Raw genomic sequence first — 129,691 nt, 5'->3', positions numbered from 1 at the left:
CGTTAACATCACCAAGGCTCTAAAGTACAAAAAAAAAAAACCCAACAAATTGTAAATGTCATAATGGTCACACACACACACACACACACACACACACACCACTCTTGATACAATGAAGCCAACGCACTGCTTTATTTGCTGAAAAACTGCTTTCCCGGAGTGCAAAAGTATACAGGGCCACGAGACTTAATAACATATATTAAGCGTCTCGGATATTAATAGAAGCAGATGTCACATGATATGACAGTAATTCAAGCAGGCACGGACCGAGGTCTCTCTTTCTTTTGGGAGTTAATACTCTCCCTTACAAATAGAAAATAAACACAGCCTTCCAGGGCGCAAGTGGCAATGAATGTTAAATTTTGATTAAATAATAGATATGTGTTCAGAAGCACTTTTTTTTGTAGCGTGTGATTAAGAAAGATAACTAGACATTCTTACAGCCATAATGATTATAATTAGCGCAACACATAAAGTCTCGAATATGACACTAGAAAGGCCATTATTAACCCTACATGGGTTATGTTTTGGACTTTTTTGACATTACGGGCAATGCTTATCGAGAATAAAGACCAGAGCCATGGTAACAACAGTAACAATGCATTCATGGGGAAGAAAAGCGCAGTAAATATAATCCCTGTTAATTCCGACGCATTGTTATGGTCTTTGTTACGAGTTGACAATTTAGTATTTGTATCATCCCAGTGATCTTTCCAACTTGTAGTGTCCCCATGGTACAGAAGTCCAACATAACGCATTTACCAACATGGCCTTACCGCGTCAAAAGTCATGTAGGTTCTGTGCATGTATACACACTACCGTTCAAAAGATTTGGGGTCACTTGGCTGTTTTCATGGAAGACAAGGACATTTATTTCTGTAAAATAATCGCAAATGGGTTTTCTAACCATCAATTAGCCTTTTAAACGTCTATCGGCGAACACAACGTGCCATTGGAACACAGGAGTGATGGGAGTGATAAAGGGCCATTGGAGCACAGGAGTGATAAAGGGCCATTGGAACACAGGAGTGATGGGAGTGATAAAGGGCCATTGGAACACAGGAGTGATGGGAGTGATAAAGGGCCATTGAAACACAGGAGTGATGGGAGTGATAAAGGGCCATTGGAACACAGGAGTGATGGGAGTGATAAAGGGCCATTGGAACACAGGAGTGATGGGAGTGATAAAGGGCCATTGGAACACAGGAGTGATGGGAGTGATAAAGGGCCATTGGAACACAGGAGTGATGGGAGTGATAAAGGGCCCTTGGAACACAGGAGTGATGGGAGTGATAAAGGGCCATTGGAACACAGGAGTGATGGGAGTGATAAAGGGTCATTGGAACACAGGAGTGATGGGAGTGATAAAGGGCCATTGGAACACAGGAGTGATGGGAGTGATAAAGGGCCCTTTGAACACAGGAGTGATGGGAGTGATAAAGGGCCATTGGAACACAGGAGTGATAAAGGGCCATTGGAACACAGGAGTGATGGGAGTGATAAAGGGCCATTGAAACACAGGAGTGATGGGAGTGATAAAGGGCCATTGGAACACAGGAGTGATGGGAGTGATAAAGGGCCATTGGAACACAGGAGTGATGGGAGTGATAAAGGGCCATTGGAACACAGGAGTGATGGGAGTGATAAAGGGCCCTTTGAACACAGGAGTGATGGGAGTGATAAAGGGCCATTGGAACACAGGAGTGATGGGAGTGATAAAGGGCCATTGAAACACAGAAGTGATGGGAGTGATAAAGGGCCATTGGAACACAGGAGTGATGGGAGTGATAAAGGGCCATTGGAACACAGGAGTGATGGGAGAAATAAAGGGCCATTGGAACACAGGAGTGATGGGAGTGATAAAGGGCCATTGGAACACAGGAGTGATGGGAGTGATAAAGGGCCCTTGGAACACAGGAGTGATGGGAGTGATAAAGGGCCATTGGAACACAGGAGTGATGGGAGTGATAAAGGGTCATTGGAACACAGGAGTGATGGGAGTGATAAAGGGCCATTGGAACACAGGAGTGATGGGAGTGATAAAGGGCCCTTTGAACACAGGAGTGATGGGAGTGATAAAGGGCCATTGGAACACAGGAGTGATAAAGGGCCATTGGAACACAGGAGTGATGGGAGTGATAAAGGGCCATTGAAACACAGGAGTGATGGGAGTGATAAAGGGCCCTTTAAACACAGGAGTGATGGGAGTGATAAAGGGCCCTTTGAACACAGGAGTGATGGGAGTGATAAAGGGCCCTTTGAACACAGGAGTGATGGGAGTGATAAAGGGCCCTTTGAACACAGGAGTGATGGGAGTGATAAAGGGCCCTTTGAACACAGGAGTGATGGGAGTGATAAAGGGCCATTGTAAAGATCACTCGTATTTCCTCTACTTTCTGAAAAAGACAGGAGTGTTAATTATTAGGCTTTCATTCATATTGAAGACACATCTTAGCTGTAGTATTCGGGAGCCCCCTCAGCTCTACACTGTTTATTTCTATGTCTTCGGATATTGAATAAATAGAATTTTAACCACACGTTAATATAAAAGTTTCATTTAAAGATACCAGCTGCCACCATGCTAAGGTTTATTCATCTGGGACTTTTACGAGGTCAACGTAAAACTTGACTACTGCCTATTATACCCCGAGTCTTCCGGGACATCCCATGATCTAATTGCCAAGCATTTATGTTGCTCGGCAACCATAAATACAGAATAATAATCCTTAAAGGGATAGTGTTAAATTCCATGCCTCCGTCGTGGAGTACAGCTTTATTTCCCAGAGCACCCTGTGCTTTTTAATTCAAAGAATAAAATGTATAAATGAATAATTAATTATCTGCTTGAAGGCACAATAGCTGCCTACTTTTGAATATTCATTACTGACATTATTAATTCACTACAAATCCCAAGGAGCAGTGGGAGAGGCTGTTAGCTTAGCTGGAAGACGTACGGCTCACGGTCTGCTGGTAACATCGACAAACTTGAAAAGCAGAATCCTCCGCACAAGTTCCGTGGCTTACGTGTTACGTGATCTCTCGATGGAGTAATGTCGGCACGCAATATGACAAAAGTGACTTTAATAACGGTTTTCCCCCCATAAATGATCTTTTTTTTGTTTCTATTTTGTTAATGTTTATGATATTTATCATATAGGCTTATATATCGGACTAGCCATCTGGCACAGCAGGCCAATGCCCGGTGGGTCGGTGGCCGCCACTCACCTGATCAGCAGCAGAACGTGCGCGGCAACATGCGGCTACAGGCTAGATATGCCCGTCCAGGGCTGTTCTGTTATCGCCATTCCGCCCCTGTAAGCCAGATAAAAAGACGTGGCTTGGTGGTCATTCGTTGGGGGAAATACTTTGTTTCCACTCGGATCACATCGCAGGCTAAAATTCAGGAGGTAGAGAGTCGTTGTGACATTAGCAAGCCAATAGGTTTCCACCTGTTCCTGCACAAGTTTTTTGTATTGAAAAGTAGAAATGTCACAAAGTATTTGCTTTTCTCCCAGGTCTACTAAAAACTCTCTCACCAGCAGTGGGTTCTCTGTCTTTATGGATGCATATGTTGGGACCCGTGTCTCTGGTTGGCCAAGCGACCCGGCACTGGGGTTTCCTTACATTTTATTTTGTGTGTTAGTACTGTGATCTCAACGACCTCTTGGCTCTGACTGTAGTTCTGGATAGTGTGGACCACGTAGACCTGGCTGCCTCCACTAAGCTTTATGTGATAAAGCAATTTATGGCTTGATATATTCAAGAGCTACCCAGCTTCTTTATTCTGGATGTTCACAGATACATTATCTAGATGAGTTCCAGCGGAACCCCGATAAAGCTCCGTGCCAATCATTTCTCTTCGTTCTCATGTCTAAAAAATAGGTACAACAATAGAAACATTTAGATATATTACTTATGCTTTCTTCCTAAATATCACCATCATCCCTGCCAAGCACACCTCAACAACAGCACGGATACACATGTAATAATCAATGACATATTCACCGTATAGATGGCAAAGCACCTGGTTATGCGGACTCCCTGTTTAAGCGGTGGTCTGATTGTTCCATTAATGTAATAACGCGTCGCCATATACAGAATGTTTCATTATTGTGATTACCTATTGTACAGTTGTGAGTCTATTGCAGCATTAATGTATATTATATAATCCCCACTCTGTGGTATACCTTCGAGTCGCTCCACAAAGCAATAGGAAAATCAAGTTTAATTCCCGAGGCTGGCACTTGTGACCTCTCTTTGCTTCAAGTGCAGAAATTAGATTGAAAGACATTATTCTTTCATGCACAGCAATGCTTTAAGGTGATATTCCCTGTATAGCTTTCCTAAGGATGCATGTGATTAATGAGGCTGCCATAGTACATTATACAATTATAAAACTAGAGAGACTAACTGCATTCAAGCAGACGTAGAAAGGCACATTCTTTATGTTGCTAATAAGCCTCTAGACCTTTTGCACTCTGAGCAATTAGCTATAACATTTTATTAGTAAGTGGGCTATTTTCCACTGGAGAGATACAGTGCCACCGAGACCTTATAAATCACGCTATAAAGGCCCAATATGGGACTGAACTGATAATTTGAGGCTTGTGGCACGCTCGTAGGTTGCCAGTTCAACGGGGCATATAGCATGATGGAAAAAATAATTTAACAGTAGATAAGAAGTCTTCCCATCTTCTCCTGCTGTGAAAACCGTATTCGGTCCTTGTTCTTCTCTTATATTCAGGACTTATACCTATTCCATGCATGTTCGAATGCCCTCATTTCTGACCATCGCTCTAGTTGAAGGAAATCTGTTAAAGTGTTTCGACTAACCTTGTAACCTCAAGACAGCCTGAGTCCTTCATTGTTCCCGCCGCTGATCACCTGGAGAGGAGTCCTGTTCGTCTCCCTTCCCGCTCTACGCGCTTTCTTCTTTTTGTGGTCATAGCTGTTGATATCACTCTCTGTCCATCTTTGGTCAGCACACCTCTGAGCTGGTTCTGAAGATGTGCCTTTGTGGCTCGTTGAGGTGGTTCCTGATGACTGAAGGAACGTTACTGTGATCGTTGGATGGTCTCTTCCTGCAGAACCTGTGACCCAAGAAGCTGGCAGGTTGTTAACAGCTGGAATATTTTAGTTGAATTGTGTTTAATAAAGCTGTGGCCAATGTTTATCCAAAAGCTCTTTGCCTTGTTTCATCATTGAGGTGGGTTGGGGCTGTGTGTCTTGACATATGAATTGACATCCTCTTAAAAGATGGACAGCCTGAGAAAATAATGCCATGGAGGCCCCACCAAACCGCCATAGTGCAATAACCAGGGACTACATACCCTGCCAGACCTGATGCCCCAGACCTAATGAGCCAGAATACCCCACTACAGGGTCTACAGAGTGCATTAACTTCAGGCAAATATTGTGGATCGAATTTTTGAGGCCACACGTACCCACAAAGGTCCCGCTCCCATAATGCATCACGCCATTTATTTTTTCAAATACTTTAACCTCTTGAGTAAGTGGAAATCTAAAGATAAGAAGTAGAAAAAACTTCTGAGCCATCACTGAACTCCCTTTACAATTCACGTTCTACTTATACATGTGCTAACAATGCCACCTGCACAGTGTATAGGTAAAATCTTACACAGTTCTTGAACCAGACACCCTCTATATGTTTGCTGATGATAGGTTTACTTTAAATGTATCCGTAGCCTCCCTGTTATCTTCAATATTTTTCCAAGCTTACATCTGGTGGCGGGGATGATATGACCCCCGAACAGCTAAGGTATACAAGGCCTCTAACTAAGGCCAACTCCATACAGAGGCTTTCACACACGCTTTCTTCTAACACACACTGCTTCCTTTCTTCCTCTATCAACACATGAGAGTATAATCATAAATAATGAATATGCAGATAAGAGAAACGAATCTGGGAAAATCAATTTACTGCAAAATATTTGCATATTTTATTAAAAGAAACTGTGCATAAATCCCACAACAGGGTGGAATAATTTATAATTTGATTTGATTTGTATACATTAGACCCATGGGGGAAATGGTGTAAGCAAGTCACTCTTGTTGTACTCTTATTATGAATTTGCTGTGATCTCGGGGTGGGTAGATTGATAAAGCAATGCGGTGCATCAGCTACACGGATTTAAAGCGGATTTCTTTCAACCACAGCGGAGAAACACGAGGACAACAGGCCGTAGTCTAAAACTGGTCAGAGGCTTAGATGTCCTATAAGGAACTTTTTGTTTTTTTACCGGGAGGGTGGTAGATAAGTGGAACAGCCTCCCTACAGAAATGGTTAATAGAGCAAGAGAATTTAAACATGCATGGGGTAGGTATATGGCTCCTACTTATCAAGACAAGACCATGGACCAGTCAAGGTTTGAGAATTACCGGCTAAGGGTTACAATATTTTAACTAACCTTATACCCCCCCCCCCCCCAGGCAGCTGCTTTCCTCCTTCCTTTCTATTGCCTTAAGATGAGTCCTGTTAGCTCTCCTTACCCCCCCACTACACATTTTCATCTTTTTTGGGGTCACAGATGCGGATGTTACCCCATACCTGTGGTCAGATTTGTTTCTGAAGACCCCCCAAAAATAGTACAACAGAAATTACAGGGTAGAGTAGATCTGCTGTCAAAGTTTATGTTTCGAAATGCAGACTCTCATAGCTTCTTTCTTTGACTTTAATAATTTTCTCTTTAATGCAACTTCAACACATTTTTTTGTTTTTCTGTGGGTCCGCACCACCCAACGGTCCATTGAATGGGTCAGTTGGCATAGACCATGGCATATTCCTTATGGAATTACATGGAGTAACATACCTGCGTCCAGATACCAACCCCTAAAAAACAATATGGCTGCTCTATGCCCCCTGTCCTTGGTGTCTAGGGAGAAGATCAGGAGATATCCTTTTCCAGGCTTCTCATGATCTTTTTATTCGTTGTTCCAACATGGCATGATATTTTATAGCCGAGTAATGTGTCTTAGGAGGTGGGAAGCTCCATCCACCTGCCATGTTTCTGCCAAATAGCCACATGGGGGGGGGGCACCATGCCTTTAAAGTTCTAGAAATGTACTTGGTTACCGCAAACTGATCCAAACTGATCCTTTAACAAAATAGGATCAGGATGGATCAGCTTGTGGCAGCCATAACACGACACGATCACAGCCGACAATAGTTTATTCTGCCGTTGAGTGAACCGCTTAGGCTTCAAAGCATCTTGGACTACAAAGGGAGTGCGATTATATGCGATTATATACAAAATATAAATGAAAAAAATATCTTCATGTCAATACAGCGTAAATTTACTGAAATGTCCAAAATACACGTTGCCTGTATCTGCGCCCAACAAAATCGGTAATAATGAGTCTTTTTTACAGAAATAAACGTGCAATAATAAGTCAAAAAAGGAATCAAAGACCACTTCATTCGGATTTTACAATGTATTTTCTCGAGTCCGAGTGCATAGAGGTAGGCTTAGAATATGCTGCCGCATGTCTCTAGAGTATTTTGATATGATCTAAGTATAGGTTTACAAGCACTTTTCAGAAAATACAGGTTTCATATTCAGGAGGTTGCATTGACAACATCCACAGGAAAATTTTACATTGCCGAATATGAATAACGTACTCTGTTATTAGAACGGAAATTCACCCGCTAAACATTACCGTCTCGGCTTAAAAGCATGTATTTTACGGAACGGCACACCGTAAGGATTCTAGTTACTAAAATGTTACTTTCAATAAGTATTCCTTGAATTCTGTATTTTTACGTTTTGTCCTTCTAAATTCCTATGAAGTCCAAAAAGTAAAATATAAATATGATATTAGAATGTATTTTCCGTGGTTCTTCTGGCTCCTTTGATAATGTTTGAGTGTGTTTGCATTAAAAAATAGTCTTTATATTGGGAAAAGCAAATGTCAACATTTGCAATGTAATTTCCCTTGGTGAATACTAATGGAATACGTTGTAATGTGCAAGCGACGTCGTCAACTAAATAAAAGGTGATATTCGTAAAAGAGTATATTAAATGTAGTGTAACAAAAAATTAGAAATAATAAGAATTATTCTCTGCACACCTCAAACACTCAAACAAAATAATCTCCTGTGTAGGAGCAAATTAAAGTAGATTTCTACATTTCCTTATATTTACAGTTCAATGTACTAAATACATACATACATACATACATACATACATATATATATATATATATATATATATATAATATATATATATGCATACACACTTTACGGACAAAAGTATTGGGACAGTTAACCATTACACCAACAGGGACTTTGATGACTTCTCATTCTAAATACTTAGACATTGATATAAAGTCGGTCCCCCCTTTGCAGCTATAACGGCTTCCACTCTTCTGGGAAGGCTTTCCGCAAGATTTTGGAGAGTTTTTGTGGGAATTTTTGCCCATTCATCCAGTAGAGCGTTTGTGAGGTCAGCCACTGATATTGGGCAAGAGGCCCGGCTCGCATGGGGTTGAGGTCAGGGTTCTGTGCGGCCGGTCAAGTTCTTCCACCCCAAACTCATCCAACCATGTCTTTACGGACCTTGCTTTGTGCGCGAGGGGCACAGCCATGCTGGGATAGAAAAGGGTCTTCCCCAAACGGTTCCCACAGAATTGGAAGCAGAGCATTGTCCAAAATGTCTTCGTATGCTGAGGCATTCAGATTTCACTGTAGGTAAGGGGCCCAACCCCTGAATAAAAAGCCCCAGACCATTATCCTTCCGCCATCGAAGTGTACAGTTCTTAAACGCGTCCAATAATACCCCTCACAGTAGACCGTGGAATATCTAGCGGGGATGACATTTTACAAACTGCCTTATTACAAAGGTGGATCCTATCCCAGCACCACGCTTGGATTCACTGAGCTCTTCCGAACGAGCCATGCGTTTCTGGGTGGCTTGTTGCGTGATTTTATACACCTGTTGCAATGGGTTTGATTTAAACACCTGATTTCAATAATTAGCAGGTGCGTCCCAAAACTTTTGTCCATTTAGTGTAAATATAGCCTTTGAATGATGTGTTGCACAAATTACGGCTCCTGCTTTTCCATGGGCATCTATTCAGCTTAATAAAAGACGTAGTAGCCTAACAAACCTGGCCTTTCTTCATCTCCATAAGATGCCTTATTGATTGGCATCTGGTTTTATTATAGTTTATAGACAGATTGTGCAGACAATATTTTAAGGGTTAGCGCTTACATATATTATATTTTATTGGGTTCTCTCTTCTGTTTGGAAGCTCCTCCATGCATCAGAGGATCCAAGAAACCATGAGGCTGACCTTAGAGAGCCATAAATATGCACTGGGTACATGCGCTGGCCACGTATGATACGTAGGGATTTCGTTTAGGGGCTGCAAAGGTTTACTTGTAAAAGGGTGCACAGTATAAGCATGGTTACCATGTAACTTCATCAGGACTTCACAACCTTACCCACTCAACGCCATAGAACGCCATAGTAAGAACTCGCTTGCTGTATTGTCGGTGTGACCCATGTGGAAACAACTGCTCTAATAGCTCTCTGCTGGATAACTGTCCGGGAATGAATGAATAGTGATCGGGGATTTCATTATTTAATATACGTAGCACTATAAACACACTAGCGAGGGGGATTATAGAACACGGATTCCAGTGGTGGCGGAATCCTTTAGCGCCAACATTCCATAATGACCCCCAGTACAATCACATAGCAAGTATGTAATACCCCTCACATTTACGCATAATAATGAACTGATTAAGATCAGATTTACATAATCCCTCCTAAAGCACACATTATCCGTAAAGCAAGCTTTTCTTAACTAAGATTGGCGTCCATCCTTCTTGGGAGGAAAATAAATGTAATAAAAAATTGCCTTCGGTCAATGAGGCTTTATGATCATCCCATATTCACGGCAACTGCATTCTGCATTTTTCCCAATCGACAGCAGATCCGGCCCCATCTAGTTGCCCGTTATTCTTGTTGTTCCTTAATCCATAGGAGCCATGTGTCTGTCCAATGCATGTTTAAATTCCCTCACTGTATTGCCCTCTACCACTTCTGCTGGGAGGCTGTTCCACTTATCTAGCCAGATGTCCAGTCGGTACCTGGCCAGTGGATTTATTTATTCTTAAAGCTATGCATGTAACTAGTCCGTAGTACAAAGGAAAACATTGAAAAAGCTCTGAAATGTCCCAATTCCAGCTGTAACTATATTATGCGGCACATAAAACCAATGGACGTCGTTGGAACTAAAAATGATGGTGTCTTCTAAATAGAGCCCGTTACAGATGTATTAGCCGTGCACGGTACGCATTAGCCGAGCACTAATTACTGTTATCAGTGAGAAGTAATGGCCTTCAAACGCTGTGCCACTGTCCGTGGTGCTGAAGGGCTTACACAATCGTGTTTGCATTTAGTTAGAGCAGAATTACAAAACAAGCATTTTGCTTACATTAAACAAACGGCACAGATAGCATTATAATCTTCTTATAGGCAGAATGATCCTCGTTCTGCACCGAATCATTATATGACTTAACTTTTAAATGAGAAACAAATGAAGAAATACTCCTTTATGCGAATGCTATGGCTGGCGCCTGGTAGAGGTGACGTACCTGGTACAGTTGTTACCATTAACCCTCGGCACACGGTATACATGGAGCCTCCTTCTGTATGATCCCTTGGATGTGCTTTATTAACAGAAAGATACGTACATAACTATTCAAAAGTTTGGGGTCGCTCAGATGTTTTCATAACATCCTAGAGAAATTTCTGGCTGTAACATACTTGCAAAAGGGTTTTCTGACGATCAATTCGCCTTTTAAACTTCTATCAGTGAACACAACGTGCCATTGGGACACAGGGGTGATGGGAGTGATAAAGGGCCATTGGGACACAGGAGTGATGGGAGTGATAAAGGGCCATTGGAATACAGGAGTGATGGGAGCGATAAAGGGCCATTGAAACACAGGAGTGATGGGAGCGATAAAGGGCCATTGGAACACAGGAGTGATGGGAGTGATAAAGGGCCGTTGAAACACAGGAGTGATGGGAGTGATAAAGGGCCATTGGAACACAGGAGTGATGGGAGTGATAAAGGGCCGTTGAAACACAGGAGTGATGGGAGTGATAAAGGGCCATTGGAACACAGGAGTGATGGGAGTGATAAAGGGCCTCGGTACGCCTATGAAAATATTCCATTAAAAATCAGCCGTTTCCAGCTATATTTTTTTCCAGTGAAAAGCATAAAATTATTAATAAAATTAAGTGTCACTTTACAAAATGAAGACATAGTTTACTGGTAGAGAATAATAAATTGGCCCTGCCCTTGTGAGCTTACACTCTATTACGAGGTTGAGGATGGAATGAGAAAGAAGGCGAGGGACTGCATGGGTTAAGATCATTGTAGTGAGGATCATGTGGAGAATTTAGTGGTGTGGAGACCTCAGAGGTGGGGAGCAGGCCCTGGCTGGCCATCTGGCACATCGGGCATATGCATGGTGTCAGTAGCTGGATATTCCTGGCCACACTCTACGCAAGCATAAAAACATTGCGTACGGCCAAAACACATCAAGCCGTCGTTATCATGCGGCCACTGGCCTTAAAGTGATAAGCCCACCCCTTGACCTCCAATCCGGCCCTGGTGGGGAGGTAGATAAATTCTTTCGATACGTAGGTTGTGAGTATTAGATGGATAGACTGTATGCTTATCTGCTATACTGGGATATCATCCAGTCTGACTGTCCCGTTAACTCACGCTCAGTTAATGGGGAGAATTATTTTGTTCCCATGATGCAACACTCACTTGTCAACACCTATATTCCACGAGCATCTATTTAATTAAAGGTGTTATTTTTTTTCTTCTTCTTACCATTAATTAATTGCCGTAGTATGAAAGCCGCGGCTTTTATTTTTAATAAACTAAATTGTGCCTTTCTTAAAGCGACGGTGTGCTTTTTTTACTTATGCGAGACGTTTTCCCGGTGACACTTACTGCCACGGTGCCCGTAATTTGCGTGCATTGAGGATAGATATATTTCCGCGGGGCATATTTATCATGTATGTCTAACCATTCAAAGACGGGTCCTTTGCGTGGAGACATTAATAATACACAGGAGCAATTTCCTCGTTCGCAGTCTTGATGGCGCGTAGCGAGGCTGGACTGCACCTTTAATTTGTTCCGAATATCTGCTTTTTTCCCTTTCATGTGACGGCTCGTTCTTACTTCAAAGGTGTTCAGCGCTGATAAATTTAATATATATGGCAGCTGAGACTGGAAGTCCGCGTATCGGTACATTTTTCTAGTAAAATAACAGTAATTACATTTTTTCTGTCATAGATTAAGGGATGTTTAAAAGAAAATAGGGATTATGTACCGAGAAGTAACACTTGATGGTTTTTAATGTGCCTGAGAATGATTCAACACTTCAACTATATCCCGCGGAGTGATGTATCAAAGACCTCGCATCACACATCCTCACGACGCGCCTTATCTGGCTGGGCCTTCCAGCGGTGTCGGAAAGATGTCCGCCTAATCGGCGGCGTGGCTGCAGGGGGGAGGCATCGAGTGGGTTACGTTAGACACGGACACTGGGGCTCAGACGTTTATAAACCAATTTAACTTAATATTCCGAACGCTCCAGGGCAGACAAAAAAGGATATATTACAAGTAAAAATAAAAAAGGGATCCATATCTCCCAACTGCCCTGATTTAAGTGGGGCAGTCTCAATTGTTATGCTTTGTCCAACTGCCCTGCCGGACAACCCCGCTACCCGACCTTTGAACCACAGCTCCCACATGGCCTCCTCGCGAAGCACCTGGCTATGATGTCATATTCCAGCATTCTACTTCAATGGAGCCTCCCTGCCATAAAACATGGAGCAGGTAGCCCTACTGGGCGAAGAGGCTGCCCGGTGCCCTGCTGATCAACGGGCCAATTACAATGGAAGTCTCTGATCTCTCCGGGCGATTGAAACAATGGAGGACAGATCTGCCTCTGTACCCCGGGAAATAGAAACATAGAAAGTGACGGCAGATAAGAACCAGTAGGCCCATCCAGTCTGGCCAACAAATGACATCATATAACCGGCAGTCCGGAGGGCTGAGGTGAACGGATCCGGCCTAGAGTGCCTCCCGACTGTCCCGCTTTTGCTACTCTATCCCGCTGTCCCAACGAGCTGTACCTCTGCCCTGCTTTTTTTGAGACACGCTCAATATATATATTTTTTTTTTTATTATGTTTTTTAACATGAAATAAAGCAAGTATTTATGTGCCTACCCAGAATCCTTTGTGGTTGTCAAAGCATCATGAGATTTCTGAGGGAAAAACAAGCCTTCTGGCTTGTCTGGTGTCTGTAGATGAGTGTTACTTCTAATAATAATACTTCTACTACCCCTTAAATTTAAGTGGAAGGGTTTCCATCACCTTTTACCCACCATAACTTATGTAATGGTATATAAAAATAACTGTTAATATGATTAAATGATGATTTAGTCATTCGAGCGAGGGGAGTCTGTTACATAAGGAACTAGATATCTGAGTGCAAATCTCTTGTTCAAAATATCCTAAAAAACCTCCATATGGTGAGTGTTCAAAAATCTCAGAAAAACTATTGGCGTTTTTAATACTCTAGGGATTATTCAATATTTTTTTATGTTTTTTTTTTTTTTTAGGTGACAGCCTGCAAGCTGTTTGTTCCACCGTAAGCGAGAAAACATTAAAAGGGACTATTACGTTTAAACATCCTAGTTCCGTGGCCGTAACATATTAACACACTACAGAACAATAATATATATATATATATAATATAGAGCCGTCTTTTAAAGTCATATATGTTGTAACTTTTCTAAAGTCTCCGGCGTAAGTGTTTCGAGCGGGGGTAAGATGTGCGCATCTGCAACTTTATCGAAATAAAATGCACTTGGCTGTTCTACTTAAAACACAAAAGTAAAACTGACTCATTAAAGCTGCTGCTTTTCACTGGAGGCTATAGACGAGGCACGGCATTTAATATGAAGGAAAGCTATGGCGAATTCCTCCTGGATAGTTGGAAGGCAGCATGCGCTGGAAAGGCTGGCAGGTCGGTGGGGAAGCATATGCCCACTTTAAACAAAAAAACAACAACTTTTTTTCTTGGAAAGCAAACTTCTTGTTCAGCTTCTGTTTAGAAGACCATTAGAAAAAAGAGGCTTTATAGAAACATAGAACGTGATGGGCGATTTTGGTTCATTTGAACATTTTGGTTCCCTTGCACAGGACAGCCCAGAGTGTATGATGTCATATGCAAGTTTTCCCACGTTATCAAGGCGGTATAGGTTGTGACATCATAGCATTTGCCCATGTGGGCGAGATCATGGCCACCCCTGGTGTTCTCCGTCTCTGTCCTGTTGCATGTGGGCAGTTTCTGGGACCAAATTCACGATGTCAGGATGTTCTTGGCCAATTACCGGCTGTTGACAGCTATAACATTGTATGGAAGATACCATCTTGTGTTGATTGCATACAGCTAGTGGTATACATATAGGGGATGCATCTACAACTTACACTTAAACAAGCCTCGCTTAGTAAGAAGCTACTTGTAAGGGAACAAGAACAAAGTCTGTGAGCAAGATGGCTGCGTACGCCAAAGAGAGACATTGGGGAAGTTCATGGAGTTGAGTTCTCCTCGACACAACTTTAACACTACAAGGATATTCCTAGGACCAACCACAGGTGTAGGGAGTCACACTTTATGCCAGGCTGCTCTCCTTCCACAAACACCAAGACGATAAAAGGCACTGGACACAAGCACAATTTAATGTCCTTGGACACGAAGGTGGTTGTTCTCCAAGTGAAGCCCTGCAAATCCCTTATATGTCATCCGTCCATAACACCAACAGAAGTTAAGGCAAAGTTTCTTAACCTTTGGACCACGTACTCCCCGGGGGACTTCTAAAGGGTCTTCCAAACATGTCATTTAAGTTTTTTGGTATTTTAATACTGAGGGTTCTGTCGCCTTCTGTAACTAGATACTTAGTATCGCAAGGTATGGAAATTGCACCCAAAAAATGTGAAAAGATAATACTATTGTTTATAGAAAACTAAACAATTTCCATCATACCTGCAAAGTAGAGCAGATAGCATCGACCATATAACTAATATATGCATGCTTTTATTATAAATAACTATAAAAAGGGCAACTAAATAAAAACCAGTATATTCAACATAAAAAGGGGGCTAAATGACTTTATCCGGTCATTTCTCCTGCTGAAAAAGTAGGCGATCCAGCTCTCCGAGGAGAAAAATAAGATAATTCTGAAGATCCCCCCCAAAGATAGAATGAAGAGTGGAAGATCTCTGGAGTTTCATGGTGAACACCTCGCCATGACATTTGGTAACGCATGGTCAGAAGCACGGAGCTGAGAACGCATTGGGATCGCTCTGACATGATCTTAAACAACATTCATATTTCATTGGCGTAATAATTAAAATAACATATTCACCAGCTGTTTCCCCCCCCCCCCCCGATTTAATCTGCTCAGTCTGTGATTTGCATATTAAAAGCACTAATTAGCCCCTTAGAGTGCCTAAGCACGGATAGTGTTAGAACTGGTCATGTAGCCACGAGAGACCATTCTCATGCGCGTTATTGGGTTCTCGTAGACCCAACGTTGTCTTGGTGGCGGTCGCGGACATGTACAAAGAGTTGTCTGCTTTTGTTTCAAGGCATTTAGGGACTTTATTGCACGATGGCGTCTTGTATTTCCCTCTCGCTTTGAAGCGTCGTGTTTGATCTGTCTGCGTGTCTGTCATTTTCTTTTTCTAAACGACTGGGGGGGGGGGGGGATATGAATATATTTGACCGTAATTTATCATCCAAACCCAGATTATGCACAATCGAATAGGACGGGGTAATGTTTGATAGCCCACAGTACTGGTGGGAATGGGTTCGGGCTATTTGGATTGGAGAGGACATCATGTTTGGGTAATGGCATTATCAGAATTGCCCTGTTGCTTTTTTAACTGTTTATGGGGCTACTAATGAGCCCCCATATCTCTCTTTGTTAGTTTTTGTCACCCTTGTACACTTGCAGTATATTTTTTGATTACCTTTCGATGCAATCTCAATATCTAAAAAACAAAAAACAAAAAAAAAAACCTGATAACAAGAGCAAGAACGAATTTACAAAGCGTTAAACCAGCGTGTATCAGAATTCCGAATAACAGCTTCTCGCAGCCGGGATACACAGCGGTGTTTTTGTTGTAACAAAAGTATCCCGCCAAGTTAGAACTGCCACATTTGTATTCACACAAAGAGTACAGATTAGAGGATGTTCTAAAACATATTCGCTTGCCCATTGCCACTCAAAGTGGTAGCCACGTTAAGCTTTCATATTTTTCCTCCTCCATCAATGACTATATACAGATGGTATAAAACGTTGATTTTTTGTGTCTGTTGCCTCCATGGTTAAGCACAAAATATGAAGCTGTGCAAAAACTCTCAGATTTCTGTTGAAAATAATTGCGCATGGCATTTTGTGATCTCTGGCCAAAATAGGTCGAGTAGGTCTGAGCTCTTCTGAATCCGTTTTTTTGGGAGGCTCTGTGAAGCAGACACATGCTTAGATTGTGTGTCCAATTAGCCTGCAATGAGTTGGCCAGTAACACCGCGCTTCCACATCCACAACCTGCTTCGGTGACAATGATCCCAGTCATTATCTTTTCAATCCCGGTCCTTCTTCCTGCTTTGCTTTTAGTGCCCACAGTGTACCGCAGGACAAGTCAGCAGACAATGCTGCCATTGGCTTTCTGACAACTTAATTATACAACGCCAGTTATTATCCATTGACTAGAGTGATGGCTTTGTGATTCTCAGCCCTCCCACTTCACGGCATCAGGACTCAAGAATACGTTGAAATGCCTGCTAGATTACATAGCATATTGTCTTCGTCCGCATTACATGAAAATCAAGGCTTTCATAGAAAGTGTTCCCCCTGCAATAAGTGAAGAGTTTGTCTTGTGCTGCCTGGAGTGGGAGTTTTCCATGTCCCTTTCTTTCTCTTTTTTCTTTTCCTTCTTCTCACTCTCTCTTTCCTGTCTTTCTCTTTTTTTCTTTACTTCTCAGTTTCTTTCACTCCTTTCTTTCTTCTTATTCTTTCCTTGTTGTCATTCATTTATTTCCTTCTGGTCTTTTTTATTTCTCTCCCTCTATTTTGTTTCTTTCTTCTCTCTCTTCCCTAATCGTTTGCATTTTTTTTCTCTTTCATTTTTTCTCCTCTCTGTCTTTCTTTCCTTTATTTCTTTCACCTCTCTCTCTCTTTTTCCTTTCTTATCTCTCTCTCATATCGTTCTTTTTCTTTCCTTCTCATTTGCCTTTTTATTTTTCTTTTCCCCCCCCTCTCTCTCTCTCTCTCCATTTTTTTTCACCTTTCTCTCTTTTTTCACCTATCTTTCTTTTTCATTCATTTTAACTTGTCTCTCTCTTCTCTGTTACTTCCTTTTTCTTTGTCTTTCTTTTCTTATTGTTTTTTTTTTTTTTTTTCCCCTTTTGGAAGATTTTCCATCAGATCATGAATGATAACCATTAACCCTTTGCTGCAGTGTTTCCCCCCCAATATATTATACAGATGTCTACATGATACTCAAGCACCTTCCAATCAACAGTAACCCTATCTCCTGCACATGCTTTTTAGTTTTCAGGGCCTACAAATACAAGACATCATGTCCTAGTGAGCCATATGGGTTTTGGGACCTATTCTGGAATACACGTCCTCCATACACACCTGTGGTTGAGACTCCAGATACTCCGTTTTCCGGAGCAGAAACAAATAACACAATTGTACATACGATGCTTCAAACAAGAGTGAAATAAAATGCTCTGATTATGATAATTACACACATGCCCCACACTCAAGATGGAAGGTCATGTTTGGCAGCTTCGGTGGGTGAAGGAGACAGCTCAGTCTATGTGTCAGTTTCATGTGATCTGTGTATTCTGAATCATTTCGATAGGCCCCTTGGATCCAGCTAGTTTTCTTGTTCCACGATCCAAGCGAAAAAGTCTGTTTCATCGCTGTTTCTGGCATACTTGTCTGCCAAAAGAAACATGAAGTGTTTACCACCTACAGGCACCAAAGATCCATCATTAATATTATCTTTTTTTTTTATTGTTATTATTAAAGACAGTCTGGAAACAATTTCAGAATTCTTTTTCTTATAAATGTAAATGTTGCCTCTGCGGTTGATGCCGTTTGGGATGATAGCATTAAAATCCGTAACCTTAATATTAATTAACGATAATATTCCCAGATTTGTCTTGGTTGGGTTTTGGATTTTTAAGTTTGTTTATAACAAAAAAAAAAAAAAAAAAATTGGCAATCCCGATCTGAATTTTTTGTTTTGGTTTTGTTTTTTATTTTTTATTTTTTCGGGAAGGATATGTCCAACTGTGCTGGGTATTTCAGTCACCCTCCCTGTCAGGCCGTTTCTCACTAGTATTGTGGCGCCATAGAGAGGAGCTAATTGGATTTGTTGTCACCTCCTGAAGCTGCCAGGAGCTCACGTCTGCTCTGGTTACTGATGAAGACATCACGGTGACAGGCTTAGGGATGGCTCAGCTGGCATCATGAGGCCACTAATAGAGCTATGTTGATTTAATGTCCGAGCGGAGAGGTGCGGACAATCTGTTCAAATTTTTGATTCCAAACAGAGCAGGGATACGCCACGGATAGTTTGAGGATCATAAAATAAACTTTCGTGCCTCTGGTGCAACTTTGGCATCAGACAAAAGCTAACCCAATTCAGCACAGAATGCGCGAACCAGGGGTTTCATATGATAACTTGAGGGAAAGTCCCGCTATTTATTTTTTTATTTTTTTTACTAGAATCACATTAAAAATACTTTTTCAAAAATAGTTCTTTTTTAAAACAGTTCTAGTTTTTGCAGAATATCGGGCAGCTGCATATTACCCTTTTCTATGTGTTCTTGCTCTGTTATCTGAGCCCGATCTTCTGGAAAAACACTCTGACTTCTTATCATACTGTCTTGTGGTAAACAATAGAATGGCTCAGTGTTAGTCACTCAGTGGACACTCTGACTAATGAAACACTATGTAGGGCTGGACTTCATTAGTATTGCCATAAAGCATCAGCTCAGTGTGGTGTTTGAGGAGGGAAAGTCACTTGAAATATCCCATGACTGACGACAATGGCGGCCTCCGGGTCTGCGGATAAAGGAAGTTTATCGGAGTAAAATGAGAAAAAGTTATGGTAAATGCCGAACTGGATTACCGTATACAGCGCTGGGGGTTATTACTGTATACAGCTCAAGGGTTTAAACTTAAATTGAAAAATATATATATTTTTTTTGTGGAATAAGCACAGAACGGAAAATTCTGATGGATGCACCAAAAAAGTAACTGATCCAACTGCTTCCGCAAGAAATCGCCTGTGATGGGTTAAATGATAGCACATGCCTCCTCGGCTCATTTTGCCTGGAGGGAAAACATTTAATTCTTTCATACATAAATTTTACTTAACTATGTAATTATAGATAAATCCTATTAGTTTTAAAATTGCCTCTGTGGTTAAAAAGGTGTTTAAATGTAATGTGTGCGAGTAAGGAAATTAATTCCTTGTATTTTTTTTCTACATATACTGGTAATCATTGGGTATTCAAATTCTCTCTTTTTAATTGTTTTATTATTCTATTAACATTATTGAGAAGTGATAGCTGTGTTAAGTAAATCAGCATATCTCAATGTTACATTCTCATTTAGAAAAACCTGCACATTGCTGTCGATTAGGGTGGGAACAGACTCATTAGTTCTTTATCTTTAGATTTGAAAGAAGAGCCCAACATATGACGGCATTTAAAGGGAAACTAGTAAAAAACCAAGTGCATTTTTAGTATTATGTGTACACTGAACAGTGGCTCGCGTCTTCTTCTAGAGACATTCTTAATAAGAAAAGAATAATATTGAACGTGAAAAAGAAAGATGACTTAATCTACATACCTGGGAACTTCTCGGGTTTGGCTTCCTAGAGACAATATTTTGGCTACAATATCAATAACACAGATACAGCAGATTTTTTGTCACTGTTTTTGGATTTGGTTTTTGGCACTGAAAATACAACAATGGAGCTGGTTCCAATAAAGTTTTGGCTGTCCTTGAGGGCTCCAGTGACCCCCCTCGTATGACTCCTTGAGTGGGGAAGAAAAGGGGTGTCATATCCCTTCAAGGAGTCCAACCTAAGACAATGTTGAGGTTTCATTCCCACTGTGGCTCTTCCTCAAGCCCCTACTTTCTCACTGTTAGACAGGCTTATTTTTACAGCTCTGCCTAAATGTTGGTGAGCTACCCCTGAAGGGGCTCAATTAATGACTAGGGTTAGCTTGTGGAACCAAATACACGCTAGGCTGGACTGACCCACTGAGAACCAGAATTCCTTGCAAATCATAGGTGGTGAGTTATCGTTGTATCTTGATCAGTTCCGGCTCACACTTCTTCCCTTTTTAATAAGAGGCCAGACATTGGGCTTTATCCCATACAGCCATGATCAGCTATTCCACCTTCTTTAAGTTTATAAGGCTTTGCTATCCCTTTAATAGAGGTTTTATTGTTTCTAAAACATTTAGCAATGCAGACTGTGACATTTTAAGCTCTGCTGTTAGCCCTGACCCACAACAAGAACCTGAACGCTTGTGCGGTTCCTCTGTGTCCTTTCCAAAGGCTGAAGGACCTTGTTCTGTGATATATTTTCTGGACTGTGACGCTTTTCCTTGATGTCAGGCAGACTCTGTCACTTAAGTTTTATGTTTTGTGTGAAAGTTGCAAGATAAGTTACACAAACCTGAGACAATGTCCCATATTATGCTTAAAGCCTTTAATAATTTACCGAAACCTTCTTAATGGATATACAAGATCAAAGTGATAAGCTGACCCTTTTGTTTTAGAAATTACTTATTGATTTCCGAGGTTATGCTTCACTGTCTTCTTATTTTGTATGTTTGAATGTATATGAAAATTCCTTGGGTTATAATCACCTAAAGTTAAGTACTATTTAGAAACAATTATTTGAGTATGTAAATATATGTAGAGAGAGAACAAGAGCAATTACACTTGTACATTCAGATTTACATGAATTGCACGTTTACAGAATTTTGGTACAGCGATTCGTACAAAGCAACGGAAAGGAGGCCAGACCCCCACAAATTGGACAAAACCAAAGCAAAAAGCTCAGAATTTTCATCCGAAATTTGTGGGCCCACATTCACTCACACTCCCTCACACTCTCATTCTTATTCATACTCTCTCTCAAGCTCTCTAAATGTTTCCTTACCTTCTTTGCCGACCAACACTTCCACATCTTCTTCATCTTTTATCTTATCCCCTCTCTTCATTTCTCCCTTGTATCTTTGATTTGCTATCTTTGTCTGCATCTCCGCGGACATAACCCAGCGTGAACTTCCGCCAAAATGGCAGCGCTTGCCCGATCCTCCAGCAGGGGGAGAGGACATCAGCAAAAGTGCCTTCTTTTTGCCCTCACTTAAACACTTTCCATCCCTCCGGTGAAAAAACTGCCTTCTGCTACAGCCAAATATTTCAAATGTTGACTCATCAGTCCAGAGCCCCATCTGCCATTTTTCTACACCCTAGTTCCTGTCTTTTCTGAGACAGTTGAGTCATTTTGCCTTGTTTCCACGTTGTAGCTTTTTGGCTAGACTTCTCCGGACAGTAGATTGATGTCCCACAGTTTTTTGCCAAAACTGAGCTGATGGCACTGCTGGACATCTTCTTATTGCGAAAGATAAGTAATGGTCCTCAAGAGGTTAGACAGAACATCTGGAAACCCCTCTCTTCCTTGACCTTTCTGCCTAGGAGAAACCTGCTGATGCAGTATAACTACCTTGTGTCTTGTTGCTGCATGCATTTATGCTTAAGGATGGTGCTTTCTGACCTATCTTAAATTTTCCATTGGTAGCCCAAAAATCACTTAAATTGAGAGCTTTGCATTGCAGCCAATTTTTAGTCCTTTAAAAAAATGGAGAATTAATTCACGAAACATCTCAGTTTGTCTGGCATGTATTCAACAACTAATTATTCACAAAACCTCATTGCAGACGCAGGGTGACAAAAACAGGCCTCTTACTTGTGGAGATTGGTCTAATTACTGCAACTCATCTTAAGTCCATGAACAGTTTCCATTTTCAAAGAAAAAAAAAATAGAAAAATGACATTAAATATAAAAGTATATGGCGGCCTTCACTGTATAATCTTGGCTACAAATAATAAACTTTGTATTTCTTAGCCACAGTGAGAAAGGATATTCACATCTGGACTCGCCTTTATACTTATTATAAGTAAATAAATAAATAATTTACCTTATTTAGAAACTGCAGCTCCCCACCTCCTCCTCCTTGGTCCAACAATTCCCACCACTGATTGCCGTTAGACCCCCTTGCTGATTGGAGGTAAGTATATAATGTGCCATGAAAACCGCTGGGCAGCAAGGGGAGCATCATTCAAATTTAAGGGGACCCCTCATATACATTAACGTTCACATGAGGGCGGAAATGTCCCTTTAAGGTGAAACGGCACCATGACTATGCCCAACCCTACAATAGAGGACTCATAAGCAATATGTTGAATTTTCATGGAGATGCAGTTCTACAAGAAAGCAGTACCAAATTTCCAGGAAATGTATTTAGTACAAATGAGAAATTAGAAGAAATTAGAGAAAACCCAGACCAACTTTCAGGAGTTCTACCCCACATATGGTGTTCTTATGTCCTCTACTTATGCGATCGGACATGTGATTCCTTGATGCACTTTATATATGACTTGGGACCAATATGTCATGGTCTTATCGAAACCCAATCCAGTACAAGTTGCTGTAATGATATCATAACCGAGACTTCCTTTGGCTATAACACGTGTCTCCTCTAAGCATTAATAAGCCCTTTAATTTGTGACAAAATAACCAAGGTTTTTGTGAGGTGATATCAGCACTATTGCAAGTAATTATGCAAATGACGAGATTACATATTCACCGACATTAAAATTATTGTTAGTGATATCATTTTCCATGCAAATGAGCACTTTCAGGCTCATTATAAATTTGCATATGTACTGAATTCATCTCCTGGTGGGAGTGGTGTTAATTTCAGGGTTTTGGGTTTTTTTCTCTTTTTCAAAAAAAGTCAACATTTTTCTAATAGGTTGATGTTTATAGTATATAGTATATAGGCATACAGGCTCCCAATCTGCTGTTTGTGCAGAATTAACACCATAATTAGTTACATATCTAGGAATGATAGTATTAAAAATTAAGTTAAAAATATAAAATGTAAGCGCCGTTAGAATTCAATAGGGCTTCTTCAATACACCAAAAAATATTTCTAATTATAAGTTTAAAGTAATATCCAATATTATTGGATATAGTGATGGGTGGATCAATCATATATGCTAGACTGATCATCTGTTGATTGCTAAAATTGTCACCATGGTAACCAATGTAATATTCCTATTGATTGAACCATTTCATCGGTTGCTATAAGACCACATTTCAAACTTTGTACCAGAACAACATAGACCATGCCAGAGACCATGAATGGGTAAACGGTACAACCAACAGGTTCTCTCTTACTTACGTTCTGCAGTAGAAAAGGCTGTAATCCTTGGACAACTCATAGGTGACACCTAACCCAACAAACCATCAGATAAGGTTAAGAAATAGATTCATTTTCCCTCAGACCATGTAAATGTTTTGAGATATAGCCAAGGATTCAACAGTCTGGCATCCATTCCGAGCTATGAAAGGACCTCAAAATCCATGTGCCAAGGAGCCCTGTAGTCCCCTAATTTTCTTACGGTCCTCGTAACTGAAGTGTTTATTTTCAAAACAAATTGATGTGCATGTAAAACTTCGTGTGGAAAAGGGTGAAATTAATATAATTGGTAGTAACAAAAGCTGTTTTTCTTTCAAGGTTCTTACGGCAGAGCTCTGCTGGAACGCGACCAGGGCCTTCACATTAGCTGAAGCACCCTTTACCCATGTGATACTCGGATATTTGTGACAATATGCTTCTGGCCCTTCTAATTAAATTTCTTTTCTGCATTCAACATTTTGAATGAAACAATGGAGAAACAGTCATGAAAATGGTACAAACACAAGCGTTTCCTTCTATTCAGTATCTCCTCATGTGTCTGTGACCCTTTAAAGATGCTCGCATGCTTACATAAGTATATAAACTCTTGGCAAAGTTCTGTTTTCAATGCTTAAATGAACTCCTGAACACAGATGTCCCATTTGTGTTTCATTAGTATACAATTTTCTCTGAGGATTTGGTCCTATGCACTTTGCAATAATTACCTGGCTCACAACCGTTCCCTCACCAGCTGGCCTGGGACCTCTTCTGCTCTGACCAGGACCCTCTCGGCTGTCAGCCCTTTCCAGTCAACTGGACAGCTCAATCAGTAGAAAATATGAAATATGCTTGTTGTAAGAGCTCCGGGAAACAAAATTCTGTTATGTTACAAAAACATGGCTTAACCCCTGAATGACTGTCGGTTTACCGTTCTGGAGACTCGTATTTAAAGGAGATTTAAAAAAAACATTAATTGAGCTCTCAAGCATGTTAGTTTAAACATTCTTTCCTCTTAATCGCCTATCAGTGACTGTGTTTGCGTCACATGACAACTAAGCATCCCCTGAAAAATTTTGAATGTGACAATTTTTTTACATGATTAAAATCCCATCACTCCTGGGTTCCAGTGGCCCTTTATCACTCCCATCACTCCCATCACTCCTGGGTTCCAATGGCCCTTTATCACTCCCATCACTCCTGTGTTCCAATGGCCCTTTATCACTCCCATCACTTCTGTGTTCCAATGGCACGTTGTGTTCGCTGATCCAAGTTTAAGCTTAAAAGGCTGATTGATGGTTAGAAACCCTTTTTGCAATTATGTTACAGATAGAAATTTCCCTAAAAATAGCAGAGTGACCCCAAACTTTTGAAGAGCAGTGTATAGTATAGTTTAGCTTAATAACCAAGGGCATTACATACGTGGTTTGGGGGCTTTGTTTGTTAAAGCCACTATAGGACTGGAGCTGAACATCATTGGTTTCAGGAGATCCTGAAAGCTCTCATTTTTCAGGTGCTTACAGACTATATGACCCTTGACAGGTGGATTAATTGTACTCTTAGTAATAACCTGATTTTGCTGGGTTTTATACTAAAACATGAGAAAAAGGTAATTCCACACTTCTTGTATTTTTTCCCCATTATTATTTCACTTTACGTTCGCACCTCTTTGGAATTATCTTGTCTGCATAAAACCTTTATATCAAGAGTCCAGGCAACTCGGCAGTCGGTTAATTATCACGTCGTGAATTTCAAAATGTTTCACATTTAAAACGTACTTAGAACTCTTGAGGTTTGCAATTCAAACAGATTAGATTTAAACGGGTTTATGCTGACTTTACGGCGGAAGCAAGGAAGTCGGCTTTTCCTGAAAATCCCACGTAACCTGTGAGTGGATATCACACGCGGCGATACCGCCTGATACAGGCATGTTGGCTAATGAGATACAAAGCAGAAGGAATAGTCTCTCGCCCGTCTTAAAGGGAATCCTCATTAGAACCCTCATTCTGAATTTAATGGACGTATTTTACACTCGTTTTGTTTCGTATTTGGAACAAGCAGCATTAAAGTTCTTTTAGCCATTATAGAGTCTTTAGGTGATACTCATACCTGGGTACGTCCCGAGGCAGGCTCACCGGAGCTCTCCCTCTTCTAAAGGAGTGGCTTTGTGGCGGGACAGGGAAATCCATGCCGGAGGACCGGGCTAGCCTTGCGAGGGGGCGTGGTTAGTTATGTGAGGGGTGGGGATAGCCTCACACAAGGGCGGGGCTAGCCTCATTTAGCATTCAATTTGTTGGGGTGGGAGGGTAATTGGGCGTGAACTTGGCTAAATGCCAATCCACGGAGAAAGAGAAGTGACCCAGAGACCCAGGGAAGCAGCACTTTAACCAGAGACTCTGGGTCAAAACCAGAGGGTTTCCAGGTATGATACCTCTTATTGGGCCAGCGCAGAAAGTGATATATTCAGATAAGCTTTCTGGACCTCAGATGAAGAAAAGACATCTGAGGTCCCTAAACTTGAACTTTTTCTTTGTTGGTTTATTGGTTCCCATTCATCCAAAGATAATCAAGTAATGGCGCATCGGCCTGAAGCAGTGTGGTTTATTTGGCATATGAATAGGCAATGCCGTATTTATATTTTGGCTGCCCAGGGCAGCACTCCCAGCCACCACCTCTTCTATGTCATATCTTGGCGTTCAATCTTAAGGACGCTTGGCGCTGGGTGCAAGTAACCCATACCTGGAAACTTTCTGGCTCCGGCTACCCAGAGCCCCTTTCTTGCAGGATGCAGGTAAAATAGCGCTTTTGCATAAACAATAGTAATTTTTTTTTTTTTGCCATTTGAAATGTTGGCAGTCACGTTACTGACTTTGATGTATGGGAGTTATAGAATGATAGATTATAGGAATTTTACTGGAGTAAACAACGGAAAAGTAACATTTCCGCTGTTGTGATCGCTGCAGATCTCCGGCACGTGAAAGGTTAATGTTTCTATAGAAATGGCACAAAATCCTAATTTTGCAGAGCAGCAACGTGAAGAAAACCTCAGTGTTGGGAGAATGATGGTTATGCAGCTCTAGACATCAGTACTCAAGGGATCAATTATAAAAACACTCACTCAGCGATTTCTATTCAAATGAACACCTGAAGAGGGGGTCTCAATGGTTTGAAAAGCGTGTGGATATTACTGGATAAATGTTAGCCCAATAAGAGAGATCATCATCTGTTATTTGTGTGCATTTAACTTGACACCAAAATGATCTTTGTAGATTGTAGCTTCTTTCTTCGTTTTACTTCTTTCATCTTAAATTCCCTTAACACTTTGTGATCTGAGCATGAATGCAGATTAAAAAAAAAACCACAGAGTTTCACCGATTACAAATGAAGCAGATCGTCCGACACACCTGAATATTGAAGATGCTGGTATCATTATAGCTATGAATATTCATCAGAGTGCTCGGAGATTCCTGGCACGATTCCCATGGTAAAAATCCACGATTTAGAGTTTAAAAGCAGGAATTTGCATGCACCCTTGGGTCACTGTACACAGGACATTTTAATTCAGATATGAGCTTTGCCTTAAAACAGTTGGAATGTTTTTTTTTAAGTTTACCAATGAATGCATAGTAAGATATGTCAGATCATTATTTTGGGTAAAAAATCCAAGGTTTATATATTTCCTGTTTCTGATCGTTACATGCCATGGAATTGTGTATAGGTAGAACACAGCACAGGGTGAGTGATCCCTCTCCGCTCGTCGTTGGGTCCTTGTGTTCCTCCTTTAGGATGAACATGAGGACCTGTGTCCTGTGAGGGTGAGTTAGCTCAAGCTGAGTGCAGGTTCAGCGAGTTGCGTTGGGATCTAGCTCAGTTCTAATACAACGCTCATTGGCCTGCTCACCCACCTCTGTGATCAAAAAAAAGTTATCTCCCGTCTCCACCATCTTTACAGACCCTGTCGGAGACCATTCTTCCACCACATAAGAGGAAGAATATAATAACAAGGTGGAGGAAAATCATAATGGGAGGGGGCAATCAGAAAAGGAAGTAAAGATGGCTGCTCTTATTGTGAACACATATGTTGGGTGTCTTATACAAATAACTTCTTGCTTAATCTGTAAACATCGTTGTTGAGATAATGTTTGTTTGTTGAGATGGTTTGTGTAAGTCCACATATGTATCCAATTACACTTTAATTTATAGAAATCATATTGTTAGGGAAAAAAAGGTACCAAACTGCATATGGAATGACAGCATTAGAATGCCTTACAAGACCGTTTTTACTTTCCAAAAATCAAAATGTGGCACATTTTGTGTTTATTGACCAATAGGGGCCGTAAGACAAGCATGAGTATTAATTCTACCCTAAAGAAGGGTTCCAGCTTCCCCTGTGATTCTTTGCATTAATGATTGAGGGAAAGTTCAATGTGAGATACAGAACGATGAAATTTAAGCTGGGGACATTTTTATAGCTCGTATTATTACCACAACATTCCACTCATAGACTACCACTCTGGTCTGATCTTCTTCTGGAATAGCGAGGTAAGAAAAAAGTTAAAAACCCTCAGAATGTCAACATCGTTCAAAGATGACCTTCCCCTGTGGTGGATTACCCGCTAGGCACACTAGGCACATTCCTAAAGGAACCAAGTCTTTGGGGCAGATTGTCTGATGGATGATCTGCCACCACACAAATGGCGGTGGCTGCAAAGCGTGGGTTACAGTAGCCGGGAGTGTGCCGGCACTCGCTATATGGAAGCAGAACAGGAACCATGAGCTTAGAGAGGTGAATTGTGTTTCATCCATCTCTACCTAGGATAGTCAACAATCATATGGACAGGGATGACAAAGAGTCATTTCAACAACCCACAAAGGCTAACATGGGTATTTAAGAGAACTGTCAGATTAAATTAGAAAAGATACTTAAATATTTTTTCTAAAAATGTCATTTATTTTTTAATATTTATTTTATTGTATCGGTAGCTTTGAATATTAGCATCAGAATATTTCTCTTTGTTCTTAATAATCAATTTGTGTTTGAAACCTACGATAAGCGTGCAGAAATCCAGAGGATACATCAGTGCGAGAGAGAAATTTCAGAACCCAGATAAATATATCAGGATAAATTTATTCTGGAATCGAGATATTGCTTATAATTGTGCAAATGTGGTGTTTGCAGTAACCATCAGATGAAAATCCACAGAGTATCCTAAATGTTAAGATAGCGAGCTAATAAGTGTCATTTATCAGGCTGCTAGCTTTGAAGTTGTGGTATCCAGGTGGGGAATTTCTAGCTGTGAAGATTGGTGTTTAATGAGAATATTGTATTTCCGCTATAAATATCTTGCATGAGAAATAAAAAAAAAAAAAAAAGAAAAATTCAATCTGCCATTCTGTTATTAGTACCGCAAGCAGCACTCAGGAAGCCTTACCGTTTTCATAAATGTACCCATACCGTGATTTCAAAAATGAGCATTTTCTGCTTTTTCTAGTTTATTATTATTTTTTTTTTATAAGAACCTAAGCCTTAAGTGCCTTATCAGAATCTATTGACTGCACCGACGGTGAAAGTGTTAAAGTGGGCAATTTGAGGAACTAAAACTGTAATTAAAAACACATAAAATCCATAAAAAATACATGAAAATTTCAGATGGACTACAACCTTTTATTTTTTTTTTATTTTTTTTTTGCCGGAATATGTATGCTAGGACTGCTGGCTGCATACGCGTGATGATATACAGCTAATTGGGGGGGATGTAAATAATCCCTTACGCTTAGCATCTGATAGAACAAATCAGCCTCTTGTGTACACCTGCTTAGCCCCCACGGTTTGAGTGGAAAAGGTATTTTTGTGAGAATTACTGATTTTGTTGCCTGATTACTTCTTAGGTCTATCTGTCCTTTCTTAATCTGCTGTGACATTCTTCTGGACAGTTCTAGATCTCTTGCCCTTGGGTCTCAGGATTTTTAGCCTCTCATGGCGAACGGGCAGGTTCTCTGGGTCACAAAGTGTGAAGCTACCTTCACACAAAATCTACCCAGATTTAATGATATCTAACGATTTTTTTTTTCTGACTGTCACATTAGAAAGTCCTCCTTTATTCAAAATATCCTTACCTCCTGAAATGTTTTTAGAAACAAGTAGTTGCCACCAACAGCAAGTTTCTACAATGAAATATTGTGATGGGTCACTCCAGGCTTGATATCTGAAGAGTCATGGGATTAGCTCATCCCGATAGTTCCCTACTCATGAGGTCAACGGCCATTGGTAATGTGGCACCTTCCCTTGTCAGTGGGTTAAAGTGGTGGGTAAAAAAATGCTTTTGAATGCCTACATTTGGCTATGTAGGACCTGAAATGACTGTCCACTGTATTTGTATTGTGGTCTCTTCTCCTCGTGTTGTCTATAAGAGATTCTGGACTGTAGATCAACCTAAGTGAACCTCATCCTCATCCATTCTTCAACGTTCTCTAACAAAAAACTTTAATCATGGGTCCAGCACTGTCAAGATGGAAGCTTCTTACATAGACTGGTGGATTACTTGCACTGTAGTCTAGAGGTTCCTCAGAGCGGTTTATTTGCTTTGTTTATCGATGACCTGAGAGCCTAAGAAAGTTTGTCCGTAACACTCAACAGGTTCTCTCTGGGCTACCGAGACCAGTGCACAGTATCTCCAAAGTATTCTATAAGGAACGATGAGTTCCATTGGAGTTTAGTTCCTGTCTTCACCGCTCTGCTTAGTGATAAAGGAAATTTGCTGATAATTCAAATCTCTACCGTTCTAAATTCTAAATCAAATTTCACATATGAAAAGTATTCGTTGGTCAATAAAAGCCATGACCATGTTTATGTAAGTGAGAATTGTTAAGTTATATACTGTTATGTCTTTTTTTTACCTGTTGTACAGCGCTGCGGAATATTGATGCATAAATCAATAAATAAATATATTGATGTAAATAAGTAAAAAGTGCTAAAACACAGTTAAAAAATAGAGTAGCCTTTTTATGATTAGCCAGCATAGTTCACAGTAGGGTCCAATTTAATAGTCACAAGCAAGATGAAATATAAAGAAACCTCAATTGAAGTTAAAATATTAAAGGTACTGCTCACAAGAGCTTACAGTCTAAAGGCATCCCAAAACCAATCATGAAAAAAGAACATCTGCGGTAAAATATTCTATATGAATAGTACATTTCATTTTTTTTTTTTTATTATTTTCTTGGAAGTTATAGATGCAAATCTTCAATCTGAATGTATAACTGTGAAAATACGAAAGGATGATAATCTTGATGTCCGCAATTTCTATAATCCTTTATTTTAGAGCTAATAGTGACACCTGCAGTTTACCAGAATTAGCAACAGCACAATGGCTTATTTTTTTCTATTTTTTTTCCATGAAAAAAAAAAAAATCACTTACCGGGAAGACGTGAATTCCGTTGTAAAAATTTTTTTTACAATGCCCCTATGTTTTTCCTTTTTCTTTCATCTTTTGAGACAAATTGCCCAGGCCTTGAACTCATTTTAAAGGTTGATGTTAATTGTTTTTTATTTTTTACAGATTTTATTATGTTTTATTTTGTACTCCAAATGGAATTTTTAGATATCTATCTATCTATCTATCTATCTATCTATCTATCTATCTATCTATCTATAGATAGATAGATATAGATTGATATATATATATATATATATATATATATATATATATATATATATATATATATATATATATATATAGTCTTTGTTCTGTGCATGGAATATATATATTTTTTTTCTAAAGTATAATGGAGAGAGAATAGTCTTGATTTTGTTCCATTATTTAATAATTGTTCGCTGAAGATTTTTTTTCCCTCCGATCTGTTTAGACGAGAGCGTATCTCTATTTCTCTCATTTTTTTCTGTAAGTACACTAATCCTACAGGAAAATACAATAATCAGAATGTTATTCTTGGTGGTCTCGGCGAGAAATGAGCAGGCATTTTTTTTTTTTTTTTTTATTACTGGAGCGAACAGCTTGTGTTTCTTATACAGTAATTTACAAAGCAATTTAAAGCTATGAGTTGCTTTGAAAATATCTAAAGGGATACTAATGGTATTTAACGGTTACTTAAATAACTATTAAACAACAGTAACCATGCAATGCCTTGATTTAAAACAAAAATACATTATATATGTTTGACAGTTCATTTTTTTTATTGATATGTCAGATTTTTTTTGTAATAATAATAATAATAAAAATAGTCTGATAATATACAACCTCAAGACTGTAAGTTTGCGCGCCAGGCCCTCTTTACCTAATGTATCAGTTTGTCTTAGCCTGTCAATTCTAGTTTCTTTAGACCCCTTGAGTATATGAATTGTAAGAAAAATTGTTGGCGCCATATAAATAAAAGACAATAATAATAATTGATCAATCAATACTGTATCTCCCATGTTTCCATGATTTTTCTCCCATTCTAAAAAAATTAGCTGTCTTTATTGACACTTAGGTGTTTCTGTGCTATGAACATTTTATTTATTTATTTATTTTCTTATTTTTTTTTGTCCAAACTCCATTTTTATATAAACGAAGAATAATGCCATCTTTTCAAAGAGCAAAAGTCAATTTAAACTCGAGTTAAATACTAAAAGTACCCAAGCAGCAAACATCAGTAAACTGGCAAAAAAAATACCAAAAAAAAAAACCAGTAAATGAAACTTTATATAAAATTTAAAAAAAAAAAAAAACATTTTCAGGAAGGTCACCACATTTCTTCCGCCTTTTGTATTTTAGGCACCGTAAGAATGATCAATATTAGAACTGCATCTTTCTTTTTATATAATGTCCAAAAAAATGATGTTAAATGTAGTTTATAGCAGCAGACGAGGTCATCGGTGGCTAGAACAATGTATTTATTTTTTTTGTATATGTACATAAAAAAAGCTATTTTCCTGAAATAAGAAATCTTCAAATCTTATTGGCAAATCTTCTTTTCTTGTGTAACCTGTGTATTTTTGTAGAAAATTCTAAAAGAAGAAGGCTGAGAATTTAATAGTAAGTTTTTAAAAGCAAAACCCAGAGGATTTCTTTTCTTCTTCTTTAACTTCTTACAAACATGTTCCTTTTTTTTTTTTTTTTTTTTTTTTTTTTTTGCCGGCTCGGGTTATCGACTCACCTCTAGTATTATATAAAGACATAAAGGTAAAAATTGATTTTTTTCCCCCCAAACCTTAACCCCCTGCCTCCTGGCTGTTATGTTTTTCTTAGCACTTAGATGTGGTCTCTGTAGTATGCAAATGCCTTTATAGTGAGCATGTCTGAATGAACAAAAAGATTCCTTTGTAACTTTCCTCAATGTTCTTCTGATTCCCAGCTCAGTGGCAGATGTGCTATGCTTAATGGCGCATATACAAGACGCATTCCCTAATCCCTAAATGAACTTCTCTCTAAATATATACAAGATAAGCTTTATAGACTCAATTTCGCCACCAGGCTATTAAGTCTACCAGAACTGAATAGTTAAAAACAATACAAAAAAAAAAATCATTGTGATGCACCTGTTCACCGGATTCAAAGTGCTTAAAATAAAACGGCAACAACAACCTAAAACCAGTCTATATCCATTTAGCGGCGGTGATGACTGTAAAAGAGGCAGAGATGCCAGCCAGCGAGTCATTGCGCTATAAAATCTGTATAAGGGAGATGCTGTTTCTGTAGATGCCGCTATGCATATACATATTGATTATGACGGCAGATAGAATCCGATTGGTCCATTCTAATCTGCCAATCGCGTGTCAACCTTTTGAAAATATGCCAATTTATGTCAGATTTATTGGAATGTTCCATTATATCTGGTGTTTCCAATCCAGGGTCTACGTACTGAGAAACCCACCTTAGTCGTATGGATGGATTCCAGTAGGGGGAGTATACATCTGGAGCCCCTCTGAGTGTGCCCTGGGGGGTCCCGGAATCACAGCTGATTACTGAGGGAGCCTTGAGTCTTAATGCTATCAAGCCCTGCCCTATAACTTTCTGGCCCCGCCCAGTTTTTTTAAACAAAACCCCTCCTCATAAACACTAGCTCCACCCCTATGGCCTGGCCCCACCCCCCTGTCCACAGCATGTACACTTGAGGATCTTTTCCTATCCCCATGTAGAAGGTGTAGGACACAGGGGGGACATCTTGTAGATGGCTGTCGTGAATAAATAAGGTGGGGAATTCAATAAGAATCTCTAGTAGAATGCAAGAAAATCTAGGGTGCAGAATTATGATACGTTTTGGGAAATAGAATCTATATTGGGGAAATTGAATTATACATTATACTGGGGCAGCTCAGCCCTTCTTGATGGAGAAACCTGCCAGTGTTGACCATTCATGATTAATTGTTAAGCGAGAGAGCTGGAACCGCAATGGCTCCGCAAACTCCCCTACCAATTATCCATTTAGTGAATAAACGCACCGGTCTTCTCCGCATTATCTCGTTTGTAAAGGGCAGATTCCAAGTAATACTCGTATTAAGTTACATGCTCTCAGTGTCATCTCTAAAGGGAGGGATAACTATAGCATTTCACATAAAAGGGTAAAATCACATGTTTTGCGAGATTCCAAGTCTTCATGGATTTCTTCTCTACAGACTAGAAACGCGGGATATTTGTTTATGTAGATGTACAGGTAACATACGTCATGTGGTTTTTGTCAGTTGTTTAGACTTGGTCCCTCTAGGCTAAAGCCGTAGTCACTGTACTAGCTCAATGTGGGCAGAATTTCATCTCACAACCATATTCACTCACGAAATCTGTGGACAAACATTTTAACTGAGACATTGCTGCGTCTGCTCATTAATTACTGAAGCTACCAAACGAAGGAATGGCAGCAGTATATCAGACAAATCCTTTTGCCTCTGGTCCTCATTCGCGATTATTACACTGATACAGACACCTTTTAAGTTGTTATTGGTTTGTAGGTTTGTACAGAGAATGCCGTAGCAAGGTAAAAAGAAATGTAAAAGAAAGAAGATCTGTAAAAAGTGCCATTTGTGTGGTGCTATATGTTTACACAGAGCATCATTTGATAGCAATAAACCGGATCCCTGTACATATTGCATATCATATTCAGCATGTGTATGAATGAGCAATCACGATGAACTAGGTCCACCAATGACTAGAGGCTTCCTAAGATCAGGAATCCAGTATGTGTCTTAGAACTAAAACCATGGAGAATACAATAAAACAAAACTATAAAAAGAACTTTGCGTAACAACCAAACTATCTCTCTTCCTCTGGATGTATAGAATCCATACGTGGTGTCTATTCCCAGTTTTTATTAAGTCTGTCATTAAATTCCATCAAAAAGTATCTCATCACTATCTATTCTCATCCAGACAGCATTAGTATTTATACATATTGCTCATGGGTAATTGATTAAATGTAGCTTTAAGAAAGTCACTCTCAAGCCTCCATATGCATACGTGCGATATACATACATATCCAGACAGCACATGGCCAGAATCAGTTGGAAAGAACAGATAAACCAGCAGTGACATATGGACGGAAACTAGCGGATGCTGTGCGAGTATTGCCATTACTTGATTGTGGCTGAATAAAATTATCATGCAGACCTGTGGCTGGAACACTCTACGCCTCCGTCCATCTGGGAATCTTGCTTTTATTCCAACCCTGTCATCCCAAGAATTTTTTTTATGTATTTTTTTTTTTTTGTAAACGGACTCACGGCACACCTCAGCGTCTAGAAGAAAAGGCACGTAATGTGTTTTTTTGTTTTTTTTCTTAAATCCCCCTAAAAGGTCCACCGACGTCAAGGTGGTAGAGTTGGCGTGCTGCCCAACAGCCCTCCGAAGACCGAGTTAGCCTGAGGTTGTCGAACTTGAGGTTGTCCATAATGTACAAGTAAAAAAAAAAAAAAAAGAAAAAAAAAAGCTGAATATGATTATTCATGAATCCAGAAGCTTGGTATTAATAGAGATACTGAAGGCTTGTTCTCCAGTCTTGGCACAATGTCCAGGCACTGTCTGCACTCTGCTGGAGGCGGCGTACTTGGCTGCGAAAACGGGGCATGCCCTCTGTCACTCACGGAGAGCAGCTCTCTCCAACTGTCTCATTTTAACAACTTTATCATCAATCTCATTATTAACAGCTCCGCTGCAGACAGAAAATGCAAACAAGGACCACCGGCCCGTGCCAAATTTCCGGATAGCTCACGACACCAGGCGCTTTAAAAAACGCGAAAAGTTAGTAAGAATTGGAGAACGCCAGAAAAAATATAGGATCCGTAGGAAATATGGAAAGCTTTTTTTTTTATTATTATTCTTCTAGCAACCGTATTAGAATTTTTTTTTTTTTTCAATTGCCTGGGGTCTTAATTTAGGAATAATCCGAATCTGAAAAATCAATTTTAAAACCTGCGCTCAAAGAAAGTTCTAAAACTTCCCCCTTAATCCATTCGACTCTCAAACTCATTTAAAAAAAAAATTGAAAAAAAATCATATTAGTCAGGGATACATGATCTAATATACCATTCGACTTTAATAATTCAAGATCTTTATGCACAAAAAAAAGTATTTTATGGTTTTTAATGCTTTAGGATTGTATGTTATTGCCAGAGAGACCCACATGCAATACTGAGATAATTGGCTTCAATGAACTTGAACAAATCTTAGCACTAAGAACAAACAATTGTTTAAGAAAATTCGCAAACCCCTCTACATTAGAATAGGTTTGAAAATATCTACTGGAAGGGGAACAAAATGGAAAGCTGAGGCTGAAGGTCCATTGTTTTTATGAAAAATGTGAATAAAAAGGTGTTTTTGTTTTACGTTTTAACGTCGCCATACACCTCAAATTCTGTTCGCATGCATGGTTCATAACAGCTGCCGACAGTATGGAAGATTAGGTGAAACATCTATAGCAGGGGTGTCCAACGTGCGGCCCGCATCAGCAGGGGTTTTTCCCCAGAGGGCCGGCCGGTCCTTGGGCCGGCACACAGAGATAACATTAAGGCACCATGCCCCCCAGTGCTTTATGGAGGCTCTTCGCTCCAACCCTTTGAGGATGCAAGGTGACACTCAAGGGGGCAGGCTCATACGGAAGAGTTCCTAGTGACGGGGAGGAGAGCATGTCGGAGAAGAGCAATCTGCAGGGGAAGGAAGCCAGCAAAAAAAAGTATTACAAAAAATAAAAATACTAGGGTGGTAGATGGAAGGGGGACCCGTATTCAAAGGGCAACAATTAAATACAAAAAGGGGGTGGCTAAAGGTTATAAGCACATAACAGGGTGGCTGGCTGGGGGCACAAATAGACATGGGGCAATACACAAGGGTGTGAGGGGGGGAAGTACTTTAATACTGAAGGGGGTCCTGACTGGGGCATCAGTACACAAGGGGGCAAGCACACAAACAACAAAGCATTGTGGAAAGCATTTTTATGCTTGGTGTAGCTTAACCCATCCTGATGCGGGTGTCAGTGTGGCAGAGCCTGTCCTGGTGTGTGTTTGGGTGTCTGTGTGGCAGAGCCTGTCCTGGGGTGTGTGTTTGGGTGTCGGTGTGGCAGAACCTGTCCTGGGGTGTGTGTTTGGGTGTCGGTGTGGCAGAGCCTGTCTTGGTGTGTGTTTGGGTGTCACTGTGGCAGAACCTGTCGTGGGGTGTGTGTGTGCATTTGGTCATCTGTTTTGTGGTACTTTACTTACTGTAGAAATAGAACAATGTAATTTTTATTTATCCGGAGATAAAACGCCCTCCCGAATTTGTAGTCACTGTAGAGGACAAAACTTTCAAGGCCCAGAAATCAGTGGGAGGAAAAGCAAAGGTTTTGTGTTATTTACTCTATTGTAATCTGCATATTTTATCAAAAAAGATCAGTGGTACTAAATTGTGACTTCACACGTCCCATGTATGATGACTTTTTTTTAGTGTACTGATGTACTCCCAATCCCATCACATAAAATTCTATCTTGTATTATCTGCCGAGTACTGATGTTATCTTTATCCAGTGCATATCGATGCTGAGATTCTATTTTATTTATTTCCATAAAATCGCCACCAAGATCCTTAGCACCAGGTCTGTGATGCTCTTAATCCGGCCCTGCCTCCAGTGTGCGTCAGACAGCTTAAATTCAGCTTCTACCCACAGTGTGCGCCAGCCTTGTGCAGTTTTATTTGGCTGACTTTGTTTTACTGTTTAAGTATCGGATTTGCTCGATTATAAGACAAGGTTTTTTCCAGAGCAAATTCTCTGAAAAATACCCCTCGTCTTATAATACAGACCTCAACTAGGTTATAACCCCCCCCCCCCCAACTTACCGGTGCATCTGAGTCCCCGGTGCTTAGTAGTAGACAACTTCCGTGCAGCCTAAGTTGTGTACGCGAATCGCGTAGAGCTCTACCCGCTGCCCGGACTAAGCACCGGGGACTCAGAAGCACCGGTAAGTTTGGAGGAGGGAGGCGGAGGGAGTGTTAAATGGGGGGCATAAGGCATTTCCGGAGGCAGAGTGCTCTGTGAAATCCCTTTTAACCCCCTTAATGCCACTCTGCCTCCAGAAATGCCAATTAACCCTCTATACGCCACTCTGCCTCCTGAAATGTCTTATACCTCCCTATATGCCACTCTGCCCCATAATATGCCTTTTAACCCCCTAAATGCCAGAGTGGCATATAGGGGTATAAGGCAATTCTGGAGGCAGAGTAGCACATATGGGGTCAAAAGGCATATCATGGGGCACAGTGGCATTTAGAGGGTTAAAAGGCATATCATGGGGCAGAGTGGCAAATAGGGGGTATAAGGCATTTCTGGGGCAGAGTGGCAAGTCTGGGGGCAGATGTGCATAACTGGGGGGGCAGGTTGTAAAAAAAAAAAAAAAGTAAATAAAAAAAAAAATCTTTCTCAATCATAGCTTTTATTAAACAATTGTTCACATAGTTTACATGAATTAACATTTATCGGTAAAACTTTTCCTATGGGGTTGTCTTATATTCAGGCTTTTTTTCCTAAATTCATATTCAGATTTTGGGGGGGTCGTTTTATAATCGAGCAAATACGGTAATTAAGTATTGATAGAATGACTTATAGAAGTTGATCAAAAAAACGTTCACTGCTTTTTTCATTATCACCAAATTAACCCTGTATTAATATGCATTATAAAGCTAAAACGAGTGCAGCCCACACCCACTTACATTTCTGATGAAGTGGCCCACTGCAGAAAAAACTTGGACACCCCTGATCTATAGTATTCCTCCACATCTGAAATGTAGAATGTGACGGCACAACCATTCGGCCCATCTGATTTTCCTGCTCTAAAGACTCAGAATTAAAAACAAACCAATCCCGTTCCCGGGATCAAAAATACCCTTATTATTACCCCACCCTAAAACATAACTTTTATTAATGTGTTTGTTAAAAGGTATAACCAAAAAAAAGAGGTTTAAAAACACCAGTGTCACCAGTCCTACCATGAAAGGTATACGTCACTGTAACATGAGGGCATAAGCCCACAGTCATATAACACTAATAATATCAAATCATATATACTGTTGATGGCTGCAGTCCTAACAGAAATAATTGAATTATGACCAGGGACACAGGCTTATTAAAAACTCAGACAAATAGCCCCCCTGACATGTTTCGCTCCTCAGCGCTTCATCAGAGGTCTGGGCTAATGGCTTCCAAAATGGAGACTGTTTGGCCTTATATCTCCTTTGTTAATGACATCACGGATTAGGGGAGGGAACAATTCTATTGGACTATGTGCGTGATGTCATGCTTAGTTACCTTTAAAGCAATTGGCTGGGTTTGACAACACATCTAATATATCGGCAACCATTGGATATCATTGTTCCCGCCCCTAATCCGTGATGTCATTAACAAAGGAGATATAAGGCCAAACAGTCTCCATTTTGGAAGCCATTAGCCCAGACCTCTGATGAAACTCTGAGGAGTTTTTAATAAGCCTGTGTCACGGGTCATAATTCAATTATTTCTGTTGTCTGGACTGCAGCCATCAACAGTATATATGATTTGATATTATTAGTGTTATATGACTGTGGGCTTATGCCCTCATGTCACAGTGACGTATACCTTTCATGGTAGGACTGGTGACACTGGTGTTTTTAAACCTCTTTTTTTTGGTTATACCTTTTAACAAACACATTAATAAAAGTTATGTTTTAGGGTGGGGTAATAATAAGGGTATTTTGGATCCCGGGAACAGGGTTGGTTTGTTTTTAGTTGTAATTTACCCTTGTCCCCGCTGGGGCATTATTTTGGAATTGTAAAGACTCAGAATCAGTCGGTCTCGATTCAGGAGCCATATCCTTACCCCATGCATGGTTAAATGCCCTCGCTGTATTAGCCTCTACCACTTCTGCTGGGAGGCTGTTGCACTCATCTACCATCCTCTCAGTGAAGTAAGTTGTATTTGAAGATGTCCATGATTATTTTACGGATAGCACCAAAAACTGACCTGGGTGTTTGGGTTCTCTGTAATTTGTAACCCCTGCATGGCTTTCAGAAAACAAAAGTATCACCTCAAAGTTGTTTTTATCCATAACACTCCGTCCACTGTTATTAGAAAAAACCATGAGGTTTATTTATCTGCTGCACTCCCGGCTGGTTTTCGGCCACCATACGCCATTTTCAAGGTGAGCTAAATAAACCCTTTACCCCCCAAGAAACTGAATTTGTGCCAACCTAAACAATTGTGCTTTTTACATGCAGTTTCATATAAATGCAATGCGGTGTCCATAAAGATGTAGCTCGTTTTCTTAAGCATTTCAACCACAGTTCAGATCATTTTAGTAAAAGTTCCAACAGATATCGTCTTTACATGTGCCCCTCCCTCTTCACTGCTGAGCGCTGGAATATGACGTCATGTTCTGGCGCTAGAGGCCTCGTGGAAGAGACTGAGGGGCACCGAGCGGTTAATGAAAACTTCATGAGAGAAAACCACTCGGTGCCCCTCTCTCTCCTCCCCCTCGAAAAAAAAAAAAAAAAAAGACGGCGTTTGAAGGCACTGATTCCGGGACATGTGGTCACCCTATAGTGCGGCCCAGTTGCTTATAGGCCGCGGGCCGGTACCCGGTGGTTGGAGACCCCTGCTTTAGACTGTGAGCTTCTAGATTTGTCAGACCCTTTGATCGTCTGGACCCTAAGCAGGTCGGCAGAAATTGTTGGCGCTATAAAATAATAGTGCGACTATCAGGGCGTTTGTTCACCATCCCATCATGCACTATATGGAAAAAAGATCCGTAAACCCGATCGACAAAGCATTTCAACGCACAGGAAGAGTTGCACCATGGGACTGTGCAGATTTATTGTTCTTTATCCAATGGAGAAATACATCATCTCTTTACAAAATAGCCTTTGAAAAATACAAGGAATACAGATACTATAAAACAAAGCAAACTCCAGTCATAAGACGATACGTACATCATGCGTAAGCAACAGTCTGATCCTCGAGTCCGTGAAAGAAGAAGTTGGGAGCCTACAAAGGATAGAGGGGGCGAAACGCGCAGAAATAAAAATCCTGATCGGGGAACAAGTGACGAGACCGATGCTGTGCCCGGTGATATTACCCTAAGTGGCGTAACTACACAATACAAAATATAGCGTGAATGTTTCAGTGTGTGTTTGCAATACAGGAGTACAGGGGAGGAGAAAAAAAAAAAAGTACACGTCACAATAAGTCAAACCAAAGAATCTTAGATCGGAAAAGAAGTGTTTCGGTATAGTCCCGATTCAAAGCCCCAGAAAGGAAAAACATACGCGTGCGAGATGAACGGAGTTCTGAAAAAGTCAAAGGAAAAAAAAAAAAGGTGCGGAAACCGCTAAACACCAACTTCAGAAATTCTGCAAAAAGATCCGGCTCCTCTGGGAAGCAAAAGAAGGTTTCGTAAAAAATTGGAAAGCATATTAAACAAAAAAAACAATAAATCTAGCTCTAACTTTTTTAATCAGACTCTGCTATCTTTCCCACTAAACTTCACCTACGTATTCTAAACAGCCGCGCTTCTGGTAGGATTGCGACATACAACAAGGAACCAAAAGGGGGAACATTTCAGCTTTGGGGTAACGAGGGAACAAAGTCTCATTTTCACAGCCGAGCTATTTGTTTAATGTTGCGCAACAAGCACGATCCCCGACCCCTTAATGCTTTCAGGGTACCCTAAAAAGAGTTTGTAAAACAAAAAAACTTTTTGTTCAAATAACCCTTGATCCACGGCTGTAGTTTTTATAGCGGGGGCTGGCGCGACCGAGGCACATTCAAACGGCAGCCTTGCTCATTCTCAAAAGTTTGGTAAATGGATCACAAATCTTTTCTCTTTAGAAGAAGAAAAAAATTGCGAATGAATGTGTAAAGGAAAGCACACAATGAATGACTCTGGCCGCCGGTATAGATCTAACCTTATTGTCATCGGCCTTTACATTCGATAAAACCTGAATAGTACCCTAGCCAAAAACATTTTCTGGGCGCGAGAACATATAGAGCACAAAACTAAACCCAAACGGATTTTGGGGTTTGACGGGTGAACTCTTGATTGGGGCGAAAATCCACCATCTCCATGATCTGACTCCCAATTTGCCCACATACATAAAAAAAACAAAAAAAAAAAAACCCCAAGACCCCCCCCAACATACTTCCAGTGTTGCGATCCAACATGCCAACACTTGTAGCAGCTGAATGAAACCAAGAACTAAAATAATAATGATAAAAAAAAAAAAGTCTAAAATCTGTTACTACAATTAAAAGAAACATAAAAGTGCAACAGCTGAAAGAAAGGTTTTTAGGCAAGATATATTGTACAATTTGCAAAAAATTTACATTAATCATTTTCGGTCCGGATGCTCGGTACAGATATATAAATACAGTTGTTTCATCCGGTTTCCGGTATAGCGATGGGTCCTTTCGTATGGTTAGCGTAGTGCTTCATACTGACCCGGACCTGCCAGAAAGATGGTCGGAGCCCAGAAAGAACCCAAAACGCATTGAATTCATCGATCTTCGGGGCTCTGGCAGTGCAGCGGAGAACACGACTGGCGGCGATTGTTTGTGGACCCTGAGGCGGAAACGCGGGGGGATATTTGTTCACCGGTTCAGTCGCAGCTTAATTGAATTCTTGATAACAGGAATAGGATTAGCGGGCAGAACAGGAATATCTGACAGGTCAGTGCTGGGTGATTGCTAGAAGAAGATGGGGGGGAAAAAAAAAAAAAGAGGGGGGTGGGGGGTAAAATGGTTATAAATACCTGTTAGAAATGATAAGAGGGGAAACAAAATAAAATCCCACACAGTGTAAGGCAATTTCTACGCAATTAGGGATAAAGGTCACCGGATGCTGAACGGCTCCACAAATTTAACAGGAGGAAAATCAAAGCGAAAAAAATCCTACCTGATTGAAAGAATTAGCAAATGTCTCCCATGGGTCCCCATACTGACGGGTAAAGGTACACGTTAACAGAAAACGGATTCTTTATTTTGGGTGAGCGACAGGCAAAATCACAATATTCATCATCGTTATTTTAATACATAAAACCTGAAAACATTGCATTCAGCGCACAGGTTCTACCTGCTGTGAGGAACCGTAAAGATTTAGGGTCTCTGATCATTTGGAAGTGTAAAGGAACAGAGGATATAACCTGCACGTGACTGGCAACGTTTAAAGGGAAAGCTTCACCGAGGAAAGGCTTCGTAAGGACATTTAGAATAGAAATCAGACACCTTGCGAAAGAAGAAAAAACAAGTAGCGGACCTAATCTGTGAAGAGTAGAGTTAAGTAGATCTGGCCCTATTACCGCGACGCGTTCATATGGAGGGTTTCTATCATTAAAGGATCCTGTAGGAGTTTAAGGCGCTCCAAAGCTTGGTAATCAGCACAGTTAATGGTCTGTTAAACAGCATTTTGGATTTTGGAATACAAGCCAAGCGTTGAGGCAGAGCATTAGCCTATTGGTAATTCTATTTACGTTGGCCAATACTTAGAGCCAATATCCGTGGTGGGTTCAAATTAAACGAAGAACCACCGACCTAGATATAACAGTCTGGAGGACCGAGCTATGGCTATATTTCCAGAAACAAACGTAATAAAATAGAGCAAGAAAATAGTTTAGAAAGCTTTTGACTTTTTTTTTTTTTTTTTGGACTATACAGGGGCGCCATCTAGTGGCGGAGCTTTTACTCTGACACGCCAAAGTCAGCTAGTTATATTTTACTCATTTTGTGCAAGTTTGAGCTCCTAAAAACCTAAAAAAACCCCAAAAAACTAGTTTAAACAATCACGTTTGGAAATTAAAACTAATGGAGGAGGTCCAACTACTGGAAATTGTGATTGTAATTGTGTTTAAGCAGGGTCCATCCTCACCTTTTGTTTGTGAAAGCCTTGCTTGCGGCGTTTAACCAGTGTACAGCGTTAAATATGAGGGCACTATACAGATCAATCATCTGTTTTCTCGTCACTCTTGCCACATACCTGGCTTATCTTCCCGTGTAAAAAAAAAAAAAACGTCGGCTGCCAGGTGAGTATACGGGGAGATGCTATGCAGACCCTCTGACACACAGCCCAATATGGGCCAGATTAATAAAATACACCTAATTAAGAGTTAAAGTGGATATGCTGCTTAAGTAAATGAAAAAAAAAATATATATATATATATATAATCAATAAGTAAAAGCAAGGTTAAAGGTTAAGGCGGACTCCTACCTGAGAAGGTGGTGACGCACTCGGGACGGGAGATGCAGACTTTCCCTCGCTTTCTTCATCCTGCAAACAGCACCACAAACACTTTATATCAATCAACTTTGTCGCACGCACGCGAGAAACGTCCTCCTTCAAAAAGCCAGCTCACCTTTACGACGTCTACCTCCATTTTTTCATTTTCGTCCATGTCAGTGGCGCATCCGTTTTCACCCTGCGATAATAAAACAGCAGCGGTCATCTGGTGTGAAATGGTTATACTTTATACAGAGCAGCAGGTTCCAGAATGTTTTTCATCGTCTCATAATATATATATATATATATATATATATATATATATATATATATATATTATAGTGAGCTCCCGAGACATAAACAGCCCCTCCCCAGAGGTCCGACACGCATGCCTAAAGCCCCCCCGTCAATTAAAACCCAAGGCGTGTCACTTGATCTTCAACGATCTGAAAAACTAAAGGAACGCAGACCCTCCGAATTAAACTGCAGACCCCCCGGTGTCAAATACCTCGTCTGTCTTGATTTTTTTGGGGCTGACTTCTTTTGTGGGAGATCCCGTTCGCTTCACACTCGCTATAGGACTCAGTTTTGGAGCCGCTTGCGTCGGAGGCTTCGGGACTTGGTTCACCAGGCGAGTGCTGGAGACCACCCTGGACATCGCGGGCTTTGGGGTGGAAATGACAGGGTGCCCTGGGGTTTCCGGAATGCTTCCATTAAAACCACCTAAACCCAATACACGAGAGTCAGGTGCCGTTCATACCGTATGCAAAATGTTCTAGGAGGAGGCCAACAAAGGCGCAAATTCATTTTGTAAGCAGGCGATTCCAAGTACTTTCCTCCCATCTCTGTATTCTATGTGATCAAGAGTGTATGTGATGAATGAATTACAATATAGATGGAATCACCCAATTAAATGAAATTAATTCGGAATATTGGGACTGTTTATTAATATAACGATCTAACCTTTGACATTTTTGAATTTGTAATTGATTGCTTATAAAATTATGAAAAAAAATAAAAACAATCTCAGTGACAACGTAATCTGCAAATGATTTTTTTAATACTATAATCAGCTGCCATGCTTTAGATAGTTGCGTTTCACCGTTTTATTTATAATTCTGACAGGTCTGGGCGAAGAAAAAAGGGGTTCTATTAAACTAATTCAATAGGGCCCTGAACCCCAACTTCTTGAATATTATTCAACACACAGCATTAAAAAGCTAAACACTGCTGTAACTACTAACACGCAAACCATTATAAAAAAAAAAATAAGTACATTAAATACGACTACATAAACGTTATTCTTACCCCCGGAGCTCTCCGTGGCGTTGCTGGGGGACGCAGTGACATCGGCAGCCATTGTGTTGGTCAGAGAAACGGACACCGGAGTTGCTGAGCTGTTTCAAAAGAAGGAGTGAGGGAGATAGACATTAATATACTTTTGTATACTTTTATGGAATTTAATAATTAAGGCAAGCAATTTGCAAATGGCTTCGCAAGCAAAATGAATAAGTGCTTTGGGGCACTTTGGAAATGTAGGGTCATAGCGCATTACTGGCGTGATGGAGACGCGATTATGTTAGTATCAAAGCATCCTTACCCTTGAGATAAGCCAGAAGTATTCAATTGACAGGTCTTGCTTGCATTGGTTGGAGAAGGCACAGACATGCTGTTGTCACTGTCCATTGATAAATCAAGGCTATCGTTCATAGATACCAGCTTCACGTTTTCCACCGAATGCTGGGGAACAGAAAACGAGAACAAGACGCTTCGTAAGAAGACCAACAAGAATTATTAGTGATTGCAGGGCAGACCTGTGCCGTTATCTTGACCACATGCAATGCAGAATGCACTAGAGGACCCTCTGCTGATCCTGTACGCGAGCCCCCCGGATTCAGTGACTGAACTCAGGGAGGCCTGGTGAATTCGGTGCTCTCCACGGTGAAAATGCGGCACATGCAAAGCGATGAGTCCCAAGCACTGGTCAGACGAGTCTTCAGGGATCGAGAACCGCATGCTAGACGACCTACCTTTTTCTTTTTAGGAAGAACATGATGAGGAAGAAGCTGGTGGAGTTGCTTCTTCTTGACGTGCATCGCTGCTATCTTCATGTCCTTTTCGAACATCTTGCTGTTCATTGCCTGTCTGTAAACTGGATATTGTAGAACAGAAATATTTAGTGACTTAACCACAAGCTGTGTATTTTCCTGAAAAGGTGACTGCGAACAAAACCGGGTCATTTAAACACAATTTAAAGTTTGTGTCACCCAAATAAAATGTATAATAATAATAATAATATTAATAATAATTATAATAAATAAAATATATATATACACACACACAAAACATGAACATCTGGTAATATGAAGATTTAAAAAAGGTACAACATAATATTTAAATATATATATTTATTAATAATTAGTAGCATCCTCACCTGTATCAGTGAAAGACTGAATATCACACGTAAGATCAACGCTGAGGTTTTCGGAATTTTCCATCTTCTTGAAAACTAATCCGATGACCCACATTGTCCGAAATTCTTCCCTGCACGACAGGTTTGGGAATGAGTTGCGCGACAGAAAGTAACATGAAAACAAGAAGCCTTTTTTTCCGCGAAGCCGCCCAAGTGATACAGGAATCCCGAGCCCGATTCTAGATGAGCGCAATAGCGATTTATACGTTACGTTAACGGCACACCAAGGCAAGATGTATCGGAAGGCAAACGCTCCACATCCGGAAACGTTTTTATCAGAGCACCAAGATCTAAGGGAATTGGTAACTTCAAGTCATTCTATTTTTTGTTAATTTTATAGCCAAAGCTAAACCTCCCTGTTTTCTAGCTGGAAACCTGAAATCACACGAGAGGCTTCATGCATTTTTACCATAAACGAATAAGGCTTCAAAAAAACTTGCATCTACGGCACCAAAGCCGTGGCATCAGAAAACACGCACCGTATGCAAATGTATCTCCTACTACACCAAATTTGCATATGGTACCAGAAAAGGAGGGAGAAATTAATTAGTGAAACGTAATCTTATCTGCTCATTATATTAGCAGTTCCAACTTTTGGAATCGCGCCTCGTTAACGGCGACTATTTGCCCCCGCCATCATTTAGCAAAAAGTTTTGCAAGCTCAGTAGGAGCCGCGCCACCGACGTTTCATTATTTACAGCATCCTTTGTCAAATGGTGTATGTAAAATACGGTCTAAAATGTTGGTTAAACATGAACAGCGACAAAGGTTATTTTAATAGCTGATGATCACAATCCCTAGGAGTAAGCTGCTCATTAACAAGGATTTCTGACGGCCATAGGGATTTACGATGCTCTAACAGAAGATATCAGTGCGAGATCCAGCTTTTGTTATAAGCGGAGAGCGACTGATTAAAGAATATTACTAGAAAGCTACACCAGCTGCTGGAGCCGACCTATAACCCCATCTCCTTTACGTTATACACCCCAAATGTAGAAAGTGGAGAAGTCTGAATGGGGTGAGGGTGTTGCCGTCTTACGTCATTTGGTTCTCAGAAGGTGCGGGGAATGATTGAGGGTTCACGTGAGCCATAGTGATGAACTCGTTCTTCTCCAGGCTTCCAACGAGGATGCGGATCTTTGATTCCACCAAACCTATCCTGTACAACGATCCAAATAATCAATAAACACGTACGAAGGTCCGCGGAAGGTGAGAAAAGCGCGACAGATGGGAGCACAAAACACAATGATCATTATAGGACATTAACAATCGTCTGATGTAGCATCGGAGCATTTCTCAGTATATAAAACAAGCATTTAAAGCACTCCGCGTCAAGCCCCCCCCGAAGGTCTAGTAAGGTGAATATTATATAGCTAAATGATACATTAAACACCTAAAATTAGACACTGATATGCGGGCCCTGGGAGCGGTGATGGGGTGTGAATGTAACGTAGTTTTCTAATACTTACCATTCAAGATGTTGCTTTTCTGTTGGCGCACTTGCGAGAAGGACTATATAATGCCTTTGAAGATAAAGACAATATGCTATTTTATTGAACACGTTCAGAAACGGTTTCCTTCATCTAACACGGTCGGCTCGAAAATTCAATAGTTTAGGCTCTTGCGGGTCAGCCACGTGCATACACTCCATAGTCCATCTCGTTTCATTTGCACCGGCGATGACACACAAATCAGGGGCCAGACAACCTTCCGTAGCCAAATCTATTATAAAGAAGTCAGACCTTTCCAGAAGGCTGGAGGTCGAAGCGCAATTTCAACTTACCTTCTCAGTTATGGGTTAAGGGCTCACCGCAGCGGACTTCTTTTGCTCGCTTTGAACAAAGCGCTTTGCTGGCCAGAGTTGATTCTGAAACCCGAGCGGGCAGGAGAGCCGTGGCTTCGCTACACGTTATAAAGGACCATCCCTGACAAGAAGAGCTAAACCGCTCCTGCGCAACATGCCGTTCAATCTGCAAGGTGACCTTCCGGAACTCTCACCTGTCTCAGTATCCCTTAAACAACGTCATCCAAGCTATTCAAGTGAAGCCCGGGAGGTGAAACTTTAACTCTGCTGCGTACTCCCACACTGTGCACGTGAGTTTAAAGCAATGTGCCTATACTTTCAAAGGGTGGTCACTGACTATTAACTACACTAGACGACACATTTATGCAAACAATTCTCATGGACTATGTAGTGATGCATGTTGATCATGGATAATCCTCCTGATTCTGGAATTTTAAAGCCAATACATATTCTATATGCATTCAAAGAATCTGGACTGTCTGATGAACGGTCGGAGTACTAGGCTTATGACAAAAACACCATCCCAGTACCCGACCCACCATGCAAGCTCAACATCTTTTTATGGTCACGTTAGCCAAAGAGATTGGTGAACGGGCATTCATATTGCGAGGGATGAAAGACGGACCCACAACTATCATGAGAACTCGAAACCTCCAGCACACAACAAGTGCATTAACTAAACGCGGCGATGTCAATGTATATGCGGTAGCACAGAAGGGCTCGCAGCCCATTAAAAGTATCAAACATATAAAGCACAAGTCGAAGGGGTAAGATGGCAACCTAAATGGCATCTACATTTACAAACACACTGCCTGATATGCAATGTAATGAATTAATCCTTAAAGTAGGCCTGTCATCCAATTCAGATTTTTAGTATTTTTTTTTCACATAAAAAAACCCACTTACCATATTAAGGTTTACATTCCTATTAACCACACGGGTGTTTCAGAAAGAAACGTTTCTAGGGGTTTTTAGCAAGAACATCCCGCCAGAAATCCAATATCTATAATTTAATCAATCATTTCCTCAACAAGAGGTTTGTTGCAGCGAATTCTGTAAATCAGCGCTGGGTCACAGAATCAAAAACACAGACACATCCACACGGTTTAATAACTTTTTTTCTTTTCATTTTCTTTTTTTTTTTTTTTTTTTTGTTTATATATTTATTGACTATTTGCATACAATCAAAGGGAAAAATATACACAAAGAAACTCAAATCAGAAAATGCAAATAAAAAGATATTTTCCAAAAGGGAAGGTACTGGCTGAGGGGAAAAAATAAATAAATAAATCAAATAAAAAAAAAAATATAAAAAAAAATAGAAAACAATCATCTCTAGCAAAGTGGGTATCGCGATTATCATGTGAAGACCCATATAAATGCGGCAGTTATTCTAAGTAAAAATAAAAGTGTGGAGCACGGGGGCATCGCAACAAATATAATAAGTTCCAAAAAGAACTAAACTCAATTGAAACTACGTGTTAAAAGGTTAGTAGCATTTATTGCTTATATCGAGCACCACTTGCTTGTAAGTAAAGTAGCCATGGTTTTTTTTTTTTTTTATGTACTAAAAAAGATGCTCAAATTACTGGCAGCACAAGTACATGATTTACTGTTTAACCTATAATTGTCGTTCAATTAGCTCTAAAAAAAAAAAAAAAAAAAGAATATAAAATACTCAATTCCTAGAATTTAGACTTTGGAAAAGTGTGGGGACCCTTTTAATAAATCTGGGTAAAAAAATCTATAATTAAAAAAAAAAAAAAAAATAGGTGTTCTTGAGTACTTTGTTGCCAACAAATGCATGGAATTTTGAAAGCTCTGAATGCCAATAGAAAATGTTACTGCAACCGATACCGCATAATACATTATCCGACCCCCAACCACATCGTACGGTTTGTAACATACATACTTGTACTTCTGAAAGAAGTTTGGTGCGTCAAAAAGTTTGGACCAATCTGCCCTACCGATCATGATTTCATCTGTTATAGCGAGACCTATTAAAATGAAAGAAGCTAGAAGTCAGCTAAAAAAATAAAATAAAGCTATGACATAAAAAGTAAGCAGTTTTAAAAGCCTGGCGATAAAGTTTTCCAAGAGACAAGCAGGGTCTTTACCTTTCCTAAACTCCTCGATTATAACCATTCGTGTAGAAGCAGACACGTTGTAGGTAGAATTCTGCTGAGGGTAGGCTGGCGTAATAATAGGCATATAGTGGTACCGATCAGCGGGATTTATCTGTTTTAAAGGTAAACAATATTTAGTTAGTTTGTGCTTGGTACAAAGTCGTTTTTTCTCCAGATCTAAAAGGGTTTTTTTGGTTTCAAAAGACACAGCTATGGTTAAAATGTAAACACAAAAAAAAACCAAAACAGAATTAAACCGTAGAGCACAAAGTCAATTGCAGCATAGCGATAACACCCTATTCCCAGAAGCATTGAGCGGTGTAAGCGATACGTTGCAATGAATAACTCTGCATAAATAGACCAACTCACTTACATTTTCTGTAAATAAGAAAAGATTATTTGTCCCATGGCCACAAATACAAGTGTTTGACACTTTATTCTAGCCAAACCAAACCAAATCACGTGAACTTACCCGTGGGTCCCATACTGGCAAGTTAAGATTGCATTCCTCGGGTTGCTTTAACAGGACAGGATTAGGCCATTCCCTGGAAAGAGACAAGTATGCAAATATAAGAAAAGTTTTTGCCCTTGGTGACATCATTTAAGGTTTTTGACTTTCCTGTTCCAAAAAACTGAATACAAAAACGCAGCAGCCACGTTACCATAAAAAACAAACCAAAAAAAACATCTTTCTAGGGCTGGACACATTAACTCGAAACAGAAAATACATTCAAGTAGGGATCCCCCATAAAAATAAGGAAACCTCAATATGACTAAATTGGGTACACAAAGCATGTTTGTTGCTTAGGAATTGGAGCAACAAATGAAAAGGCCTGGTTCCCAAAAGACTATTTCCGCTTTCATTTTTGCATGTTTTGTTGAAATTGGATTGTTATGTTTTGTAAAACTAATCAGAGTGATTTAAATACATCTGTCAACTTGTATTACAATCACCCAAATCAGTGTTACTCTGACTGACTATACATCACTGGCAATAATCAGAATCAGATGAACACATAAGCCCAGTGCCCTAACTAAATAACGACATAAATCCTTTAACTTTTCATAGACAACAACTTACCATTTAGAAAACACTAAGAAAAACTTATGCACGAGGGTCGCTGCTATAGCATTAGGATACAGCTGGCAGGTTCTGGCCACTAGCATAGCCCACGAAACTCCTCCAAGGAAGCCTAGTATGTTAGAATATATGTTGTGGCCTAAACACAGAAACAGGAAAAAGTTATTAGTGCATTGAAACTAATAAAACTTCAACTACTTCAGCAAAAGGTTTAGCTCTAAAAACTTACGCTTGGCCCACATTTTGATTGCTCTCAGAGTTAACCTGAAGTTGTCGATGTTCGGCACTAGATGGAGAATTTCATCGGTGACACGGCAACCTGGCAAAAAAATAAACGGGTCAAATAATTGGAAAGGCACAGATAACCGGCAAGAACACCCAAAAATACAGTGGAAGCGACTTTTACTTGACCCATTAGAAGAAAGGGATTATTAGAAACAGAAAAAAGTGGTGTATAATGAAGCATTTTATAAATGAACTTTGCTCTGTAGGCTGTCTGATGGACTGAATTATATTATACCCCATGTATATCAATAATAGATTGCATGCTTTTTTCAAGGACAACATACACCACTTTGGGGGTATAAAACATGCCGATATTGCGATTCATACTAACATTTATGATGGGATCAATGGGACTTACATGCCAAGCATATCTTTAAGCCGTCCCAAAACTTCAGGGATTTTTTTTTTTATCGTACGCAAAACTCTCGGAAGAATTTCCACGTCAAGGCTCAAGCCGCTAACTCTTACCATTAAGACTTCGTATGCATCTTATGTCCAAGTTTTTCAGTAGACTATCATCACGGAGGTCCAAGTCCTCAGGAATAGTTTGAAGCGCAAGTCTCGCAAATAAAATATCAATCTGAAACACAAAATTTACAGCTTATGTCAAAAACAAGAAAACCCAATCCATTTCATAAACCAACTCCTTTCCTTGATATCTCATTTAATTAAAAGACAGAGAGGACTGAAGTAACATGTTAACATCACTTAGTGCAGTCAAAAAGCACACTTAAACTGGAAATATAGGTTATCCCAAAGATATTTAACTGCAGTTGCATCTCCTATGTTACAAATATGAAAAGGCGAATGGATTTAGGATGCATTTATTACTCTGGCTCCATTCCATCCACCATTTCTATAATAAAAAAAACTGCCTTACCTCGATTCCATCAAAGCACAATTTGATCACGGGGACAAACGCTTCCTCCACGGCCTAGTAGGAAGGAACACAAAATAAACAATATCACTGAAAGCAGAACAGTAAGTTGGAAACAAACACAATGTGTATTTTATTGCATATCTCTCGGAGTAGCAAACACTTTATGGTTCAGAAAACCCTCTCTGGTTCCACCTGAAGACCCAAACGGTTCACGGAAGAAAAATAGATCCACACCGGTAAATTATTTCCTCCAAGAGCAAGTCGCAAGCAGTATGGATGTCGATTACATGTCTCGAGCTGGCAGCAGTATTCACAGATGTATACATCATGCTAAACCGTACATAAAGGATGTGGAAATACCCTCCCTGCGATAGCGCGAGACAAAGAATCTCTTCTGCAGAACCCTATGCCAAGTGGCCCTAACCAGGCTCAATTACGTAAAATCTCGCCCTCTACCATCTTTCCTCCGCCTACCCGGCACACTTTTAGAGCCCGGAGACTACGGAGCACGCCGCTATTCTTTTCTAACGTTTGTCCCGATCGCCCAGCTTCTACTTGAATTGCAGACCCATTCATGGGAGTCATTACTTTATTCTGCTTGGGAAGGAATCTAGGTCCTTAGTCCTTTGCTCAGGATGGAATCATTTCAGGTATTTACCCATGTTTTTTTACGACTAAGGGTGTTACATTTCTCTTGTTTAGTTACCAGGTTCTGTGTACTTACTCTCACCTCTATTTCAATGTACTCTTTTTTTTTTTTTTTGTAAAAAGTAACCATACAAAAAAAATAAATTAGGAAATGATCAATTGGCCAAGCCCTGCAATAGACTGCTTCACACGAAACATTTTAACCACTGCTCAGACAGATCTATGCCCGGTCTCCAGCCGTGACGTAATGATACGCCGTCTGTCTGCAGAGGAAATCAATAGCGTTTAGACACGCAGTGCTTTGTATTTGCTCACATCTTAAACATACCCGCAAGTCTTTGACTTCATCCTGTTGTTTCAGTTTTTCATAGAAGGAAGAAAAAAAGTCACTTCTATCAACATGTCTTGGAGCAACGCACAGGGCATCAATGTCAGCACCTACACACAAATCAATGGTTAGAAGCCATTTGGCCCACCCAGTCTGCCCGATACCCCCCACATATCACCCAAAAGTACACGTGGCTTAATATGCAAACAATATGAATCTTAACACAGAAAATGCAGTTTATCTTCATACGACTGCTTATTTTTTTCTACCACAATGTATGGGATTTCAAATGATGTATTAAATGAAATAACTATTTTATACGCCGATTGCTTTCACTATAAATATAAATTCTGCTGCTAATCCATGTATCATAGAGCTGAATTGAGGTACAAAACGCTAAATACAGTCAGTAAAGCATTTCATGTTGATCAAATCTAAACGCAATGCTACGGCATAATCCCACATTTACCTTTCGTGTGAACTCCCAGTCGGTAAGATCCAAAAGTAAAAATCTTTCCACCAACATTCTCAATCACAGATTGTGGTAGATTCTATAGGAGAAAGCAGATAATAAGTTGAAATGTCATACACTTGTAAGACTATTGGTACCAAAAGTACCAAAGTACGTGATTAAAAGCTTGATTACAACTCTGCATTTAGAGACTACGGGGTTTATTCACTAAAGCCAGTAGCAAATACGTTGCTATCTCAACCTATGCACATCAACATTATGAAGAGATAAGCCTTCAATTATTGTCTGGGTTGTCCGAAAGCAACGCAGTGCCAAGACGAGCAAGGTAGCACGGAGCAGCTGTGCTCTATATGTCGGCATGAACATTAGTTTACAGATGGGCATGGAGCCAACGACTACAGGAAGTCATGCGACCGCTGCATGTCACTTCCTACTCAAACCACACTGACTGCTTTGTGACAACACTTAAAGGTCCTTGGAACCTTAAGGTATCTTTACCGCAGACTCATACCGTAGACCGAACACAGTGAGATAGTAATAGCCCTTACTTTGATCTCGCTGATCTCTCGTATCCATTCCTTTACCAGGTTGTTCAATTTTCCAAGAATGGAAATTCTGCAAAAGTGTAAGACAGTCAGTTAAAATACACAGAGGCAAACATATAGAGACCCAGCGCTATAACCTTCTCCAGAAAGCACTAAGTAGATAATGGCCAGGATATAAATGATATATCAAAGTAAAAACGTAACAAGTACTGAAGAGTAAACCAACCTACGCTGCAGCTCCTCTTCTTCCTCGAAAACGCCAAAAGGCTTTAACGTCTCAATGAGTTTCTGATTGAGGGTGCAGTCGGCTTCCTTAGGTGATGCTAAACTAATCGGCGAGGTAATGCCAAAATTTTTCTGTGGCTGCTGTGATCCGAGGTTCCCATGTGGACTAAAGAAAAAAGAAAAAAAAAAAAACAGAATAAAGTAACAGCGTAATCATTCCTGTCTTGGGGGGCAACAGACAGCCTATACAGTTATTGTATTTGCTGCACTTTTTTGCAGCCGGACACAGAGGCGCCCATAGCATCATTTGGTTGACTATTTAAAATATGCGTTATGGCTACCAGATATTTTTGGGGAGTTCTGTTCACTTTCCTGGTGGCTGCTGCCTGTCTTCTGGCAGACGGCAGCACACGGTGCGACGCTCCTCACGCGGCACGTTTCGCACAAATATACTTTAAGACCCAAGATAACCACGTAATCAGTTAAAGAGACGATACCATCAGCTGCTGTCACTGCGCCCCAAAACCGGTTCACATGAGTATCCCAGAGGGTCCGACAGGATCCCTGTGTGCATCCACGGAGAAGGTGCGAGAAGCTGCCCCATGTTTAAGAAGGTATACGAAAGCCCCGACAAAGTAGTTTAATATGCATCCTTTGCAACTAGATCAGTACACAAGCTATATGGATTACGATAGGGTTCCTAAAGTTCATAAAGGATGTATACACTCTAATGTGCGTAACATGCGCGACATCTGCCTTTGTTTAAATGCCACAATCCCCTTTGTACAGCGCCGCAGAACCTGTTGGGCTACATAAGAACATTATTTCTGTACCGCCCATACATCATACTTAGGAGTCAATGGACTTGTAGTTTTGCAATTGTTTTCCTGTGAATAGCGATAGATATCTAGCGAGATGCGTACGTTCATCTTTTACCTCGATATTCAGTGACCAAAACGGTTACCGTGTAACGAAAACGTAAATGCTAAACTTTGGACTTAACAAAATCCATCTAGTTTTGAACTACACTGCTGTTCAAAAGTTTGGGGTCACTTAGAAATGTCCTTGGTTTTAAAAGAAAAGCAAAGCCGGTCTATTAAAGCTATATGAAATGGATCAGAAATCCAGCGCAGACGGGGTTAATGTTGTAAATCACTATTGTAGCTGCAAACAGCTGATTTTTAATGGCATCTCTTCATAGGCGTACAGAGGCCCTTTATCAATCCCATCACTCCTGTGTGCCCATGGCCCTTTATCACTCCCACCACTCCCGTGCTCCAATGGCCCTTTATCACTCCCACCACTCCCGTGCTCCAATGGCCCTTTATCACTCCCACCACTCCCGTGCTCCAATGGCCCTTTATCACTCCCACCACTCCCGTGCTCCAATGGCCCTTTATCACTCCCACCACTCCCGTGCTCCAATGGCCCTTTATCACTCCCACCACTCCTGTGTGCCCATGGCCCTTTATCCTTTTAAGAACCACGGATAGCTGCCAGTTCCATCAAGAACAATGCAGCCGCAGACACACTGGAGTTAGGCTACCCGGTGGCTCGTAACGCAGGCGGGCAGTCACTGCAAGGTGAAGGTGTACCGGGGCACCTGAAATGATCTCCTCAATGACTCACGCGGACGAGTAAAGCAGGTACCGTATTCATGAATGCTGGACTTGTCTAGAAAGTGGATCCAAGGTAAGGACCCTCAGGGGTCCCTCGGACTCGATCATAGCTGCTGCAGCGTGACTGAGGATGCCAAACCTCCCGATAAAAAGACATTAATGCTGCGTGAGTCAGGACAGCCTCACAACAGAGCATAAAACCCCCCCACACCGAGCATCCTCCAGCACATTCACCGCTCATGGGTGGCTGCTATTTTAATCAGCTTCTCCTCCTTTCCCGTTATCGTTTGCGGCGTAACTGAATCCCTAACCGATTTACATTAGAGGGTAATAGAATTTAAATATATAGGTATACGGCTACCCGATACAAGAGCGACGACCGATAAAGAGTCTTTATAGCAGGAATGACTGACAGACAGACAGACGGGGGCCGAACGGGTCTGATCTGCCAGCAATTTCTGTGATTTGATGAGCAACTTCCCGTTAATCTAACTTAACTGTAACGCTAAATGATCTTGCACACAAATTTGTTCACTTTTATTTGCTGCATATTTTGTATTAAGATCGGAAAATTCAATAAACTTGACGTTCCAAAGATAACGTGTACATGGCCCCTTTTAAATGGCCGATATGGCAACAGTAAACATGACCCGCAGCTCGAGTACCGTTTGGAAATGACGTCACCCTCAGGCCTGGTGACACGGGAGCCCGTCTGGGTTCGCTTCCGGAACTTTCAATATAAATGATCTCCCCTGTAGCCTGCTTTGTCAGCCCCGGCTGCCTGTCCTAATGCCCCAGCTACACAAAGGACGGCCAGAGCCGGCAGGATGCCGAGCAGCCGAAGCCAAGGCCCCGCGAGTACCTCAAGGCGCCCAGTTCACCGTCGTCTATACTTACAGAGGCATTGTGCCCCCGGTCCGCCAGTCACAGGCCGCAGCCACGAAGCATGAGTGGGAAATGGGGACCCGACAACAACAAAGAACCGCTCCAACCGCCTAAACGCTTCCCATCTCCCTGAACATGGCGCCCGTCGCTACCACAGCAACGTTCTGGAATACGTTCACGTAACGTCTATTGCGCCACAAGGTAAGGGGCTGGACTTCAAGTGCCAAGAGCAAACCGCACTCGCACAGCCTAACGGGGAATGTAGTTTTCAGTTTACTGAGCTATGTGGTTGCTTAGCAACAGCATATTATAACAAACAGCCGGAAGCAGCACTCCGGAAGGTTCATATTACGCACGTGACCGCTTTATACCCAATGAGCTGTCAGTAGTCCAGCGTTTGTTTCTGGATTGAAGTGTTTTCTTTAAAAGTTTAGCAGCATGTGCCATTTATAGATTTGCTGGGTAGCTTCTGTCACAAGCACACCTCCCAAGCGTCTCTCTTTTGGCTTCAGATACCCTTTCCTGATGCCCCTCTTTTCTAGGAGTTCAGAATGTTTTTTGGGGGTGGCATCCACATGTTCCATATGCACCAGACCCTTTCTATACCCCTAGGGCTGTCCTACGTGAATTGTAATGAGAGTGCTTTCATTGCTTCTAGCAGTCAATCAGTGGAGCGAAACGTCAGACCGTGGAGAGCTACACATTTATACCTTAACGCGCACTTACACATGCACACTCTAATACACACACACACACGTACACATACACACTATAAAACACACACACGAACACATACACACTCTAATACACACCCTTACATATACACACTATAAAACACACACACGTACACATACACACCCTTACATATACACACTATAAAACACACACACGTACACATACACACTATAAAACACACACATGTACACATACACACTATAAAACACACACACGTACACATACACACTCTAATACACACACTATAAAACACACACATACACACTATAAAACACACATGTACACATACATACTCTAATACACACCCTTACATATACACACTATAAAACACACACACGTACACATACACACTCTAATACACACACTATAAAACACACACACGTACACATACACACTCTAATACACACCCTTACATATACACACTATAAAACACACACACGTACACATACACACTCTAATACACACCCTTACATATACACACTATAAAACACACACACGTACACATACACACTCTAATACACACACTATAAAACACACACACGTACACATACACACTCTAATACACACACTTACATATACACACTATAAAACACACACACACATACATACTCACACTACAACACCAATCACACCGCCATAACTCCACAGCCTCGTACAGCTTCTTTCCTTATGACTGCTCCCGCCGTGTGAGCAGTCACTGTTACCACGGGGTCACTTAAACCCCTACATCTTCCCTCCTTCGCCAGTGGGATGGTCCAACACCGATCGGCCCTGTTTGAAGAATTATAGACCAGCTCTCCCCTGATGTACCCAGGCTTTCAGATAAAGTTGGGATTATGACACTTAGTAGACTATCCAGTCACAAAAAAGACTCAGAAACAAAGTCATTTAGTTAACCTTTTCTTGTGTACAGTTTTATTAAATCATTTTTTATTACTTCGCGCTCTAATCGATGCCCTTATTCGACGTCGGGATTGTTTCTGAAGAGATATTCAGCCTGTAAAAAAAAACAAAAGGCATTGATAAATAATTCATTTCTGATATCATGCGAAAAAAGTGAATCCACTAGGACGCCGCGGGAGTTTAAACACCGTTATACCGTACCCTCCAACATTTCAAATGGCCGAATGTTTTAGTGGGAATGGACAGGGACGCGGCTGGGGAGCAGGGCTTTATCAGGTTATTTATGTAACGTTGCGACTACATTTGTAGCTAAGCTTATTACGTGTACTTTACAGTTAATAACCTTAAATAAATTGACCTTAAATATTTAAAGCTTAAGCTGGCCCCCTTCCTAGCCCCATAGGACAAGGAAGGGAGAGGTCTCGGGGAGACACTGAAGGCAAAGCTCTGCCAGGTATTTAACCTACCCGGGAATCCTCAACCCATTAGCATACCTCCCAACAGTACTGTTTTTTTTTTAAGGACTTCCTACTTCTTGCCAGACCCCCAAAACTTCTGGGGTCCAAATCAGGATGCATTACAGGCGTGTGGTATGGCAGCTGAATGCCTACCCTCTAGGCAGAGAGAATGCTGTTTAGCTTGACCTTCTCCCTATCTGGATCTGCCCGCTGATCACATCTTTTCCATCCCAACCCTGACTGCCCCCCCAAATACTTACCAGATAGTCAACAGGATCGTCTGGTCTCACCTTACAGCACTCATTCAAGCCCTGCATAAGGGTAGGCATGACGTTCCTCATCAGGTAGTTTCGTAAAGGAACAGACTGGGCTTCCAGGAGTTTCTCTTCTTGTCGTTTTAATTCTTCAAGACGTTGGTTCTGCAACAACGAAAGTGTCTTCAACCACACAGTAAGGCAAGGAGCTGTATCATCACAAACATGTCATGACAGCCAACGCAATAATCAGCACTTGATGTTACCGTCCTTAACGCGTTGAATACCAGAAGAACCCAAGGACTGGCCCAAATTTTTGGGGCTACGTGTATATATATATATATATATATATATATATACGGCATGTACAAATTATTTATTGCAGAGTATGCGTAACAAAAAATCCAATATTAGAAATATAATATAAATGTATGAAAAATGGTTAAAGCTCACAAAAAAGTCACACCCTTTTGCCTCCACTAATGGTCATTCTAAAAAGGCACCCCATACTGATGTCTCCAGCTGTGGTTATCATCAAAAATGTCTTTCGCTAGAAAAAAGCACTGCACATCGGCAACCTGGTGCATGTATTATATATTTAATATTTATTTCCATGCTGGACCCCGAGACCAACTCTCCCAATGTTCATCAGACGATGGTCAAAGCCATACCCATTCCTCCCACCGTGCCATCCTTTCTGCAGCCTCCTCGGCCCCCTTCCTCTCCAGCTCAGCTTTTCTCTCTGCCTCCCGGGCCAAAGATTCTTCGGCTGCCTTGAGTTCTAGCTCTGCGACTTCTTCGGGTGTCAAACCATAGTTTCTTGGCTCTCCCGCTTCCTTAATTATTTGCTTCAGCACCTCCCTGTACTGAGGGTCATCGTCTTTAGATACATCTACAAAAAAAGACCAAACTTGAACGTTAAAAAGGAATTCCTACAACATTTATTTTTTATCCTGTCCCAAAAAATGAATTATTCCCCCCCCAAAAAAGGATATTCTACCTATGTGCTGTGGGTGGATCTCAGCCTCGTCAAAATAGTTGAGAACGGTTTCGTCTTCGGTATTCAAGTCCCGGAATGTGAGCAGAGCTCTCGGAAATCGGTCCTGAGTGTAGTGCGTTCCCGCTACTATGTCTTCTGGAAGGTTGATTACTCGCTTTTTAAGGAACTCATCAGAGGCATCCAATGAAATAACGTAATCTGCAAGTTAAATATATGTCAACATTTAGCCTTAAAATACGCTTTGATCTCTCGACGGACACCGATTTAATAGACACTACGGCAAATACAGAGTCAAATCCAGCGAGATATTACGAGAAGTGGCAGAGATTCCCGCTGGACCTCGTAATTCAAACATGTAACTGATAGGGATGGATTAGTCTTCCTCGTATAGTGTAACTGTATGACAGGTGCCCGCGGGGAAGGCGGGGGTAGATAAAGGTGGCAAGAGGCAGATTACGGTAAACAGAGGGGTTGTTGAAAACCATTTTACAGGAAAAAAGGGTGTATTTGTTCAGAGAGAAGAATGGTAAAAGGGATTCTATAAAGGGAAACGCTGATGACTGATTGAGATCCCAGTCATATATAGGGTGGCAGGCGCGGAAGCGGGTGGTATATACTCAATTCAAAAGCATCTTTAAACAGACTCTAGATACACGTTCATAATGTCGCTTCATTTGTACGCAAACCTGGGGTGATGGTTTTATCAACGTTAGGAACTTTTCCTCTGCTTTCTTCCTCCTCGCCCCCTTCTTCCACTGGGAAACACAAATAAGATACATAGTTATGCACCTTTCATTCAATCAGCATTAAAGTCATCAAGAACAAGTTACGATACGTCAATGTTAACCCAAATTATTAGATTAGCTATACAAAGAAGGCAATAAGTTTAAGTCCCTGCCCTCCCATCACTCTTACAAAGGCTGCCTCCACTAATCAGCCATAATCAGGCAATAAGGGATGTATTGGATTGGGAGGAAAAAAACCATGCAGATCAAAAGAACATGAAGTTGAGATACATAAAATGGGTTTAGAATACATATACATTGCTTATTTGGATGACATAGCTTTTACTTTTTTTCTAGAGGACTGCGAAACGAGTACAGTGGCAATACTTACAGTTGAAAAGCTCCTTTGCTTGTTCATAGGTCTTGGGATAACCGTCAAGAACATAGCCCTGATTCTGACACGGCATGGACTTTAACTTCTCCCTTACAAACTTGATGACGTAGCTGTCATCCAGGCGTCCTACAGAATATAACATTTATATGGATGTAACTCCAAGCATACGGAATGATAACCTTAATGAGTATATAAACATATAAACATATTTGTGTACTGGTCCCAGGACGTAGTGATACCTTTTAGTGGGCCACTTAGTGTTACTAGTTTTAACATAAAGGGGAATTCTTTAGAATGGAAGGAAGGGGTCTGACGAGACCCCATGTGTATGTGCAGAACGTGTTCCCATTCATTTCAATTGGAGAACTTTCCTTCCACTGATTGGCTGTTTCAAGCAACCAATCAAAAGTATGAAAGATCCGACCACGGAGCTGATGGGAAGCTGCCGCTCTGCATCTGCAGCTTCTCTCTTAGTCCATTTTCTTCTTCTTTTTTTTTTTTTTTGAATAATGCATTTGAAAGTACTTACAACGTAAGCCCCCTGGGGCGTTGGAGTGTCCCTTTAATCTAAGACTTGCAGAAGCACACTGAGTTACGTTCAATACCTCCATTCTGTTCCATGTTCTCTTTCACTCCGTCCAAGATTTCTTGCCAGTTCTCTGTACTTTCTTCCCCTTCCTCTTCTTCCTCCTCTGCAGATTTCACCAGCCTTTCCTGGGCACACAGAACAAGATAAAGAGCATCAGTTTCTGGCAAACAAAGTGATCTGTTAGATGATGCTGATTCAGAAATACAACGTGTTGCGATTACCATTTTTAAATGAAGGCTACCTGAAACACTACCAACGTTTTGATCGTTTAAGGGGTACAGTTGCCAGCGTTGACAGACGGCGGCCGCTTGTGGAATCCCGAATAAGTATAATCCGCCTTGCGTACTTACCAATCGTTCAATGGCTTCCGCGATCACGTCTTTTATTTTGATGTGATGCAGTTTGTAATGTTTGCATAATAATTCGGACACCGTTGTTTTCCCAACGGCTGGCGGACCAAGAACGCAGATCCTGATAGGCTGAAAGAGATATGACATGTGCGCATGTATATAAGTAGGAATGAGACAAAGAGCGGCGGGCAGACACGCTAAGGCAACGAGGGAAGATCCATGAAGTGCCAGATATCAGTCATCATCAACAAGAGTTCGGAAATCCAACATTTGTTTTTTGCATTAGTGCTTATATTTGAATGAAGTAAATTAGGTTTACCAGAAGCCCCCTGGTTTCCTTGTAATCCCGGATCACGGACTCGATGTTTTCCACCAGACCAGTCTGCGCGACCCAGTTAATATTGAAATTCTCCTTTAAGAAAACAGCTTCCATCCTCAGATTCACCAACAAATGGTCAATATTTAGTTGCTGAAAGTCACACGAAGACTTGTGTTTAGTATCATGGTGCAAGCTACACAAGACGCAGACCCCCATAGTGTACATTAACCAGTTCCAAGGTCGATCTCTGGTTTACACGACTGGCCCATTGAGCGGCAGTGCATCAGGAGGCCACCATCTATCCCAATAATGAAGAGGAGGTTGCCGCGTACCAGATCTGCCACCCTAGGGACAGTCAGCCACGGTCAGTAAATGCCACTGATCGTTACATGTCAAAAAAAAGTCACTGGACACAAAATGTCATTATCTTCAAAGCAAAATAATAAAAAAAAAACACTCTGACCACTGAAAGTGTTTAAAGGTGTTCTATATGTACATTTAATACATATGTTCCACGATTTCACTCTTCATGTACTTTTTTATTGAAGTTAATATATTACGCACCGTTAAGTCTTTCCTGAGGAACGCATTCTCTTTGGCAATTGTCTGCACTTTTCCTGTTCCGAGGTGCTCGCTGATACACTATCGAGTAATACGATGGAACAATGAGTTAGGAATTAGAATTTGCAAGTGGATTTTCAATGGACCCACCGCCTAAAATCCACATGGCGTTAATCATCAGAGCTTCAAAACATGCCTTTTCATTTTCAACAATGAGTTCTTCGAACCCGTCTCATTCCACAACTTTTGCCTCCCCCTTACAAAAAAATGACTGCAGTTTTTTCTGAAGTAATACTGCAGTTTTTTGGACATGAAAAAACTGCAATACTGCACTTTTACTGCATTTGTACTTCACTGTACTGCACATTTACTGCACTTTTTTTTTTTATACTGCAAACCTACAGTTGTGCTTCAAAGTACCGCAGCTTTATTGCATTTGTACTTCCGTACAAAAATAACTGCAGTAAAAGTGCAGTACAGTGAAGTACAAATGCAGTAAAACTGCAGTATTGCAGTTTTTTCATGTCCAAAAAACTGCAGTAATTTTTTCGTAAGGGCCGTGCGCAAAACTTTTAGTTAGTTGGGTGCCATGGATATTAAAGGATTATACAGCCATAAATATTGCTACTGGGTGTTCAACCAACTTAAAGTGCTCTTAATATTAAGAATGGTTGATGACAAGATCCACCACAGCGTATAGGCTAACATCTGCATAGCACAACATTATATGGTGTATATGATATTAGCGTCTGTACTTTTTCTTGTTCTATTCATACTTGAAAGATTTGATTTGATATGACTGGCGCACATGTACGTGCAACGGTACAATTAAATAGGTTAAATAGGCTTCGTTATTCTAGATGGACCAAGGCAAGTGCGAACACAATCAAATGTTCAATAACATGGGTTTAAAAGGCACCGTTACCTTAATAATTTCCTCCAGGGTGTGTAGTGAATCATCCACAGCTACAAGGTAGTGAGTTCTCGGTCTTTGATCTGCAATATTTTGCACCACGCTAAAACAAAGTAAAAAAAAAAATAAAAAAATGTATATCTAAAAAACAATTTAAGCGCATGTTGTAAACATAGGGTTTCTCTCTTTAATTGCCAGTTACCTATAGCTTTTTCAGAGGTGAGAATATACCTAGGAACTATTTACGCAAGTTCAATAGTTATACTGTTAAAACTACCTTGCCAAATCGGTGATGTGAATGAACGGGATGTAATTTGCACCTTCTCCAAAGACAGGCAGCGCTGAAGTTTCTCCAAGCCAAGCTTCCTGGAAAAAGAAAGGCATACATCAGATGTTATTATTATTATTATTATTATTTATTGTTTTATGTAGCGCCATCAAATTCCGTAGCGCTGTACAGATGTCAGAGGTAAGTTTGCAGCCTCATCGTACAGGTATGTTAGAGTTTCTAGTGCATGGGGTGATTGTAGGGTTATAGAAGACAGCTGATGGCCAACAAGGGCAAGTGAGGCCGGGCAGATGGCTACAGGTAGGAAGACACCCAGAGATTGATATGCTTCCTTGGAAAGGTTGATAACAAATAATATAGTTCCTATAAACTTATATTCTGGGGTTTTAAGGTCAGCGGCTGCTGCCGTGCATCTTCTGGCTGGATGAGGACAAGCGGCCGCCACCTAAAGGGCCCAATCTGCCTCTTGAGCGATAGCAAAGGTAAGTAACTAGATGGGCAAAAGTTTGCAGATGACCAGATTATCCAGAGGAGAGGCAGCTTTACTTTACCTGTTACAGGTAGAATAAATACCTATACCTAATATCACTCACTTTGAAAAACGTGTGAAGAATCCCTTCTCCTGCTCCGTATGGAAGCGCAGAGGCAATTACATACGTCGAGAATCTACCTTTGTTCTGCAAAGACAAAAAAAAGACAGATAAAAAGAGCATTACTAAATTCTTCTTCTTCTTATTATTATTATTATTATTATTATTAAAACAACTGCTAATAAGCTGCTAATGTTTGTTTGCATACCATACTAGAAAGGGCAATTGATGTTTTATCTAAGGTACAGTGCCTCTAACTATTGAAGAAAAATAAATATTAATTAGGAAAACCAAAATCCCCAAGATGTGTTAATGACATACAGCACATGATAAAAAACCGAGAGAGCTTGAATATGAAAGCAAATCCCAACTAGGTATTGACCATCAGAATGAAGAATCGTCCCCTGAGTTGCTTACATGGCTTTAAGTCTATAGATGTCATGATGTATGGAGTCGTATCCAGTACTACATTAATTATGAGCTCAGGACTAAAGTTATATAGCGGTATGGACAGCTGGTCTACCAAAGGGCCAATGTCACCTAAACAATGCAGCCAAACGGTCTCTTCACTACAAGCCCAGGAGGAAAGCAACAATTTTAGATGATCCGCCAACATTTCCCGGTTTATGTAGCCGTGACTTTAGTGAATACCACTCTTGCATACTCACCGATTTCCCGAGCTTAATTACAAGTTTTTCTGCACTAATGTGATCTTTAAAATTGGGGTGGCACTTTCTCCTTCGATAGTCATCTTCAGTGAAAGGAATTTCAGGATCATCCTTTAGGCAAATTAATGATAAACATGAATGTATTTACAAGAATAATAGGACTCTGTGTAATGTAATTGAGGACATGTCAAAACTGACAAGTAACCCCAAACTTTTGAACGGCAGTGTAAGCCCTAGAATAAAAATCTGCAATTTAACAGGTTTCTGAAGGTAAAGCTGAAAAGGAAAGTTCTATTTGACGCAAATTTTTTTTTAATGTTAAGTAAATAAGGTTCCATATGCTGTCAATGACCAAGGGGCAAAGTCATGCATTGAGCATACTAGTGGAGATCCGTGTATACTTACATACCTGCTTTACTTTCAAGGTCACGATGAGTGCAAAATCAACTACTGAGGTTTATTTTTCCTTCGAAGTTGCTGTTCCACTTAGACAAACCTCAGCAGTACTGGAGATGCTATATCTAATGCTGCATTTAGTTATAAATTCTGCAGCGCAAGTGGGACAGCAGCTTCAAAGTTAAAATATCCTCTTACCAAAAACAAACTACGCATTGTACTTACCGGATCTAGAGGTTTACTCCGGGCCCAGGTCATGACAGTAGATATCAGTATAAATATTTTGGGGCTCTCAAATCTCTCTAGCTCAGTATGAAGTGCTGAAAGAAAGGGGGAAAAAAAAGGACAACATTTCTTTAGGATCCTTAACTGCGCAAGACTTCCGGGAAAAGAAGCCACTGTTGATTGAGCTCATGTGAAGCTTTTCACTGGTTCCAAAAGCAGAGCAGGTACGCAACTCGCTCCGCAAGTCCCGAGCGACCATCCAACACTTTGCTGCTCAGGCGCAAGAAACCCTGTGATATTGACAGTACTAACCAGATGCCGCCCAAGAAGCCTCGTCAATCTGAGATTCGTCCTCCGTAATATTGTAAACGATGATGTCGCACTCGAGAAGGTGACTCAATAGCTCATCCCTGCCAGAGATCTGGACAAAAAAAAAACCATAAAGTTAGCGGTAAACTGTAACTCCTCAGTAAGTGTCCCCTCCTTTCTCCCCGTTACACTGGTGTCGCCAGGAGCGGACCCAGTATCATTCATGTCCTGGAGACCAGACATCTAATGTTCTGGTGGAAGTAAAAGATACGTGTGATCTGAATACGCTCGCCATATATACCAAAGGAGACACCAAGAAGATTAGACAGAGACTGGCCTAAAATGGCTCTTTGGCTATCTTGGTACCATCTAGAATCCTCAGCACAGGTGACAGTGGACCTCTTCATTATAGACAATTACTCATCATAAGAACTGGTGCTTCAGGGAGCAAGAGAAATATTTTAACCGACTTCATTTACAAAAATGATAGAAAATACCTTGTATGTTTCTACTGGAAAATGTAGCTTTTCACTGTTGGGGTTTGATAGAGTTCCAACGATCTGAAAGAGACCCTCCTTTGGTTTACTGAATGAGACGTCCTCTTGGACTGATTTGTCATCTTCTGCCTCGCCCTCTGCGATGGGTTCCTCAAGCGATGCGCCCGCCACACAAGCAGACAGGTACTGCGGAGCAGAGACAAAACAGTCATCACAAACCAAATCAAAGGAACATTCGGATTATCAGAGGGTTTCAAATGTTCTTGGAAACTGATCCATCAAGAAGTGCCGTGCTTCATCAGACTGTATGTGGCTGGCTAGGCTGGTGGGCACAGGGATGGCCCAGGACATTGCGCTGCCTGGGTCCAAGGGTGAAATACTGCCCCCCCCTCCATGCCCACCAAAACCACCCAGTCATGGTATATCACGATTACTAAAATTAAACTTATTGTGAAGTGACGTGAACACACACTTACCCAGACACGCACCAACATACACAGACATTCACCCAGACACTTATACTAACACAACCAGACATGTTAACACACACGGTGGACACCCGGTGTGACACTTACACACACACACTAACATACATAGACACCAACACTAACATACCCACACACACACTAGCATACCCAGACACATGCACATAAGCCGACATACAAACATACCCACACAACGAAACATACCCCCCCACACACACTAACATACTTATACACATACATAGCAGACATACGCACTAACTTACCCACCCACCCACACTAACATCCCCAGACACACTAACACAGACAGACACGGATATACACAGTCATATATATATATATATATATATATATATACACAGTCACACACAACTCACTTGCCACGGAGAAGCAGTGCCGCCCCCGTCAAAGTATCACCTCGGTCCCAAGGACCCACCAGGACCCTCGTAAGGGCCGTCTCTAGGAGGGAGGGGGCCATCTGTCTCCTGGGCTGCTCTTATCTGAAGACTTTTCTGTGTTTTACAGCTAGAAATGTCCTTGTTTCCATGACAACGGCTCAGTGACCCCAAACTTTAACGGCGGGGGGATTTTTACTGTTCACAGTGTCGCTGATAGGAAAAGGGCTTATTTTTATATGAACAGCACATCATTCTAACTCTATTCTGCTCTTAAAATATATTTTTTTTTTAAAAAGGGGGTTTAAAAACAGGAGGGACCCCTGGGCGAGGGCAGTAAATGCACCGGAAGGGAACATTAACCCCTTCCATTCTAAGCAGAGGGGGATATATCCCATTATCATCTTAGGGAGCAATTATCTCTATTACTCGGGGGCAGTTTTCTCCCACGGCTAACCTTATTTGCCCTTGCCAATCTAAAGTCAAGGGCATTTTCCCCCCTTCCAAGCCCAAGGCTAGGGCAATTGTCTCTCCCTATAGCTATACTGTAAGGGCAAATATCATCCTCTGCCAACCAAAACGGGAGGGAGGGCAGATTTATAACTCATTCAGAAACTATAGACTTTAAGCCTGCCTCAGATGCACATGATTTATGATAATTCTCCCCAGATTGTTTCCCAAGAGGTTCTGCAGCAGCTGTGGCGGCCGGTTTCCCGCAGGAAGCGGATTGGTTTGTCCATGTGGGTCAGTGGGGACTCCTTCCAACCATTATCCTGGAACAGCCGGACCCCGCCATGGAACAAATAGTCCTTTACCTACCTTGCCAATGTTCCTGGCTGCGTATGAATCAAGGTGATTGATGAAGATCCGTTTGGATCGTAGCGATTTTGCTCGTTCCTCCGCCATTCTACCTGCTTAGAGCCGTATCTGACACCGTTGCTATGCAAACACAAGTTCGTTGCCATGTGGGGTCCTTCCCAGTCGGGATTTGGACAGGCAGCGTTTTGGACGCCTGGAACCTACCTGCGCTCTCATTGGCTGGAATGGACACATTGGACCATGTTTATAAACAGACGCGCTGGGGCAGAGCAATTGGCTGGAACCTTCTGTTTGGTTTCCATAGTAACTGCTCCACATTTAACATTTTAAATTTTATTTAAAAACCCCAATTAAGCCCCCAGTTTAAATCACAGAGGCCGAAAATCACAGGTTGGTTACCCCTGAGCAAGGCATACCCCAGGCACTCCATGTGTCTTTTGCAACTCCCATCACTGTTAACCAGATCGCAAAATGTTTTGTTTCTATGGTATTTCTATCCCGTGTGCAGGGTCAGAATAGTTAATACTTAACTCTTTCAGATAGCGTCTGCAACCTAGTATTTTTTTAATGGGACGCCAGCTTTAATAACAAAGTTTTATTACAATTAAACTTAACACGCTCAGATTAATGTTTTTTTGCATAATAATTAGACACATTTCACAAAACAACTTTGTATAAATAAATTTATTTGCAATTTAGCATCGGATACACGTATACTTTTTAAGACAATTCCCCTTCCGTGTGTTATTGTTAAAAATTTCACATTCTTATGCGAATTACCAGGCTTTGGTTAAGGTTGTCAATAAATACAATCAGTAGGAATGCCGCAGCAGAGATTTTACACAGAGGGCGTCTCATAAATACTGTACTGTTACTGAGAAATCCATTATTACAACGTCTTTTTTTCTTAGCAGGGCAATCGCTATTTAAAATGATTAATCCAATTAGATTTTCTAATCATTTTTATAGTAAGTATAACCATTAAGAAAGTGCCAAACTTTGGATTTCTTGACGTCACCCTCCCCCCCGACTCAGGCAACACAGAACGCGATATAAACGCTCTCAGGACTGACTGTTCCAATTATCTAAGCCGTCTCTGAAGGGTGAAGGACAGTGGGGAGCTGCATTAAAATCCGTATTGTCCTGGATAATGTTATTTTTAATGCCCCGTATGTTATGGATGATACCACCCCCCCCCCCCCCCTCCGCTCGAAAGCAGGAAACTCAACAACCTGTATCTTTAAATAATAATATTTTCTTCCACGAGGATCTGAATCCGAGCCATTTCGGCAACACGTTTGGCGAGTCACTACCTAGAATCTTTACGCTGGGCATTAAAGGGTTAATATTTCAAGAGCATCAGGATCAGCTCGTTTAGGAAGTTCCCAGTTATGAATATATGATCGCAGACGAAAGCAAATGCGTTACAGATGTGCAGTATGAAATCTATAGAGCCGCGTCAGATGCAGTTACATATAAGCGTTCGCGGCAGCAGCATCATCATCATCATCATCATCATCATGCTATAGCGGTCCCGGTACAGAGAACTTTCCCCCGACTTCCTCAAAGCTGCAAAAGAGTTAATAACCTCACGAAGCTAATAGGGCACCCGTTACACTACATGACACACCAAAAGGGGGTTAATCAACTAAAGCGGGTCCGGGAGACATCTGCGGTTTCAACAATGCAGTATGAAAGGTCGAGCCCATTCAGCGTCTCCTGCGAGAGGCTCGGCCCCGCATAATTAATGTCCTGACTAAACTACGCATCACGTAGATGAAAAACTTACCAGGGTTGGCAAGCTGAAACCGCAAAAGTCCCGCAGATTCCCACTTTAGTGAATAAACCAGAAAAGACAGAAAAAGCATTTAAATCTTTGAGAGCGCCAAGACGCACTAGAGCAAATGACGAACATGCCGGCGCCCAGCAGAATGCGGAGGAACGAATGGCAAGCTTCCAAAATCCAGGACGGATCCTTTGGATCAAGTTGCTTAAGCAATCAAGACCGTCCATCTCTTTTGAGCGCTTCCAGCCGCCGGAGGAGGGCGTTTCCGAACGCCTCTCGGTACGCCGGGCTGAGGGTGTCCAGCAACGAGTAAACCGTTTCATGGTAGGGATTGCGAGACTCTTCGTCCACCTGATCGAAGGAGTAGCCAACCACCTGAAAAAGAAGAGCACATCAGTGTTAACGTCTTTAAAAGACATTATAATGACCACATCACTCAAAAACCTATTGATCGGGTTATTCCTCCCCATTATTTTATCTCTGCCCTTTTGCTGATGCAGTACTATGTCTCTCTCACGGATAAACATGGCTAATATCAGCACCGGTTACCCTTAAGCCGGCTTCCGTGAGCTCAAGACAGTATCTGGTTCCTTCCTTTATCTCCACGTTGATGTAGGCCACGTCCTCCGCGCACGGCAGGTTTTTGGAGACAAACATGTTCCCGACGGCAAACAAGACGTCGTTTACGATGGCTTCAGCCTCCAGCCTCATATCTTTCACTTCAGTCCCTTCCAGATCGTTGAATTCAGGATCTTGGTCGTAGATGGGGTTAATGGGCAATTCCATCGGGTTGAAGTCAACTTCCATGGTCTGAAAGGAAGGAAGGAATTGTAATAGCATTTACCACCTCTGCTGGGATGCTGTGCTACGTATCTACCTCATGTTCTGCAAATTAATACTCCCATACATTACATCTATGCCTCTCACCCTCTAGATGTAAGTTATGGCCTCTCGTTCTAATATCTCCCCTCTTTTAAATTAAACCTCCCTCTTATAAATTATAGCCCATATATTCTGTGTCTTCTGAACACCTAATCATTTCCTTCGTTGTTTACCTGGCAGTAAAAATGTATTCCTGGGTTGATGCGCAGCTACTGTACAATTAACAAAAAGCTTGGCAGGATGGAGCTAGAATGTCGTCACTTCCGCCACTGAGCAAAGTCTGGTCCTCCTTGCCGAGTTCCAAATACCAGAGTCCCCAACCACATTCCAGCTTCCGTCGCCAGGAGTCAGTTTAGTACTCGAATTTGTTTCTGCTGAGATATTATACAAATAAAACTTTAATAACATATGAACAACACGCGTTAAAGACTACATTAACATAGGCTTAGTTATTTTCATGTTTGCCAAAGCACCCCGAGCCCTGCGTACTATTTAAACGAACTTAATAATAGTCGCAACTGTCTTGCTTATAATATAGAGGAAATCCGCAAACAATTATAGCAAAACTTGACAGCTGCCAGTTTCAAAGATGGCGCCTTCTGCCTTGGCATATACTTCCTGTGAGGAAGCTGACGTCATTGTTTATGTCCATAGTCCGCAGGGAGCTGAGCCGGTTTTGTGGGTTGGAGGTGGGGGGGTGTATTCCTCGTGGGTGTCTTTGCTCCTTAACGGGGGTTATGGCAAAGCCCAGCGTCCCGCTGCCGTCATACACAGAGCCGGAGACGGGGCAGCCAGGGGCCCGCGGACTGCCTGGAGTGAGATGCTAAAAGCCTGACCCTGCTGACCAGGAGGACGGCTGCTGCTAGGCCTTGAGTGACCAAGTGAAGTGGGGTTGCCGCGATCTCGCTCCTCAGTGTCAGCCATGCCTTGGCCCTTCTCAGAGTCCATCAAGAAGAGGGCCTGCAGGTACCTGCTGCAGAGATACCTGGGCCACTTCCTGCAGGAGAAGCTCAGCCTGGAGCAGCTCACGCTGGACTTATACCAGGGCACCGGCTCCCTGGCACAGGTGCCCCTGGACAAATGGGTAGGCATTGTACATAGGCATGCATGGGGCCCTGGGCCCTCTCATCGCCACGGCCCATTTCCTAAGCACCTGGCCCATAGTGTCACAGCGTTCATCAGATCCAAATAACTGGCATGTGCCATTAACCCTGTCATTTCCCACTGGGGGGGGCTACCATAGAATGTATTTATCACCCTGCATTATTTTAACTCACTTAGGGACCCTTTTTTTTTTTTATAAGCCAGTTGGACCGGGTGTCAGATAACCCAAGATGACCCCAGTTTTGAAACTGGAATCTAAAGTGTTAATGGAGTCCATTGAGCAACAAATCCGAAATAGAATCTGTTTTTCAGCGATGCATCTGTTTTTCGCGTTAGTCACGTTACCAGCTGCGCTAAAACCCGCCTCGGTCCGCAGTACTTCCAACGCAGGAAAGGCGAGAGAGAACTGCCTTTTCCAAATGTCTCGAGAAGGAGATTAATTAATTAGGAGATCCTGTAGAGGAGGATTACTGGAACAGATCCAAGCGACAGATTCCAAAATGAGTTTCATTTGCAGTGACAGCGATGGCGGTTACCGTCCTTGTCCGTGGAAAAAAGTATTAAGGGTTAAAAAAATAACAAAAATGTCTTGTAGGTCAAGTCGGTAGAACATTATTTTTATGTTTTTTTATTTCAGTGTAATTTCCTGATTTATTTTTAACATGCTTATTTTAGTAAAAGGGTGGCAGATAAGTGGAATAGCCACCCAGCAGGAGTGGTAGAGGCCACAGTAAGGGAATTTAACCCTGTGTGGGATAGGCATATGGCTCCCGAAGTCGAGACCGATGACTGATTAAGGTCTGAGTGTTTACAGCAGGAAAAACGGACGGACCAGACGGGCCGAAGGGGTACGATCTGCCGCCGCATTCTATGTTTATTGGAAGTCTGATTGATGGACGGAGTAGATCGGGTTGGCATTAAACTCTCCCCCCTCCCCAACTTGTTTCTTTTTGGCTGGCAAACCCCTCGGATATCTTTTTCCAGCCGTGATGATATTTTTAGATCTTGTTTATTCACAGATGTGACTTGATCTGTTTTTTGGTTATTAGAAAAAAAAAAAAAATGCATATTTTTTTGTAGTTGATGTGAATAATGATACTGACTACACGGCATAACAGCTACAGTGCCTGCTACTTACTATTATTATTATTATTATTAATGATAATATTCCAATAGAGAATCTGTCAACAAGAGCATTCCCTTAGTTGCTATGGCAATTGCACTGCTTTTACCAGTTTGCACTAGGAGTGCCCTATAAACATAACCCCTGTGTTTTCTGTATATATACGCCAGATGATGATGTGATGACGATGATGTGATGTCACCGCATAATCTGCATGCCGCCCCGGTGGCCGTCTATGCTAATTAACCCCTGACGTGACAAACTGTGCTCTCCATTGCATGTGTGTTATTGGTACATCTCCTTCACCCGCCAGCGGAAATAATGTTTTTACATTAAACCAGGGATATTTTCTTATATATATTCTAGTTCACTGAAAACCGGCACAAATTAGGGAAAAAATAGAAATCCTGCGTCAACGGTCTCCTCTTTGCGTGTTTGCAGAGCCTTAACGAAATAATGGAGTCGGCAGACGTGCCCCTGGAAGTGAGCGAAGGGTTCATACAGTCCATTTCTTTGTCCGTTCCGTGGGGTTCGCTGCTGCAGGATCACTGTGCGCTGGAGGTGAAAGGCTTGGAGTTGGTGTTCAGACCCAGACCGCGGCCACGTAAGTAACTCCAAATATATTACGCAGAGCGCGAGGATCATGTGCATCAGAGTCGTTACGGTACATTTATGGGGTGAGCTGCCCCAAGGAAGGGTAACTGGGAGGACTAGCTGTGTACGAGCTGCTTGGTGATGCGGCGTCCTAAACCATTTGTAATAATAGCTTTACAGAGAGAAGCGGGTCGCCGCCGACCGAGGGATCGTCAAATTTTATTAAAATGGGTTATCCGAGGCTTTGGCAGACGGGATATCGGAGCTGGAGGAATTTCCCCCCCCCCCCCCCCCCCCCATGTATTTGCAAAAGGGACGCCATGGAAATTTAAAGGGACCTCTTAGCAGTCACATGCATTAAAGTGCATCTGATGGCCAGAGTGTCTCTTTAAAAGCAAAATACTTAATACCCCCCCTCCCCCCAAAAAAACCCACCTATCGCAGTTGATGGGACAGTTCCTCCTAAATTGGCTCGTAGTTTCTTACCCCTGTTTGAAAGAACCTTTCCACATTATTATACAGCGCTGTGGAATATGATGGCGCTATATAAATTTTATAATTATTATTATTGGACTAATCTTAGTTTAAGACGCTTACTTCAAGTCTGAATCTGAGTTTGACTTGTTGATTGGAGTGGAGTTTGTGACTTTATTTTGCGTCTGCCTGGCAGGTTCGGGCTCCGAGCCGATGTATTGGTCAAGTTTCATGACCAGCAGTATGCAGCTCGCCAAGGAGTGTCTGAGCCAGAAGCTTACAGACGAGCAGGAAACTTCTCAACCCTTCGAGGGTCTGGAGAAGTTTGCTGAAACCATCGAAACCGGTGAGCAAAAGGGGCAACGGTACAGAATCTGCCCTTTGACTGTACATGCAGTACACTGACAGTAATATTCATGAACACGTCGCTCTGATCCGGGCGGCTACTTTATTGGGGAGTAACGAAATACAAGGAGAACTTCAGCAGAAAATCAAAATCTTGAAGTTAGGAGCTTGCAGACTGGATGGGTCTTTTCCGATCGTAACAGCAGCCTGGGCCGATGACGGGCTGGCCCTGGCACTTGCCGATAAGGCAAGTGTGGCTGATGGCTGGGTGCAGTCGGCCAGCGGCCCACAGGGCATTTATCTGGTGTGCCAAATGACTAGTCTGTGCCCGGGGCTCCTTACTTATGGGGATACCTAGAGGTGACTTATTCTTCCTAGTGAGACAGGTCTGTAGTGGTGGCAGCTTCTTTTGCTTCTTTATCTAGTGGCATATTCCCTATTGGGACCCAGATCCCTGTGGCCCTCTCTCCCTCCTGATGCCCTCTGTCCCTCCTGATGCCCCTCTTTCTCTCCTGATGCCCCTCTCTCCCTCCTGATGCCCCTCTTTTCTAAGAGCTCAGAATGTTTGCTTGGTATGAGGGGATCACCGGGTCCTACAGACCCAAAAGTAGGAATAATGTGTATAGAGACAGCAGAAGTATGTTTATAAGTGAATTGGACAAATAGTGGGGGCCACAAAAACTTGCCTGGGGGGACCGGCCCGGGGTCTTTTAGTCGTATCCAGATATTTAGGTTGCATAAACATAACAGCATGCTTCCAAACTGTTCTATTGTATGGCCAACATTTTTGCTCTTGTCTTAATTGTTCTTTATTTTTGTTGTGCTCTAGTTTTAAGACGGGTCAGAGTCACGTTTGTTGACACCGTGTTTAGAATAGAAAACGTGCCGGAAAATTCCAAAACGGGAACAGCCTTTGAAATCCGAATTAGCAGGTAAGGGCGTCCTGTGAACCGCCACGCAGAAACTCGATGATTAAACTCTAAACCACATGATCTTTCTCGTAGAACGGTATATTCCGACGAGTCGGCAGATGAACACTCTGGCATCGACGTACACCAGCCGTCTGCGTTCGCCCATAAATCGCTGCAGCTCAGCGGGGTTACAGTCTTTTGGGATGAGTTCCTGGCCTCCGCAAAGTCCTCTCCTCTGTACTCCTCTTCACAAGCGGTAAAGAGTCTCTTTACTAGGTTTAATGGCCCAAATGAATGAATTGGAATGTTGTTTTGGCCACGTATGGAAGTTTAGATGTTCCAAAGCTCTGCTCTTTGGGATCTACTATCTTTTCCAACACATGGCTGCCCACAAAGACAGAACATCAGCAGAAGTACCTTCCCGAGACAGGAAGTACCTTCCCGAGACAGGAAGTACCTTCCCGAGACAGGAAGTACCTTCCCGAGACAGCATTTTGGACACCCGTGGCCCTCAGCTTTTGGGCTTTCTTAAACACCACGGTCTATTGAAAAAAGGTCCTAAGGGTATAAGAATATGTTCTATTTATTGTTGACTTTGGAGTCCTCCATGGCAAACAATGGAATGGTCTATTCTTTTGATTGCTCTGGTGACCTCTTGTAGAACTTTGTTCCTGCCATACAGTTGCAGTACGATCGAGTAAAGCCTCTTCCTGGACAAGAAGACGCTACGGCAAAACAAAGGGTTAACCGAGAGGAACCCTCCCCCCTACCCATAAAGCCAGGCTCACCCTGAACGAGTCAGTTTTCTTCTTGTCCCGTTACAGGGACGGACGGTTCCTACGGCTGGGGATGTTTCCCCGAAGATCTTCAGTCTGGTGAGGCGCACGGGTTGCTGCCTGGGGGTCTTCATCCTCCGATTGCTCCCCGGGTGGTGAGCCGAGCGAGGTCCCCTCCGTAGCGTTTGAGTTACGGAGGGGTTTGGACGGATCAAGCTTATTCTTCCGGCTGTGCGCAGTGAGTGGAACGCACGCCCGGGTGGCGTTGCGTTACACTGACGATCCGATCACGCTACTGCGCATGCGCGTATCGGATCTTCCGGAGGGCGCCAAATTCAAACCTTTAAAAGGTTTGAAATCATCCTGTCTGTCTGCAGGGGCATTGTTCAGCACAGGATACCGTGTCACCAGCCCCCCCACACGGTTCAGAGGATTTGGAGGTAAGGTTTTTATATCTTTTCTTTCATTTTTTCTCTGCCTCCAGAAGATTATTTGGTTTATAATCTACTCTCGCTACTTGTTGTCTTTTGCCAGATGTCTAGTCCGGTTTCTCCGGGGGATAAAGACAAGAAACCTGCTCCCGCTCCGAGGAAGGCCACTTTTAAGTCAAAGCATGCAGCTTGCTCTGAGTGTCTTCCTGACGGATGCAGGAAAAAGATGTGTAATGCCTGCGCGGCAGAGCAACTTTCTAAAGAAAAGCAGAAAGACTTGCAATCCTTCCTGGGATGGTTCCAGGGAAACCTAGCGCAGACCTTTGAGGCTTTTCAGGTTTCTGCAGCTCAAGGCCAGTCAAAGGTTTCGAGTAGGTCCTCAGACAAACGCAAAAGGTCTCGGTCATCTTCCAGATCAGAGCTATCATCTGGTGAAATCTCTCAGTCCTCAAGCTCTACAACTTCGTTCAGTTCAGAGGCCGTTTTTCCTCCCCAAGAACTTCGGAAATTCACCAAAGAGGTGACTCGTATTGTATCGGACGAAGGGGTTAATAAAATGAAGGGCTTTCCTGTTCTTCCCAAGCTGAAGCAACTTATGGAAAGAGAATGGAAATACCCGGGGAAGAGGGTTTTTCTATCCAGGCATTTTAAACACCTTTTCAGGCTCCAGAGTGATGAGCGTTGGGATGAGCCCCCCAAGGTTGACGTCCAAATAGCTCAATTGTCGAAAAAAAAACCAACCATCCCCATTGGAGGAGTCTCCGGCCTTAAAGACTCGATGGATAGGAGGATCGAAACTTCCTGCAGACGTATATTCCAAGCATCAGGTGCCCAATGCAAGGCTGCTGTAGTTGCTTACCGGACGATCAAGACGCCGAAATTTCTCAACCACTAAAGAATTTGAGATTGTCCAATAGTCTTCTTACGGATTCATCTCAGGAAACGGTGAAGATTTCAGCTCGCAATATGAGCTTATCCTCTGTGGCCCGCAGAGCTTTATGGTTACGATCCTGGCCGGCGGATACGGCCTTTAAGGCATCAATCTGTGATTTACCCTTTGAAAGGAATAAATTGTTCGGAGCTCCGTTGGACGACTTGATTAAACAAATGTCTGACACTAAGAGGGCTCTTCCTCAGGATAAACGTTCCAGATGGAATAGAAGGTATCCATTTAAAACCTCCAGGCTCTTTCAGTCATCTTCCAGAGCGCAGAATTTTCAGAGTTCCTTTGGAGACCGAAAGTTCCAGGATCGTCCCAAGAAAAGAGAAAAAGTAGGGGGAAGGCTGCGGCGGTTCACTCATGTTTGGGAACCGACTACGCGCAGCAAGTGGATTCGGAATCTCATTTCAGAGGGATACAAGATCAGTTTTTCCTCACTTCCCAGAAGTCAATTCCTGATTTCCTCATACCCATCCCAATTAAAAAATGTGGCACTTCATTCGGCTTGCCTGTCTCTCCTTTCAAAAGGAGTCGTAGAGAGGGTTCAGGCTTCACTACACTTCCAAGGAGTGTATTCCAGACTCTTCCTAGTCCCAAAACCGGACGGATCCTTTCGCCCCTGTTTTGGATCTAAAGAAAGTAAACAGCTGCATACCGTATCGCCGCTTCCGGATGGAGAATTTATCTTCGGTCGCCCAGTTGCTTCAGCGAGGAGACGTCATGGGAACCTTGGACCTGAAGGACGCATACCTTCACGTCCCAATTGCTCAGTTTTCCAGAAGATTTCTGAGGTTTGCAATCCGAATTCGTGGAGTCGTTCATCGTTTCCAATTCAAGGCACTCCCGTTCGGTCTATCCTTAGCCCCAAGAATCTTCACAAAGATTTTGTGTCCGTTGACTGCATCGCTGCGGGAAAAGGGAATTTACATAGTTCAAGGAAAGCCATGAGCATCCTTGGTCTCCTTACGGCATCCATCCCGGCGGTCAAGTGGGCAAGAGTTCAACTGCGGCCCCTTCAATGGGATATTCTACGGAATTGGTCAAGACGAGAGGAAGACCTGGATCTAGATGTTACGATCGCAAGTCAAGTCTTATCCCACCGTACCTGGTGGAGGACGCCTTCGAATCTTTCCAGAGGCCTTTCTTTTTGTTTCCCCAAATGGGTAATACTTACCACGGATGCTTCCGGCATCGGATGGGGCGCCCATTTAAATTGTCTCTTCCGACAAGTTGTACGGCCTCCAGCAGATTTGCGTCGTTCATCCAATTTTCGGGAATTAAAAGCGGGTTTTTTTTGCCCTCGTAGCCCTCAGAACCCTGTTGGAGGGTCGTGCAGTGAGGATACAGTCGGACAACGCCGCGACGGTTGCATACATAAACAGGCAAGGGGGTACTCGGGTAAGGAGCCTTCAGGTTCTGTGCTCTGTTCTGATGAGTTGGGCCCAGCAGCATCTGGAAGACATATCGGCTACACACATAAGAGGATGCGACAATACCATTGCGGACGATCTCAGCAGGCTAAGATGGTCACAAGCAGAGTGGTCTTTAACCAAGGGGACCTTCGCCTCCCTGGTGTCAAGATTTGGCCTCCCGGATATAGATCTGATGGTGTCCAGAAGCAACAGGAGAGTTCCAATTTTTGCCTCTCAACAGGCAAGATTCTCCAGATTTCCTGGACGGTCTGTCCATGAAGTGGGATCTTCGTCTGGATTATGTTTTTCCTCCAGTCGCATTGATTCCCCGCGTCCTCCAGAAGATCCGTTCAGACAGAGCGTGGGTCCTAGCCGTCATCCCATATTGGCCAAACCGCAGCTGGTTCTCCCTCCTAAAACAACTAAGTCTAACATGTTGGGAACTGCCTCCTTCAGATCACTTGCTGGACGATGGGGCTCTGCATCAGGATCAGCTCCAGATGAAGGTGACGGCCTGGCTACTGCAAGGATGATTCTGCGGGGTCAAGGTGTTGAGGATGATTTGTCTGACTTGCTGTTAAGATCAGTTAGAGGCTCTACTTCAAAGATTTATTTTCGGATCTGGAAGAAGTTCCTTCTCTGGTATGCCTCAAGGGACTTTTCGGTTTTTCCTCCTACGGTCAACTCCATTTTGCTGTTTTTGAAGGATGGATTTTCCGCGGGCCTCAGTGTCTCTACCCTTAAAGGTCAGGTTTCGGCCCTTAGTCATTTTTTTCTGGAAGACCTAGCTTCTCATTCGCTGGTCAGACGATTTTTTTTAAGGCCATCACCATTCAGCGTCCGCCAAGGAGGGCTCACTTTCCAGCTTGGGATCTTACGGTGGTTCTTCGCGCTCTCTGCTCGCCTCCATTTGAACCCTTGGAGGAAGCTCCGTTGAAGATCTTATCGTTTAAGACGGTGTTTTTGGTGGCCATTACTTCTGCCAAATGTGTGGGAGAAATCCAAGCCCTTTCTTCATCTGAGAAGTTTACCATCTTCCATCAGGATAAAGTTGTTCTCCACCTTCAGCCTTCCTTTCTGCCGAAGGTCTTATCCAAATCTGCTATGAGTCAACCTCTGGTTCTTCCATCATTTTTTCCATCTCCCTCCTCTCCGGAAGAAGTTAAATGGCACATGTTAGATGTCAAGAGAGCCCTTGAGTAATATATTTCTAGGACTGCCTCCATCCGTTCCACTGACCAATTATTCATTTCTTGGTCTGGTCGTTCGGCAGGGAAAGCTGCCTCAAAGGCTTCCCTAGCAAGATGGATCACGGGAACTATCGGGCTATCAAGTCTCTGATGTTCCTCTTTTGTCTCCTGTCACGGCCCGCTCCACCAGGGCTGTGTCTGCTTCATGGGCTGAGAAGGCTTCTGCCTCACCGGAAGATATTTGCAAAGCGGATACGTGGTCATCATTCCAAACCTTTGTTCGTCACTACCGGCTAGACGTCTTCTCATCCTCTGCAGCGGATTTCGGGCGTAAGGTGCTCCAGACGGTTGTTACCTAGGAGTTGGTTGCCCTCCCATTCTTTAGGGATCTTGGTACATCCCGATCGGGATCTTGGTACATCCCGATCGTACAGCCACTGTATGGCAGGAAAAATGGAAATTTTTGACTCACCGTAAATTCCTTTTTCCTTAATACAGTGACAGTACGGATTTCCCTCCCTAAATAAATAATTTTTTTTGCATTCGGTTTTGGTGTTCTTGTTATTTACGGATTCGTTCAGGGTGAGCCTGGCTTTATGGGTAGGGGGGGAGGGTTCCTCTCGGTTAACCCTTTGTTTTGCCGTAGCGTCTTCTTGTCCAGGAAGAGGCTTTACCCGATCGTACTGCCGCTGTGTTAAGGAAAAAGGAATTTACGGTGAGTAAAAAAATTTCCATTTTTTTTGGCCCACAGTAAGTCTCTCCCATGATGCTCAGGCAGCTGTTATGATGGCGGCTGTGCACCTTGGAGTTATAGTCCTCAGCGCCTGAAGTTCCAAAGGTTGCTCAGCTAGGTAACTATGACTTTTTTATTTTGTGTCTAAAAGGAAACCGAGCCCAAACTGTCGCCCAGCTGGAACCCAAAACCTGCGTTTGAGCCGCATCCTCAGTTCACAAGAACCGTCCCTGAAGTGGCTCCTTCAGACCCGGTGCAAATCGCTACGCTGCTCGGCAAAATAGAACTGGGACTCGTTCTGAAGCAGAATGACGTGCTCCCTGGTGCAAAGGTGAACGTTTCCATTATACCTCGTTTTTTTTTTTTTTTTTTTTTTGAATGCTCGTGACCCCAGACTACTTCCAGATAGTCTCAAAGCCGTGGCCACCATTGCGGAGATCTGAACAGGTCGGCTACCACCAAATGGGAAGCAGCAACTTAAAGCAGACCTGTCAGCCTGATTTTAGATTGACACCACGTCCCCATGGCGTGTGCCGTTGACCACTTCTTGAGTTCCTCCTCTTGCGTTCCTTCAGATCGATATGGACGGACGCATCGACTCGTTCCATCTCTTCCTCTCTCCTCGGCAAGTCCACCTTCTTCTGGATATGTTGGCAACAATTTCAGGGCAAGGTACGGTGAACGCAGCCAGCCTATGTGGATTTGTTTGGTGAATGATGAATTTCTAATCGTCTTGTCGGTGGTAACACGATGGGGTTGGTTGAGTTAACGTGAGAGCCGTGCTTTCAGCTTCTTGATGTCGCTATACATGAAGCAGTGAAGAGCTTGACCGGCTCTGTGTAATGTGTGGTTCAATCAGCGAGATTTCTTCGGTGTTACGGTATATTGAAGCGAGGAGGGTTGGATACCAGAAGAGGAGCCCTAAGTAGTCTCAAAAGCTTGCAATCTAATGCAATTCAGTTAATCAATAAAGCTATCACCTTTACCGTATGACAGGTGAATGATTATTTAACTCCTGCTTAAAAGCTATCAAGTTAATAATAATTATTTGTTGGATTAAATAACTTTTTTTATGGAGAAGTAAGGAATTCAATATAGTTCTTTACGGTGTATTGTGTCGAATATTATGGTAAGGGAGTGTAATTGGATGCTTTCTATTTCAGAAAGTGCAGCTGGGGGGGCATTATCAAATAAAGACAGGAAAAACCGTCCTATGCAGCAAGAGGACGAGTTTCGCATTCAGATGGAGCTGAAGAGATATTTAAGAAAGGAGCCTTTCTCTGGAGGGACATCAACTGAACACAGCTTCTATGAAACCGACCCCGCAAAAACCCCTTCTAGTCACGGTACGAAGCAACTCTCGCGTCTACACCCCCTCTAAGCCGACCGTAGGCGACTTTCACTCTTACATTAAAGGTGCTCTTCCGCCTAGACGTTAATTACGTTGACATTTTGCATATTAAAAGTAACTTATTCCATTCTAGTTCTTTGCAGATTGGATTCATTCATGTATCATGTTGCTTTTTTGAGCATTGGAATTGCCAGTGAAATGGATCAGAAAGGGTTAAATGTAGCCAACGTATACATTTGGTATAAATTTTATGATACTCCTTTTAGATTGTGTGTGTAAAAAAAAAAAATAAAAAAATAAAAAATCACTAATTTGGGTTAGTGTGTACACTAGAAAAAAAACCTCAATATATATATATATATATATATATATATATATATATATATATATATATATATATATATGGGTTTTTTCTAGTGTACACACTAACCCAAATTAGTGATTTTTTTTTTTTAACATATTTTATTCTAATGAAAATTAACCAACCCATATTTTGTTTTTTTTATCGTTAAGAATATATGCCCTGTTATTGAGTCTATTTATATGTTTTTGTTTTATATCATTTACATTGCACACTCACGGGAAAATGTTTCTTTCCGCACCCAGATGAAGAAGTCTTCTTCTCAATGGCAGACATGGACATGTCCCACAGTCTTGCCTCTCTGCCTCCTCTTGGAGATCCGCCAACAGCCGACTTAGATCTGTCTTTGAGCAGCACATACACTACCACCCCAGCCGGTTCACCGCTGGGCACCGCCACGGTATAATCAACACATCTCTGTCTCTTTTTCCTTCATTTATTTTGTTTAATGTGACCTAAATGGCATTAAATAAATAAAGTCACGTTTATGTCATTTTTTTGTTAACATTTTAAACCAATACCGTATTGTTTAGAATATAAGGTACAGCTAACGTTCTTATGAACCAGAATTTTAAACGTTTAAACTGGATATGTAATCTTTCCTGATTCATTTTCCAGGGTAAACCCCTGTAATGTTTTTGATATCCATTATACGGATGCCAAAGTGCAGAAGGTGAAATAGTCCCTTTCCTTTAAACCAAATACCCCCAAAACGGGTCTAGAAAAGGACTAGATGTTAAAATGCATGAATTTAAAAAGTTACATTCTTAGGGCACACCTTGCTCCAAACGCCGATCACATTCCACAAAATACTGCATGTTACAGCATGATTTTATTTTTGCTTTTGCCAATTACACCTGTAATTAAATCCCTTTAGATCACTCGTTCAGGATGTCCTCTTACACCTTCGCAAATGCGAAAAATTTTTTATATAGTCAAAAAAATTACATTGGAAGTTTGTTTTTAGTTTTAACCTTTAAACTTTAACTTTGTCTTTTACATTTAAATTTGTCTTTTTTAAGTTCATTATTTATGCAATATAAAAAGTGGCAAATTGGTAAAAAGTAGTGGGCGTTAACAGATAAATTGGACAAATACAAAATCAAAGCATTTTAGATAGATATATAAAAATATCACAAATATCACACACAAAATTATATATATATATATACATAAGAAAATAATAATGATAATAATAATAATAAAAAAAAAATATATATATATATATACAAAAAAAAATAAAAAAAAATAAAAAAATATATATACTTACAAAAAAAAATATATTTATATAATCTAAAAGTTTATTTTTCATAGTAATTGGTTGATTTTCTATACACCGCAATATTGTTTATTCAATGATACAAGGTGACCTGTACTTTTTCTCTTTTCTGCCCAAAGGGAACATGGGGGGACTATCATGATCACAGCAAATTAGGGGAACTTGGAGTTAAAGGGACACCATTTAAACCTCACCTTTCCCATCACAACACGCTCAGAAGGGCCGGTAAGTAGTTCACTAGCTTTACTTGCATGTTCACGTAGTCGTTCGAAAATGGCAATCGAACCCCAGGGATCTTTCCTAGCCAGAAAGCGAAATAATGACAGGGCATTAAGCTTAGAATATGTTTGCATGTTAGGCTGCTTTACACAAAATTCACCATTTAATTAGATAAGTAAAATAACACCCAAATGACCTTATTATTTGTTAAATTCAATGTTAAAGGGAATCACAAATGATGTAAACTTATGTATTAATGAGAATAGTTTCAGGGAATTGTGGTGGACGGTTTGAGAAGAATCCCGATCATCCCGAAGTCCGCAGTTCTTTACGACGAGAAGTCCGCCCTTGGGTTTAAAAATGGGGATTATTTTTGTTCCCAAGAGAGGATCAATGAATAAACCTCAATGACCTGGAGCAGTGAAAACATTGACCGATACATATTGATCTCGTGTATAGAATCCCCAGTCTTACGTCAGCTGATGTGTCAGAAGACCAGGACGCTCTTTATTAGGTCCGTGATTCGTGTGATTAGAACATCCTGAAGGTTCCAGGACACACCACCACCTATTTATTATCAGTTTGGTGTATTGCTGTTCATTTTAGAAGCTGGTTAGCAAATAGATACATTTTTATTTTTTTTTTATTTTTTTATGTTTCACCCAAATATTTTACAAGCTTTAAACCTTGTTGTCTTTTGGTTGCAGCGCTTCCCACCCGATCCGCATCAGTGGATGAATCCAGACCCGAGTTGGTTTTCAGACTGGTCGTAGGGTCCCTGTCGGTCTCTGTGCTCCATATTGACCCGCTGCCCCCAACGGAAACCACGTCGAGCCCCAGCCGCCTCAAACCCATGTCTGTTGATTTCTTCGGTCACATCGAAAAAATGGATCCAGAGTCATTTGCAAAAGACGACTTCTCCGGTGTACGAAACGTCTTTGCGGGGGCTTGTTCTCACGATCATCTTAGGTACTGGATAAACCAACGTTACGCTGCTTTCTGAACCTACTACCTTTATTCTTATTTTTTTTTCTTGCAATATTTGAAATAACAGAGGGACAGTAAAAAATAACAGTAACATTTAAATGGACAATATACTGATTGACAATAAGGTTAAGGTATTTTAACACATACTGATACTAGAGAAGGGGTTCCTGCTCTTGTGAGCTTACAGTCCAAAATTGTCCTTTATTATTTTTCATTGATGTATAAATCGATTATAGATATTTTTGTAATGATTTTGCATGTTATTTGCTGTATACACCAGATTCATGGGAAGAGAAATTAAAATTGCTCACGAGGAACGTCAAAGGTCCGGCCTGCGGAGTTTCAACGCAGACGTGTGCATTGGGGAAACGGAACTTCTCGAGTGCCTTTTCCCCGGTGATTCACAGTCCTTTCCCCCACAATACACGGAGGTACGTATCGTCTTTTTCTGTCTGTGTTGTATGTGATAGGTCAGAGGTGTAAACCAAGGCAAACCTTCTGTGTGTTCTGTCGATGAAGAAACTTTTTCTTGTTTTTTCTTCCCCAAAAGCTGCTAAAATTTCAGGATGATAAAGGGTCCGATTCGTGTCCCTCCCCATGTGTCCATCTCCATTATAAACATACTGAAAGCAGAGGACCTCAGGTAAGCAAGTACGACCAGGTAAAACCAGAATCTTTTCAATTGATTTAAGTAGGTGAACAATCATTGGCCGTTTGGGCTCGCTACCGCTAGGCCAGTCGTTCCGTTTATAAACGGTTTCAGATAGAAGGGATATTAAGGGTATTTGGTGGTGTTAACGTGGGTTTTTGCTTCTCTGTAGGGTAGTTCGGGAAGACTGAGCTCTGCCCCTCAAAGATCGGAGCTACAGATTCAGCTCGCTCCGGCGTTCTGCGAGTTGGATATTAGCATCGTGGACAGATTGAACTCCCTGCTACAAGCCCAGAAACTGGGTACGGTGGAAATGATGACATCACATCTTTACTCCTCTTACAACAAGCATATTAGCCTGGTAAGTACGGGCTATCTTTGGGCGATTGCACGATTTAGAAGCCGCTTTGGCTTCGGATTGTTTTGTCATAGTACAGACATTTTCTCGTGGTGCAGATTAATTTGGATATGTTAGTGATCCGTGTTTCCATGCGATTCTTGCTGTCCCTTTAAACAGCTCTTTCTGTATCCCCTGTGTCCATTTTACTTCCAGCACAAAGCGTTCGCCGAGGTTTTTTTGGATGACTCTCGCTCTCCTGCCAACACCCGCTTTTCCATACTGATGTCGGCGCCGGTGCTGAATCTCGCCGTGCGCTTCCCCATTCCCGACCTTCGATCGGACCAGGAGAGGGGTCCGTGGTTCAAGAAATCTCTCCAGAAGGAAATCCTGCACTTAAAAGCGTCTGACGTTGAGTTTAAAACCGAGATCTTTGGCGGCTCTTCGCCCGAACAAACGAAACTGGAACTTACCTTCAAAGAGTTAACCGGTATGGTAACATCTTGGTTTATGTGGTTAGGTCAATAGTTTCATATGAGACCTTCGCACGGGACACTGAATCCGTTCTGCGTTTTGTGTTGGCTTTAAGGTGCCTTTCAAGAGGATAATGATAGTCCTCAGATCCTGTTCCTCAGAGTATGCGCTAGCCAAGGAGGCGATATGGTGGCTTCTGATAATTTTGACTGGCTAAGGTACACGGTTTTGTTTAATCATTTTTATTTGTCACTGACCTCTTATTTTCTTGAATGCCTACAGTAATAATAGATTAGCTCCTGGTTAAATGTAACATTTATCTCCGTATTTTAGATGGTAGTGTGTATAAATGTTCCAACTACCTAAACAGTGCCCCTGAAGTGCGTTACAATATATCAGTTTGTGGTTCAGGATAAGTACATTAATAATAAAAAAAAAAAAAAAAAAAATGCTTTCTCTTTTTACGTATTATATATATGAGAAAATATTAAAAAATATTGCAACTTAAGTGTTAGTTCTGTTTTATCCCACCCCTGATGTTTAACCTATTGAAACGTAAATATGTGATAAAGCATAGAAGCAGACGGGACCTAAGACGAAAAAAGTGGTTCTTATCTGCCATCAAATTCTGTGTTACTTTGCTAAAAGTTTTTTTTTTTTTTTGTTTTTTGAGGTTTTTTTTCTTTTTCTTTTCAGGATTGTACTGAAAATCAACCCCATAACTGTGCACTCCATCCTAGAGAGAATCGCTGCTGAGGAGGATGATGATGAAGGCGGCCGTTTTCAGGAGGACGAAGAAGGCGCTTCGCACTCTTTAAAAGATGTGTGCGACTTGAAACGGCCGGAGCCTTCCCCTTTCTCCTCTCGGAGAGTCATGTTTGAGAATGAGGAGGTATTCAGGTTCACTTTACTTTCCCTGCGCTTGTCTGCTTTGCACAGAATGACTTAAAAGGTTATTGGTTAACCAATCGTTTCGTCGGTTTTCGTATGCGTTGAATGGCTTGTGCATGCGTATTCTCGTGGGCTTCCCGGGGCAGGCCACCCTGAGCTCTCCCCCAGTCTTGGCATAGTGACAGGTGAAGTCTTAAATAGCCTAGAGTGGGATGAAGATGACCCAAGGACCCAGGGGAAAGCGGGGCTTCACCCAGAGACTCCTGGTCAAAAATGATCAACTGCTAACCCCAAAGAGCTGGTCTTGCCTAATGCATATGGCGGTCGCAATCAGGAGGGTCATAGCGGGCTTGATCCTCTTGCAATTCATAATGAAATGAGGGAGGAGAACTGCAAGCTCCCTCCATAGGGGTATAATCCTATATTTCTTAACATTTTAACCTTTGTAGAGAGTTCTTTAAAGCCATAGGCCCCTTATTTTTCTCACCCCCCCCCCCCCCCATGCAGACTTCTCACCATCTTTTCCTTAGTAGCGTAGGCTCTCTGTAATTTATCGGTGGTGTCGGCTTCTCGTTCCCAGATGGTGATGCCCGGAGATGCAGTTGAAATGACCGAGTTCCAAGAGAAGGCGATCGGTAATTCCCACTACATACTGGAGTTGACTTTGCCGAGCGTGTTCCTAATGCTCCCCAACAAAGACTTCTATGAAAAGCTGTATAATAGGTGAGTTGGTACTGATCTTTAAGGGGGGGGCTTATAGAAATGGCGCCATGTTCTCTTTGTGGGGTCAAGTAAAAAGGGTCTTGGATGAAGGAACTGGGTGCAACATGGAGCACACTAGACCACAGGTGCGGGTCTGGATATCTGGCGCATGTGCTTGGTAGGTAGCTCCTTGATAGAATTGGAAATCACAAATGGAGAAAATCCAGACGAGTTGACTTTTCAATGGAATCGTACCTGTCCAACTTGCCCAAACGCCGTCGTTGAGTGCCACAATCCAGTTATACTTTCCTAGGTGACAGGTCACAGCCCTCAAAGTTTGGTGTTTGGCACCCTAGAGATCTACATCGTAGCAAAGACTGAAGAAATTCTTTGCTTCTGCGTTTACTTTAGAAGATCCTGTTGTACAACACACACTTTTTTTTAAATATACACGTGCGTAGATTAGTTTGAAGTCAAAATAGCCTTTTTTTAAAAAAAAAAAAAATAAAATATATATTTTTTAGAATTAATGAAGGATTTTTCCTACCCAGGGTAAGCAATGATTTACTGTTGTGGGAACCTACAGCACCGTCTCCTGTGGAAACCGTTGAAAACTTGTCTTACGGAATAGGACTGTCCGTTGCCAGCCAGCTCATTAACACCTTTACCAAAGACAGCGGCCACTTTAAATCAGCCGCTCATTATGGTGAGGTTGCCATATCCAAGTGAGCCAAATTGAATGTCTCCATCTTCTCTAGATATGAGCTACGCTAGGCTTTGTATAGATGTGGTACTTAATATTTAATCACTAAGTGCGCAGCATCGGCCATATTTGAGTGCCACGTTCCCTTATGGCCACATCGTTCCGAGTGTAAATAGGTTATTGGGGTCAAGCGCTGTGTTTTCCCACAGATGAGGACAGTGGCTCGGATGAGGAGCCCTTGCAGTTCGATCATGTTCTGGATTCCAATTACCATTTTCGGAGGAAGAAGAAGATGGACTTGCAGAACAAGCCTTCTCAGAGTTTCCTGTCCGTCCTTATAACCGTGAACCACGGACTTGTCTCTCTGTTCACCGATGTAAAGGTAAAACCGTAACCCGTCCAGAGCCTAAATCGTTCCAAGCTGCAGAATAAGAAAACCTTGATGAATGAATACATTTCTAGTAGATATGACAAATCTTTTTGCCGTCCTGACAGCACGTGGACGGCAGCGTAATGGAAAACAAACACGGGGAATTCTGGCTGGAGTTTAACAACGGCTCGTTGTTCAGCGTGTCCAGATACGAGGGTTTTGAAGATAAACATTACGTCTGTCTCCACGCAAACTGTCTAAGCCTTTACCATCAAGGTAAAAAGAGTCCTTCTATATACAGAGGTGCCGGTCTGTGTGTGTTCTTCTTCAGCCTGGCTAGAATGCCTTTTCCCCTCCAGTCTTTAGGACCACGTCTATATAAAAGTACATAAGGGCGTTCGATACGTGACAGGTGACACATAAGCCCACATCCAACCCCCGTGTGTGGCGGACCATAGCCCTGATCACCCGCCTGTATGAATGGGATGGTATTCTAGGACATGGCGGTACATTACTTAAAGGGGTAGGAGCGTGTGAAAACGGCCAGGTGACCTTAGTGACAGATAGAGCTTGGAGAGCTTGGAGATATATGGAGAAGAAGGTTTAGTGGAGGTTACACCAGAAAACAGACAGACGCGAACATTTTTGATAGTATCCTTCTTCTCAGAGATAAACATTTAATGGATGGATTGGATGCTCATGTTTTCCATGTTTTTTTACACAGGCATATTAGAAGGAACAGTTCTGCCAACCGAGGGTCGGTTGCCCACCATCACCCGGCCCCATTGGCTTGAACCAACCATCTATTCCTCTGAAGAGGATGGGATCTCCAGCCGCGCTGCCGCCAACGGAGTGGCGATGGACACCCTGAGCATGCTGACCGTAGCCGTGAAAATCCAGTCTGATAAATCTGACAGCAGCACCAAGGTGGGCTCATACATTTCTAGCGTATCCTTGAAAGATCTGAATATTGAAATACTTGCCCAACCGGACGCTGTTGACATTGGATTTATCTAGAGCTTGTTTCTTATTTCATATATCACACGCTCCTCTGTGCAGTCCATATAATGTAAAGCACCGGCCCTCTCCTCCTCTGAATGGTGGGATTGTGAGGGTCTGCAATTCGCAGGGATATTTACATTAACCAAACGCTTTCCCCTTTTCTCCCAGGAATTCCTTGTTGCCGTCGGACTCCGCGGGGCCACTCTCCAGCACCGAGTCCTTCCATCAGCCCTTACCTGGCACGAGCAGGTAACGCAGCTTCACGGCTGAACAATACGTGTAAATAGATAAACCCTTAATAGCCGACTCGATAGCAAAACCCAAGGTGGGCTTTTATCAACTTGTTATTACAAATGTAAAAAATCTCTTATCGCTATACCAGACTAATCCCACCCATACCGGCACTCCAAAGGAAAAGTTTTATTTCTTTATAAGAAGACAAGTTTCTTTGCTCGTATAAGCTTCGTTTGTAAAGCTTTGTGAGCTTGCGGAAGGGGTCTTTATCTGGAGTGCCAAAAATAAAGCGTCTGTAATTTAGTTAAACTGTATTCTTGTAGGGGGAGAAAAAAAAGAGTCAGACCCTAAATAGAAAAGGCAAGAAGAGGACAAAGTATAATAAAAGACCTTTTATATACAGATAGAAAGCTAAATATCTGCACCTATGTCCTTTTTTATAATCAAGCAACTTTATAAACCTAGCAACTTCCATGAAGTTCTCCTCTAGAGTCTTTACAAATGTGCTGATGAATATTAAGCAAGCTAATTCTTTTCCCTTCTATTCTTCTTCATTGTAGATATTGCAGTTTCTGAATATTTCGGACGAGCCCGTCTTGGGTTATAACCCCCCTGCATCTATTACCACGTTCCATATTCACCTGTGGAACTGCGCTCTGGACTACAGGTAACGTAATGTCAAAATGTTCAATAGATAAAAGGGAGCGTGAAAAGTATTCCCGCGTTTGGAAATGGAAATCATGTTGAAGACCCAACACCATTATGAAATTAATTGATAAAATAGCACTCGCTGTTATGTTGTCCAGGAATCTTATAATGGATTCTAGGGTTATCCCATCGTGCTATCGGCATCATTGTCTTCTAAAAACCCCATTCTTTTAACAAATAAAATCAAAAATCTCCTAGAAATATATATATATATATATATATATATATATAATATATATATATATATATGCAAAAAAGTTGACATCAAGGGAAGTCAATTACGATCTGTATACCGTAATCCATATTGTATAAAATATTAGTGTTCTAACTCGAGAACAGCTGGGGTGTTTCCTACGTTTTTTAATTATTTTTCATAATTATTACCTTTTAATTATAATAATAATATTATTATTAAATAACAGTCAGCTGATGTGGACATTTCCGCTCTGTCTTTTGCTTTTTGTTAATGAAAGATAAATTAGCCAAATAGCTTATTTTCAAACCTCACAATGTAAAATATCATTAGAATTTGATAGAAACTGGGCTGTTTAGACCCCAAAATGGTCCCTCAAGCAACCCTGAAAGCAGACGTTGATTGCCATACTTAACTTTCACCAAACCGTAACGTAGACATTTATGTTACGTATATCATGTTTTATGTGCACTTATTTCCCTTTTTTTGCTGGGGTGTTAGGGTTAATTGCCTTCATCTACCCTAGTTCTTTTTTTTTTTTTTGCATGAATCAGCTTTTCTAAACCTGCTATAATTTATATTGGCAGAAAATGTATATTTTATATGTATTTGAGTTCTATTTATCCTCTCAATTATAGGCCACTGTTCTTGCCCACAAGAGCTCTTCTCACCGTAGAAACCTTCAGTATTTCGTGCAGCGTTTCTTTGGACAAGTCTTCCACCAACCTACGGTAACGACACATTTATTTATTTAAGAAAAATTCCAAAAACGAGCCCGCGATTTCCATCACTGGGAGTCCAGCGAACAGCAGATGGAGCCCTGGGCGTTATTCCGCTTCAAGTAAACATTAAGTGAGCAGGTCTGTCCGCAGCGCTTTGTCCTGATTGTCGTCTCGATTTTCAGAATCATCTTGGATGAAGCTGCCCTGCATTTATCTGACAAGTGCAGCGCCGTGGCCGTGAATTTAAGCCGAGGTGAGGAAGCCGATAGGTCACCGATGACGATATTTGCGTGCCGTCATCTGATTCCGCAGCGTTGTCGTCGCAGCGAGGAACTGGACTCGCTGATTTGTGAATCATAGTTTTTTTTTTGTGTGTTGATCGTGTTATTGTACGCTATGAAAATGGATTCAAATCCTAAATAATTCATTTTCCAGATTACGTTCGGGTCGTGGACATGGGGCTTCTTGAACTGACAATACAAGCTATAAAATTTGGCGAAAAGGTGAATATTTGGTGTTTTTCACCCAGTTCTTGGGTTCTTCTTATCAAAAACCATTTTGAATTTGAGCTAAAAATAATTTATAGTCCACAAAAGAACTCAAAAAGTGCACTGGATTGCCGTCAAATGTATTTATATTATTTTAATAACATAACTTTTTAACTTGTAATGACTTTCTAATTGGCAATTCCCTTTCAAATAGATCATTTTGCAAATAGATCATTTTGCTCTTTGTTTCTCTTCAGTACAAACCCCGGTTTGAGATGCACTGCTCCAGCGACGTGATTCATATCCGAACGTGCTCCGATTCCTGCGCCGCGTTGATGAATCTGATCCAGTACGTTGCCAGCTACGGCGATCTAAACCCGCCGGCCACAACCGAAACATCACCCGGACCCCACCGGAAGAGCAAAAAGGCAGGGGGACCTCTACTTTGTGATATACTGTGATATAGATAAAGCAGCGTTCTATTTATCACATGTACTGCGTTTATTGCATAGAAGCTGGCGGAAGGCATTCTTTAGTTGCTGGATGTAGAAAATGAGACTTGAAGCAGGGAGCATACCTTTATGCTTCCTAAAAATGGTCTCCACGTGTTTCTTTTTCAGGCCGACACAAGCAGTGGACGTGCGTCTCGGGGGCCGATGCTGGCCGAGGCTGACCAGCAGATCCTGCGAGATTTAATGAGCGACGCCATGGAAGATACAGATGGTCATCGCGCGGGCTCTCCCGCAAAACCCCAGCTTAACGGTAACTGTGGTCACGCGTGTCGTAAATTTAAGCTCAATTAACACGTTTCAGTGTTTGCTGAGATTGTAAATGAATCGTATATTTGGTAGACCAAAAAAAAAAAACGGGGATTGAGCATGGCCAAATTCCCTGGCGTGTTCCGTAAGCGTTTTCATCTTGCGTGGGCACATGGAGCGTTACCTCTGCCCACGTTGCGCTTGGTCCAGCACATTCAATGCCCTCGTTGTCTTCAATATTTATGGAGAGCCAGGTGGGCAAATCCCCCTGTTGTTTCCTCAATATCCGTGTATCTGTGCCTTATTTCCGATTTTACGATAAATATCCTCCGCGTAGATTATGAATAAGGCGATATTTTACTTGGGGAAGGGTTTGGACGTTAAGCAGTAGTAGAAATGATGTTTGTAATGCTGCAAAAGTGTTAAATTAAACCAAGTAGGGGGCACAGCAACTTCCCTGATTTATTTTCTGCGATGTAGTAAGGAGAAGCGAAAGACTCCGGCTTGTTCTTTGCCACCGATTGGTTCAACCACCTTTACAAAGAATACGAGGGTGAGCGGCGGCAGGTTCCCGTTTATATATCTTTACAACTGTGTTTGCTTCATCAAGGCATTTCAGAGGGTAGACCCGGGTCCCAAGAGCAGCCGTGCTCGGATCTCTTCCTATTCCCTGATGAAAGCGGCAATGTGTCGGAAGAGTCCAGCCCTACGTTTGCGTCCGCGACTCCCCATCTCATAGGCGACGCGCTTCTGGACGCCCCTTCTGAAAGCGACGACTTCTGTATTCTGGACGCCCCAAAAAGTGCTGTTTCGGTAAGACGTGGGCTCTGAGAAGCCGTTTAAATGTAATCGATGAATGCTCCTTGCGGTAGGAACAGTCTGTATCCAGCAGTAACGTAGTAAGATTTCTGTCCCGAATGGGCTTTGAAGCCACGTAGAAAACGCACCTTTTTTTTCTAAAGATCGAATGTTCTGGTGTATGTACAAAATCACCATCTGCAAAAGTTTTGCCCAACTTTGGCTATACTTGCTGGATGTTGCCACTATACGTATTGCCATTATTTATCCATGACGAGAGTTATTTTCTTAAGGATAAGGATGAAGAGCCGTCTGTGAGAAAGCTTGTGGAAGACCCGATCTTGATTAAAGAGAACCATTTCAGCTTTCCTAAGCACAAGATGGACAGCAGCAAAGCCCCGGTGAACGTCCCCGCGCCCGTCGTCCGTTACGTCGTGAAGGAAATCTCACTCGTTTGGCACCTTTATGGGGGTAGAGATTTCGGTAGCGCTTTCCCTCCTGCCTCGCCGGCTAAGAACTACATGTAAGTATCTTCCACGTGATTTAAATCTTCTACTCGTTATCAAATGTTATATGATAGCAGATAATGATCATATACGTATACTCGTACTTATATTTTAAACCCGCCATCCCACGGGGCATGGTGGGGAGTGCAGGGGAGAGCAGAAAGAGAGAGGTCTTGTCCCAACGAGACATAGACTAGCCTTGGACCATAAAAATGTGTTAGCGTGTGCCTTTGCCACATGTCGTAGAATATAGATCAGCCGTGTGAGTGTTGTGCCTTTTAAATTATACACGGATAATATTCTATATACTCGCACATCCATCCTACTCCCTGCTTCCCCCAAGGAGTCCTCACAGCTCTCCATCAAGTACCCCAACAAGGCGTGCAAGCACCCTAACACGCGGAGGCCGTGGAAGGAACCAGGATCTTTTGATGGAAATCCAGCTTACCAAGGTGAGATGAGGTTTCTGTCTGTTGTCGCATCCTCTGTGTGTACAGTAAATGAGGATCCTCCGTCCGTTTTATGCGATTCCGGCCCTTCCATCTATCGGATGTTACTTTCGATAACCTCTGGACCTGCGTACTTTGTCAGGGTGAAGATCTTGTTGACCTGTAAACGTGACGTGTCCGGTCTCTGCCCCACAGATAAAGTTCCAGCACGAGGTTTATCCGCACGGAGGTTTCCTACAGGTACCTCCGCTACCCGAACAGCCGGCATCGAGGCAGATTTTTATAGTGCAAGATCTGGAGATCCGGGACCGCTTGGCCTCGTCTCAAATGAATAAGTTCCTTCACCTATACAGCAGCAAGGAAATGCCAAGGAAAGCGCACTCCAACATGGTAAGCCGCACTCCCCAAATCCTTCTATTTCTCTGCAGGAGATGGGTTCCGCTGTATACAGCACTTGGTTTTATGTCCAAGAAGAAAGATGTCTTTTTCCTCGGGATGTTCCCTATTAAGAAAAATGTTATTCTCTTGCAGTTAACTGTGAAAGCGTTACACGTGCGGCCGGAATCGGCTCATTCTCCGCAGGAATGTTGTCTGAGGGTGACGCTGATGCCTCTCCGTCTGAATATTGACCAGGTTCTTTAAAAGCCCTTATTTTCTGTTACGTAAAATGCATTCATCAAGTAGGTGAATTTGACGCACAAGCAAATTAGCAAGAACCTGCTTTTAAATGTCCTTTTTTCCCCTATATTTTGAAAAAATCATTTTTACACATTAAATAAAATCTGGGATATTGTTTGTGTGTATGTATGTATATGTATATGTATGTATATATATATATATATATATATATATATGTGTGTGTGTATATATGTATATGTGTGTGTGTGTATGTATATACATACATTCAAATGTTTGGGGTCGCTTGGGTGTTTTCATGGAGAACAAGTACGTTTCTGGCAAAAAGGGTTTTCTAACCATCAATTAGCCTTTTAAATTTTGATCAGCGAACACAACGTGCCATTGGAACACAGGAGTGATGGGAGTGATAAAGGGCCATTGGAGCACAGGAGTGATGAGAGTGATAAAGGGCCATTGGAACACAGGAGTGATGGGAGTGATAAAGGGCCATTGGAGCACAGGAGTGATGGGAGTGATAAAGGGCCATTAGAACACAGGAGTGATGGGAGTGATAAAGGGCCGTTGGAACCCAGGAGTGATGGGAGTGATAAAGGGCCGTTGGAACCCAGGAGTGATGGGAGTGATAAAGGGCCGTTGGAACCCAGGAGTGATGGGAGTGATAAAGGGCCATTAGAACACAGGAGTGATGGGAGTGATAAAGGGCCGTTGGCACACAGGAGTGATGGGAGTGGTAAAGGGCCATTGGAGCACAGGAGTGATAAAGGGCCTCTGTACGCCTATGAAGAGATTCCATTAAAAATCAGCCGTTTCCAGCTACAAAAGTGATTTATAACATTAACCCCATCTGTGCTGAATTTCTGACCCCTTTGTATTTTAATTGCTTAAAAAATGCTTTTTTAATCTTACAAAACAAGGAAAGTTGATCCAAAACCTATTATTATTATGAAACATCTTTTATAATGATTATTTCTTCTCATTTTATCAAGGATGCCTTATTTTTCCTGAAGGATTTTTTTACAAGTCTTTCTACGGAAGTAGAAATGTTGGTTACGCCAGACCCTGAAGGTAAATTTTTATATTTCTATATTATACATGTATTATTTTTAGGTATGTTGCTCTCCAGGGTAGAACTGGAATAGTAAAGCATTTATTTATTTATTTTTAGTTATTTTGTCGAAACATTCTGTTATGTGAGAATTCAGAAACAGATAACACAATAATAGCACAATATCATAACAGTTACAATTGCTGTTAGCAATCACACTCCTATCATGCCAAGTCATATTGCTAATTTTGGTGTGTGTTCTTCTAGTGTATTGTGGTGCAGATTTTTTTATTACATGAAATATTAAATGAACGATTCTAGATAAATTCAAAGCCTCTCTGTAGCTTCTACAACCTACTTTACAACATGAAACCGCAATAACTGATTCCAGAGCAGCGGAGAGGTCCACAAAATGATTGGGGGCAGATTCCCTGATGATTTTAATTTTGTTGTCTGATTGGTTTGTTCTTTTAGTAAAACGAGCACCCGGTTCAGATGTGACGTGCAGTCTGCCAAAACACCTCAGCTCCCAAGAACCAAATCCAGTCATTTCATTCCTGGGGCAAACTCAATGGGGTAATAACGGCAAAGTCTGTCCTTCAGAAGTGATGTATGACAACATGGAAGAGACCTCAACCTTCAACGATCAGCCGATCTTCTTCCGGTACATTTACATTCCCCCCTTTCCTCTTAATGTTTCCCTTTACTCCTTTCTTCCTAATGTTTCCCTTTCCTCTTAATGTTTCCCTTTACTCCTTTCCTCCTTTCTTCTTAATGTTTCCCTTTACTCCTTTCTTCTTAATGTTTCCCTTTCCTCTTAATGTTTCCCTTTACTCCTTTCCTCCTTTCTTCTTAATGTTTCCCTTTCCTCCTTTCTTCTTAATGTTTCCCTTTCCTCTTAATGTTTCCCTTTCCTCCTTTCCTCTTAATGTTTCCCTTTCCTCTTAATACGTCCCGTATTTTATTAAATTCACACTAGTCATTATTCTCTCTCCCTTTTTTAATGCTTTGTTTTAGTGAATTCCGATTCACATCAGAAGTTCCCATAAGGTTGGATTATCACGGAAAACATGTCTCGATGGACCAGGTGTGTATCTGTTTAGTGACGATCTCCACCCTTTCCAGGCATTGCTATTATTACTAGTTCTAATGTAAATAAATGCCTATTTTAGGCATTGTTTAAAACATCATTTTTCTAATTTGCTCCAGTCATTGATGCCAAAGGAAGCGGCGTTTACATTTGCCCACGTTCCTTGACCTTTTGGTGCTCTAGAATGGCCAGAGACTTAAGGTTCTGCGGAGATGTATCTAAGGCATTTTGGCAGCTATAAATAATTATATATATTTTTTTTCTAATGTGCTTCGATGCAAAAATAAAAAATTACGAGAAATTAACAGTTTTTGGGCAGCCCGCTTTCCTAATTGTTTTGATTAAAAAAGAAAAGCCAAAGAACATATAGAACATAGAACATGTGTCTTCATGCTAGCACGTGACTTTTTATTATTAGGGTACGTTTACTGGTATTCTGATTGGACTCGCTCAGCTGAACAATTCCGAATTAAAACTGAAGAGGCTCTGCTATCGACATGGGTAACAAAAAAATCGTATTTTCACACCAAAATTCAAATGTATTTTGTTTAAGTTGTTGCTCTAAAGTCTTAAGTATAATCACAATGCTTCTTACAACTTTCGTTCTAAATTATCGGTGTATTATACAGAAGTATATTGCACAAAAGATTTAATGGTAACGTTGAAATGTTTTTAGAAGTTGAATGAGAAGCACATTTTCTGATTATATCATTAATCTCTTGCAGGTTATTAGGGGTGGATAAATTATTCTCTTACGCCATTAACGAGTGGCTCATGGACATCAAGAAACATCAGCTCCCGGGCATTTTGGGAGGTGTGGGTCCGATGCATTCCCTGGTACAACTTGGTGAGGGACGCTTGAGCCTAAATAATGCCTTTAATTTTGTGTTATTGAGTTGAGAATTCTGGTACTCAGATGTTTTTTTTGTTTTTTTTTTAGTCCAAGGTCTAAAGGACCTGGTTTGGTTGCCAATAGAGCAGTACAGGAAAGATGGCCGCATCGTGAGAGGGTTTCAAAGAGGAGCAGCATCGTTTGGAACCTCCACCGCCATGGCAGCACTTGAACTGACAAATAGGGTTGTACAAACCATTCAGGTAATGTCACTTCTCCAACCAATAGGGTTATACGGACCATTCAGGTAATGTCACTTCTCCAACCAATGGGGTTATACGGACCATTCAGGTAATGTCACTTCTCCAACCAATGGGGTTATACGGACCATTCAGGTAATGTCACTTCTCCAACCAATAGGGTTGTACGGACCATTCAGGTAATGTCACTTCTCCAACCAATGGGGTTATACGGACCATTCAGGTAATGTCACTTCTCCAACCAATGGGGTTATACGGACCATTCAGGTAATGTCACTTCTCCAACCAATGGGGTTATACGGACCATTCAGGTAATGTCACTTCTCCAACCAATAGGGTTGTACGGACCATTCAGGTAATGTCACTTCTCCAACCAATAGGGTTATACGGACCATTCAGGTAATGTCACTTCTCCAACCAACCAGAGCACTCGCACTATATTTACCACCAGCCACTTCTGGTGCTGGCTCATTGGTTCTAGGGAGTCTAATGAGATCTCCCCTGCGCATGCACAGAAAGCACTCCCATTGATTTCCGTGACGTTGCTTTTCCCGCCTCTGATTGGCTGTCTAAGCCAAAAGTGGAGTGAAAACAGGTCCATGGAGGGGCAGAGCACTGCAGCTCTAGTGCTGTATCTGCTAAAGACTAATACTGTTTAGGTACTCATAGAATATGCATTCTTCATTAGTGGAGCTTTATTGGACAATGTCATAATTATGTTTGTTTTTTTACTCGAGGGAGTGTTAACTGATTTATATTCCACTTATTTTGTGTTCATCAGGCTGCAGCGGAGACGGCGTACGACATGGTGTCCCCCGGCCCGAGTCCCGTGGAGTTAAAGAAAGCAAAAAGATTTTCTCACCACCGGATGATACATCAGCCTGTAGATTTAAGGGAAGGTGTTGCCAAGGCCTACACCGTGGTTAAAGAGGTAAACGTACATTATTATATTTTAGATCTGGGAATATAGATTCTGTCTTATAAAATGTGGGCTTTCTAAGGTGAATGGGAATGTTTGGAATTGAACACGCCTGTAGCTTGTGTTGTCATTGCTTGCTGGTATTCCACCCCATGTTCTGTGTACTAACAATACAATAATCATGTTCCTTGATCAAAAATATGTGTAGGTCAGAGGTATGGCTCTCCAAATATTTTTATTTTATTACATTTATCTATAAAGCGCCAGCAGATTCCGCAGCGCTGTTACAGTCAGTAGAACAATTGATTAACACATGCGATAACACATGCGATAACACATGCGATAACACATGCGATAACACATGCGATAACAAACTGGTGCAAAGGAGAAGAGGGCCCTGCTCTTGCGAGCTTACAATCTAGTCGGTGGTTGAGGGGAGTGAGACAATAGGAGAGGACGACTTGGATGGGGATGAGTTGGTCTGGTTCCGATGATGTGTTGAAGCTGTGGATTGTTCAGATGGCTTTGATTATGACGATGGCTGGGAGTAATGGGAAGGAATGTTGTACGCTTCCCTGAACAGGTGGGTTTTCAGACAGGTTTTGAAAGTCGCGTACGAGGCAGAAAGTCTGACGGAACTTGTTTCCAAGTGAGGCCTGGGAATTTATAGGACTGCCTCGCAAGAGGTCAGATAAGGTGATTGCATACAGGAGGCAGACGTTTCACACCTTGGCTAACAAATGCAATTAAGATAGACTAGAGGGCATGGAGACATGCAGGATAAAGACATACCAGGTGGAAAACAGGGGTAACAGCAGGTGATGAGGGGTTCAAATGAAATAGGTTATGGTCATATATGATATGGCCGACATTAGTGATAACCAGAGGAGTAGTTGGATGAAAGCATGAAGACCAGGGATGGATGTCTGGATAGTCCGGTGTAACTCTTAACTGTCCACTTATGAGGAGTCCACTTGGGAAGAGGCCACAGCAGCTACTTCAGGACATTTGTTTTTCTTTTTTGTCTCCAAAGTGAGTATTCTTCCCTACACTTTTCTTATTTGTAAGATATATTTCACACGAACACACACGAACACACACACACACACACACACACCCCTTCTCTGTAAGGGTGATTTCAGACGTTGGACTCATTTTAAAGCAAAGGAGCGCTTCACAAATCTTCTGCCGTTCAGCTTTTTTTCTGTTTATGGTTTTAGGGAATAACTGATACAGCTCAGACAATCTATGAAACGGCAGCTCGAGAGCACGAGAACAGAGGAGTAACTGGTGCCGTCGGAGGAGTTCTCCGACAGATCCCACCAGCGGTGGTGAAACCGTTAATAGTTGCGACGGAGGCAACCTCCAATGTCTTGGGCGGCATGCGGAATCAGATCAGGCCAGATGTCCGAGAAGAAGAGTCACAGAAATGGCGCTTAGAAGAAGGATAGATTGGCACGGGCGGTGTATAGATGGACAGAGGGTCTGTGGCTCATGTTGACGTGAAGCCTTTCTGCTGGGTATGGATCAGGGTTTCTCGGCAAACTTGGCTCAGGACATGCAAAAGTACAAAAGTCAAGAGAACAAACACATCGAGAATTTCCTGAAACTTGATAGACTGTTGGAATTAGGGAAGGAAAAAAAGGCTAATTCTGTCTGCTTCTCAAACTGTCTTCCGGCTTTGTCTGGACCCTTCTCAGCTGGTAGTGTATTCTTTGCTTGCAGCATTTCCTAAACATGAATAAAAAGAAAAAAAAAAAAGAAAGCTCTTTAATAACATATTCTGCAATTTGACTCTTAAGAACAACCATCACCAATTTGATTATCAGAGTGTAAGATGCGGTCTATGTGTTGCGTTTAACAGATGTTTAATAAAGGTCATCTACAGGGTCCATAGCAAACCACAAATCGAATCTCTGAAGGATTTCAATGCCTCCTCGTTTTCACAAGTTACGTATAAAATGTAAACTATTTTAGGCACAACATACATTGGTCGGTTGGGAAGTGGAGCCCGGGGTCATGTATAAAGCACATGAGAGATTTGACGCCATTTAAATACAGTTATTAAAAGATTAAGGAAACGCCAAACACCTAAATAACGTTAATGTAACACATAGACCGTGTCAATTACTGTAAAGCTCTGCAGAACAGTTGTTCCTCTTGAAGATGTTTAAGGAGCGTCTGTTTAAGGATCTCAAAAGTTTTTGTTTTTTTTCTTTCTTTTTTTGCATTGCACTTAGTTAATTGTTTTATGTCGTAAGTAGATGTTTAGGTGGCTGGATCTGGGGGGGGGGGGGAGCAGCCCCGGTACATTGGCATCCTTGTCCTTTGTTTTTGTCTGTAAATTGTACATGTTTATAGTGTGAATAAAAACTGTGTTTTGGTGACATTATGTACAGTTTGTGGGGGAAAACGTCTGTAGAGAAATTAAGAAAACAATAGAGTTCTCTTTGCATGCAGACTAAGGCCAGATTAATCCCAGCGTGAATAGTTGGTCGTCAACAGAAACAAGACCTCGGTTACCCAGTTATCTGCCGGGTGCAATTATATACATATTTCACCAAATAATCAAAGGGAAGGGGGGGGTTAGACAATCTAGTGTAAAATGATGGGGCAATTCAAATAAACCTATAAGAATATAGGCCAACTTGGCCTCCATATGGCCATCAACACCAACGTGCACCCATCCAGTTGTAGAGGTTTCTCGTTTTCCTTTTGACCCATGATGATCTATTTATTTTTTATAAATTTTTTTCCCAATTTTATTTATATTTAAATGTTAATGTTTTAACTTTTTTGGGGTTTTCTTAACACTAGCGTGTGTGTTTCTATGTTTGGGGGGACCAGAAGGACTTGGGATGCCAGCTATGGGTTATATATGCTACACATGTTACCTGTTAAAGCCATGTATGTTCCTATGCAAGAATCATCCTTTGTTTCATTTCTAGTAGAATGCCGCGATCTGTTCTTCTTTCCTGGCTCCGTGTCGTCAAGACTAAGCGTTTATTTAGCACTTTGAGCGGTGTATTCATTGTAAAATCCTGTTTAATCTCCGAAGATTGAAAGGATGATGGTACTGGGAGTTACAATAAATCTCTTGATTATCTCGGCTTCTCTTTGCTTCTATTGTAATTTTGAATAATTCGCTTGTCACATAATTAATTTCAATTTGGCAAAATATTTTCAAAATTGTAAGCTATCCTCATTATTAAACCTACTTCTATGCGATGTATATTTTTTGTCACAAAAACAGGAAGCGAAGATGGCTGCTCCAAGTTCTTTATAATACAGAATGAGAATAATTATCTCCGTTTTAAACATGAAGTATCCCCAAAGCCCTGGTTAGAGGAAGTAAACTGGAAACTGCTGAACTGGAAAGTCTGTTATTTATACTTATCAACCATCAATAACTTTAATGTGGGAACAGATCCTCGGACAGGAAGTGACAGTGACGGATCCTCGGACAGGAAGGGTACGGATCCTCGGACAGGAAGTGACGGATCTTCGGACAGGAAGTGACGGATCCTCGGACAAAGTCGAGGTAGACCTCACTGTTCGTAAAGCAGCTCGTCATGAACAAGCTCCATGCAGTTTCTGAGTTTGTTTCCAATAACAACCAGCAGAGGGCGCCAAGTGGCCACATACTGCACAGGAAGAAATTGTTCCAACACCATCGCCCCGGGGGCTAATAATTCATTTGACGATACGAGATCATAACCACAGCCCTAAAATATAAAGGGGGTTATTTACAAACAGCAGTTTTGGTGCAGAGTACTTATCACCATAGTAATCAATGCATTGTTACTTAAATTCCATACATTGTTTGCGCAAATCGGCTTTTTTCTACGTTAGCTGAGGGCCGCCTGTGTTTGCTTTAACCCCTTGTTCCCGTAATACTTCAAATCCCATGTAATATCCGGCCGTCGTATTCTAAGTAGGCTTCACTTTACATCATTCGCATTGCTATGTTATTGTAATGGTACCAACAGGCGTTGATATATATACATGGGACAATCTTAACTATTTGCATTTCATACAATTCAGTAGTTGAATCAGTAGCATACCGAGCGGGGGGGGGGGGGGGGGGCGTTCCGCGGGCAGCCTCGTAACTTTTTTTTTTTTACACGGAGGAGAGAGAGGGGTGCCTAGCAACTACTTGGCGCCCCTCAGTCTCCTTCGCGAGGCCTCTAACTCTGTCGCGGTGCCGGCATGTCATGCTGAGCGCCGGAGCATGACGTCATATACCGGTGCACAGCAGTGAAGCAGCACGCACCGCGGCAGAGCAGGAAGATGGAGGCGGCGTGCTCCCACCGCAGGACTTCTGGATGGTAAGTCCAAAACCTTTTTGCCTTTAACTACAAAGGGGGAGGGTAGATAATGTGGGGAGTGTAGATAGTGGGGAGGGAGAAGGGGGTAGATAGGGAGAGGGGGATTTGTATGTCTGATTGTATGCCTCCAGTGCTGAGTTCACATGTGAACAATAATATTAACTATATATATATATATATATATATATATAATTGCTAACAGCAATCACACTCCTATCATGCCAAGTCAGCTAGTACATGCTGGAATCTGGGTATGCCTGGGCATGATAGGAGTGTGATTGCTGTTAACAATCATATATATATATTAATATTGTTATTGATTTTTTTTGTCCAATTTTGGTGTGTTACTTACTTTAAATAAAATTGTGAGATTTTTTTTTTATGGTGGGGGGTGTCATTTTCGGTTTCGGCCAAGTTAATGCTGAATTTTCAGTTTTGGTCCAGAATTTTCATTTCGGTGCATCCTTACTACTAAGCCAGACAATGAAGTGGTAGGCCTACACCACATCAATGTTTGGCTTAGTATATAGTGATAGGGGTTATGCTGCACTATTGTCAATGTCTGGCTTAATGTATAGTGATAGGTGTTATGCTGTACCGCCGTCAATGTCTGCCTCAGTATATAGTGATAGGTGTTATGCTGTACCCTGTCAATGTCTGCCTCAGTATATAGTGATAGGTGTTATGCTGTACCACCATCAATGTCTGCCTCAGTGTATAGTGATAGGTGTCATGCTGTACCACCGTCAATGTCTGCCTCAGTATATAATAATAACAGTAATGCTGTACCACCTTCAATTTCTGTGCCAGTATATAAAAATAGAAGCTATGCAGTTTAAAAGTGTGAGTGGGGTGGGGGTGGGGCGTGCCACATACAGGATCCGCCCCAGGTGCCAAATACTCTAGGTACGCCCCTGGGTTGAATACAGAGTAATTAAAACAAATCGGGAATTGCCATCCATGCAAAGGTGCAAAGTTTTTTATTTAACATTTTTTTCAATGGTCTTATTACTGTTGCTATAACAATGGTTTCAATGGTCCAACCAGCAAGAATGTTCCAGTTTGTTGTTATGGTGATTAAGTATAAATGGGAACTCATCAGGAACAACTTAAAGCACTTGGACATATCGCCCAACAGTCCCAGGTTTCGTGGGACAGTCCCAATTTTTGGACACTGTGCCACTTTTGCAGGCAGTGGGGAGCATGAGCCGGTTTGGGAGATCCTCTGATTTCTGCTGACTGATCCAGTGAAGTGAAAAAGCTACCGTTACAAGGTGGTTATTCGGAAAAAGGAGGGCAAGTGGCCTAATCTCCCAACCTGCCCAGCTTATGGGGTGATCTCAGTCGCTTATGGGGTTGGACATGGTTTTAGTCACCCTACTAGTTGTTTTTTCATTAGATGTTGACTGTGATCAAAGCGATTTGCATATTTCGTTGTAGGAAACCCAAGATCTTATTGCACGGTTCTGAGAATACGTGTAGACAGCAAGAAAATCCAATCTACCAACTTTTCTACCTATTTAAAAAAAGACACGGCCAATTGGTCGGAATAATGCAATTTGTTTACGGAACCCAATGTTCTTTTCTCCTTCGGAATAATTACACCACTTACAGCTTGATAACATTTGCAAAGAAAAAAATAAATGAAAGAACAATTTCTAGTAATTATTTTTGGATGCTAAATTCTGTGTTCTTTTAAAAAGCAACATTTTTATGTTCTATTTTTTCACCCAGATATATAAAATACGTTAAGAAAAATTAATTTATAGTATCTGTTGTTACTACACATGATCTGTTGTATTCAGAACGATAATTTGCTACAAGTTATATGAGAGAGTTTAAACTTGGGAGTAAAAAAAATGGATATTAAGCTCCCATTTTCATCCTACAGGATATTAGGAGCACCTGGCATTGGGTACAGTCCCCATGTCTCCAGTGGCGCATTCTCGCCTAGGTTGACTAGGTGTACGTTGGCAGTTCCAGGGGGCTGTAGCCCCTCATAGCCAGGTTCTTGATAGCCTTAACTTGTCTGTTAATGGTCTACTGAGCCTGGATATTGAAGGACCAAACATACAACAGTCAGCCTTCAAGTCATAGAGGGTAGAACCTTTGTATTATATATATATTACCTGTAAACCATAAGACCTCCTTTACCCCTGATGAGCCTGGTGCTTATGAGCAAAAAAACATGAATCAGGTGTGTATATTTCTTCCTCCGATATACCCGCTACTGCTAACAATTAGACATTTCTGAATTGCTGATGGATAGGGTATCTTGGTGCAGGTGACTCCATTCTAATGTGTTCCGTGTTGCTATCAGAACCTTAGGAAGTGAACTTTACAGATGTGTTCAGGCCTGGACTGGCCATCTGGCACACCAGGAAAATACCTGGTCGACCACCGACTGAGTTAAATTGAGCCAAGCAGACAAATAAGATGACTATATTGGATTAGTGAGTATCTTCTCTTAGTCCAACCCAGTTGGCATGGAGCCATCTCACGGGTCTTTGGAAAAAGACCCCATATAGAGTGCACCAATGTATACAAAATCAGGTAGACCGCACCCAACGGCATGTAGAATTATATCAATGTTACTCCATCATGGCCAGATTTCCGAGCTCTGAAATTCAGATACAGTGTGCCCATGCAATGTTTGTGAAAAGAATGTATGTCAGAACCGGAGATCAGATGTACCAGATGCTGAGTCAACAAACATTATGCATTCTTTTTATATATACATTAATTTAATCACACACCTAATTAACATTATACATAAATGTCATACACAAGTCACGCATGAAAAACAAAATCTAGCTCTTTGGAGGCCCCAAGCAGATGGGAGATACATAAAACAAGCCTTTAAATTAATTACGTACAAACAAGTGCAATACATCTGCCCGCAATATGTTTCAACTACGTTATAATGATTTAACAATATAATAAATCTGTAATATATTTGCATAGACCTCATTCCTCCATCATCTGATGGTGGATTTAAGTTGCAGCTTATACAAGATCGCACATTAACTCCTTATTTACAAAATGCACTTTTATTTCTTCTCAAGCAGCCTTCTAAGAAATCAATGTCCATCGGTGGGAGCTTCGGGACCCCTTATTGTCCATATACCTTACTGTATTATATTTGGCATAGATTGGATTCCGGAACCCCGTATGGATGTCCAACCATCCGCAATCGCTACAATGTTGCATGTGTGTCCACATCGATAGTTTGCCTTATGAACACTCAACAGGTCAACTGTGACACTTCTTCAAAGAGGCATTGGCCAAACAAATTTATGAAGACTAGTTCTGGGGTAAAGTCTTAAAAAGTAGTGCAATCACCATGGAAACAGGGGGGGGGGAGGGTGACGCTGCTGATTTCTTCATGTAGAACACTTTGCAACACTGTTTATAAATATTTTCCAATGTTCCTGGTCATCTGCAAAATCCATCAGAAGGAGTATTTGGACACCATAGCTAAATACTTCTTAATTCGAAACATTTGCAAAATACAAGAGGATTTATCAAAAGCAAAACAATACTGATGGGTAAATCTGTAAAAGAGACCATTATATCAGGGACAATAAATTAGGATTTTTTGTTTTTTAGAGGAAAAAGACTCTTTATGCCTACGATCAAGCATTTTAGGAGCTACAACTCTAAATTCTAGATGCCAATATACGGGGCTACCAGTTTTTGTTACCACTAAATGTAACAATGGCATGTTGGAACATAGTGACTTGCAAAGAGTAACTCTTACAATAGTCTTTACAATGTTTTGCTTTTCAGTGCCAATGGTTTGAAAGGTAAAGTTATAGAGACGAGATAGAAAAAGAAAGTAAATATATAAAAACTGTCCCAAGTTAACTTCAGTGTATGGTCTATGTACATTAATGAATAAACTCTTCCTGCCAGGAGGCACAACGGAACGACCAAATCAAAATATTTTCCGATTCGGTTGCCCCATCGAAATCGAAGTCCGCACAGTATCTGCAGAAAAGTCTGTCTGGAGGGATAGATTTCGTGGTCTATGTTTCCTTGGGGTAAACTGGTAGTAGACTTCCACGGCCTTCTTCCTGAAATGATTTCCCACCATAACGTAGAGAAGAGGGTTGATGCAGCTGTTACTAAAGCCAATATAAGTTGAAATTTGAGTGCCTATATCAAGGACTTGATTGATCGCACATTCGGGGAACACTTTTAGGTAATCTAAGGTATCAAGCAAGGTAAAAAAATGGAACGGCAGCCAGCAGATAAAAAACACAAAGACGACAGCAAAAACTAGGCGCGCCGCCTTTTTTTCCGTGTTAAATTCCTTGAACTTCTGCATTGAATTATTCGTCAGAGCTTTTATGATTTGGAACGTGCAAAATGAGATACCGGCTAGCGGAACAACAAAGCCAATCATGTTAAGCAAGATGTTGGAGGCAATATGCCATTCTACTGGGCTTTCGATGATACAGGCGGTGGTGTTTAATGCTGGAACAAACCGGACAACCCTGAATGCAGCTTTGGGCATGCTCATGATGGCAGAAAGGATCCAGATGAACAAACAGTTATACATGGCACAACTGGTCCGTCTCATGCGCCCGGACGACATGGTCTTCACTAACGCAAAATATCGGTCAATGCTGACCATCAATAAGAAATAAATGCTTGCGTAGTTGTTTACTTTGATCAGCGCATTTATGAAAACACAAAGGAAGCTGCCAAAAGGCCAGTAGAACTCATTGGAAATGTAGATCGCCCAGAACGGTAAGCCGCAGACGAAAAGTAAGTCCGCAGCGGCCAAATTTCCAAGGTAGATTTCGGCCACCGTGCAACGACTCTTATGAAGCAGGAACACACCAATGACAAACGAGTTTTCTAGAAACCCTAGGACAAAAATGACCCACATATATATCGGTTGGTAAGCAAATATCCAAGAAAGACTTTCTGAATCTGTGCAGGTGGCATCCTCCGCCTCAGAAAGTTGGGTGACGTTGTAGATACCGGTTCCTAATACGATATTCTCCGAAACGTTTCCTGACAGCTCCATTCTCCTGTGAAATAGAAAGATAAGATTTTTCACACAACTGGAACAGCAAAAAAAATAAAATCAGGAATACTAAAGAGATAAGGTTTCTACTGTTCCCAACAAAGCAGTTAAAGATAATAAGCAATGTTGATGCAAGGCGATTCTTAGAAAAAGCCAGCTTTAATCTCTTAAATGGAAAAATCTTTAACTTCTGGAAATACCGAGTCCCAGACTATCCCAGACCTAAAAGTAGTAAACAAAAATAATAATAATAATAATGAATAAACCTCTTCTTTTGTATGTTCTCCTGAAAACCAAACCTAGATTTCCAACCTGATTTGTCCTTGGGGGTTTATATTTTAAGGGTCACTTCTTGAAACAAAAAAGGGCATTACCACCTCATCTCATTGCTTTCCCCCCCCACTAATTATTAGAGTTTAATAGAGTTTCCAGGTTCGCATCACTTCATAGTTATTGTGATTTATATAAATCTTTTGGATATATACATTTTTAATTAATTATATTATCTATTTAATGAATTAATTGAGATATACTCTAGCACCTACTTATGGATTGGCACTAGTGTGCTTTTTCTCCTCTCTACATACAGTATTAACGTGGCCCTGCTGTGACCTGCATTTACCTTACTATATCACAAACTGTTATATGGAATTAATATCTCCTTATTACTGTATACTGCCCCAAGCTATAATATGGTACCACAATGTCTTGTACCGGCTGATAGAGTCCAACGCCAATAACCCTCTGGCGGCCATATGCAAGTGACCAAGAATGTTTTTTTTTTTATTTTTTTTATTTTGTTATTTTTTTTTATTCAGCCCTTTTTAAGAAGAAAGGGCTGAAAATGAGATCTAGGCTGATGGGTTGGCTCTACGTAGCTTTAAAGGGACTTCTGGTGGCAGGAGGTAGTCAAGACTGAAGGGCAGTAGTTTCTTGGCTTGATTTATTGAGGGGTTTTTATTTAAATGAACTATCAATAAGCTGGACGCCACCTCTCCCCCGTACTGAATTTATTTTTATTCCAATCTGTAGTTTTTCCTAAAAGCAAGTTTTGCCAGATTGTTTTTACATCATCCTGAAATGCTCATTCATTGCCAGTCATGTGATAGTGTGGTATTTGTAAATGCAAATAATATCATCTACTGTAAACAAATTGTAGAGCCGTGATGAATAAGACATGTTGTGGGAGGATATTATAAACATTTCCAGGATTTCAACACTTCCGTACGGAAACTCCTTCCAGTTTTAGGAATTTGGGCCAACCTATTGGCTAATTCTTCATTCCTGTCCTCTGGCATATACCAGTTCTTGTTAAAATGAAAATAAAACTCTTGATGTAACAGTTTTAGAACGAGACACAAATACCAATGTTGTGACCAAACTGGCTGATGGAAATATACTCAAAACCTTCTTGTAAAAAAACCACAAACCTACACATTTTCATAATTATTATAAACTCCAGACCTCAAACTGACCAATTCAATGAAAGAAAAGGAAAAATGAAATAATAAATAAATAAATAAAGAAAAGTAGAATATTTGCACTGTTCATGTATACTGTCTTTCACATCACACCATATTATTCATGCTTTAGGGCAAATTTTGTTCTGTTTGGTTCCAGAAGAACAATGTCAGAAAGGGGAACGAGGAGGAGGGCTACCAACAGTTTGTTCAGAAAACAAGAAAAGTACAAAAGAAGAGACAATGAACCAATAATTAAATGGTGGGGAGTGGGGAGGAACGGGTCAAACTGAAGGTTTTTTGGTTAAAGTGATCAGAACGGTTGTGCTTTTGCTAGAATGGTTGCACCCGCCCGTCATAATGCAAGATGGCGGTTCGAGTTAGAAGATGGAGAAGCATCCAGCCATGAGACATGATATCCATAATATATGTACGTCTGGTGTAAGTTGTGAATTATTTTCTATGGCTGATTTTATAAAACAAAACTCTAGCTGCCACTTTCTGTAAATTTGTGTTGGCCAGGGGTGGCGCTACCGTAAAAACAGATTAAGCAACTGCTTAGAACCCTAAAATGGTCTAAATTTGAGTAGAAGACATGCATACAAAATTGAGTTCCAACTGTGTTCTAGAATTCCACGGGAAGCCTCGGTTTCTTGGAGAAACAAACTCAGTAATGTTTAAATGCAGGTACTCGAGTGGCGTGCTTCTACACTGTCCACAAATTATCAATTTTTTATTTGAGGTAGAACCTCAAAGCCTGGTGTGTTAGGCATAATTGCCACTTATATGTATATATATCTCCTGTTTGTGTGTTCGAATGGTTAGCCATACTATTTGAAGCTGTTATTCCTAAACCCAACAGCAATAAATCTCCATTAGTTTATTTGTCCGCAGTTTAACAAGCTCTTTAGAACTGACTTGGTACCCCGCTGATTAATCGTGTAAACATGAAGGCTACCTCAAACAGCGGATGCGGCAGTGACCAAATGATTTTATTTGCTGTGTACTTTATGGCTTTTTTTTTGATATGACAAGGGATGGTAAACACAGGGAGCAAGAGAAATATTGAATTCAACAAATAACTCTATTTTAAGTGAATATGCCTTGATTCGGAATAAACAGTTTGTGAAGAAGTTGTCAGATAAACTACGATTTGTAGATTTCCACAGTGACTCACTGGAAGTAAAAGTGACTGAATCACAAGCGTTAGTAAATATTTATTTCACGTATGGAGGAAACCAGATGTTCAAATGTATTGCAAGTTATATATTTTAATATGAAGAGAGGATAAATCTTAAAATTATTCCCCCCCCCCAAAAACAGCGTCTAACATTATATAACATATATTTAAAATGTATTTTCTTACATGATATCCTTATTGCATAGCCCCCAAGATTTTAGGGCAGTTTCATTGGGGGGCATAGTTAGTGATAGGCAGGATGTGGCTAGTGGCGGGGCAGGACCTTGTATCCCACCACACAGCTTTGGTGCACCTTGAGGCCAGGTTGTTGCTGTGATCGAAGCCTGTGCTGTTTTCCCACCTTGGTGGACCAGTCAGTGGAGATCTTCTGACACGTCCAGACTGGAGATGTCAAGGCGGCCCTGACGCTTTAAGTCCAGCGGCCACTTGATGATGTAGGCTGCAGCATTCGATCTGCTGCTGAAGAGGCAGATGGGGTGAGTGTGTGGTAATGTCAGCCACTGGCCAAATGGCTGGTCCAGGCCTGTCTTCTGATCTCCCTAACCAGCCCATGATTCCCATTTCCCATTATGTGACAGTGCCCAAAATTTGAGACTGGCCTGTGAAAAATAGGACAGTTGGGCGGTATGCCTACTCTAGCTATATGAAATTATGTGTATTTTACGGATAGACCCAGCAGTAAAACTGGCTAATCTCTTTTGCTTTTAGACTGATGAAAACCACATTGTTTGATCAAGGAAGGCATATCCGTGTACTGATGACAGGCAGAGTAGTGCTAGGGTGACCACACCTGGAGAAAAATAATTCTAAGTATCCACATCCCGAGAATCTCCCTGCAGAGACAGTACAAAATCTGGCAACCAGACTTTGTATGTATATTGATATTGTTATTGTTAACAAACTAGATGATAAATGTTTTTCTAAGTGGAACGGTATCTTCAATTCATAAATGATGGAAGGTCGTATTAGCTGAGGGTCCTAAATATGTTTAGAAGGATTGTGGTCTTTACTCCAATTTCTTCTTTTAAGATATGCAGATTTTTTGTTTTTTTAAAACAATGCTTTGCGCGATGGTTGATCCTTCAAAAGGTTAACCAAGAACGGAAATTCCAAAGAAGGCAAAAAAAACCAAAAAAAAAACGAAACAAGAAGGACAATATGAATATATCATGGGCCAAGTAAAAGATCCTTTTGTGGAAGGAGAATAGTAGCCCCTCTACAGATGAAAATCTATACAATGATTGTTGGCAAGGGGACCGGAACATGGCGGGACAGGTCGGTTTATTTTTTACAAAGATCTCGGCCATCGCGCTAACATTAGAGAATCTTTTCAAGTGGATGCTGTCTAGGCTTTTTGTGTCTTATTGGTTACAGACTCTACTAATAATCTACTGGTAGAACAGACAGGAAAATAGAATAGGAATTCATTATTTTAATCAGAATTGGTGGAAAACATGGACATTTAAGACATGACTCATTCTTCTATAAAAAAAACCCAAAAAACTTCAACTATTTATATACAAAATACTAAAATAAATAATTAATATCCACACTTTTGTAGAGCAAGCAGATGCTGAATCGTGATGTATAAATTCACGAGCCCATCTCCCTGTAGTCTAGTGAGACAAATGGTAGCCTGATTGACTTCAATGGCGTAAAGTAGAACGTTAGTTCCACCAACATGCGTGAAGATTGACTGCTGGTTTACTTTATCGGTGGCTGCTATGGCTTATTTGTGCTGCGGGTGCATGGAGAAGGATCAGGCGTATAGACTAGTTTAGGATAAGTTACAACCAACCTGAAAGGGTCAGAGCCAGGGCCAGACTAAGGAGGACTAGGCTGCCAAATGAAAAGCCGAATATGTGTTCCATTAGTTAGACAAAAGAAACAATTCAGTGTTTCATTTCTAGAGCATTATTTATGAAGCATGACTGCCTTGGACCCAGCAGAGAAAACACACATCACTGACATATTCCTAACAAAATGTGCCAAGTTTGCATTGAAATCCTTTTGTAATAAAGTTATGTGATTCATCCCAGGAATTCCCCAGCCTTAAAATACAAATTCTCTGTATTTGAAATTTTTTTATGCTCTTGTTGGTCATCATTGGTCAAAGGCCAGCAGGTCAAGCTTGGGTGGCATCCGCTGTCCTACATTAACTTAATAAATTAAGTGATTGGGATCCCTGGTGGGCCGATGTTCAATTGGCTAATTGAGAAGATCTTGTAATAATCCAATTTACGTTATGGCGGTCTGCATCTTGGCAAATATCTCTTCCACTGCGCCATGGTGAAGCGCGAGAATGTTCTGCCTCTCAGAACACAGAGATTGAGGACCATTCGATGCCCTGGATTCTATAATCATCTCACAGTCAAGGGATGTACAAAATATTACACCAATATTTATATTTATGACTGAATTCCATCCTTTATTGTCTTATCACCATAGCAACCAATGTCCCTGCTGATTGGACAGTTCGGTTGGTTGCTGTGGTGACAAGTCCACTTTTCAAAATTTGCACCAGAATTCCCCCCTTCTAGGGGAGTGCCTTCGTGAAGGGGCAGGGCTAGATGTGCATGGGGGTGTGGTTTACTCCAAACAGTTTTTAGTAGGGGAGGAGTGCGAATGGAAGTGGGTAGGCAGGTGGAGGGCAGGTAGTGGGCAATGCCAACCACTGCTCCCCTGCCCATAGAAAAGACTTCCCATGTATGCTTACATGACCTGGACACAGACAAGAATCCAGGGAAAGCTTTTCATTGATAGGGATGACAGGAGTTGCCCACCCTAACATAAGCCAGTCCAATCAAAAGGGGCATTGGATGCTATGCCCCGACAGTGGAATTAGTTTGGTCTTCCCCAGAGGAGCTCACATTAATCAGTGATTGGTGCCAAAGAGACTGGCAAAGCAATGACTCATTTTAAAAGCGTACAACATTAAATTAACTATGCTTACGGAAATATATAGAGATCCATCCCTTATTAAGAAAATACAGATTAAATAATTATGATTATTGAACTAGAAGAGATGTAATAACAATCCAATTTCTGGAGTTACCTACTGAGCAGGACCACGTAAGTCTCCAGAGACGGAGTGTATTATATCTGTATAAATGTTTCATTTGAAATCCTCCTCGTTAATGGTTCCCACCTCACCATTTGAACAGACAGGACTCAGAAAAGCAGCTTGTGTTCCTGTTACTGTCCTTGGCTGCCTGAAATCTGCCTTATCACCATACAGAAAAGAACAGATTGTGTTTAAATGGAATGACCTATGGTGAATACATGATCAGGAGAGTCTAAAATGTTTGCTTATTTATGTCTTTGCCTACCCAGGTTTGACTTTGAGTCTCCTGGTGAAGCTCTCCTTTCCTGGGGTCTTCAGGTCATGGCCCAGGAACCTACATTTAGTCATGCTTTCTCCTCACCCAATTCCTCTTCCACTCAACATTTCAGCACATTCATCATGGTGCTTAGTCCCGACGCAGGTGCTGAAATGAATACCAAGAACGGAAACTCTGCAGGTATTCTGGATATCACATGTTAGACTTAATTCACAATTTAAAATGTTTGATTACATGGTGTAGTCCACCTGCCATTCCGAAATAACAGTTACGCTTTTATATTATGTAACAAGGTGCGGGGTGTTGTCGTGGAAGGGGTATACATTCCCCCTCGATTTTGCAGGGTTTTATGACATATAGGGCAGGCTGGTGCTCCACCCCGCAGTTTACATGCACCTGGACTGACACTGGATCCAGGCCAGGACTTTAGGCTGACTCCAATGCACTGGTCAGCTGCAGGTAATGAGCTGCACTGACTGCAGTAAAGCCTGACCTGTTGGACAGAGGGAGAGGAGAGAGAGTTTGTTTGGAAGCAGCAGGCCTGGCTATGCCCAAAAGAGACCATCAAAAAGGTTGGTGGGATTACGTTCTGTTTAGTTTAGACCCTGAGTAGTGAGGGAGTTATATGTTAGTAAGCGCTCAGACGAGCAGGGCTTTTGTTTGTAGGGAATTTGTGTGCTATGTAATTCTGTAAATATCTGCATACGTGGAATACATGTAAATCGTGGTTGATTACCTAACTGAGATGTGGCGTTAATACCCTAGAGGGCCGTGCTGTTTGGTACCCTGTGTGGGTGCAGGATCACAATACATTAAAAACACTTAATGGTAACAAAAAATGTTACATAGAAATCTTTTGATCGTCTTTTTAACCATTTGTACTAGCAGGAGCACAGACCAACTTGTCTACTTGACACTAAACACATATTGTAATCTCTAGAATGTTAACCAAACCAGATCTGTCATTTTATTCTTTCCTTTAATTACAAAAAAAAAAACAACGTAAAGACATTTACAGTTTCTATGGCAATAAGCTATTACTGACTGGGTTTTTTTCTTCATACAAAATGTAATTTTATTAAGGAATTATTTCTGTGAAGGGTTTTTCTTGTTTTCTATGTATATTGAGCTTCCTGAATGAAGAATGTTATCATGTTCCAGAGTGGAAGCATCACAGTGGAAACTGGATCTCTAATCTTTCTCTTCTGGAGTTGCACATGGGAGCATGCAGCCAAATCTGTCTCTCCCTGGCCAAAGCTTTAAGGGTGGGCCGTATCTTCTGAAGGTGGTACAATTTAAAAAACATGTTCACTAGCACAGAAAAAGTGGCCATCTACATAAATTCTTCCATTTCTGGCCCCAGGCCTTGACTGGTTTCATAAAAATGTCTTAGCCATAGGCTAGAGCAATGAAGGAAAAATGAAAAAGCATGAATTTAGGTTCTAAAGATGTGCTCGGCGCACTTCACATCTACAAAGCAAGTGTGTTGTACATCCCAACAATCCCACACCACAGTGTCAGGCACCACTGTGTCTGTCTTAATTTTTGCCCCAATGAAGACCATCATGACCAAAATGTCATCTCAATTATTTAATAAAATATCATCTATTGCAAGGTACAGTCTTATTTTGTGTATCAAGCACAATTGTGGACATAACCAAGGGGGCACTAAACATACCTTGGGCTTCAAACCCTCTCAGGCTTTGAGGCAAGAGGACCTGTCATAACCTGGTCCTCAACCTGTCATGGGTACATTTAATGAGAAATCCCCCAGCCCCCACATACAGCATAAACCATCTATGAGACCGCTATGCAAGTAAGAGTTTTGTAACCGTTTCTGAAGGCAGAGTCAGCATGGGGTCAGCATTAACAGTCTGCGGATTCTAGCATGAAACTCACATAAATATTTGGGAATATTCAAACATGATCTAAATGCTCACTATGCTGTTGCTTATTTTGGCACCGAGATGATTGACTACGCTAAATTATTAGCAAAAACAACAAAGAAAATATTTAGAGAATAAAAAATCACATGAAGAGTATTACTGGATTCAGAGACCAATAAAAAAAAAAAAATCCAGTTTTTTTTCATAGTGGCCAATAATCAGATAATTCTGGCAGTTGATGTTTCTGTAATACTGGTTGGTATCTGCTGCTACTGCCTCCTTCCCATTTGATAGAAACATACAGTATATGCTGTTGCCACTTCTGGGATTCTAGCAGTCATAAGCTGCTGCTGTCTCTCTCTGGCAGTTGATGGCATATGCTGCTACCTCTCTTACTTGTAAATGTCTCTGTAATTCTGACAGTTGGTGGTATAGGCTACTATTGCCTCCCTGCCATTTGATATAAACCTATATGCTACTGCCCTCTTCTCTGTTATAAAATGTGTGACCTCTGGGATTCTAGCAGTTGATGGCATATATTGCTTTATTATGACCTATCACTTAGATTTGTACTACTACTTAATTAAACACTACATATTTTTTTAGGTTGCTTTGTATGAAGATTATATGTAACAAAATAACAGTCTATTTCTGCAGTAAACGAGAGTCAACACTTATCTGCTTTAGAAAGTTGTGAGCAAATAATGTGTTTTTTTTTATTGATAAAAAATAAACCCTGTCTGATTGCATCACAAGTAAAGCATTTCTCAAAAATTCCGATAATTCTCTGAAGTGGGTATTCTCTTGAAACAGGTCGCCTAATTATTTTTTCCTTCCTACGAAAATGAGTGACTAACGAGACACTGCCACACTCATCAATAATGTAGCAAGTGAACAGATAACCGTAAAAGTCTAAGTAGCCTAAATCGAGACTCTATATAATACCCGTAATGTTTCAAGTACATCCCAAGTGTAAACTGTAACTAAATTGAAGGGAGCGTATACATTGTCTATTTCCTAATTATTGGCGAATCCAGCTATCATCATTAATGCATCTATTCCCCCTCTCCACTGCACCAGAGGTGCACAAACCATCTGATTAGCACTAATGTACGGTCCTTTCACCCCCGTGGATTACGTACTATTCTAGATTCTATTAAATGAGGAAGGGAAGAACTTGTTTCTGTAGAGCCAAGGGACTTCTGCATCGTAACACCGGCAGAATACTCTTAGGTGCCACATTGTAGCTTCTCAGAGTATCCATCACTGATGGCTTCATGTTAATCCATTCTCCAGGGATCATGACTCTATGAGCGGGTTGGCTGCACAAAGCTATTAACGTGATGCACATTATAGAAGCGGATGTTTATTGGATGAGTACTTAGTGGTAGGATCTGTTTCTGATCTCTTTGCAGCCAGTGGGGTATTTGGGGGGGGGGAGGAGGTTCGGTCCACTCATCAGGTGGGAGCTACACAGACCTCCAGCCTCGAGCCAGTGACCTCCAGTCCTGCAGCTGCGTCGCTGACTGTGTGCATCCGCTGCGGAGTTTGCACTTGTTTGGTCTATAATATAACTTCACGCTAATGATTACAGCAAGTGTGAAGCTCAAACACATAGTGATTTAAGCCTCAAAATTGGTATAGACATGGAGGAAGGGGCAGGTAGCGACCCATAATTTTGTGTTATTTCACTAGAGGAGTCAGTGAAAAAATTAGTGTTACCGTAATGCTATCTGGGCATTTAATATTACATAAGGAACACAAGAACATTCAGAACACACGTTCACGTCCTCCTTATGTTCGATGGCGTGGAGGGTAAAGAGTCAAAAGAGCTCAAGTGACAGGAACTGTGACTTCAGGGGTAACACGTGGAAATTTGGCAATAGATCAGGAAGACATCTGCTTTTTATATGTGCAATTGATGTTAACAGGGACATTTTCCTTCCATTCTTTAAAACTGTGCCCAACTCCGTGTTTCTGCCCGTGGGGGATTTTAGCCTAGGGTGGGGTGGAGGGTGAGGCGAACGTCATAGATCCTTTGTTCTTTCCATCGTACAGTTCTGCCTTTATTAGTAATTTTTATAACTGCTTAAAGAAGAGAGTCTTGCTGCTCAATGATTTATAACCCACAGATGTTACACATTACTGCTTGTCATGTGTGCAAGGGGCGCCGTGATTTCGAAACCATTATATCACTCCAGTGCACATTGCCTCCTGCGTGCACAGAAATAATAATAATAATTGATCATTTCTGACATCAAGAAAATAACTCTAAATTGCTAAACTCCTCTAATGTTTTTTAAATAAAATGCACATTATTCCTGGACTCCAATTCATTTGAGTGCATGGAAATTGGTGTTAAAAAAATAAGACTTCTGCCCTCCCCCAAATGTCAGTCCTGAAAACAGGAAGTGTACTTAAGTATGCTCCATGAACATGCATTCAAGACGTAATAAAAAATATCATCACACCAATGATGCTAATATATATATATAAGTCAATAAGTGCACATTCTATTGCGTTTATGTGAATAGGCTGTTGCCCTTGAGATCTTACCCAACGTTTCATCATAAATATCTATGTCAGGGGTAAGTATCATCTGAATAATGTAGTGAAATATAGAACATTATATACCTGCATTGGAGCACATCAGACGCTATAGACACAGGGGTCATGATGACGTTATGTTACCCTTCATTGTACATCAAGTATAGCCCAGATATGTTAATCTATATAATATTCCAACATTAATAAAAATATTGCCTGAAAATAATGAGCTTACATTATGATGATACACACAATCAAACTTCTAAATAAGTTACAGATCCGTCGATGCACGCACCTGTGTGACTACAGCGGCCACCAGCGGCGTGATGCCCTCCAATACAGATACATAACATTCTATATTTCATTGCATCATTCAGATATTATTTTCCGTCGACAAAGGTGTTCACACCGGAACGATAAGTCAGAGCTCACGGGTACAGATTGATGCAGACTAGATGAAAAGGAATATGGTCCGCTGTCATGATGTAATGTGAGATTATATCTAACGCTGGGCACCATGTGAGTACAGACGATGTAAACTGAGGACTGTATAGAGACCTGAATAATGTTTTCTGGTTTTGTGGCCAAACAAGAAGATGTATATGTAAGTCCCTTTAACTTCCGTAGAGGTGTTTTACGGGATTGTATCTTAGGTTTGGAATTCTGCATCTAGTTCCAACTTTAGACTGTAAGCTTCTGTGATCAAGGTCCACCCTTTCTGTTGGTATAATGCGTCTAAACGCCACAGTTTTCTTAGTCGGTTGTATGAACCCTTTGCATAATCCCTTGGAATTATGTAGCGCTGAATGTGTAAAGAAATTTCTGACAATAGGCATTAAAATAGCTCGGAAGCAAGTCCTCCAGAGTACATCCTTTCAGTGTCAAGCACGGTTACCACTCGGCTTACAATTCAGGAGATTCCTGAACATACATGGAAAACCATCTGAATGCGCTTTAAAAAATTATTTGTGATGAAATCCAATGTGAGCAATAAGTGATATTTTCTGCTTCCCCTTATGTGCCTCTTACACGAAAATAGTATTTTTTTCAATGGCATTTCTCCAAAATATTTCGTATCAAAGCCTTCATCAGTCTACTTTACTAGAAAATGAATTCTCCAAAAAAAATTGGATATAATATTGAATTTTCAGCAGAGAACACATCAAAGTCAGAACACGTGCAAAATAAGGTACAACACCTTAATAACCAAGTATCTGAAACAAAGTATCTAGATTCAATTCAAGACTTTTTTTATATAAATATCCTAGCAGGCAAATCATAACAAAAAATAAATCAACATAGATCAGACCCATTCAGCCCGTCTAGTCACCCGATTTCCTGCGGTAAAGACTCAGACTTTAATCAGTCGCCGCTCTCGTCTTATATTCAGGAGCCATATGCCTATCCCATGCGTGTTTCAATTCCCTCACTGTATTAGCCACTACCACGTCTGCTGGGAGGCTGTTCCACTTATCTACCGCACTCTCAGTAAAGTAAAACGTCTTTACATTACCTCTAAGCCTCTGATTCTCTAACTTCATACAGAGTGATCTATTACAATGCAAGTCGAAATAACTTATAAGCCACTGGTTGTTGGTAGAACCAGTAGAAGCCTTCACTTGATGTCCTACAAGTAACTCTGATGTTGGCTGATCAGAATTGAGTTATACTCTGCTGTCATCTACTGTAGATATGTTTTTTCCTCTTTTGCAGCATAAAAAAATTAAAAAAAATAATGCAATTTAGTAATTCTATGGATCTTAAAGCATTTCTGTGTTCTAGTTTTCAGTAAGCGCCAAGGAGGTTTACTGTACCTTTTTGGGAGGGAGGTATTTTCCGCAGTTTGGTCTCGGAGGAAAGGTTTAGAAGTTACAATGAAAGCTTTCAGCCTGAGGTCCTGATATCGTGTATCCTCACACCCCTCACTACCAGGGAGGAGGGACGAGGCAGCTTTAAACTGACTCACAATGAATATTAACCCTCAACATGCTGCCCCGAAGACCTGTAGCCTGTGTATACTCATGCATTACTTTTTTTTTTTTCTGGTTGCGCAAGAATATCTGGAATTGGAGATTATTATTTTTTTGGGAAAAAAGGGAGATTCTCAAACTCTAGTATTCTACTAGGGTGGACTCTGACACCCATGACCCTCTGCCAGCCAGAAATATCCTACCTCCAGTTTCTTCTTGTTAAAATGTGGGGGAACAAGTCCCTGGGTACCTTATCACCGGAGACATAACAGAATTTTGGGGTCTCATGAACACTGATGTCTCTTGTGGTTACTGCGCCTAAATGAAGTGAAAATGGTAGTCGCTTATGTTTAATTTATAATTTATGGAGCAAGTTAACTCAAGGTGTGTCTTTTTTACAAAAAAGACATAGCGATATCAATACAGACATTTGCTCATGTTTGGTAATAAGCAATTCTGTCAGCCAGGGCTAGACCGCAGATGACAAGGCGGCCTTGGCACTTTCATGCTCACAGCGCCTGGCATCCAGTGTAGACATAGGTTGCACTTTGCGGTAGCGAGTGGCGTAACTATACTTGCGAGTACTTGTTCCTGTCTCCTCGTGTCGGTTGAAAATTGTCCAGAAAGTGCCCTTCCAACCTAGAAGGGATTTGCATGTTTGTGTGTATGTGAGCATGAATGTGTATGTCTAAGTGTGTATGTGTGGAAATAGATGTGTGTGAGCATGTATATGTAAGGTGGCACTGTGGGGCATGTTGCGTGGTGATGTTGGGGGCCCTGGGCCCAATTTTCATACCTGGGCCGTATGGTTTCGAGTTACACACCTGGTGGCAGATTAGTGGAATATAGGAAGCTGCCTGCCAGCGGCTCTCCAGGTGTTTGCTTGGTGTGCCAGATGCCCAGCCTGGGCTTGCGGGAGGCTATTAGCAACAGCTGTCATTTGTGCCAACCTCAAAGGGCCCACTTGTGCACCATGAAGCCCCCTGGGCCAGCACCACAGGTTCTTACTTAACACTTTAAGACATCTCACAATGACCGGCAGGACCGGGCTGGCTGTCGGGCACATTGGGCTAATCCCTTAATATTGCCTCCAACTCGCCTGTCCATTTGCTTAGAAAGTGGATGTTCTCCTTTAGTGTGTTACCGTCTCCTTGGCACACACAGCCACATGTTGCAAAAGTCCTTTCGGCTGATATAAAAGTGTAGCGTGAGGTTTCCCGTCCTGTGCCATGACATACCTGGGAGCTCTCCGAATATCACCCCACGATCTGTAAGTCATTGTTTAATCTTTCGATACACGTGTGGGATCTGACGATAGCTGCCAAGGTTCAGTCTACTCCCTGCCCATCGAAAGCCTATTTTGGGCAAACATCTCTATGCCTGCCACACCACCAAGAGCCTCGGTTATGGCTCTGCTAGAGAGCCTGTATTTCATGATTACTACTTGAACACGTAATTCATATTTCTGCATATTAGGAAGGCTCAAAGCCAAACTACCTACAACTCTGTAAGAAGTTGCTGTGAGCCAATGCAAGCCCCCTCCAAACAGAATGGACTCTGGGGGCACATGAACTGTCTGCTGGAGGGATACGTCCCACATTGCCATTATCTAACAATACATACAGACATCATGAAGTTTCCTCATCATAAATGCCTCTTCACTTCTCTCTTCCTGTATACTGGATCTGATTTTTCTGGTTTTCTCTCTTTGTGTATACTGGATCTGACTCTATCTGTGATGCTTACATTATAAGATACCACAGGATCAGCCCAAGTTTTGGAGAGGCCTTAATGAAAATGTCTTAGTCATCTTTAAAAACGTAAAAATCCGTAAGATATGGGATATATCTAGGACTAAAAGTGTTTTTTGTAGTAGGGTGTTGCTGTTGTAAGTACTTATCACACAGTACACTGCACAGAATGTAAATGCAGATAACACACACAGCGTCGCCCATTATATTATAGAATGTATTTATTAGACTGTTTCTGCAAAAAAAAAGTGTGTGTGTAATATATATATATATGTATGTACTATATATAAAAACAATGCAGCATGCTAGGTCATCTATGACCTTCTATCAGGCTCATATACACACGAAACGGAGACTAGTATGGCGAATGGAAAAACAAATGACGTGTTTAGGAGATCGAGATTAGTTTCCACAAAGGCTCGTGGTATTAAGTATGTGTTCATAAAAAGACATCAAGGAGCTGGGCATGGGTTAAAAACTAAATGTCTTTCCAAATTGGGACAATACTGGATAAAAGTTGATATGGGTAAATGGAACCATTGAACCATCTAAGTTTTTTTAAGTCTAAAGGCTTTTTAAGGCTAAAAACAGCAAATTAAGACAGGTGTTCTACACATTTGTATAAAACACCGGTTTTAAGATCATGGCATTGAGACATTCTGTGGTCCTTAGGACCAATCATGGTGGTCATCAGATGATAATTGCCATTAAACGTTTGTGTTACATTTAATCTATTGTGTTAATTTGACTTTTCCATTCACATTCATATGACATTCGTTTAAATGTAACAAGTTAAAATGGAAAATTGTAAGAAACAAACAAAAACTAATCTCTGTCCCAGAGAAGTGGGGAGTGAGAGAACGAGAGACAGAGTAGGAAACGTGAGGAAAAAAACCATCAGATTTCATTTTAAAATAGAAAAAAGCTAAATGTGTTGACCAAAAATAAAATGAAACATTCATCTGAATCGTCTAGTGTTTAATCTTACAAGCAGGGCTCTCTTTACCTAATGGTTAATCTCAGTCTGTTGGTTCTAGTTTTGTCGGACCCTTTGAATGTATGGACTGCAGGAAGCGCTACGGAAATGGTTGACACTTTAAACAACAATAAGAAGAAGAAAAAATGGTGTTGAGCAGCCCTTGGGAATTTATCGAATGTTTTTAATTAAAATATCCACAGAGGCTGAAATGTAATTTCTAAATTCTAACAACAAATGGCATAGAGTCGATAGATGACCCTTGGAAGTTCAATATGCTTTGGTTGAAGATAATACATGTTTTACTTTACTTTATTGAGACAGAATTGGAGAAGTGAGAGGAAACATGACCTTGAATACTCTTAAAGGCTCTTCTTCGTAAACGTTTGTCCAGATGCAGACCACCGTGAGTAGAGACTCCAACTATATTTTATCTATTTATTTATTGCTTGAAATTAATAGAAATGTATTTATCACAGTCAACAGCATTCTAAAAATCTCCAAAACCAATTACGCTTATTAAATATTATCCTTAGTGGGGCTAAAATTTATTGCAAGTTCTGTTTTTATCTTAGAAAAATAAAGTTTATTTCTCTTGACATTTTACTATGGATACGGGAATACAAAAATGTTTAATCTATTTTCTAGTAGATTTTGTGAAAAAAAAAAAAAAAATCCATGGTTGGGTCAAATTGATTTCAAATAAGTACAGAAAATTAATATCCAGAAAGGAAGACCTAGTACGTTCTGAAAATGTGTTTGACAAAAATGAGAGTGAAAACAGGAAGTGTGTCTCTAGGAGCATCCACTCAACCACTCCAATTTGGACTGGCCTGTTTTTACTTAACTTTGGAAAAATTGATATTTGTTGGAGGTGAGCCAGTGAGAGTTTGGCAATGTCAGTTAATTCTGTCACCGCTGTTGACAAATATTTCACAGTTTGATGGGTCACAAAAAAGTTTTTCCTTTGTTTTTTTTAAGAGAGTATAAATCTCACGGGACGTTAAACAAAGAATTTTAAGCATTACAGTCGATAATTTTTTCATTTAACTCACAGACCTACCGAAGTACTTTTTGTTGAGCTTTAACAAAAATTTGTGTTTCATTTTCCTCCAATATTAATGTACCCAATTTGTAATATATATATATATATATATATATATATATATATATATATATAATATGTGTATAAAAACAAAACACGTTTTAAAAAATAACCTCTTTGTATGCACTGAATAATACAAAAAGGAGAGGAAATGAATTTTCATTTTGTGACCATTTTACATTTTTTTACATTTCCTTTAATTTTTTTATACTTTGTTTGAAGCCATTGTATTCAAAATAAAGAATCCTGCTCATTAACCGTTTTTTGATAATTTGCCATTTTAGTACTAGGAACAGATTTTAATGTCCATTTAGCGCACACAGAAATTACTTTTAGGCTATTCTGTACCAGTTACACAAATTTAAAATAACTTGATGGGGCAGCTACCTTTTTTAAAACTACCGAAAAGGCAGATAGCTTTTTACATTCTAGTGTTTGGTGTGAAGTTACTGTGAGATGGGTTCTATTTATCAAATAAAAATTTTGCTATTTTGTAAAAAGTCAATATTTCCCAAAAAGCATCCTTTATGGCTGAGCCCACAGATGAATTTAGTTTCGAAGGACTTCTGAAGATTTTGAACTGAAGACTTTAGTAAAATGTTCAGTTCTAGAATTCTTAAGAATTCATGAACAAGGGGAAATAAACATCTTCATGTTCAGGAACTGGAATACTTTGTATCCATCTGGTTGGTCTTCGATCTGCAGACGGTGAAAGGGTGTAACTAAATTCAATAATCACGTCTGTTACATGTAAGAAACACAAAAAACTGTCTGCGCTTCTTACCCTAATAAAGTTGGCAACAAATATATAAACATAATATAAATGAGAGGTTTTTGTTATATGAATTGGCCAAAGCATAATTAAGCTCACCCGCCACGTCAAGGCACACTCTCAATAGGGTGAGAACCTGCTCTCACCTCCTACATAGTGGGCACACAAAGCAGTTTATACGGCTACCAAAAAGGAGGTGAGCGTAGGTTCTCACCCTACTGAGAGTGTGCCTTGACGTGGCGGGTGAGCTTAATTATGCTTTGGCCAATTCATATAACCAAAACCTCTCATTTATATTATGTTTATATATTTGTTGCCAACTTTATTAGGGTAAGAAGCGCAGACAGTTTTTTTGTTTTTTTTTGTATACATTGTACAGCCAATACACTGTTTTTGCAGCATGCTTACACCTGTTTGGTAGGCCTCGTATTATACATTTGTATTATTTGAGCCCGTGACTAGCTTAGCGCACCGACATTTTTTCTTTTCCCTGTTTGCACATGTAAGAAATAGCATGTTTTTTTTTTTCTAGACTGAAAAACAACTTATTACTTAAAACGCATTGTTTAGCTTCCTGTGAATCTTGGCCAGGCGTATTTCCATAGCGCAGAAAATGTCAACAATATAATACCCATAGGCTTCATAATATCTGTAATAATGTGATTTATCTCACTCATGAGTTTAATTGTCAAATATATTTGTTGGAACATAAATATTTGCTAAAATGACGATTTGAGATCAACTAACTGAGGATGGACAGCCACTAAATAACCTGCCTTATGTCTCATCCCCACTCCGGATCATCCCAAGCGTTTGCTCACTTGTTACGGAAAAAGGGGCTCCATTGATATCTCAGTCTGATCCTGCCACAATGGCAGTCCACAACCAAAATGCGAGGCCCATGTTCTTTTGCATGAGGAATACGACCGTGATACCTTTCAGCCTTCATGGGCCCAGAAACCTCGGGGCCCAATCCAAGTCCCAAGCTCACCTTCTACCTGGAGAAAGTTTTCCTCACTTTTTGATTCTAGACCTGGAGAGAATGAGGCTGAGACGTCTGTTCTGTTTCCCCCCCCTCTATTATAGCATAAGAGAGCTAAAACATGAGAGCCTCTCCAGGGAGGGTGCATCATAGGAGAAGCGCCTAAGCATTCTCCATAAGTTTATTTAAAACTTTTGTTAGAAGACTTTTCCCCCTTACATTTCTCTAGTTTTATCTTTAGATATTGGACCTACAGGAGTAGGAAATGCGTACCATTCAAATCATTGACGAATTACTTCTTGTCTTCAAGGAGCCTGTAATTCCGTAGAAGATGGAGGCATATTGTAACTACCCCTGTTCTTCATAACCATGGGGTTTCAAAATAAAAATGTACTATGACTAATTTTTGATAGAAACAAAAGCCAGCATTTGGTGTGCTTAAAAAGAAAGTGATGGTACATTGAGAACAACTAATGAAAATTCCTAATTAATGTCACAGCTTTTGCTTGCCTCCATACAAATACATCATTTTTGTTTGTTTTCAAAGTGCTTGCTTAGGATTATAGATAGTAACTATGTGAGGAAATATCTTACAGTCATGTCTTCAAAAGTATATCAAAGGGACCCCTCGATTCATGAGAGCATATATGAATCGACCTCTTGTTTTATGAATATAGTGGCATTCGGATTGGTAAATTGTAACAAATTTGGTTAAGTTTGTTAATTTGTATGAATGTCCGAAAGTGAGGAAGGTGGCCCGAACGAATAAAAATGCCCTAAAGAGTGTTGAAGAGGAGGTGGAGAAAACGGAGACGCGGAAGGGATTGTTAGGGACAGAGAGAGAGTCTGAGATAGTGTTGGAGAAGCTCTGGGCTTACCCCTTTAATTTTATTCTTTGTAGCTTCAGCCTGGCAAAGGTTCTGTGGATGTCCATGTATCTAAACCTTATTTGGGAAGAGAAAAACAAGTTGATGTGTATATCACTTTTTCCAGTTCAAGAACAGATGTGAACAAAATATCCATTCTAACCAGCAAACAAACCAAACATTTTAACTAGGCGTTGAAATATTTTGTCACAATCCATTGCTCCAAATAT

The 129,691-nt window shown here is 41.3% G+C and overlaps 4 protein-coding genes and 1 pseudogene across 4 annotated transcripts; 1 reads left to right on the top strand and 4 right to left on the bottom strand.

Moving 5' to 3' along the window:
- Positions 1-42,708: 42,708 nt before the first annotated feature.
- LOC149275768 (poly(A) polymerase alpha-A-like) lies at positions 42,709-56,125 on the bottom strand. Its single transcript, XM_089504343.1, has 22 exons — positions 56,046-56,125; positions 55,198-55,362; positions 54,975-55,041; positions 54,424-54,505; positions 53,955-54,064; positions 52,979-53,032; positions 52,567-52,678; positions 52,043-52,132; positions 51,814-51,952; positions 51,205-51,277; positions 50,724-50,844; positions 50,519-50,603; positions 48,272-48,325; positions 47,842-47,961; positions 46,764-46,873; positions 46,360-46,481; positions 45,931-46,069; positions 45,638-45,733; positions 44,838-45,052; positions 44,466-44,528; positions 44,321-44,380; positions 42,709-42,804 (listed from the first exon to the last, which is right to left on the bottom strand). Exons 1-22 carry the CDS (start codon positions 56,123-56,125, stop codon positions 42,709-42,711), a joined length of 2,253 nt encoding a protein of 750 aa, XP_089360469.1.
- Positions 56,126-59,393: 3,268 nt separating this feature from the next.
- Positions 59,394-69,658, bottom strand: LOC149275767 (adenylate kinase 7-like). Its single transcript, XM_089504347.1, has 18 exons — positions 69,572-69,658; positions 67,876-68,061; positions 67,382-67,490; positions 67,070-67,164; positions 66,449-66,559; positions 65,784-65,867; positions 65,179-65,267; positions 64,914-65,004; positions 63,992-64,069; positions 63,428-63,577; positions 63,109-63,237; positions 62,775-62,883; positions 62,167-62,295; positions 61,737-61,805; positions 61,051-61,248; positions 60,722-60,942; positions 60,057-60,215; positions 59,394-59,432 (listed from the first exon to the last, which is right to left on the bottom strand). Exons 1-18 carry the CDS (start codon positions 69,656-69,658, stop codon positions 59,394-59,396), a joined length of 2,133 nt encoding a protein of 710 aa, XP_089360473.1.
- A 1,912-nt stretch (positions 69,659-71,570) lies between these two features.
- LOC149275766 (GSK3-beta interaction protein-like) lies at positions 71,571-72,164 on the bottom strand. The gene is made up of 2 exons (XM_089504351.1): positions 71,907-72,164; positions 71,571-71,732 (listed from the first exon to the last, which is right to left on the bottom strand). Exons 1-2 carry the CDS (start codon positions 72,162-72,164, stop codon positions 71,571-71,573), a joined length of 420 nt encoding a protein of 139 aa, XP_089360477.1.
- Positions 72,165-73,158: 994 nt separating this feature from the next.
- Positions 73,159-102,689, top strand: LOC149275765 (autophagy-related protein 2 homolog B-like). The gene is made up of 42 exons (XM_089504346.1): positions 73,159-73,323; positions 74,908-75,070; positions 75,731-75,880; positions 76,709-76,811; positions 76,884-77,046; positions 82,424-82,603; positions 82,848-82,944; positions 83,436-83,618; positions 84,230-84,384; positions 85,383-85,488; positions 86,190-86,451; positions 86,750-86,900; positions 87,020-87,112; positions 87,291-87,479; positions 87,672-87,945; positions 88,045-88,147; positions 88,626-88,821; positions 89,401-89,543; positions 90,074-90,228; positions 90,435-90,607; positions 90,721-90,871; positions 91,320-91,522; positions 91,766-91,846; positions 92,392-92,498; positions 93,371-93,463; positions 93,637-93,707; positions 93,890-93,957; positions 94,200-94,370; positions 94,563-94,704; positions 95,311-95,513; positions 95,792-96,021; positions 96,351-96,456; positions 96,649-96,843; positions 96,985-97,086; positions 98,079-98,157; positions 98,612-98,801; positions 99,155-99,224; positions 99,646-99,728; positions 99,953-100,074; positions 100,168-100,322; positions 101,101-101,250; positions 102,459-102,689. The coding sequence occupies exons 1-42, from the start codon at positions 73,162-73,164 to the stop codon at positions 102,687-102,689; spliced, it is 6,204 nt and encodes a 2,067-aa protein (XP_089360472.1). The 5' UTR covers positions 73,159-73,161.
- A 6,814-nt stretch (positions 102,690-109,503) lies between these two features.
- On the bottom strand, positions 109,504-110,604 carry LOC149275764 (B2 bradykinin receptor pseudogene; annotated as a pseudogene).
- Between the last annotated feature and the right edge of the window lie 19,087 nt (positions 110,605-129,691).

This window comes from Sceloporus occidentalis, unplaced genomic scaffold (assembly GCF_023333645.1).
Source record: "Sceloporus occidentalis isolate IW3139 unplaced genomic scaffold, rSceOcc1.0.p SCAF_267, whole genome shotgun sequence".
In the NCBI taxonomy this organism is placed as follows: domain Eukaryota; kingdom Metazoa; phylum Chordata; class Lepidosauria; order Squamata; family Phrynosomatidae; genus Sceloporus; species Sceloporus occidentalis.
The sequence above is the reverse complement of the archived record's forward strand: the minus strand, read 5'-3'. Positions and strand labels throughout refer to the sequence as shown.

Bases quoted from the DNA above. Each gene is read 5' to 3' on its own strand.
- LOC149275765 (XM_089504346.1), top strand. From the start codon at position 73,162: ATGCCTTGGCCCTTCTCAGAGTCCATCAAGAAGAGGGCCTGCAGGTAC. The intron at 92,499-93,370 runs GTAACGTAATGT...TCTCAATTATAG, and splicing joins AACTGCGCTCTGGACTACAG to GCCACTGTTCTTGCCCACAA. The intron at 96,022-96,350 runs GTAAGTATCTTC...TCCCCCAAGGAG, and splicing joins TCGCCGGCTAAGAACTACAT to TCCTCACAGCTCTCCATCAA.
- LOC149275767 (XM_089504347.1), bottom strand. From the start codon at position 69,658: ATGGCGGAGGAACGAGCAAAATCGCTACGATCCAAACGGATCTTCATC. The intron at 68,062-69,571 runs GTAGGTAAAGGA...TCTGCTCCGCAG, and splicing joins CAGCCAGGAACATTGGCAAG to TACCTGTCTGCTTGTGTGGC. The intron at 67,165-67,381 runs GTTAGTACTGTC...CCTTTCTTTCAG, and splicing joins GGCTTCTTGGGCGGCATCTG to CACTTCATACTGAGCTAGAG.
- LOC149275766 (XM_089504351.1), bottom strand. From the start codon at position 72,164: ATGGAAGTTGACTTCAACCCGATGGAATTGCCCATTAACCCCATCTAC. The intron at 71,733-71,906 runs GTAACCGGTGCT...CTTCTTTTTCAG, and splicing joins TCACGGAAGCCGGCTTAAGG to GTGGTTGGCTACTCCTTCGA.
- LOC149275768 (XM_089504343.1), bottom strand. From the start codon at position 56,125: ATGAACGTACGCATCTCGCTAGATATCTATCGCTATTCACAGGAAAAC. The intron at 51,278-51,813 runs GTAAGTTGTTGT...GTCTCTTTCCAG, and splicing joins TTCTTAGTGTTTTCTAAATG to GGAATGGCCTAATCCTGTCC. The intron at 50,845-51,204 runs GTAAGTTCACGT...CCTTTAAAACAG, and splicing joins TGCCAGTATGGGACCCACGG to ATAAATCCCGCTGATCGGTA.